We start from the raw sequence: 144,179 nt of genomic DNA, 5'->3' as shown, positions 1-144,179 counted from the left end.
TATTATCATAATAATTTAACATATTATATTTCATTTTATTTTTACCCTCAATGAAAAATTATATAGTCGCAAATTATTGAATTTTAACTAAATAACTAGTTTCATAATAAAGAAAAAGAAATCTCCTGTGATAGTCTTTAACTTTATTCCACATTCTTTTTTCTTAAAACTACGCAATTTCAGCTTACAGATGTCACAGTTTTTCTTTACAAATTAAAAATTAAAAAAATGAAAAGTATCTTTTTTTACTATGTGTTAACCAACAAATGAAAAATATATATAACAATATTTTAAAATGACTGTTTTTTTTCGATAATCGCTTTTGTAACCATGGACCACGTTAAAAATGTTTCTTCTCCTTATTTTTACTTCCTTGTACGAAGTAAAGGAAGTATTGTGAAAAATTTCGGTATTAGTATTTTAACAGAAATATCCATTTTCACCCTCCCTGAAACCATGTTGACTAGTTTCGGCATGACATCTGTACGTAAGTATGTATCTCACATAATTAAAAAAACTTAGCCGTAGAAACTTGAAATTTTCGATTTAGGACTGTTGTAACATCTGCTTGTGCCATTCCCCTTTTGATTGCAATCGACTGGACCAAGAGTACCCAAAAAAAGCCCAAAATCCAAACAAATTTGTATTTTGTACTTTTTCTTAACTGCAGTAATAAACCCTCATTGAGAGCTTTTCTGCGATATATCAGAAGTGATACTTATTTTCTTTGATTTCAGAGTTATAGTCAAATAAAATACTAACTAATGAAATATTTGGATTTTACAAGGTACATCTTACTAGGTACAACGCACATCGGTTTGAGTCCTACTTCATCTCCTTTTTTTAACGGTTTTTTTTAAAATTTAAATATATTGTTTTATTAATAATTGTTTATGTCTGAAGTAAAAAAAATGTTATAATAAATAATAATTTAATAATAACAATAAAAAAATATGAAAAAATATCAGAAGTTATTAATGAAATAGAAATTTATGCACTTTTCATTGTTATCTCTTTTTTCAAAATTCCTTCAACACTTCATTGTGCCGTTTCTTCCTGTATTCTAATGACCGGATTTTTATTCCAAGTTTTTTTTATTTTGATTCGGAAGTCTTCTAAGTTTTGGATTTTTTCCTTCAAAGATTTATTTCTTAAACATTTTCTGACTTCTGAAACCAATTTAATTTTGTTTTTAAAAAAAATCATGTATTTTCTTTGTCGATCTATTTTGTTTATTTTTTAAATATGGCCGTGAAAGATAAATAATATTTTTTCATTCTTATCGAATCAGAAAGTTTTTGATATTTTTGGTATATTCGGAATTACTTTTTATTCTCCAGGTTTCGTTCTCTTTTTTCTAAAATTTTCTTAAAACATTTCTTTCTAATTTTATCTTTCTCCTTACTGTTTACGTTCAAACATTCGGTTTAGATACTAGTGTGTCATAATGTCTTATTTTTGCGTTTATGGAAAGGCTTTTTTTTATAGAACTCTTTAATTACTTCGTACACTTGTTTCTAAGGATTGCCATTTTTTCTAGCCCATTTTTCGAATTTGAATTTTTATAAAATTTGAGTTTAACGAATTTGATATATTTATACCGACTATTCTAAGTAAAGAACTATATTACTTTCGATCACATGGTTGGATGGGGGGGCGTTGTGAAAATGAATTTCTTTACGTTTTAAGGTATGAAGAGTACGAAAATCTCATTCACATAAATTGGGGTTTTCTTATAGTGAAAATTTTATGAAGAATGATTGAGTCGTTCTGATAAATCTGGGATGAAAACAAATCAAGGTATAAAACCCTTTTTTTTTTGTTTGGCGTACAATAAATAACGTTGTTGAATGATTAATAAACACACAAATTTTTAACCAAAACTTGTATTGAACTTAATTCTGAACAAAATAGGTAAGATAAGTTGAATAAAACAAGAGAAAAATTATAATTTTATTTAGAAACAATACATTACTACATTTGTCACAAAAGTACTTATTCATTGTAAAAAAAAATCAAATTCATGTGAAAAAATTTGTAAAAACAAATATTACTGTTAGAAAAATTAAAAATAATAAACTGAAAATTACACAATTGTAAAATTAAAGTAAATAAATAAAAATTACATATATAATATTTTTTTATCAATGACAGAAATAGAATAAATTATTTAAAAAATTATTTTTTCAATTTTAGCAATAAAATAACATCTGATCAACAATGCGCAATAACAATATTGCGCATTGTTTAAATCACTCTGTAAGGTACATTAAATACCTTACTTAATGTAAGGTACTGTGAACCGTGCTGTCGTTAGCGAAGGTTTTCTGTGAATTTCAGTTTGAACGTGATCGGTTTTTCCATTAAAGTAATGTCGTACTTATTTAAAACAGAGGAATACGCTGATATGTTATTCATATTGGGTGTTTGTAATGGTAATATTACAGCTGCTGCAGTACAATATGAAATACTTTTTTCCGAATCGCAGGATTCCAGATCCCAAAACAATTAGCGCGATTTTTCGCAATCTTCGGGAAACAGTTCACTACCTAGTATTCGTACCAGTCATGAACGATCTGTCCAACACGACGCTTTTATTGATGAAATTATTATCGGTGCAGTTCAGCGCAATCCAGGCGTCAATACACGATTTTCAGCTAAAGGGATCGGAGTTTTGCATTCGATGGTTTGGAGGACACTTAAACAAAACAAGTTTTATCCTTATCGTAAACATCCAGTTCAACACCTAAACCCAGGAGACGGTCCGCTTCTTTTGGAGTTTCGTAACTGGTGGAATACTAATCAATAACTGTACAAGTATCTTTTGTTTTCGAAAGAGTTAAATTTCACTCGAGATTGCGTAAACAACTTAAGCAATACACGGGCAGAAGTCAATCCTTATGAAACTATGGAAGGCAATTTTCAACACCGATTTAGTTTCAATGTGTGGTGCGGCCTTCTTCACAGTCAGCTGCTTGAATCGTTCATACTACCTGGCCGTTTAATTGTTGAAGTCTACTTGCACTTTCTTCAACAAGAATTGCCGCAGCTGCTTAAACATGTTCCTCTGGCACTGAGATCCAAAGTATACTTCCAGCACAAACATGTGGAAGTATATTTTCACAAACGCGCTTCCTTACTACTCTTGTGCCGTTTCTACTCACTTAAATTATCATTTCCCTGGAAATGAATCGGTCACGGAGGTCCACATTCCTGGTCACCAACATTGCCTAATCTAACACCTTTAGATTTTTGCGTCTGGGGATGGATGAAAAATACTATATACAAAACAAAAATACTCGTGAGGAATTAATTGTCTGCATTATGGATGCGGCTAAGAAACTTAAGGACAGCTGTGAAGAACTAAAAGAGTAACAAAAGCAGTTCAGAAGCGAGCCAAAAAATAAGTTGAAAATGATGAACTCATTTTTAAACATTCATTAGTGAGTGTACTGTTTCTAAATAAAATTCGAATTTTACTAACTAATCTTTGTTTTGTTCAACTTATCTTTCGCCATTTTGATCAGAATTAAATTTTCTAAAAGTTCTGTTTAAGATTTTTTAAAAACTATAGGAAATAAATAATTATGTCCCTTAATTAACGTCTTAAAAATGTTAGTACGACCTCATTTCACCGGGGTAGCTGAAATCTGAACGAAATCTTTCACTAGTCGTAACTCGTAAACGAAGCATTTTAAGACATATATGAAATTTTTCCATTATTTTCACGAGTAGAATAGAGATTATGAAACTACCAGGAAAACTTCGTGATACAAGAAAAGTGTAAAATTTTTTGGCTCGAAATTTTTAATTTAGATATGATTTAGTAGTATTTCTGAAGTTGTGCGTACAATAATTTGATGAAGATTGGTTGAGTCGGGGCAAGTTAGAAGCGTGGTTCACCATGATGATACAAATTTAAACATTTCGTTTTATAAATGTTTACCAATAGATAACTATTACCAACTACAACTATTACCAATAGATAGCAGCACAAGATTGCTAATTTACTAAAACAAAATTTTTAATATAGATATTGTATGAATCATTTCAAACATCGTACTTAAGTTAATTTTGTTATAAACAGAAAATATATTTTAATATTAAAAATTCTGATAAGGACACCACATGACTTCCTTGTACGCCTATTAAATTACATATACACATTTCTAAAACTAAGTAAAAAGTTATTTCACTAATAACTTCTGATATTTTTTTTATTGTTATTGAATTATTATTTATTGTATTTTTTTTTTTACTAACGGAGATTAATAATTATTAATAAATCAATATATTTAAAAGGGAAATGGAAAAAAAGGACGAAAATGTTGCAAACAATGAAAGAATAAAAAGATTAAGAGATGATAAATATAAAGAGAGAGAAAATTCAAAAATAATACGATTCTAAATTATAATTTTCAATTAATATTAAATAATCAGATGTTTCACCGAAAATAATTCGTATTAAATTACATATACACATTTTTAAAAGTACATAAAATTTTATTTCCTAATAACTTCTAATGATTTTTCATATATATATATTTTTTTTTTTTTCTTTTATTGTTATTATTGAATAATTATTTATTGTAATTTTTTTTTACATTCACGGGTTAAGAATTATTAATAAACCAATATATTTAAATTAAAAAAAAAGTTAAAAAAAGAAAAGCAGATGAAATCTGATTCGAACCGATGTAACCTTTCCTTGTAAGATCCATAATATTTCATTAATTAAAATGTTATTTGATTATAACTCTGGAACCAATGAAAGTAAGTACCACTTATGATAAATCATTGAAAGGCTCTAATGAGAACTTATTACTGCAGTGTAGAGTAAGTCCAAAATTCAAATTTGTTGGGATTTTGGGCTTTTTTGGACACTTTTGGTTCAGTCGATTGTAATCAAAAGGGGAGTTGTACAACTAGATGTTACAACAGTCCTAAATCCAAAATTTCTACATTCTACGGCTAATCGTTTTTGAGTTATGCGGAATATATACAATACATACATACGTACTTACAGACGTCACGCTGAAACTAGTCAAATTGGATTCAACCCGGTCCCGGGTTCGAATCCAGGTCAGGCATGGCATTTCCACACACGCTACAAATCATTCTTCTCGTCCTCTGAAGAATGCCTAACGGTGGATCCGGAGGTTAGAAAAAAAAAATTCAAGGATGGTCAAAATGGATAGTTCCGTTGAAATCTGAAAACCGTTCGCGATCACAACAAATCCTTTACTTCGTACAAGGAATTAAAAATAGAAATTACACCTCTTTTAGTTTTATAATTTTTTTTTTTTTAATTTTTTATTAAAATGGCTGTTTACCTTTTCAAATGAAATAAAATAACGTACACATTTTTTGCGCAGAACTAAGCAAGAATTTTTTACATTTGTCAAGAATTTAGACTTTTCTGTAGAGATATGTAATCCAACTTCTCGCTCCCTTCCATGGTGGAAGAGAGCCCAGCCGCCGCTTCTCCGCCAATTTCGTCGCCTGCCGGTTCTCGCTCGTGTGTTCACTGGACAACAGTGGTGAAAAATGCACCTCATATCAGTCAGAGTTCCCATTGTCTTCGCCAGTCGTAGCATATGTATTTGCCGACGGTCGTCGTCGTCTGGTCAACGTAGATAGAAATCTTTTTTCCTTCAGCTTGGCCTCCAAGCGAAAAGCTTCTAACGTCCTCCATGCCTCCGCATCCACAACCACGGACCGGTCACTCTCGTTCAACTCGGAAACCACCTCCTGAGGCGCTGGAGTTACCTCCTCCTACGTAGACCCCGCTTCCCAGTCGGAGCAGAAATCCCCTCATCTGCGGGCAGGGGCGTTCCCCTTGATACAATTGGATCCTTTGCTCATTAACCAAAAGACACTAAAGACAAACAGAACACAAATCGTAAACAATGGATGGTAGGACACTAGCCTATCAAAGTAAAAAATACCTTGGCAACCGTAAGCTATCGCAACAAAATCAATTAATTCCACAGGAAATGTAAAAAAAAGCCACAAATATTGATCCAAAAACACTTAATAGAGTGAAAAGCACCCAAATTAATCAGTTTATAGCTCAACTGAGCAAATAAAAAACACAAAAAAGTCAAAATATAAACAAAACCTTAGCAACGGATAAATACTCCATAACAACCGTAGGTATCAACCAAATAAATTCTAGTAAATATATAATTACAGTTAACGAACAAAAAAAAAACTCAATGAAACATAACTGAACAACGAAAAACTACTAATAACTAAACAAACGAAAATAATAATAAAAAACCACAGTAATATTAACGAAACGCGGAGCGTAGTAGAACTCAACCGCACTTGAAAAGACTTCCATAACCTCTCACTTTACTCTCATCTCTTAACATAATCTGGATCAATCTTAAAGAATTAATTTCCTATAAAAATACAAGTTACCTGATAATAAATACAATATTATTTTCGGTTTAATAGATCTTAATGGACGACACCAAACTGGAGTATCCGCAAATTTGTAATGAAAATTTTTTTTGGACCCAATAGATAATAAAATAACATGAAAGAGAAAAATCTTGTCCTATAGAAATAATTTTCCTATCTTATATTTATAACAGATAAAGCACGTAAAAATGATGTATTTTAAAATGAAAAAAATATTCGTTATTACCTTTTAATTATATATATATATATATATATATATTTTTTTTTTGTTAGAATACTGGTTTTTAATAATCTGCGATATGGGAGTAATTAATATTTATAATACCTGAAAATAAAAAATGTTTAATTATCGTTATAAAACAATTTATTATGTTTGTTACATATTATATACTACATCTAAAACTTTGAATTAAAGTTACACAAATTTATTACATACATTAACAAATTACTAAATTTTTTTAATTCCTTGTACGAAGTAATGGAGGTAATGTGATTGCGAAAAACGTCGGTTTCCAGATTTCAGCAGAAATATCCATTTTGACCATCCCTGAAACCATTTTGACTAGTTTCGGCTTGACTTCTGTACGTACGTATGTACGTATTTATCTCGCACAACCCAAAAACGATTAGCCGAAGTTGAATTTTTGATTTAGGACAGTAACATCTAGGTGTGCACCACCCCTTTTTATTGCAAACAACTGAAGTGTCCAAAAAAGCACAAAATTAAAAAAAAAATTGGATGCTGGACTTATTCTTAATTGATGTAATAAGCCCTCATTGAGAGCTTTTCAACGATATGTCATAACTGGTACTTATTTTTCATTGGTTTCAGAGTTATAGCCAAATAAAATTTTAATTAATGAAGTATTTGGATCTTAGGGGAAAGCACAGTGGTTTGAATCAGACTTCATATTCTGTTATTTTTAAATTTAAATATGTTGTTTTTTTATTAATAATTATTAACGCCTCATTGTAAAAAAAACAACAACATTACAATGAATAATAAACCAGTAACAATAATAATAAAAAAAAAAAACAGAAACAGAATATAGTATAATTATTATTAATCGGCGACGAGAATGTTGAGGTTGTCTGTACATTCCAATGAAAACCATCCAAATTCTTTCAACGTGTTTCAAGTGAAGTTTCGATTCCACGTTCCGCAGTACATAAGATTTTATACAAGAGACTTCAATTGTGTAATGCCGAGTACCTTTAAGTGTAAATGTTTAAAGCTTGACGCTGAATTACCTCGACTAATTGTTTTTGCTGCTAAAAACAACAGATCAACAGTCACATCAGCCTGTATCTCTCTCGTTTTTTACTCAGGGTTGTATAAAGTACAGGGTCAATTCAACAAGAATACCTAGTACATTGAGATAGAGAGTTAAAGATATTTTCAGATAGTTAATGTCTGAAAAAGTTTTGTCAGAAATGAAGTATTATTTGTTTAAATGTGCTTTGGATCACGAAGGGTCTTATGTAGAGGTTTGTTAAGTAAAATTTTATACATTGTTCAACGTCTTGCCATATACCACTTCTTTCTACTTGAATTTATACTAATTTATACCTGAGTTTCAAATATTGTTTTTCTTAATAAGGGAAAGAAATGTTTTTATATACAGATAATAACTCTATTACAGGTTCATAACTATACATATATAAACAGATGAATGACATAAATATATATGAAAACATAAACATATATGAAAACAGTAGAGAGAGTAAAGAAATTGAATGTAAATTTATTTTGAAGATTCACCCAATTTGAAGATTTAATTTTTCAACATTAAAATTAAGCACTGTTTGAACCCAATTCTTTTTTATTACTATCTATTAAAAAAAACATGAAAGAGGTATATAGTTCCCTCTCAAATTAAAAAAAATCATACTTCAGTGTTAAAGGAAAACAAGAAAAGGTTTTTTCCTTTTTTTTGTGCAAGAAATCTGAAAAATTTACAAAGAAAAAACTTATAAAATAATCTGAATTACTCAGTTTTTAAATTAAAAAGATAAAAAAATTCGGCAAGTTTCTTTAAAATTCGATGAATTTTTTTGATTCAAACAATTAAAAACAAACTGTCAAAAATCCTGTTATGATGATCAAATCTAAAATTTATAATATACAATCCTTAGTTTGTAGCAGAAATTATCTACTAAATTTAACAAATTAAATCGAAATACAGTGGAAACTATTGTCCTCAGTTAAAGCTAATGGAAAGTGATCACTATAAAGAAAATGTACAATATAAAGGCACATGACTTTTTTCAACGATTATTTATACTGGTTTTTACTCTTTGATAAGAAAACACATGAAATTATACTTCATTAATTCTACTAATTGCAAAAGATGTGAAAATAGTCGAATGTAATAAAAATCGTTTATTACATATTTTTTGTTTTTGTTTTTTAACATAGATTGTCGAAGTATACTCCACTTTTTTCAACGCATCTTATCTCTTTGAATTGTAAAATGCTTCGTACATCAACTTCAATATATTTATCTATTCAAATCGATAATTAAATTCTATTTTTTAATTTAAAACAAGTATTTTACAAATTAAAAGAAGTATTAAGTTGTTTTTTTACAATAATTATTTAAGAAAAGAGAACTTTTGAGGTGAACGGTCAGATTGAGGCTCAGATTTTACGAGTATAATGCATGCACGTCGAATGTACTGTACATTAAACTAATAATATACCATTAAAACTAGTGTAACATTATCTACCAGAAAATTAATCTCAATTAACTCGTCTAAAATATTTAAAAACAAAAAATTCTTTGAATTTCAAGATTAAAAAAAAATCTGATGTGGACAACTTACGACTTCATTGTACGGCTATTAAATTAAAAGTTACACTTCTTTTTTTTAAATGAAAAGTACATACAATTTTATTTCATTAAAAATTTCTGTTTTTTTTATTATTATTATTATTATTACTGATTTATTATTCATTGTAATGTTGTTTTTTTTTTTACAATGAGGCGTTAATAATTATTAAAAAAAAAAACAACATATTTAAATTTAAAAATAACAGAAGATGAAGTCTGATTCGAACCACTGTGCTTTCCCCTAAGATCCAAATACTTCATTAATTAAAATTTTATTTGGCTATAATTCTGAAACCAATGAAAAATAAGTACCAGTTATGACATATCGTTGAAAAGCTCTCAATGAGGGCTTATTACATCAATTAAGAATAAGTCCAGCATCTATTTTTTTTTTTAATTTTGTGCTTTTTTGGACACTTCAGTCGTTTGCAATAAAAAGGGGTGGTGCACACCTAGATGTTACTGTCCTAAATCAAAAATTGAACTTCGGCTAATCGTTTTTGGGTTGTGCGAGATAAATACGTACATACGTACGTACAGAAGTCAAGCCGAAACTAGTCAAAATGGTTTCAGGGATGGTCCAAATGGATATTTCTGCTGAAATCTGGAAACCGACGTTTTTCGCAATCACATTACCTCCATTACTTCGTACAAGGAATTAAAAAAATTTAGTAATTTGTTAATGTATGTAATAAATTTGTCTAACTTTAATTCAAAGTTTTAGATGTAGTATATAATATGTAACAAACATAATAAATTGTTTTATAACGATAATTAAACATTTTTTATTTTCAGGTATTATAAATATTAATTACTCCAATATCGCAGATTATTAAAAACCAGTATTCTAACAAAAAAAAAAATATATATATATATATATAATTAAAAGGTAATAACGAATATTTTTTTCATTTTAAAATACATCATTTTTACGTGCTTTATCTGTTATAAATATAAGATAGGAAAATTATTTCTATAGGACAAGATTTTTCTCTTTCATGTTATTTTATTATCTATTGAGTCCAAAAAAAAATTTCATTAAAAATTTGCGGATACTCCAGTTTGGTGTCGTCCATTAAGATCTATTAAACCGAAAATAATATTGTATTTATTATCAGGTAACTTGTATTTTTATAGGAAATTAATTCTTTAAGATTGATCCAGATTATGTTAAGAGATGAGAGTAAAGTGAGAGGTTATGGAAGTCTTTTCAAGTGCGGTTGAGTTCTACTACGCTTCGCGTTTCGTTAATATTACTGTGGTTTTTTATTATTATTTTCGTTTGTTTAGTTATTAGTAGTTTTTCGTTGTTCAGTTATGTTTCATTGATTTTTTTTTGTTCGTTAACTGTAATTATATATTTACTAGAATTTATTTGGTTGATACCTACGGTTGTTATGGAATATTTATTCGTTGCTAAGGTTTTGTTTATATTTTGACTTTTTTGTGTTTTTATTTGCTCAGTTGAGCTATAAACTGATTAATTTGGGTGCTTTTTGGATCAATATTTGTGGCTTTTTTTTACATTTCCTGTGGAATTAATTGATTTTGTTGCGATAGCTTACGGTTGCCAAGGCTTTTTTACTTTGGTAGGCTAGTGTCCTACCATCCATTGTTTACGATTTGTGTTCTATTTGTCTTTAGTGTCTTTTGGTTAATGAGCAAAGGATCCAATTGGATCAAGGGGAACGCCCCTGCCCGCAGATGAGGGGATTTCTGCTCCGACTGGGAAGCGGGGTCTACGTAGGAGGAGGTCACTCCAGCGCCTCAGGTGGTGGTTTCCGAGGTGAGCGAGAGTGACCGGTCCGTGGTTATGGATGCAGTGGCATGGAGGAAGTTAGAAGCTTTTCGCTTGGAGGCCAAGCGGAAGGAAAAAAGATTTCTATCTACGTTGACCAGACGACCGTCGGCAGCTACATGTGCTCCGACTGGTGAAGACAATGGGAACGCTGACTGATATGAGGTGCATTTTTCACCACTGTTGTCCAGTGAACACATGAGTGAGAGCCGGCAGGCGACGAAATTGGCTGAGAAGCGGCGGCTGCGGCCCTCTTCCACCGAGGAAGGGGGCGAGAAGAAGTTGCGGGCCGACAGTGATGAATCCCTAACATCTGCAGGAGTAGCGATGTATATGGAAGAAGAGGATGAGGATGAGGTTGCAGAAGCGGACCTAGAAGGGTTTAGCGTTAGGGAGGAGTTTATCTTTGAACTGGAAGGGTTACAGAGTTATATTGGTGACTTGTTGCAGCTTTTCTCTTCGAATGTGACAACGAAGACTGAAATTAAGGATTGTTCCAGGATAATAGTTGATTACGCGTCACGTATCAACGGCTTAGCGTTTCCTGGCAGGACTTTTCTAAACGGGAGAACAAGGCTACACAGACAATTGCGGTGGGAGGCCGGGGTGGTCACCGGCCCTGACAGACGTTGCCTGTGGACCCTGGTCATGATGGTCTGTGTACATCGAGCGTGGTGGTCTCCTGGTCTCCACCGAGCGCTTGAAAATGGGGTGTCCGAAGGGGACTTGACGCAATTGGTTCACCGGAGTTGGCGAAAGGATGTATTCCGCAGTACAGAGCTGCTGACTGACATCGATGGGTATGTTGAGGTTTCTTAGGTGTGGGTGTTAGACTTGGGGATGGATGTTGGTCACCCTCGCCACTCCCGCGTCCTGAGTTGAATACCTTGGGTCGAACACCTGGCACGTGATGTTAGACTTAAAGCAGGACAGGTGCTTTTCTAAAATCGAGCACATCCGATTTATCCGGTGAGTCTATTACTGTTAGGCGAACCGGTTACGTTCTAGTCATCGATTCGGCTAAGGGAGAGGATGGAGTGATCCGCAACCTTATGAAGATCATCCCTGAAGTCGTTGCGGTGGACCGTGAAGTTTTTGTTTCTGCGGGCCCGCTGGGCCAGTTGGTCGGTATTTATATCGCTTAGCGGAATGCACTGCCAGGACGTGTGCTGGGAAGCTCCTGGTTTACCTCAGTGACGGTACGTCGGCAGATCAACTGAGGACGGGTGTATCGGAGAAGAGGCCGGTGGGACCGCCCATGGCCACGGTCGTGGTTAAGGCGGAGAGAAGGTCCTATGCGGACCTCCTCCGGCAGGTCAAGAGCAGTGTGTCACCGGGAGAAACTGGGGTTCTGTCGGCTCGCCAAGGGGAGGACCTCCATATCCGGGTGCTGGCCGAAGAACTCAGAAAAAATCAGTCGAGAAATTTCCGAGACCCTTGAGGACGTCACCACGGCGCTGGCGTGGAAGGATGGTCGGCGAGTCCGCATCCTGCTAAATGATGTGGATGCAATCATTTCTCCAGAGGAATTTATAAACGACCTTCGTCAAGTGACGGAGGAGGCGGTGACGCTCAACGTATTGCCGTATTGCCCATGCAGCCTGCCTATGGAGCGACACAATTGGTGAAGGTAGCTGTGCCACCCATCCTCGCAAGTTGTTGGCAGATGGTCGGATGGGTATAGGATGGGTGGCCTCCAGAGTAGTGCGGTGATCCCTTGAGGACCGCTACTTCCGCTGCCGGCATCCGGGGCACAGGGCAAAAACGAGTAAGTAGCCCGGACCATTCCGGCCACTGTTTTAATTGTGGGGAGGCTGGCCACGTCAGGAAGGACTGTCGCCGGGAGGCCAGATGTTCTTTGTCTAATGTGCTTGGACACGCCCCTGGAGGCCGGGGTTGCAAAATTACCCATGCGGCATGAGTATCGGCTAAAAAAAAATCGCAAAGGGCAGCAAAAATCTAATGAAATCAATTTTCCTAAGCCAAATTTTCATTATACCAAATTTCATCATTTTAGGTTAAATTATGAGATATAAAATAAATTACAGGCTAACACATTAGGTTACAATTTTTTCAATCTAAAATTTAATATTTTTTTTACTCAGAGAGACCTCAAAACTTTAAGAAATGTAAAGATTTTCATGAGGTTAATTTTTTTAGAAATAATATTTTTTTCTCTGATGTATAATATAACAAACAGTAAATTAAAAATATATATATAGATAAATAAATCTGAATCTTGTTGTTGAATTATGGAATTAAAAGTTTAGACCGTATCAAATTTATCCCTAATCAGGGTTCGAATCCGGTACCCTTTGGATGAGAGACTTATATTTTTAAATAAATATAATTTCATGGAATAGAATATGCTCGATAATTTAAACAAATATCTTTAAAATACTGGACTAAAAAACACTTCAAAAATAAATTAACTTATTTTTTTCTTTACGACTTATTTATGCAATCTTCTCTATTTTATGGAATCAGACTCTGATAGTTGAAGTTACTAATGTGGATTTATACTGTATTTGAATGAAAAAAATCGTCACAAATTAAAACACAGCGAATCTTTAATAATAAGGATATTTTTTTCCATCTTATTTTAAAGAGATCTACAATTCTCACGACTTAAGATTGATTTTATAAACTGCATTATTAAAAGTAGACTTGCTTAAGGCGGTAAAGATATAGAAATTAATTTTTTTCAACGTGTGGATTGATTTGAAAGGATTAGCCTTAGTAACCTTTTAATATTATGTTTAGTTATTTGTATTTACTCGGTTTAGCTTACAAATTCCATACATTTCTAGTGGTTTCGAAGTTATTTTAGAGTCGTGTATCTCATCTTACATGACTTAAATTTCTTAATTTTTTGCAGGATATATTTATTTAATGAACAACAAATAGTTAAAGGGTAATTTTCTGTTCCAACATGGACGTCCTAATTTCTAGAGGGAATTTCGACCAGAAGAACAGTACAGTTGCCTGGAGATGGCCTTGGGCTTTCTTCCGACTGGGTTTGTTTTTGTTAGACTGCATTTCCTTCGATGACAGATAATCCTCTTACAACACTCATCTATTTTCTTTACTCTATTCCTTTTTTACTTGTTTTCATATTTTTGGTTGTACTAAGTTTATGCTAAATATAATGGATCTGTAGAATCACTACTTCCTTGGTGCAAGCTGGGTAGTTGCTTATGGATTGACCAGAGACTGTTTCCCGTAGTTTAGTGTTTGTGTAATAGAGATGAGCTAACTGTCAGTTAGAGCTGAATCTTTTCTAAAATTCAACAGACTAAAATTAAATTTTTGATCTTAATTTCTTTTTGAAAATAATCCTTAACTATTTAAATTTGGCTGAGGATAAAAAATTCGTTTTTATACAGAAAATAAATGTTTTATCTTTTTCTATGAATTTTCTCCTGAGTTCTACCAAGATTCTTAATTTCTGCAATTATCTTGTCAATTAATTTTGTCTGATTTTACCTGCAGGGGTGCACCTTTATAAGAGATTTAAAATTAGTGCAAAAAAAGAGGTTTTAGGAGAAATAAAAAGTGACCCCTGAGGCTCAGTACGGGTTTAATCTGACCCAAGGGCTCCTCGCCATAACCGTCTTACCAAAGGGTTCCGGCTCCTGGACCCCGCAGTGTTCATTACCCTCATGGTTGTGAGAATAATATTTATAAACAATAATTAAAGTATTCAGACTTTATAGAAACCTGAAAAAGAAACTAAATTGCAAAAGACAGAATATTAGTAACTATGATAACTAAAGTACATACTCCAATGACGAAAAACAATTCATAACTTATCTCTGTTTCCATATTGACAGAAATATAATAATGAAGTAAAAGGATTAATCTTTCTTTTTTTTCTAATTAATATCTTTAATTATCAACTTTATCACCAAGGGGGTTAGGGCCTCGGTCTATCGCTTAAAACCTTCCCTGGAATAACACAAATGTATGCTGCAATTTTGAAAGTAATCGGTCGGTTGATTCTCGAATAGCGAGGACAAACAGATAAACAAACTTTCGGCTATAAATTTAAAAAGATAAGTATTCATTGTTATCATATCTCTTAATGTAAGATATTTTTCACTTCCTTAAATAGCGTGTAATATATATATATATATATATATATTAAACTTTTTGTGTTTGATTTCTAACTCTCATTTTTCACTTAATTTTTATTTTTATTGATATGTTATTAACAGATTATGAAGAGATAAACATTATAACATAAATGATAAAAAAATCAGACTGCACAAAAATTGCCCTTGCTTTTGGATGTCCGTAGGAAAATTCGACGAAATAAGCAGCAAAAATTTAATTCACGAAAAAATTAAACACTTGATATGAAAAAGATAAGCTTCGTTTCTTATCAATTTACAACAACGAAATAAATGAGCATTTTTCTTAATATCCTCATGTAGCCAGCCGGTGAACCATATTCTTGCAGTCTGCTATAATACAAAATCAAACGTTTCGGTACTGGATAATTTACGAATGCACCCTTGATTACCTTCAACAGATAGTATTGCTCTTCATCATTCAAAATTTTTAGTAAGGCTATTTAAATAAATGTTTAATATCAAGCATACAAAATGATTTTCTAATTTTTTTAAAAATTATATTGCTTAAAACGCTTGTTATGAAATTCCAGAAGAAAGAGCAGGAAATGGATATTATTATTTAATCTTTCGTATAAACTTTATTTTTTAAAAATCCTTTGTTTCGACAGATTAATAAAAAATGATGTAGAGCACGTGAAGAAGATTAAAGAACCTTCCTACTGGTCCCCATTCCATGCACTTCCTTTTTCTTCTTCATTAGATAAAAAAATTGATGCTAATAATAATAATATAATCATAACAAAAGAAATATGTTCTATTATATTATTTAATGTACAAATTATAACAAGAAGGAACTAGAAATATTCAGTTGATTTCTGGTTTTTTATTGTGCGTGTTGTAAGTAAATATTATTAAAAAAATATCCAAATTGGTTATTGCCAGAAACTAATTTATTTGATTTCTCAATCGTTAAATTTTTGTTTTTATTATTATACATATCAATATTATCAATTAATAACAATAACTGTAACATATTTCTTTTTATTCATTATTAGCAATATTCACGTACATTTATATCCCACATTAATTCATATTATATTATTACCAACAATGAACTTTAAATTTAATAACTCCCATCAAGATAACTGTAGAAAATTCAAAGGTGATATTTTCTTCCCATTCTAACTTCTATTAATCTATACAGTTTGATTTCGTTTCTACAAATTTTTCTTCAAAAAAGCTATCATTTTATGATACCTTGAATCTAGCTCAAATTTAGAATCCATTTTAAAACGTGTAAAAAATTGTAAAATATCTCCACTAACTAATAATTTTTAATTATTTTCAACAAATTTCGGAATTTTTGAATATTATTTTACTACGGTTTTCTCCTATTTTTCAAGGAACAACTATTGCAAAAGAAATGGTTATTTTTTAATATAAAAACGTATTTTAAATTTTATCTAGTTAAGTAATTAAAAGTAACTGTGATTAGAATAGTGACGAAGCGCTATTTGTGATAAAATATTTAAATATCTACTAATTTACAGTTTTTAGTGATGAAACCATTTTAAATTATAATCTAACAATTATTAAATAAATTTCAGTAAAGCATGCCTTTACTGAAAATCTGCATTATTTAGAGAATTTAATTACGAATAATTTCTAGTTTGCGTATTATTTTTTCACAATTCTACTTGCGGATTTTCAATTTAAAGCAAGAAATATTTTTATTTAGATGTTTTATTATTTTATTTCACTTTTATTTTAATCAAAATTAAACTGACGTATTCTCCAAGATTGCATAATTAAGACATACAACTGTAGCAGGATTAGAAGTAATCTTATTTAGTACTGAAATATTACACAAACACCACCTCGAAAAATTGCTCAAGATCGAAAGAAGCTTATTATGGTAAAAAAGGAGGTATACAAACTGAAATCTAACAAAGATCTACTTTTTAGTAGATCTCTAATTTTCAAGAAGACCTTAAAACAGCGTTAAGGAAAAGAAGATTAAATTTCTTGGGACATATGATCAGGATGGACTCAAACAGATTAAATAAACAAATCTTGATAAGCTGTAGAATGTGAAAAGCAAATAAAATTACCTGAAACAAATGGAAGAGGACCTCCAAAGGATAAGCTTAAAAGAAGGCTGTTGCGATAGAGATAAGTTCCGAAAAGTAACTTACAATATAAAGTTCTTGTTGAAAAAAGCGCAGGAAGAAAATGGATAGATAAAGCCATAACGAAAGAATGAGAAAAGAAGCTAGAAAGAAGTATATTTGCATGTTCAAATTTGCTGAGTTGATTTGCTAATCAACTTAGGTAGGCTTTTGCCTTTTCGAAAAAAAAACGACAAATCGCTTGACTATATCGTTTTCATATATGACACCACAGCCCGAATAAATTCGTTTCAGTTCGTTTTATTACCAAAAAGTCTTCGACTGAACTGAATCTAACTTCCTAATTTCGTATTTATTATACTCTTTTAATTAATTTAGACCAAATTTCTATAGGTCAGTTTTAACTTCTAAATGATTACCTTTTTTGTTGGCCTTTTCCCATTAAAAAAAATTTTGATGGATTCATAATTATTATTGTTTTTTTCTTTCTTTTTTTTAAATATTATTTTTTAATATTTCTTTCTTTTCTTTTCATTTTTTTCAAAGTTAATAGAAATAAAAATAGATGGAATAAAATAAATATCTACAATTATTTTAACCATTTATCAATAAGCTTGTTGTAACTTATCGACAAAAATATAAGGTGACACTTATTTTTACTAAAAATAAAAATACTTTATTTATTTTTATGAAAAAGGATTTTTCTTTTCTGTGTCCTTAGACTAAATTTAATTTATAAAAGTCTTTTCTTATGCATATTAGTCTTTATTTAAAAATGAAATTTGTTTTTTTTTTTTTACTTATTTTAATTTCAAAGTCATTTTACCAATTTAAACGTTATTAAACATTCTATTTTTATTGAAAGCTTTAATTAATAATCGTCTTTTTTAGGGTTATTTTTGGATCTGTTCGTATTTAATTACGAGTTACTGGATATACTGTTTCTGAGGTATAAGAAAGATTAATAACGAGTTTTTCTGTGAAAAAATATCATCGTCTTCATTTATACCAGCTTTATATTTATAAAGCTTAAAACAATTTAATTTTGAATGTCAGTAAAATATCGATTCCATTAGATTATTTCATTTCTTTCTTCTGTTTAATACATTAGTTCAAATTTTCTTTCAACAATAACTTTTTTATCTGTTTCGTTACAAAGTTATTTTTTTTACTCACTTTTAATGATGTTTACTGATCTCTTGTTCATCTTTCTTTCAATATGATTGGACTTTGATCGTGGTTTTTATTATATTTTCAGTTATATTTTTTATTTTCCAACTTTTAAATTGTCATATTTTTACTTTCTTGAAGTATCATAGCTCTACATCTATGCTTCAAGAAGCAAAGTATGGTAATCAGTTAAATAATGGAGTTCATTTCTCGACGTTTCATTACTCAGGGACCCCAAAAAACAAAAAAGGTGAGGAGGTACGTGTGTGCATGCATGTTTGAAGCTTAATAAATTTTGACTGGATAAAGCGATTTTGATGAAATTTTACACAGAGACTAGTGTATATCGGACAATTTATTGGCAAAGGTTTGGGGTTAATATCTTCAAGGAATGGAATAGATAGTTTCTTTGGGAGTCAATTTTCTCAAATATAACCCCCACTTTATGTAAAACTCAGCACATGCTTATCTTGCCAGTTTAAACAAAACCTTTGCCCTCAAATTCTCTCGTTTCCCAAAAATTGATAAAAACTCTCTCTTTATTTCTTGCATATTTTTAACCTAATTTTTTTAAGTCTTCCTATGTATAGTAGTAGTAGGCCGTGAGCACTCGGCCTGTGTGTCTGACAGCGACCGCAGACGGTAAGTCCGTAATAGGCATTTGTCCACTGTGGAGTGGGTGATAAGACGAGTTGTTTGTTAATGATACATATTGACTCTTGAGTTTTCTTGTGTCGTGATACTGGAAGTATCGTGTTGAGCTGTATGTTTTATGATATTTTATTTTGTGTTTTTCTTTATTTGTTGTGTACTGCTGTTTATGTATACATTACTTAGGTTACTTGCAATTCTTATAGTCACAGCATCTAACACAGATAAACCATCAAATACTACATTAGTACATAACCCTTGCTCTTGCTCTTCGTAGACAGGTAAAATGTTTATCAAACTGGAATATATTAATATTATTTCATTGTTATCTCTCTCTTTCTCGTATTCTCTCTATCTCTCTTGAGTGTGTGTGCATGTGTGTGTGTGCATGTGTGTGTGTGTGTGTGTGTGTGTGTGTGTGTGTGTGTGTGTGTGTGTGTGTTGTATTTAAAATAAATTGTTCAAAACAGACAGCTAAGTAAATAATAGTGAAAGATAAGACTATCACATCTCATTTTAAATTATAGCTTTTATCAAATGTTCTTGGAATATAGAATGTCGTAGTTAAAGTAAATCTATTCAAATAAATTATTTGTTGAACGATGTCATAGCTGTACCTAATTTAGTTAAAAATTTAAAATTCTTCTTGTTTGTTGATTATTTATCCGATTATCTAATTCTAGTTTTGCGCTATTGTTATTGTTGATATAAATCAACATTAAAAGTATTTTTTAACACTGTCATGATGTAATTTTTACCAAAGAGATTATAGTCAATTCGACAAAAGAGTGGTGATTAAAATAAAATTAATTTCTTGCCCTAAAATTTAATTAGGAGTATTTATAAATAAGGCCCTTTTTTGAAGGCCGAAGGATTATGTTGAGTTATTCGAAAACAGTTCTGCTGTCTGGTTTGGTAAAGATGGACATGGTTATTCTTTTATGAATAAATGACTATTTGTTTTATAAAAAAATGGTTCATTTTAAATATAAACGCAGGGACAAATTAATATATCTAATTTTCTAAGTATAAGTCTACTGAATTCATACTTAAAGGCGCCAAACAATGATCTTACAATTCATTTTTATATTTAAAAAAAATTAGTTCTAACTTTTTAAGTGGTCCTCCCCAAGAGATGACATTTTAAGTATTAGACGAAAAATATGGCATATGTTATTTCTTAACTGAAGATAAGAATTTACTAGGAAAAAATAAAAATGACACCACGTGACCAGTTGTAGCAGAAATAAACATGTAATAATGAACATATCCTGTAGATTGTTTTAAAATAAATAAAATTAAAAATAAATTGTAATAATAAACTAATAAACAACTGCAAAAACGTGTAAAAATAAATTCAAAAGAATGTCTAAAAAATAAAAAGATTAAAATTTAATTCTAGATGACCTTTTCTATTTTCAAACAATTAACACAATAGATAATGAGAAAGTGTATAATTGAAAAAAAAAAACATTTGATAAAAAAAAATGTATACTTCGATAAAATGATTATCTAATAATTAAATAAATAATAATTATAAAACGCGGCAAAACGAGTTGTTATTCCAGCTGTTTTAAAAATAGATTTCCATTAAGAAAATAATATACAGAGTGATTCACGAAGAATGTAACAAATTTTACGACATGTTCTGCTGAAGGAAATAAATAAGAAAGTTCATATAAACGCAGGTTCGAAAACAATTCGTTAGCGAGTGTCGGTTGGTGAAAAATTTTAGCCACTTCAGTAAAATTAAGCCACACTATTAATTCCTATGACAAGGGGTAAATTTAGTGGTTTTATATCAAATTCGACGTGAAATTTTGAAAAAAAAATAATAAAGAAATAGTTCCCACTTTACCGATGAAGTCACATTTACTGGAAATGGAATTTTTAATTCAAAAAATCTGACGTGGACACCACATGACTTCTTGTACCCGTATTAAATTAATATACACATTTTTCTTTAAATAAAATGTGCATAAAAAAATTTATTTCATTAATAAATTCCGATATTTATATATATATATATATATATATATATATATATATATATATATATATTATTTTTTTTGCTTTATTGTTATTATTCTTTATAGTAAAAAACATTTTACAGTAAGAGGTTAACAATTATTAATAAATCAATATATTTAAATAAATTTAAAAAAAAGTTAAAGAAAAAGGAGAGATGAAGTCGGATTGAACCGATGTGCCTTCCCCTTGTAAGATCCAAATATTTCATTAATTAAAAATTTATTTGGCTATAACTCTGGAACAATGAAAATAATTACCTCTTATGATATATCATTGAAAAGGTTTCAACGAGGGCTTATTACTGCAGTTAACAAAACGCAAATCCAAAAAAATTTGGTTTTTATGGTTTTTGGGCTTTTTGGACACTTTTGGTCCAGTCGATTGCAAATCAAAATGGGAGGTGCACAATTAGATGTTACAACAGTCCTAAATCCAAAATTTCAACATCATACAGCAAATCGTTTTTGAGTTATGCGAGATACTTACGCACATACGAACGTAAAGACGTCACGCCGAAACTACACAAAATAAATTCAAGGATGATCAAAATGGATATTTCCGTGGAAATGTGAAAACCGAAATTTTTCGCGATCACTACTTCCCTTGTACTTCGTAAAAGGAAGTTTAAAAGAGTATACACATAATTTTTTGTAATAACAATGATAAAATAAATAATAATTTAATAAAATTATTTATTTATAGTTATATTATTTATAGTTTTAATAAAACGTGGCAAAAAGAGTAATTCCAACTGTTTTATAAATAGATTTTAAGAAAAGAATATACAAAGTGATTCGCGAAGAATGTAACAATCTTTAGGACATGCTCTATTGATGAAAACAAAATGAAAGTTCATATAAACACAGGTTCGGAAACGATTCGTTAACGAGTGTCGGTTGGTGAAAGATTTCGTCCTATTTTCTGCGCCTTCAGTAAAATTAAGCCAGACTATTAATTCTTGGGACAAGGGGTAAATTTTAGTGATTTTACCCATTTTACCGATGAAGCCACATTTACTCGAAGTTTTTAATTTTTAATTAAAAAAATAGTCGCATAAGGAGTCAAGAAATTCTACATGGCACTGTCGAAAATGAATAACCACACAGATTCCACGTAAACGTTTTGTGCGGTATTATAGGCAACAAAATCCTGGGATCATTTATAGGTTTTTTTTTTTAATAAGAATATTTCGGGTGTTTATACTTAAATTTTTTGCAGAATAATTTGTCAGATCTATTGGAAAATATCCCTCTGATAACACGATGTGTATCCCTCAATTCCAACACGATGTGGCAATTCCATGCTTTTCTTCAAAAGTTAGACATCACGTAAATAGTGACTTTACGTGAACAAGACTTTTAAACTTTTTTAAACAAGTGAATAGGCCGTGGCTGCTCTATAAATTGTCCTCCAAGGTCACCTGGAGGGTTACTGCCTGTAGGGCCGCTTGAAATCATTAGTATATGAACAAAGGTATAATAAAAGAGAAGAGATAATTAGTAAAATTACCAGTGCAGTGCAGGTAATACAAAACAACTCTGTTAAAATATGAAAGCCACAAAAAACATTGTTCGTCGAGCAGTGCTTTATCCACTGTAATAGAGGGCATTTTCAGCAATTTATTTAATTGATTTTGTTGTTTTTTTTTTTTGTTTTTTTTTTAAATATCTAATTCTTTTCTTTTGTAATATTGAAAATTTTGTTTAATTTAACATCTAATTAAAATTTCTTACATTTTGTTTTTAATATACTTGGGAATTCTTACGTTTGTATTTAGTTTCTGTGGATTTTCACACCATTTTACTCAATGAAAGTCTCTACAAGCTTCGTTTAAAACTTCTACATTTTTATCTCCCATTTAACAATGTACGCCAAATATAAAATAATCTGTTTCTCTACCCTAATCTTTTGTCTTTTTCTCCAGAATTTTCGAAAACTACTAAAAATACACTTCTGAGATTTATTAATCTTTCAGATCAGCATTCATATAACCACTAAATTTACCACTTAATTTGGGTTCTAAGACTTACAGGCTGGCCTAATTTTACCTAAGGCAAAAAAATCAGGGCGAAATCATTCGCCAGCCGATAATCGCTAACGAAGCTTTCCGAACCTACGTTTATATGATATTTTTTCTTTATTTTCACTAGTACAACATGTTCTAAAAATTTGTTACACTCTTCGTGAATTACTGTAAAATAAATTAACACCGAAAAGTAGTTTAGTTTTTTTTTTTATTACGTAATAAAAGTTTATTTTTTCTCTTTTAATTCCGTTTTATTATCTATTGATGGTGATTATTTCAAAATCTAAACATTGATTTATATACCTTTAGGTATTTTTTTCACGGCTTTTTAGTGATTTCTACTTTCTAATTCCCATAGAAATATAAATGGGTGGTAAAGAGTAATAATTTGATTTTTTTATTGTAAATTTATTAATACCAATTTGAGTGTTCGTATATATCTGTACATGTATGTATGTATATATATATATATATATATATATTGATTTATAATTGTAAAGGTAGTGTGTAACTATTTTTTTTTTAAACAGCTTAAAAATCCTTACTCTATTTATTTAGTCAAAATCAAAAGTTATCTATGTTTATTCAGTGTTGATTTGTCAAGGGCGTATAGAGATGCAGATGGATCTAGAAAGAAAATCTACGGATGGTAAATTAAAAAGAAAAATTATACTACATAAAACTCCCTAGCAAAAAGCCGAAGCGTAGTATTTAGGGCAGAAACGCGCTTCTACCAAATGGAATAGATATTTTTTACCACTTCAAAGTATGCTTGGAACTCTGTCTTGGTTGATGTATTCTTAAAAACTATAATATGTAAATACTTACATTTGTGTGTATATGCTGGAGCCCGTGGTTCTTTACATTGTATTTATTGAAAGCAAGAATTAATAAACTTCTGGAGACTTTTTTTTAACTATTTTATAATTACCATGTAAATCATTTCCAGAGTTTGTTTTTTTGCCATATTACCAAGCAATACGAAGATGATACACAATCAGTATCCTCCATATTTAGGTGTATGTAACTAACTATTGTCAGTGGTTCAGTAGAAGAATGATCGCCAACTGCGCGGGCGACCTGGATTCGATTCCAGGACGATGCATTATTTTGTATAATAATGGTATCAATTTTCACATTGATTTCTGAAATTAAAGTTTTTAATAAATATTGCAAAAAATATTTGTATATTATGTTTGTGCTGTTTACAACTTCCGTACACATATGTAATACTTATACACTAGCTGATTCAAACAGAATTAATAATGCATATTCTTCTAAAACAGCATGTATATGTCTGATCATATTTTTGGTAGAAATGTTCGAACACTTACCAACCCAAAATAAAATTGTTACCACTTATACTTGTTAAGAAAAATAAAAAACATCTTAGTCATATACTATTGGCAGTAGCTTGTAGTTTTTCTTATATTGCATTTCACAATTTTTGTCAGATTATTTATTGTTCGGTTCTTAGAAATATATAAAACTAACATTGAAAAAACTTTAAGACATTAAAGCAAATGGTAAAATACAAGATATCTCGGATTAAAAAAAAATAATCTTTTACTGATACCAACACTAACTGGAAGTTAACTCGGAGAAAGTAATGTAACAATCACTGAAGACGTTCTTCATTTATTCGTCTTTTATTATAGTTGTATTAAATAGATTCTACCTTTCACCATTTCATACGAGCATCGGTGGTTCAGTGGTAGAATGCTCGCCTGCCACGCGGGCGACCCGGGTTCGATTCCCGGCCGATGCATTTTTTTAAATTTGTATATTTTAACGACTAATAATTTTCTTTTACGTTTTGTAACTATCTTTCTTTAAAACAAAAAATTATTTTTTTGCATGTATTTTTTTTTATTTCATGAATACTTCAAATTTAGCAGACATTAATATGACCTACATATTAAAAAACCCTTTTAACGGAAGCCAGTTCCTTAGATAAATTACATTTTTTTAAATAATTTAACTTACAAAACAAATTTACTAATAAAAAATAATATATACTTTTAAATATCCAAATAGTTTAGTCTGAAAAGTACTATTTTTACTTCTTTGTACGAAGTAAAGAACGTTATTGTGATCGCGAAAAATTTCGGTTTTCAGGTTTGAATGAAAATATCTACTTTCACCATCCATGAATACATTTTGACTAGTTTCAGCGTGACGTTTGTATCTCGCATAACTCAAAAACGATTAGCCGTAGGATGTTGACATTTTGGATTTAGTACTGTTGTAATACCTAGCTGTGAACCTCCCCTTTTGATTGCAATCGACTGGACCAAAATAGCCCAAAATCCAAAAAAATTTGGATTTCTTACTTTTTCTTAACTGCAGTTATAAGTTCACATTGAGAGCTTTTCAGCGATATATCAAAGTGGAACTTGTTTTCATTGGTTCTAGAGTTATAGCCAAATAAAATTTTAATTGATGTAATATTTCGATCTTACAAGGCACATCGGTTCGAATCCGACTTCATCTCTTCATCTTTAACTTTTTTTTTTTTTTTAATTTAAATCTATTGATTTATTAATAATTATTAACCTTTGATTGTAAAAAAAATTTCACAATAAATAATAATTCAATAATAACAATAAAGAAAAAAAATCAGAAGTTATTAGTGAAATAAAATTTTATGTACTACATTTTAGTTCATAAATGTTAAAGAGATTAATAATTATTAATAAATTATTATATTTAAATTAAAAAAAGGTAAAAAAAAATATATGTGTATGAAGTTGGATTCGAGTCGATGTGTCCATGGTTACGGATCAGACACGTTCTCACATGGTGAAACCAAGTGACCAATTTGGAAACGAATTGGTGAAACTTTAAACGATCTTAGTTGATGGGCGACTAAATTTGTTATATTTATCATTCAACAGAAATTAATAATATTGCAAAATAAATAGTTATATTGGGATAGTAAATATAAAAATAAATTTGAGCTAATTGATAACGAAAGAGAAGTTTAGAGTGATATGTTTAAATTGTAAACTGGTTTAAATGTTGTAATTTAAAAAAATTGTAGTTAAAAATGTTGTAATGTTGTATACAGCAGTTACTTCTAGAATATTTATTACTTTATTTTAATACTGAAGATATGGATGAAACCCGTAAAAGTGCTCTAGTAAAAATATATATTTTTTTTTGGATATTTTTGTATTTTTTTTTTTATATATTATGTATATACGAAATTAGAATCCCTCCTAGCAGATTCACAATGTATATAATCTACTGTCTCATAATAGAAAGAAACAGAATTAATTTGTTGCTTTACACTGTTATCCCAGTATTTTCATGACTAAGATACATATTAAGTAAGGGAATTTTCCACTCAAAGTTGCTATCCATAAATATATGTGTATATCTACTATACAATCATTACTTAGGTGATAAGAATGAAAGTATATTTTATAGGAATGAATACCTAATTTTTTTTAATATGCTAAGTAAACAATACAGTTTATTCGAATCAACAAAAAAATTAATGTGAAACTACTTCATTCCTCATTTTCCTTAGAAGGCCTAACGTTTACTGTGTTTCTTTCTGAACTGACCTGTGATTCGTGCCATATAACCTACAAACGATACGGTAACGGCACCTACCGGACAAAACAAAAACAAAAATTAAAATTAATTTAAAAATTATCTAATAAATCCAGGATGTATGAAAATTGTTATAAATAGCTAAACTACTTTAGATATATATTTAAATTGAGTTACAGTAAAGTTTTTTTTGTAAAAATAATAATATTAAATTGGCATTTAAAAAAGAAAAATATTTTAATCACTGGTATCCGATTATAGTTACCTTTTATTTTACGATATGAAATAAAAGTCATTAGATTTAAAAAAAAACACTAGCCTAACTAAGAGTAATAATTAAAAATATTTGTATAGTTTATATAATACTATTTAGAAATGTACTTTATATTTATTCAATTATTATTATTCATTTTTATAAATAGTTAAACACTTGTCTATGTTTTATGTGTTATCCCGAATAATTGATAATTTAAACTAATAAAAATTTTAAATATAGTTTAATTTTTGTGTATATCCTAAAGAAATATTTCGGCAGAGAATTTCTTCATCAAAACACGTTTAGTTTTCTTGTATTTTTCATTTACACGCGTGCACACACACACACTTTTTTCATATTTTCTTCAGATGTATGGGCATAATTTAACCATCATCCAATGTGATGGAATGTACGATAATTAAACTTAAAAATAAAACCGACTTCAAAAAGCAGACTAAAAAATAAAAAATTTAATTCTTCAAATTTCAGATTTCAAGTAGGCACCAAATTACAAAAACAAAATTAACAATAATCCTTAGTTTGGTAGTAATTTCAAAAAGTGGAAATTTAAGAAAGAATTAAATACATTTTCCTTTTATGTGTGTGTGTGTGTGTGTGTGTGTGTGTGTGTGTGTGTGTGTGTGTGTGTGTGTGTGTGTGTGTGTGTGTGTGTGTGTGTGTGTGTGTGTGTGTGTGTGTGTGTGTGTGTGTGTGTGTGTGTGTGTGTGTGTGTGTGTGTGTGTAAGCGCGTAATCTCAGTTATCAGTTTCAAAATTTTCAGTTTTTAATCTTCCCTTTACTCTTTTTATCTTTTACCGTTTTTTATTTAAGGCCAAACCTTAAATAAATAACAAAAAGTGATGTCTTTACATAAGATCCATCAAGTTAATTTGATTCTTTATAAAATTCGACCAAAAACGTATTTCCTCTTCAGTTTGACTTTTTTTTTCCTGATGAGTCGGAGGAATCCCGTTTACGGGCAGAATGTTGGGCTCGCTAACATGATCCGCAAAGCGTTACTATAAGTGCGTATATATTAACGTAATCCTTTCACCTCTATTACTCTATGTTCTCCTATCTTATTATTTAATAAATAATTATCTTCCTTCCTGTATCACTTCATTATCTTTTTACCGACATTTCGAAGAAAAGTACCGTATTACTTTCTGATGCATGGTGTAAGTATGGTGAAAATTAATTTTCTTCACGTTTTGAGATATGAGGAGAACGAAAGTACCATTCAATTAAATTGAGGTTTCCTTATATATTTATAAAATCTGTGTATAAAAATGTTGTGGCTCCAAAATCTCCAAAACTACCGAATCAATTTTATTGAAATTAAATTTGATATTGTACTGTATAAAAAGTGATGCATGAGAAAATTTTATGAAGATTGGTTGCGTCGTTCTTCAGTTACGCTCAATTCAAGGTCAAAATTTTGAGCAGGGCAAGTTAGAAGCGCGGTTCGTTATGATGCTGCAAGTTCAAACATTGACGTTTCTTTATTTGCGGTTACTATTATTAGCAATATTAAACTATTAAAACCAAATTAAATTAAAGAATAGTCCGTCTTCTTGCGCATAAGTGGGCAAGATTTTTTTTCTCCTGTTACTTGTTTAAAAACTACATTTCTGTCTAACAATTTGATAATTTCGTATACTCATGTTGATATCTATCATAAGAATAATCTCATTAGCAAATCTTAACACTTTTGTTTTCTGTCCTTAGACATTTATTCAGTTTCAAAATGTTTCGTTACAAAAATGCCTACTTTGTTTATTTTATGTATCACTTTAAAAGCAATAGTAATATACTACATCCTTGTCCTCGGGCTTTATTAATCAGGTCTTGCCAACTTTCTTTCAATTACTACTTGACTAGCACTAAGAAATTTATCTCTGTCTCATTTTTTTTTAAACGTCACCGTACATTTCATAGTTATTTAATTATGGTCAAAATCAATATCTACTCCTTAATATATTTTGTAATCCATAATTTGATTAAAAATCTCTGCCAAACCATAACGTGTATATGAAAAACCTCATACAACCCTACGTTTAAGTTATGCATATTATGATTTTTAAAATCTTTAAGCATTAATTTATACTTAGTGGTAAATTCAAAAAGCCTAGTTTTTCTTTAACTTCTTTCTATCTAGACCATTAATTCTAACCCACCGGGTTAGTCTAGTGATGAACGCGTCTTCCTAAATCAGCTGATTTGGAAGTCGAAAGTTCCACCGTTCAAGTCCTAGTAAACGCAGTTGCTTTTATACGGATTTGAATACTAGATCGTGATACCGGTGTTCTTTGGTGGTTGGGTTTCAATTAACCCACCACACACACATCTCAGGAGTGGTCGAACTGAGACTGTACAAGACTACACTTCATTTACACTCATAAATATCATCCTCATTCATCCTCTGAAGTAATATCTGAACGGTAATTCCCGATGGTTAAAGAGGAAAAGAAAGAGACCATTAATTCTAACCACCTTCCCTTATAAGTCTAAACAAAAAAACCTCTCCTATCATAAAATTTCAGTTTTCCATTATTATCTACAGTTAATTTCCTTTTATCTGTTACATTTAAATCTTCAACTTTTGCGGAAAAGGTTGATGCATTAATCTTCACAATTGTTGCATGCTTGGGCTTTAAATTTATTGTAAGTTAATTTTGTGTTAATTATCCTGTTATTTTCAGACTAAAGATCTTGTTTATCCATTTCACCTTACTAAACCCCATATTTTCTAGCTTTATCCTATTCATCTTTTGTTTTAAACTATTTTAAGCCTATCACTTTTATTTAAACTTGTAATATTCCATGATTTGTCTCGACATATATCAAGATTTTTTATAATTCCTGACTATTTTTGGGAAATAATTTTACCTGTAAAATATTTTGCCAGATAGGAAGTCATCATATAAATTTAATAAACAATGCATCAAAATAAAATTTCAAATATTACAGACATTAAATGATTTTATGGAATATAAGATGATTTTTTTTTTTTTTTAGCTTGATGAATTCATCAAAGAAGCTCGAAGTTTGTACGTGGAAATGGAAATTTTTAGATTATTAAAAATGTCCTGCCTGACCGGGATTCAAACCCAGGCCTTCAGATGAAAAGCTCGAGATATTACCACTCCTGCACAGAGACAAGCCATTTAATTTTTATTTTTTCTTGATTGACGGTATGCGATTTTTAAATATTTTTTTATATATTTATTAGTTTTCGATGGTATTTAAAAAAAAAAATTAAGATCAACATCATTCAAATGATTTTCATGAAAAGAAAAAAAATTTGATTTTTCCTTTGTTTGTCGTTTACTGACTTTTTTTGTTTTGTAGCACTTACACAAAGGTAATTAAGTTTAGTTTTATAGTTCATTAACCATTATGCCCTTGAAAATAATTTAGAGTGATTAAAATATATGTATATCACTGATTAATGGTTTTGGGTGGATATGAGAGATTGTTTCACGTGTGGAGTTTGACAGTTCAATGCCAACTCGAACCCAACTGTATTTACATTAATATAACACACCACTCTGTTATATAACATTAACGATATGACACCACTCTTACTGATTTTCAAATACTAACACACCCTAGCATGCCGATCAAAAAGTGAATTAAGTTGCAAGTATACAACTAAACAAATGCAAGGAATGCAACAACCTAGGGTACCATTTCGATAAACGCTGCAACGAATATACAGACTTCTGGAGTACCGGAAAATTATATAATCAATCATTAATAAACAACCAATATAGAATTACAAAATAAACAGACTTTTCTGTCTATAAAATTTTAATTTTTACGTAAGTTTTGCCAGAAATATTAAAATAGTTCAGATAAATAAATAGAAAAAAACAATTTCAAGATAAATTATTAAATTGTTTAGAAAGCCGATATCTGTGGCGGAGCGGTAGCGTCTTGGCCTTTTCTCCGGGGGTTCAAATCCCGGTAAGGCACGGCATTTTTCATACACTAGAAAATTCCATTTAAAATTCCCAGGTACAAGCTTCAAAGCTTCTATGATAAAGTAAATTAGTTGATCCAGAAAAAACAGTCGTCCATCTGTCGGCAAGATTAATTATCAATTATTTTTTCAAAAATGTCCAATGATTTTTAAATATAATTTTATATCTATTAAAAAAACATCTGTTTCTTCTAAGATTTCTTCAACAATAAAGCAAGATTAAGTTTTTTTTTCTTTTTTGTTTAAAATATTTGTCTTAAGTACTAAGCCAGTAAAAATAAATATCTGCATTAAAGATTTGTCTTTTTTTTCTTACGATATTATTGTCACTTCTGTACCAGTTTTAATGATCTCATTGGCATCGTGATATTTGAATTATATTGGATAAATATTTTGACCTTTGTTAACTGAAGAAACTACAAATAGAAGTAACATATTGTAGAAGATAAGAAAAAAATTAATTCTTGATACTTTAATATTTTATTTGCTGCTAAATTGAAGAAAAAAGAAATGCTTTTGTAAATTTTGTAAAAATATATTATTTTTATTTTTACCGTTTATTTTATTATTTATTTTTATTTATTTATATTTTATTATTGATTGATCATAATAAAAATTAGTAATTTTTAAAAATGTTTTTAGGTCTACACATTTAAAAGAACGTTAAAAGAAGAATATTACTGGAAGATAGAGCGCATAGCGGACAATATAAACATATAACCTATTGTGCTGTAGTGTACCCTATATCTATTCATAAGTTTACAAACCTATTATATTTATAAAATGCACAAAGGTTTACAGAAAAAAAATGTTAAGGATTTTTAAGAAGGGTAAACTATAAAAGGTTGTTTGATTGTGGGTTTAACTTCCCAGAAATTTTGGATGATGAAACTTTTACTGTACTTTACTGCACTCGGTTTTCCCGGTTATTCTACTGTTCTTATGCCATAAAAAATTATATAGGAGTGGGAGTAAGGTAAAAAAATCAGTCACTCTCAAACTGCCTCTCTCTTTCTTTCTTTCTTTCTCTCTCTGTGAAACTGAACCTGTTTTTAAAACAATAATTCCTAAAAATATATCACGTACGCTTGTAGATAAAAATTCTCGCTCTTTTAATCTTAATGGACAGAACCTCAGAACCCTCGATTTCGAATATCAACTGTTAAACAAGTGATTTGCGATGACGAGTTAACCACTAGACCAGCCCGATGAGTAAAGAGGTTCAAATCCTAATAAAGGTTAATTTCATTTATACGGATTTGAATACTAGACAGTGGATACATATACTTTCGTGGTTGGGATTCAATTAACCACACTTCTCAGGAATGGTCGGCCTGACTCTGTACAAGATTTAAATCTCATTTACATGTTATACATATCAACCTCATCTCATCGGGTCGTGGTGAGTTGCTTATTCTTCACTAACTGAACAGATTGCAACGTACACATTAGAAGTAAGAAAAAAATGTTACCGGAAATTTTTAAGTTATTTAAGATTTGTAAATTATACTAGCCGGTCTGGACCCCTACTGTGTTCGTTATTCTCATGGTTGTGAAAATAATACGGTGATTTTTTTGGCTGCTGGAGTTTTTCTGACCAATATTCTTTCTCTTCGTTGTCATTTCGATAGGTCTGAAAGGTTCGGAGTCAAAATTTCCAATGTAAAACTTTCCAAAATTATTAATTTTCCAACATAGTTATTTTCCCAATATTATTATTTATTTTTTATTTTTTTTTGTTAAATGGGCATCGACTTCAATGGTCATTAGCCTTCGTCACAGTCTTTAAATAATAATTAAATCACCATCAGGTTCGTCACATGTAAGGGTGTAAAGGGTCCTTACATTTTATTTAAAAGCACCAAAATACACAAGACATTTAAACACAAACACTGGAAATACTTACAGGGGGTAAATGGCCCCGATATTAAAATTAATATAAATAAAACACATATATATTAATATAAATATATATGTCACAAACATATATAAATATAACACAAACATATAAATTAAAAAAGAACGGCTTCACAATACCAACATTCCCTTTTTTGTCTCCCTTATTTTATTTAAGCACCCCCCAGGGCAACCGGAACCGCCGTTAAGCAGCACATCAGTCGCCCTGCCGTGGTAGTATACTCCTCCCTATAAATAGTCCCGTAGGACGTAACCCATTGGAGTCCCCCCCCGCATCATAACAGCAATTCGACCACCTGTTTAGGACGGCGAAAGAACCCCTCGGCGGGGAGGCTGCCCTTCCCGGTCTTGACCTACCTGGTTCCAGGCTTGCCTTGCGCATACCCTTTGCCCCGCGCCATCAGTCCACCCACGAGGGTCCCCCATGAAATCATCGGATAAGCCCCGACTCTCCCATTCTTGCATGCAGGCGAGCTTGGGCGCCCTAGGGAAAAGGGCTACCTTCCGGTCCTGTACGTTATTATTATTATTCCACTTCTAATTTTTCTGCTATTCGAAAATAATTTTTTCAATAATTTTCGATTTCCGTAGTAACAACTTTATTTTCTTAGAAGCTGAGCGGGTAAAAAAGGGAGTGGGAGCCTTTCCATTTCTGAGCGTGACAATAACACATTTCTGTCATGGCACCAGTATGTCCATAATCGGCTTCCTTAATCTGTACATTATAGCTAAAACTACTTCAATCCTTATATGACAACGGTAGCACTACAATGAAATCAGTATGAACTCGTGAGGAATTTAACTGTAGCTCGCGTTGCAAATCTATTGCTGCACGGGTCTGGGCGCAGCTGATCTCGGTCAGCAACTAACCGAGAATCACGCAAATCAGCTGTTTCAGAGGACCGAGATACTCTCATTCTTTTAACAGACTTTAAATAATAAGAAAGATTACTTCACTTTCTTGAAGGCATATTTTTTTAACTTTTGATAATCCAACATCGACAGCTAAAATAAGCAATCAAAATTTATAAAATTTCATTAAATTTGTTAATTTAAACTAATAATAATACAATTTTTAAAATATTATATGTTTTGCAAATTAGGTTAGATAATTAACATATATATATATATATATATATATATATAAAGTATATATATATAAAAATTAATTTTTTTCCTATTACCATCGTAACAGAAATATAATGAAGTAAAAGAATTCTTTTTCTTTAATGAATATCTTTAATATCTTGACCTCCATTTGGAATATCGTGATAATTCTAATTGGAGATAATAACCAAGCCTCTAACGTGTAGATCTGCAAAGTTTTATTAAAATCTGTCCAGTATGACCCTAGTTATCATTTTGTTGTATGTGTAGATAACCCATCGATGAACTCTACTGTTCGAAAGGCTGAAGTCTCTTTCATAATAACTCCATCTTTCATATTAACTTAGGTCAGTTAACTCAGATAATAGATATACCGTAATAGATATACGTAATACGGTAATAGATATACCGTATAATAATTAAATAACACACACATAAATGACAGCAATATAAAAAGGATATCCATTTTTATACTATTTTATAGTATTATATTATAAGATGCAAATTTCATTATTACTTATTAAAAATATTTTTATGAACTTTCACTTTACAGTGGTAAAAACTTGACAATAGAAAATTAAAAAGCAAAGAATAGAGATTTTTAAAATCTAACTGATTGAATAAAGTTAAAAATAAAAGATAAGTTAATAAGAGCTCTGAATTTAGAGGTTTTAAGACTATCAGAGAAGAAAGACATTTGTGTCATAATCTTGTAACCTAAACTTAAAAAATATTTTTAAAAATTGGTATCACATATAGACTATCAGATCAGTTAATTTGCTCGCAGAACGAAATTTAATATGTAATGAAAGACAAAAATCATTACATAGTACCCCGGAAGGTATTGGCCAGACTTAAAGGACTGATTCAAGGCATCAAAATAAATAAAAAGATTTATGTGAACAAATATCCTGTCTCGTTTCGTTTTCTCCTGTCCTCCATTTTGTTTTTTTTTTCAATAAAAAATTATTTATCTTAAGAAAGGATTGAAATATTTTAATGATATTAACTGTATATTTGAAGTTGTTACCCAACAACTTCTAAAAAAAAAAAATAAGTAGAAATCATTTTACCTCTGATAATTTAACAATAATGACCATTTAAACTTACCAATCATTAATAGGTCCGTAAATATTAATTTTATCGAATAATGTTTTATTACATAAAATTGTAAGCCTTTTATTTTAAACAAAATAACACCTCATTTGTTCAAATCGATTTCTAAATAGCTGAGATATAATTGAAATTATTAATGTGGATCAAAAAAAGATTATGCCGACTGTTAATTTTGCGCCCGTTCTATTTTTATGAATAATAAAAATTATTTTTAACTTAGTTAATGAAAAAAGTTGAAATAAGCGCACAATTGTCAGACTGCATAATTTTTACATGACTACACAAAAAGGAGTGTAATTATTTAGGGTGTATGTATGTATGTTTGTTCCACCTTAACAGCTCAATGGCTAAACCGATTTAGATGTCTGCGTTGGAATTCTTACGTTACGGGAGTATCATAGGCTACATAAATAATTACTGTATATATATAGCCCCTAAAATCTTAAGGGTCATACATAATTAATTGACCCTTGGAAGCTTTTTAATTCCTCTACGAATTTTACTACAAATTTTGGAGATAAAACAATTTTTTTTTCTATTATTCATTTATATAATTTTTCTAATTTCCAGATTTTAACTGGAAAATAATATTTTAAATTATTTATTTTTTTTTAAATTATTTTTATTTTTTTCAGAATTTTCAATTTTCGGAGGCTCTTGAAATCCGAGGGTAACTGCCTAGTCCTGGCTATTGGTTAATCTATCACTTATATGGGGGATATAGAAAATATGTTGTTGGTGTTAAATTAGCATAGAATGGAATGAAAAATTAAAATGCATCAAACCAGAAAAATTAGTAATGCAAAAAAAATAAAATGCTCGATTATTTATTAAAAATTTTGTTAATTATTATTAATAAACAAAAACGAAATAAGTTAAATGATTTTAAATAAGACATTAATGATTTTAATTGATTTACGATAAAAATTTTGTACAAATGTCATAAAAATAGATTTTTAATGTAAAATATTGATCAGTTATAAGTATTCTTGCAATATTAGTAATTTTACTTTTCTGACAGCATAGCTCTAGAGCTACATTGCAAGAACGAAGGTACGGTAATCATAAAAAAAATCGGGTATTGAATTTTTTCATTTCTCGATGTTTCATGACTCCCAGGACTCCAAAAAATAAAAAAAGTGGAGGATAGTATTCGTACGTACACACGAATGTATGTACGTGTGTTGGCGTGTTTGAAGCTTAATAATTTTTGACTGTATTAATCGATTTTGATGAAAATTGGCATAAAGATTCGGGTATATGGAACAATTATACTGAAGATGGCCACCAGTAAAGCCCGTAAGGGTTATGTACGGAGGGAGTGGGTTGACGACCGAAACCGTCACATGGAAGGTGTCTTTCCTATGGGATTAGGATGATAAAATTTTGGGGTCAATCCACCTTTTAGATAGCTTTTAGGGTCAATTTATTCAAATATTGCAAACATAAGCCTACTTTATATTAAGCTCAGTACATGCGTTCATGCTTCTCTTATCATTTTTGAATAATTTTGACCCCTCAAATTCTCTCCTTTTTTCCTAAATTGAAAGAAAGCTTTTATTTATTTATAGTAAATTTTTAACCGAAATTTTTAATGTTTCCTAGGCACAGTAATAGTGCAAAAGATCCCAAAAAAATTCTTTGGGGCAATATTGGGAGTAAGAGAACCGATTAAAGTTTAAAAATATAGATTTTTTGAATTTTTTAAAAGTCTTTTTGATTTATTTAAAACACTTTTAATAATATTATTGTAAAATTTCATCATAATTCCCCCCCACCCACCCACAAAAAAGGAATCTTAGATTAACTTCTATTGGTTGCATATTTTTCAGTGGAATGTATTTAGTTTCTTGCATTTACATAATAAGCTTAAATCAATTTTTAAAAAAATTTCTGGGAGGTGATTTTGAAGGTGGAGGGCAGAAAAAGGTACAAAAATATTGATTTTTAAAAAATTTTTCATGTATTATTTCTCTACTATATAAGAATAAATAACCAGTGTCAGAAAATTTAATATTTAGCCTCCATAAATTCATCCATAATTCTAATTCTTAAAAGAAAAAGAAAAATTATGAACAAATAGTACGAGTAATTATCAAATTAAAAGACATTTGATCCAGTTGCTCGATATTATAGAACGTTGTTCCGTCATCTACTTAAAAAAATTAACTGCCAGTTAAACTTTTTCGAAGTTATAATTTCTTTTGTTAAATATAAATTATTTATTTTTATATTATAGAAACTGTCATTTTTTAGAAAATTTTCTTTTATCTCAAAAATTATAGGGCGTTTCTTACATTGAAAGAAAGAGAAACTTGTTAAACGAGAAACTTATGTTCTTTTATAAAAAAATAAGGGGAAATGGTTCAACACTGAATGAATTAGTAAGACTCCCGACAGTGGATGAGTCAGAATAGTCTACTTGTCAATTAGGTTTCGTTAATATAGTACGACATATATGTGTCCATTCGACGAAGCATACGTGAAAGGGATCTAGGCAGTGAGGGTGCTACAGACCTCACGTACGCAAGAAATGGTGCAACGGACTCGGGTAGATCGAATGATGCAACATCCATTTACTTCTCAGTCATCAGAGGGTTACCGCTAACAGCTTGAAACTTTCTCATAAGTAGAACAACTACGTCAAGACCCGATTTTTTTCTTTTATTTATTTTTTTTTAGAAATCACCAGTCTTCTTAGAAATCTCTCCTTAAAAATAGATTAAGTTACCGCTTTATAATTATTAAATTAAGAAAAAAAACGTGGTAGCAATATTTAATACTTTCTGAATTTTTTTTATACAGAATTATTATGAACAAAGAAGACAGCAAGTGTCTCATAGACACAACACGCGCACACAATCTCTCTCATTCTCAAACCTCCCCTCCCTCTCCTTTCTCTCTCGCTCTTATTCTTTCACCCTTCTTTCCTTGCTTGAATTCAGAGAAGAAAAAATATTTTAATTCTCATTTAATTATTTTTCAGATGGTTGTCATTGACTTACGTGGGAGCTATTGAATTATGTGTAATACAGTTTTGGAATACACACAAATAATTTAAAAACACATGTGACCTACACTACTTAATTAAAGTTACATCAAGATTGCTAAATTGCGGTCAATATAAATTTTTATTACTTCTATACACCATTATTATGGTACAATTAAGTTATGGTAAATTTTTGAAGAGTTTTATATTTTCTATTCAAATTATTATCAAACACACTAAGTATTTTATTCATACGCTTACATTTTGTAAATAAAATTAACAACTGTCAGCTATATTTGTTATATATAACTTTAAAAGATTTTCCACATTTATACATCCTATAACTTAAAATCTATAGAATCTAAAAAGCTGATTTATTTTACTTGAAATTATACGTAGATCTGTAGAATCTATTATTTAACAAAACAAAAAATTTCGGCTTGGAAAATATTTGCGTTATGTTAATTTTATTAACAAAGGATAAGGAGTTTAAGAAGATAAAAAAGTAGTTCAATTTAAACCTTACTGCAATCAAAATATTCTACATAATTTTTATTTGTAGAATTAAAAATAATATTTTTATAAAACAGGAATGTTTTCTTCGGAATGACTTCTCATCCCGTTCTTCTTAACAATTTCTTAACGTTGAAAAATTTGTTTAATTCACAAATATTGTCATTCCCTACGTAGCATTTAAATAAATGTTACGTATATTGTAGAAAAGATTAACTAACAAAATGACACTCTGTATATATTTTTGAGCTTAATAAAGTTTACATGCAAAATTTTTAAGGCTCATGTACCTAATTTTTCTCTTAATTCACGATTATGAAATTGTTTTAACTGTCACGCAATTTAATTTATCTCCAAATTTAAAAAATAAAAAATTAGAGATTTCTCATGTTTTTTGGTGATAAATTAAAAATGATAAAATCATAATATCTATAAAAAAAAAGACTTTTTGCAAAGTATTTTTATTCAAAATTTTTTTTTCTTACAAAATTATTGAGTTGATATTAAGTATTAAGTTGTCAGAATTGTTTAAATATCTTTTCTGACCTTAAAACAGATAGATACATGAATCTGCATATAGATTATTTTGTTTTTCTGAACTGAGAGAGAACACAACTTTTTATTTATTTATTTTTTAAATGTGTTTCTGTACATCCTGTGTCATTTTAAATAGCGTTGCAAAAAATAGTAACCTTTTTTGGTTCTATCGTTTTTAGGTTATAAAATATATTCAATACTGTAATTTTTATTGGGTTGTTAAGAGTTGTCTTACCAATAAAAAATTACTTTGTTTCACATAAATAAAAAAAAAAAAAAAAAAACGCTTTCCGAACTATATACATTCATGGAGTGCTAGTTGTAAAGTCAGAACAGATGTTTAAACATTACTACCAACCTGATTCTTGTATCCCACTGATTGTGTAAATAATTTTGTATTGAAATAATTCTCAGAATAAATAAGGACATATTGTAAATTTTTATTTACTTTTTTGTGGTATAAATTTATAACTATTAAAAAATGTACATTTTAACATATCACCCGAAAACAACTCTTTCATTTAAAAAATACACACACACACACACACACACACACACACACACACACACACATATATATATATATATATATATAATGAAATTAAATAATAATTGATACATTTTCATAAATTTATTTTTTTAATTTTGAAGTAAATGATATGACGGTTTTAGTTTTGTATTAAACACACTTTTCAGAGTCACAGTATAAAAATATTTATTTATTATTATAACTCGAACATGCTACGCACGGATATTTTAACGTTAGATTTTATGAATGAATAATAGATCAAAAACCTTTCAACCTATTACTAGCCCTTTTTGGAGGATGAATATTAAAACAACTGATTTGCCAACCAAACCTAATTAATTATTATAATTGTAAAAATTACTTTTTCACCCGAGTAAATGTTGGCTATATAGAAATATTTGATATTTTCCGAGTATGCTTCAACGTACATTAATGAACTGATTTGAATTTACAAGAAAATACGTCCTTTTCAACGGTAAGCCTCTAATTCGTAGTTCCATATTTTTTTTCACGACAGATTGTTGGCTCATAGATAAATTATTTCATTAGAATTTCATTTATTTGATTAGGTAGTTAAAATGCGGAAATTTTAACTAGAGGTAACTAGAGGTTGATACTTATTAATAAACCAATATATTTAAATTAAAAAAAAAAGGTTAAAAAAGGAGATGAAGTCGGATTTAAACCGATGTGCCTTCCCCTTATTAAGTTCCAAATATTTCATTAATTAAAATTTTCTTTGGCTATAACTCTGGAACCATTGAAAATAAGTACCACTTATGATATATCGTTGAAAATCTCTCAATGAGGGCTTATCTTATTACTGTAGTTAAGAAAAAATCCAAAATCCAAATGTTTTGGATTTTGAACTAGTCAAAATGGATTCAGGGATAGTCAAAACGGATATTTCCGTTGAAATTTGAAAAACGAAATTTTTCGCGATCACAATACTTCCTTTACTTTGTACAATACTTCCTTTACTTTGTACAAGGAAGTAAAAAATCTGAAAATACAGTTGTTTCTGATGCACGGTTTACGCACACATATACACAAAACCTAATTTAAAATATTTATCATTTTATTTAAATATCATATTTTTTCGTTTATTTAATTCAATGATCCTAACTAAAGAGGGCGTGCATTCCGTATTTAATTCGCGCGACTGTGGTGGTACTAGCGGCGACGGTCGATACAAACTAAAGGAATGTATTTTCACAGCTTATAGAACAAATTTCGGTTGTGCAATCGGCAGACTGATGTAGTCACGAGGCTTAACGTACCAGTTACCGAATCAGCCGGATTATCGAGTTCGAGACCCAGCCAGACCGAATTACTTTTTTACACTTTAAAAATTATTCATTTATTTAATTCTACCACTCACCTGTGACGTCATAACATATCAAGCGACTACAACAGCATTTTTTGGGGTGGAGTTGCGATTTTGCAAATTTTTTTGCAAACATAATTTTTTTATCGTTAAAAAATGTGCCTAAAAAAAATATGACCTTAATTAGGTGAAATCGCGAGATATTGAGGGTGACCTTGCTCTACAGCCTCACCCCCTTGACATATTTTGGGCATAATCCCAAATTGGATTGTTTACAATACTTCCCCTTCTAGAGCTATAGCTCTGCTATAGTGTTATATAGACGGGAAAGTAAAAAAAATAAGAAATTTCATTTTTTTGTCATAAATCAATTTTATAAAATTTGATATTAAATATATTTAAAATAATAAATTTTGTTTTTATTAAACTCGGTGTAATTATGTAAGTCTCTTCATACATTAGCTTTTTAAACCCGGTTTAAAAATATTTCTATTAAACATATTTTTAATTTTTTTCCAATTTATGTGTCTTTCATTATCTAAAACTAAGCGTATTGCATTAAGATAATAGTTTCTATTTTGGATTTTACATTATCTTTAGAGAATTTTAGAGATTAATATTTTGTCAAGAATGTACAATGTACGAGTACAATCTTTACTGAAAAGGATAGTAGTTACTTATTCTTTAAAAATAACAGAATCCATCACTATCAAATATGGCAACAGAACTGTTTTAATGTAACTCAACACAACACTTCGGGTCACGAGAAAGAATGTTTCCGTTTACGTTCTTAAAAATATTTTATTTTACGAAAATAATATCACTGTCGTTAAATTTTTAAATAATACTAATTAAAAACCTCTGAATTTTCTACACCGCCAAGAATTGCTATCTTAATTTTACAGTTATTTTTACTTCCTTGTACGAAGTAAAGAAGTATTGTGATAGCGAAAAATTTCGGTTTTCAGATTTTAACGGAAATATCCATTTTGACCATTCCTCATTCCATTTTGACTAATTTCGGCGTGACGTCTGTACATACCGATGTGCGTATATATCTCGCATAACTCAAAAAAGATCAGCCGTAGGATGTTGAAATTTTGGGATTAGGACAGTTGTAACATCTAGTTGTGCACCTCCCCTTTTGATTGCAATGGAATAAACTAAAAGTGTCCAAAAATGCCCAAAATACAAAAAAAATTGGATTTTGGACTTTTTCTTAACTGCAGTATCCTCAGCGAGAGATTTTCAACGATATATCGAAAGTGGTACTTATTTTCATTGATTTCAGAGTTATAGCCAAATAAAATTTTAATTAATGAAGTATTTGGATCTTACAAGGGGGTAGGCACATCGGTTCGAATCAGACTTCATCTCCTTTTTTTTAACTTTTCTTTGTTTATAATTTAAATATATTGATTTAATAATAATAATTATTAACCTCTGATTGTAAACAGATTTTACGATAAATAATTATACAATGATAACAATTTTTAAAAAATTATCAGATGTAATTAATGAATAAAATGTTATGTACTTTTCACTTTAAAATAATCTGTATATGTAATTTAATAGGAGTACAAGGTGGTGACCACATCAGATTTTTTATTTTGTGAATATTAACCTATAAATATGTGTATATATTTTAAATAATTAATATTGAATTCAGTCACATTTGCTTTTAATTTTATAATTGATTCTGTATTTTTTTTATACATATCTGATCAAAATTTTATATATATATATATATATATATATATATATATGTGTGTGTGTGTGTGTGTGTACAAACACAGAATGTTTCATGATGAAATGTATATTTAGGTCATATTAATATATATGTAAAACTATAGGTAGAATCAACGTATAAAGCAGCTTGCCTTAACTGACTGACTGACTGATTCATCAACGCCCAGCAAAAACTACTGAAGATAAATTGATGAAAATTTGTATACGAGTACTTCTTATGATGTAAGTTAACAATAAGAAAGGATATTTTGAAATTCCGAGTTTAAAAGGTTAAAATGGTGTAACAATGAAATTTACTATTTTTTGAATTTCTCGATAACAAGTAAATATATCGACCTGATTTTCGGTGTGAATAATTTTCATGTAAATATCTAGAAACCAATATCTAGATTTTTTTTGAAATTCGATCTTGAAAGGGGTGAAGAAAGGTAAAACAATCTTGAACAATGATTGTAAATTTTCCACATTTCTGACTATACTAAAGAAGATATTCACTAGGTTGGGGCTCGCAATTACTTTTCAGATAAATATCTAAAACCCATTTCTGGTTTTTTTTAATTTTGATTTTTTAAGGGATCCGATGGTGTACCGCGCGGCAGCTCAACTAACACGGCAACTGTTACTGTATGTGCGACGCGACTGGCTGCACCTGCCTCCGATTACTTGACCAAAAAACATAAAATAAAAGTAATTAATTTTTTTTTTTTTAAATACGAAGTACGGTAATCTCCTCTTAATGCTATTTGTCAGGTAACGCTAAGAACCGGGCAAAATACATATTTACCAGCATGAAATAAAGGTAACCAGTTATAAATAATATTTTTTTAAGATAGAGACCGATTGTTTTGAAATACATTTTTAGATCACTCCCAGTTTCTGATCCTGTACTGACCAAATTATTTCTTTGAAGAAACTGCAAATCATTGATATTTTTTTTTTATATATTGAACAGGCTTTATATTTTTATTTATCATTATTATTCTCAAAAGCATGAGTTTAATGAGCACAGCTAGATACAAAGGGCAGAGCCCTCTGGCTAGATGGTCGGCTAGTACATTTATTTATATTATAATAACGTATATTTATTATTTCATAATATAATTTACTGGCAAATATAAACAATAAAGACCATGTATGGCACGGAAGTCTTGGTTCTCGAATTACGCCCTAATTTCCGTTCCGTTAAAATGAAACTATATTCAGATTCTTAGAATACCGTTATTTATGAGGAAAAAATTGGAGTTTTACATATATTTTTGCATATTCTGAAATAAAGTTCCAGAAATGAGATCTGGACTACCAGTAAGTTTCAAGAAAATTATTCTAAAATCTTCAATCGAAAAAACAATTTCTTTTAGTTTGACATATTTTGTTGAATTACCAATAAACAAATAAAACCTTGTAACAAATTTTTTATAGAAATTTAATTCTAAGTAAAATCAACTAGAAAGAAATAAGACTTCAGGGATTTTATTTAAAATAGAACACATCTAAGCGTAGCAGAAAAATGTGACAACTTTAAAATAAACAAAAATCTTTTTAGGTTTTACAGAAAATTTTAGAAACAAAATTAACTAATCCAAACAAATAAAAATGAAAAACAAAACACCACATTACAGACTTAGAATTACTTGAATTGATCAAAATGTTTGCTTTTGTAAATGTTTACGCAACATTACCACTCGATTACCACTATTTGGATGAAGTTTTATTTCAGTGTTTTTTCGTTAGAATGAATATATGCTGGGAAACTATCCTACACAGGTAGTACTCCAGTAGCATTAGGTCGAACGTCGATCAATTGTATTAGCCTGAAAAAGAAGCCGGTCAAGTAACCTTGACGGACAATTGGTCCGTCATCCCCAATTCAATTGTACAAATAAGTTATACTCACCTAATTCCTAGCTTTTTTTAAAAAAAATAAATGTAAAGGTGCCATATCTCATTTGAGAAAGTCTTGTCTTGTTGGCAGAAATGGTAATTTTCTAAAGAGATAGTAAAGCTATGTGCAAGAAATTTTTGTTAAAACCCCTAATTCAGAAAAGAACGTATTAAAAATTCGTAGCATATTTATTCAAATCCTCTTAAAATTAAATGTTTTGCAGTCAACTTCGTATTAAGGTTTAATCAGTAGTTCGTAGTTTTGTTTTTAGTCTGCCAAGAACGTTAAAAGTAATCAAAATTTAAATAAATATGGAATCTGTATTTTTTTTTAATCATAGTTTGCATCTAAAGTTGGATTTAGTTTTTAAAATTTTGTTTCAATTTTTTGTGGTATATTTTCATTAAATTTGACTTTTGTAGTAAACTTTTTATACTTCTTCCTTTCTATTATTAAATTTGTTTATTATTTAAATTTTCTATTATCAATATATATATATATATATATATATATATATATATATGTGTGTGTGTGTGTGTGTGTGTGTATGTATATTGTAATATTATAAGAATATTGTTACTGTTTAATCTTGAAAGATATCCACTATAAACATTCTACGTGGGACTCGGAAAGATTTTTAATTACTTAGTAAATATAACTCAAAGTTAAACTTAATTATTGTTTCCTTATATAAAATGAACAATATTTTCATCAAAGTAACTTATTTATTATCATAAAATGACACTATATTAGTTCGAAATTGAATTTCTATTTCTAGCATCATTATATTATAGTAAATTTTATTATCGTTATTATTACTATTAAGTTTTATTCATTAATAAAATTCCACGGGCCCCTTGCTGCTCGGCAGCGTTCTTATTACAAAGTAATGTTATACACTTTAAAAAATGTGATGAAGACATCACATGACTTCTTTGTACGCCTATTAAATTACATATTCACATTTTTTACTGCACTTAATTTAAACTTATTTCATCTGAAAGTGAAATACGATCCTTCAATTTTGTAAAGTGGACAGTTACACAATTGCATTGTGGTGGACACCATATCGCATCACATTTTTTCGTGGTGTCCGTATCAGCATTTTATATTAATTTATATATTAATTTTTTTCGTATCGCTCAATTAGATATGTGGTGTAAGAGAGAACATGCTGGATCCGTAATCATGTACACAGCGGTTCGAATCCGACTTTCATACACAATTTTTTTTTTTTTTTTTAATGTAACTATATTGATTTATTAAAATTATTAACCTCTGATTGTAAAAAGATTTCAATTAAAATGATAAGTACATAAAATTTTAATTCACTAATAACTTCTGATTTGTTTTCCTTATTGTCATTATTGAATTATTATTGATTTTTATAAAATGTTTTACAATCAGAAATTAATAATTAACAAATAAAAAAAATAATTATTTAAATTAAAAATTAAAAAAAAAGTTAAAAAAATATATGTATATGAAGTCGAATTCGAACTGATGTCCCTTCCCCCTTGTAAGATCCAAATTTTCATTAATTAAAATTTTATTTAGCTATAACTAAAACCAATAAAAATAAATATAACTTATGATATATCGTTGAATAGCTCTCAAGGAGGGCTTATTACTGCGGTTAAGAAAAAGTCCAAAATCCAATTTTTTTTTTTATTTTGGACTTTTTTGACACTTTTGGTCCTGTCAATTGCAATCAAAAGGGGAGGTGCTCAACTAGATGTTACAACAGTCCTAAATCCAAACTACGGCTATTCATTTTTGAGTTATGCGAGATACATACGTATGTACGTACAGACATCACGCCAAAACTAGTCAAAATGGATTCAGAGATGGTCAAAATGGATATTTCCGTTGAAATCTGAAAACTGAAATTTTTCACGATCACAATACTTCCTTTACTTCGTACAAGGAAGTAGTAATCAGACTTAAATAAATCCAGAACTGGATTCAACATATCGTATATCCCTCAACCTCATACGGCATTGAAGAAGGAAAATAGTAAAATACCCCACTTTTACTTGTTACTGAGATGTTTAAATAAAGATTATTTTAATGTTAATAGATTTAATTATTCGCCAGAAATAATTAATCAGTTAAATTCCAATTAAAAAAACCCCAGTAGTAACTACGAGAAATTGTATGAATATTTAACCCGCATATGTGACCTATGATTTGTATCCTATTCATTAATCTAGAGATCATTAAAATATTACGCTCTTTTCCCTTCCAGTTTTCTCTGGCTTGTATCTCTTTCTTCCTTTGACCTTCAAAATCTTTTATCTTACTAAACATAATAATCTAACTGAAATAATGATTACTTACAAAGAAAATATTATAAATAAAACTAAAAACTGATAGATACCATCAATGATGTTTGTGTTATGATATACGTTAGATTAATTTGTAACTAAATATTTTTAATTCAATCAAAATAATGATTAACATACAAAGTTGTGATTTTGTAGCTGTATTAAAAAAACAACGGTAAATTCTCCATTTAGCCCATGTTAACACGAGTTTTTTTTTGTTTTTTTTTTGCTTTGTTTGATGAGACTTTCCGAACGTACTGCATAGTACATTCGGAAAGTCTCTGTGCATATGCTTTAGAATTACGTGGTGCATTCTATTCTTTTGGCGTTGCCCTGTAGGCAAGCCAAAAGAACAATTTTTGGCGTTGATTGCTCTGTAGGTTTGTTGGACGTTAACCCATCGGGTTGGTTTAGTGGTGAACGCGTCTTTCCAAATCAGCTGATTTGGAAGTCGAAAGTTCCAGCGTTGAAGTCCTAGTAATATTAGATCGTGGATACTGGTGTTCTTTGGTGGTTGGGTTTTAATTAACCACACATCTCAGGAATGGTCGAACTGAGAATGTACAAGACTATAGTTCATTTATACTCATACATATCATCCTCATTCATCCTCTGAAGTATTATTTGAACGGTAATTACTGGAGGCTAAACAGTAAAAGAAAGAAGGTTTGTTGGACATAGCTCAATAATAAACCAAGATGTCAGTTGTTGAGTTATGATTGAAAGTGCTTCGTTTCGTTTCGTATTTTTTTCATTTATCGGAATCAATACTTACGAGAAAAGTAATGTGGTTCTTTCGCTAGAAGAACGCATTTTTCTCATTGAATACGTCTTTCTGAAGATGACAAGCATACTGATTTAATGAAGTATAAGTTTTCTGAAAAGTTTCAAAATACTCCTGTACTCATCGCAATGCAGTTCGATATCTTATCGAAAAATTTCGGACAGCAGACTGTTGAAAACGCTGATCGAAGTGAAAGACCATGTAAACAAAACGAACAGAAGCTGCTTGATATTTCAGATGCTACGGCCGAAAGTCCATCAGAGTCATTGCTTAAGTTAGCAGAACAACAAGATATTGGCTTGCTACCACACACAAAGCTGCAAAAAAAAGAACTGAAACTTTTTCCGTACAAAGTAATGAGTGTTCGAGAACTGAAACCTACAGATCATCCCAAAAGACACGATTGACATATTGTCAATCGTTTAAACGTTTTATAGACCAAATTTCTGTAGGTATCCTTGACATTCTGTTTTTTACACTAGAAGCGTGGTTTCATCTGGGAGGTTATATTAATTTACAAAATACACCTCTGTGGTCGACAACTAACTTCCGTAAAATTGCACGAATAATCTTTACATGAAGCGAAAATTGAAATGAATCGTTTTTGAAAATACAGTTAATAGTGATCGTTATTGTGCTATTTCAACAAACTTAAACAGAAATTAACAGAAGTGGAAATCAATCATGGTTGGTTCCAAAAAGATGGCGCCATAGAGCACACAGCTAATAAACAAGTCAATGACTTTTTACGAAATGTCTTTGGTGAACGAATCATTTTGAGGGATTTGTGGCTTGCACGATCGTCCGACCTTACTCTCCCAATTAATTTCTATGGGGGGGGGGGGCAGTGTAACAAGCAGTCTATCGCAACAAACTAGCATGAGTGATGAACTAAAAACCGCAATAACGACATACGTACTAGACACTCCAGTTCATCAGCTGGTTAAAGTGTTTAAAAACAAATTGAAACTTATGTAGTGTTGTACTGATGTTAGAGAAGATCATTTTCAACACCTTTTATAGAATATTACAGTTATTGTAATATCCGTTTCTATAAAATAATGAAATAGAAATAGAAAATAATAATTGAAAGGTTTCGTCATTATATTTCCATAATTCCAGTCCACAACAATTTTCCTTACGCTCCGTATTAACATTTTACTTTCTCCACTTTTCTAAATGTCACTCTATATGATTTAAGAGTATTTTTAAACCGTTAATATTTACTTAAAATTATCATTTTGTTAACCTCAGTTGCACAATGGTATAATCCTTGCTTTTCATCCGGAAAATTCTAGATACGATTCCGAGTCGGTTAGATTCTCATAATAAAATAAAGTAGGATAAATGTGATGGGTGTCAATATGTCACCCATATCAAAAATACATCAATTTGATAAAAATATAAAGTAAAACTAAATTAACCTAAAATTACTATTTTATTTTAAATATATACTGTAGAAAACTAGCTGCTTTGTTGCCATAGTTACGATTACACAATTACACGTATAAAAACTCACCTTGAACTATATCATTAAACCTTATTTTGATTCATTTTTCCCACATGCTAAAAACTGTTTGTCTTTGTCTGAATAGAATATTATGAACACAAGCCTACGTTTTGAATTATTTTTCAAAGGAGTGAAATTTAAAAAATATATATATATATATATATAAATATATTTATATAATATAGTTAAAAAAAATTATATATATATTCCACTTATTGTGTATATCTTTTCAATTAATACAATTATGTTTTTATTAATACTAATTTACGTAAGTAAAGCGTGAAAACTTGGGAAAAAAATGAAAACAAGTTTGGAAATGTAATTTCTCGACTATCGACCTATTATCTAATGAAGATTCTTGTGACATAGCGCACATATAGAATATTTTTCAAAAAATTTCTACGTTTTTTACTTTAAGAACGCTTCGTAATAAATTGAAAATAAAACAAGCACATATCAAAACTGAATTTATATTAGATTATTTCCTTTAAAATTTTACCAGTAGCCTACGTTTTATGATTGTTTGTCTAACCTCCGGGACCACCCTTAGGCATTGCTTCAGAGAATGAGATGAATGGTTTGTAGCGTGTATGAAAATGCCATGCTTGACAGGGATTCGAACCAGGACTTCCGATGAAAGGCCGAGACGCTACCACTCGCGCCACGGAGGCCGGCAGTTTGTAGCTTACGTTTAAATAAATAAATATTTACGTAAGCTTTACATAAACATTTATTTACTTATTGCAGGCTATAAGAAAAATCTTGAAGGAAAATATTCAATATTTTATTTTATTTTCCGATGTAATTGGTTTTATATTGTTTATTTCGCTTCATATATATATATATATTAAAAATAAAGTTAATCTTGATAAAAAGAAACTATAATTCAACGTTGACAGTTCAGATGCAGCTGATTGTACTTCTACCGTTCTCGAATTTTAGTCTAATTGTTCAAATAAATAAAATATACATTTTGAGATTATAAATAGAAAGGTTTAGAAGAGAATAAATAGAAAGGTTTAACGATTTGAAATTACGAGTATTTAAACTTTTTTAATATTTACTCGTATAACATTTATAATATTTAATTTTTTCTTATAATTATACGTAAGGGGCAGCGTCCAAAATATTTATGGAAACCGGAAAATGGTCTTTAAAAAATGTTTATAAATTAATTAATTTGAAAAAAATCTTAAAATTGTTTTGTTTTTTAAATATTTTATTTCTATTGTTTTATAAAATAAATAATGAAACAAACTTAAAGAAATGTACTAGAAAAAAGTAAAGAATAATGCTTTACCGATTTTCTTTGAATTATATATTTCTTTAAGTTAGCTCCAAATTTAAACATATCTAATAACAACTTACTAACCTTTAATTTGGCGCCGGATTCAAGAATTCGGAATTTAATTCGGAAAAAAAAGGAAAAGCTTTGATTTTTGCCTTCTTTTCATTGTATTTTTGAAGTCAAAGTTGGTTTTATTTTTTCTATTTTTAATATAATTTTTCGTTTTTAAAATATGGATATGTTTACAAAAAAAACCGCTACCCGAATGGAAAAATCCGTTTCGAAATACGTTAAAGGTAAGAAATTTCAGTCCTGTAAAAAAAAGGACTCTAGAGAAACTGCAAAAAGATAAATATTCGTATCCACTGAGTAAAGCCTTTATGATATAAAGCTTTACACATAAAGCTTTCTGACATTAAGCTTTTCACATAATTTTTCTTGACGTTTTTCTGGAAAATACTTAAAATGTCAAAATTGCATCAGGTTATATTATAATACCTCGTTACTGCAATCCTACATTAAATAATCTGACAAAAAATATTTTTTAAATCTTCAAATCTTTTATGGAAACATTTCATGTAGACAATGTAATTTCCTTTTTGAAAAATCTTTCTTCTCAGAAAAAAATTTACAAAATGACCACTGGAGGAACTTCCTCTATAAAATAGCAGGAAAACTTTTTTTTAAAAATTGGAGGAATCCTATTTTTTCATAATTTTTTTTTGACGTCGATTTAGAAACAGTTGAACGCTGAAATACACAATATTTACTTAATTTTCTAAACAATATAAGACTCTTTATGTTTTCATTAGTTATTTTTTATTTTATTTTTTTTTAATATTTTTATTTATAGTCGGATCAACAATTAAAGTCAGTAGCGGCTTAGCAGTGCAATGTAGCTGTATCGATCGGTAAATGTGTAGTTTTGAACAAAGTCAGGCGATCATTCCTGATACATGTAGTTAACCACCAAAGAACACCGGTATTCACGATCTATCCGAATAAAAGCATTTAGTTACCTTTATTAGGATTTGAACCTGAAAACTTTTGAATAATTTGTATACCATATCTTCAGATAAAGACGTGGTAAACTAAACTTTGACTTTAAGAAGTGAAGTTTATATTACAAGTATAAACTTAAAATTTTAGAAACTTCAAATTACTTTTCAATGTATCCGATTCAATTTTTCCTATTCCTGTATCTACTTGGTTCAAAGACAATATTTTTGTTATCAACACACATTTTAATCGAGAAAAAGGTAAAACAGAAAAAATAGATTTTATGGGACAAAACACAGAGGAAATTGTAAAATTAAATACTGTTAAATTTCATTTTTATTATAATTTACACTGTGTATCCATTCTGCAACCTTGTATAATTTTTCGCAATTTTTTATCAAGGAAATTACCTGTTTTCATCAATATGTATATGAATGTACTATTTTATTAACGTACATTTTAATAATTGTAATAATAATTTGTCTTTTAACGAACAGAATATTTATAAAATAAAACCGATTTACAATTTACATTAAACAGGACTGTTAAAGATCTGTCCATTTACAAAATACAAAATGTAATTTTATCTTCATTAATTATTAAAAAATAAATAAATTTTTATTAAATAATATTAATTATTACACTATTTAATCAACTCTTTGATAAGCGAATATGCCGTATAATACATTTCTGTATTAATTTAATTACGTTATTAAATTTGAAATTAAAATCATTTGCGGTTAGATACGAATAATGCGGTAGCACATAAACACATATTAATTTCATCCAGCCATGTGTATTGATGATTAATATATAGATGTAGTTGGACCTTGATATTTCTTTACAGCTGGCATCATTTGGTGGAGGAATAAAATAAGGAAAACATAGAATTAAAAGAACAAAACTTTTAATTTATGGTCCCTTGAAAGTTATTCCATTATTATTTATTTACAAATGACATAATGATTACTTTTGAAAAAAAATTTGATGTGGACACCACATGACTTCCTTTTATTCCTATTAAATTACATATACGCATTTTTTTTTTTAAATGAAAAGTACATAAAACTTTATTTCATTAATAACTTCTGATATTTTTTCTTTTCATTTGCTATTGTTATTATTGAACTATTATGTATAGTAATTTTTTTTTACAATCAGTGGTTAATAGTTATTAATAAATCAATATATTTAAATTAAAAAAAAAAAGGAGATGAAGTCTGATTTGAACTGTGTGCCTTGTAAGATCGAAATATTTCATTAATTAAAATTTTATTTGGCTATAACTCTGGAACCAATGAAAGTAAGTGACACTTATGATACAGTGTTGAAAAGCTTTCAATGAGGGGCTTATTACTGCAGTTAAGAAAAAGTCTAAAATCTAATCTTTTTACATTTTGGGCTTTTCTGGACACTTTTGGTCCAGACGATTGCAATCAAAAGGGAAGGTGTACAACTAGATGTTACAACAGTTCTAAATCCAAAATTTCAACATCCTACGGCTAATCGTTTTTAAATTATGTAAGACACATACGTACGTACAGACATCATGCCGAACTAGTCAAAATGGATTCAGGGATAGCCAAAATGGATATTTCTGTTGAAATCTAAAACTGAAATTTTTTCACGATCACAATAATTCCTTTACTTCGTACAAGGAAGTAAAAAAAGAATATATGTACAATTTTTGTGAAATTAATTGATTTACATCTTCTATCTTCGTTTTCTTTTTTAGAACTATTTTCTGATAATGGGGTTTATTCCTTATGTAACTGATTTAAACCATAAGGAGAAATGTAACAGTAATTTTTTTTTACCCAGTTTTCAGGTCTTATTTATTATGCAGGGATAGGTACTAATTCTCGTTCAAATTTTTTAAAAAGTTTTCATGAATTACGCTTTAAATTTTTTTTACTTATCCCTTGATATATTTTTCCTAAAATGCTTCCCGAACGATTAAATCACAAAAAAGCAACGTCCTCTTGCAAAAATTTCAAAAGATCTTAAATAATATTGAAATAATAAATATTTTAGATTAAATTTTACTGCTTAATTTATTTACTTTTTGTACAAGTAAAATCTTCACAGAACCAATATTTGTGAAAAGGTAACTATTTTATGTCAAAAGTAAGATTTAGCAGATATTTTAAATCCAATTGAAAATAAGTTCAATTAAAATCGATTCACCTATTTCTGTATGTTCAAATAACGGTATTTCAAAAAGGACACAACCCTAAGATTAAGAATGTAGAATTCAGGCATAGGTAAATTTTATTTCCCCCTACATGTCAGTTGGCAATACTGTACTCAAGGTTAGCAGATTGTAACATTGAAATATCCTTCTTATACTCCAGTGCTATACTAGTATAAATTCATCTCTATTGTATTAAGTATGTCATTTTTCAAGGATGAACATGTGTTTATTATTGAGATTTATTGCGCGTATAAATCTTACGAACGATTTAAAGATGAATTTCAGATAGAATTTCTCAATTTTTCAGTTCCTACTAAGTCAACAATATTGCGTCTTATTAATAAATTTCGTGATACTGGAAGTGTACATGATCGGAAAAGTAGTTCTACCATCACTGTTAACAAAAAAAGTTCTGAAGGATATGAAAAACCGTTTGACTCGCTCACCCAGAAAATCGCTCAGAAAGTTATCTTCGCAGACTGGGCTTTTACTATCTACAGCTTTCAGAGCTATTAACAAATTACAATCGCATGCTTATCGCATCGGTGTCGTTCAAGAACTGAAAGAATTGACCACGGAAACAGTTTACAGTATTGCCGTCTTTTAATTTCTCTTGTTGATGACAACGCTATTGAAATTTTGGATCGCGTTTATTTCAGCGACGAGATACGGTTTCACTAGGTTGCTACATTAACAGCCAAACTGCCTAATATGGAGCGCTGAAAATGTTCACGTGTTTCATGAACGACCATTACACGCACGTAAAATTGGTGTTTGGTGTGCGATCTCTCGGGATCGTATATTAGGGTCTTTATTTTTTTACAAATGTGTAGAAAGTCTGGTTTATCGCAACTTAATCAAATAGTTTATTGCCATATTAGATTTACAACGAGAATATTGGTTCTAGCTGGATAACGCAACGTGTCATACTGCTAATGAAATGCTGGATATGTAACGGGAATTTTTTGGCTATCGTTTAATATGAAAAGGTTGTGGCCTACAAGATTCCCAGATCTTACACCAGTAGACTTTTTCCTTTGGTGTTATTTAGAAAGTGTAGTTTTGAAAACAATCCTCATACACTTAACGAATTGAAGGCTAACATTGAAAGTGAGATTTCAAACATTACTGAGCAAATATTACGAAAAGTGGTTGCAAATGTTATGAAACGTCTACGAACCTGCATCGGGATCACAGGAAATCATTTTGAACATCTACTGTAAAGTTATTAAAGATAATTTGAATATTGTTGTATAAGTATTTTATTATAAGTAATAGTTTTGTAATAAATTCACGGCGTCAAACAAAGGGGTAGTGTCCTTTTTGAAACACCCGTTACAAATAATTGAACAGCCCCGCAAAGGACCACCCAAATATCCTTTCATTCCTTTTGTTCTGATTTTCCCTCTTTCTCCTCCCGAAATTCTTTTATTCTTTCACTACGCTGCGTTTTTCGTTCTGTACAGCACAAGCCCTTTTTTTTCTTTTTCGGATTTACAAGAACCTCTATTCTGCGAATTTTTTCTCTATTTTTTTTCTATCTTGCCAATTTTTAATTTTTATATTTGCTTTATTAGGTCTTCTTTTACTTGTTTTACGTATGAGAGCGAAGTTTTATATTTCCAAAATTTAACAAAAAGTTCTTACTCAATTTATTTTAATCCATTCGAATCATATATCCCATAAAATTTAGTTTTCTTTTTCGGATTGTGGTTTCTAAATATTCAAAACTTTTATTTATTTAATTTTCCCTTAATTGTGTAAATTTCTTTATTTTTTCTTCATTGTTTATCCGTCTTGTTTTTCTAAGGCCATGGATCGTTCTTAAAATTTTACTTTCAGTTTTTAAAAGTGATTCTAGATTAGTTATATTGGAGGTTTCTGTCCCATAGAGGATTTCTGGTTTCAATATATATTATAGTGTCTCAATTTTGTATTTATGAATAGATTTTTCTTGTTATACATATTTTTATTCAAAAATTTCAAACTCTCAAAAACTATTTTCTGTTTTCAAATGCTTTTTTCCGAACCATTCAAGCTTATTATTCCGCCTAAATATTTAAATCTATTTTGTGTATTTAATTTTCCAAATTTGGTCTCTATACATTTCTTGTTTTGTTTAGAATTTGTCATCATTTTTGTTTTAGAAAAGGAAAACAGAAATAATGACAAACGTACATATTTTTCTTTATTTATTACTTCCTTGTACAAAGTAAAGGAAGTGTTATGATCGCAAAAAATTTTGGTTTAAGATTTCAATGGAAATATCCATTTTGACTATTTTAGGCGTGATGTAAGTATGTATGTATCTTGCCTAATTCAAAAACAATTAGCCGTAGGATGTTGAAATTTTGAATTTAGGACTGTTGCAACATCTAGTTGTGCACTTCCCCTTTTGATTGCAGTCGACTTGATCAAATATATCCAAAAAATTTGGATTTTGGACTTTTTCTTAACTGCAGTCCTCATTGAGAACTTTTCAACGATACATCATACGTGGTACTTATTTTCATTGGTTCGAGAGTTATAGCCAAATAAAATTTAAATTAATGAAATACTTTGATCTTACAAAGGGAAGGCACATCGGTTTGAATTCGACTTCATTTCATTTCTTTTTTTAACTTTTTTTTATTTAAATATATTGATTTATTAATAATTATTAGCCTATGATTGTAAAAAAATGTTTACAATAAATAATAATATAATAACAATAAAAAAAATGAAAAAATCAGAAGTTATTAGTGAAATAAAATTTTATGTACTTTTAAAAATGTGTAATATAATTTAATGGGCATACAAGGAAGTCATGCGGTGTCCACATCAGATTTTTTTTATTTTTTCGGTAATTCTAATAAAAGGGAGAGGTTTTTAATTCAACACGTATTTATTCCTTTACTTTGTATGTTTAAGCTTTAGTCTTAGATCAAATGAACCAATTTTTTTGGGGTTTTTTTTTGTAACTATTTTCCTCCTCTATCTTTCCAATTCTAGGTCAGCCTCTTCATTTCCTCTTACGAATGTGCAGTTTATTTAGTTTGTAAATACGAGGGCCGTTTGGAAAGTTCTCGGCCTGACAAAAAACCCACTGTTTTCAGAATTTTTTCCATTCTTCAACATATTCATCTTTCAATACGATACCATTGACTTTCCAAATTTGTAATATCCTCAGTATAATGTGACTGGTTTAACTCTACTGCAAAATAAGCAGTAGCCTCAGCTTAGACCTTATCATTTAAAATGAATATTCGTCCAGCGAGCCAATTTTTCAATTTTGGGAAAAGAAAGTAATCGCTGGAAGCTAAATCCGGCGCATGTGAAAGTACTTGGAAGTTTAGGTCACAGAGTTTTTGAGCAACTTGATAAGCGTGTGCAGGCGCATTATCGTGCTGAAAGAGCATTTTCTTTTTGGCCAGATGCTGGTGTTTAGTCTGAATGGAACGATTTGATTGGTGCAGTAATACTCCTCGATGATGATCCAACATTTACAGGTAGTCTATGAGACCGCACCACGAGAATCTCTAAAAAAACTGTAGCCGTGACTTTTCCTGCAAGATGGAATCGTTTTTTCTTAATTTCACCTGCTCTCACCCACTGCTTGGCCTCCTGTTTGATCTCTGGCGTGTATGGTGAATCCATGTTTTATGTACTGCAATATAAATAACATCGAAGAAATTAGAAGAATCTGGTTTAAATAAGTCTAAACACCCTCGTGAAATGTTCTGTTGAATGGGTTTTTTGTCGATTGTTAACAAACGCGGCACCTATCGAGCGGAATGTTTTATATACCTAAATCAAGCAAAATGTAAACTACACGTTCTGTCGAGAGGTTTACGACGTCAGCAAACTCGAGTATAATTTAGTCGACGATCACTTAATACAACATTGCAGATTTTTGTGACGATTTCATTGATTGTAACAATAGCTTTACGTGTTTCTTTACATTCCGTTACTTTTTTTTAAAGACACAAACTTCTCGTCTTTGTGTTCCGTATGAAAGACTTTCTTCATGGACTAATGTTTTTGTAAGCTTATTTAGATTTTTTGAAGTAATAAAATGTATAAAATATTTTAGAAAAATTGTTTTTAATAAAATTAAATCGACTTCATAAAACCCACATTAAAAAACTTTATTTTTGGTTTTTTTAATTCGGTGAAAATTTAAATGTTAGATAATCTGTGATATTTTTTTTTGTTTTCACTTTGGGATTGACTATGAAAAATGAAAATTAAAAAGAATTCTGAAAAAGGTCTTATTTTGGTGGCGTCTTAGCCCTTCATCCGGAGGTCCCAGGTGCGAATCCTGGTCAGACATGGCATTTTTCATACGCTATAAATTTCCATTCTCATAAAGCAAAATGAACAAAGCAAGTCGATACATATCATCTCAAAAAAAAAAACTTATTTCAAAAAGGCAAAATTAAAAATATAGTCTTATTAAAAATTTCAATTATTGGGAAAGTCAAATAATTAGTTATTTTATAATTAATTTTCCGTGAAACGTCAAGTTATGACGTTTCATAAAGTATTCTTTCTATTACATTCTTAAAAGTATTACTATGTTGACAATAAGAGCACATTTTTTTCCATATTAACAGATTTATAAGAGAAGAAAAATGATAATTCAGTTTATTTTCAGAGAAAAATTACTCTTTAGTTGGAAGCATAATAAACTTACTTTGTTTTACCAGTATAAAATGTTATTTTTCAAATATAAAAGTGATAGAAAAATCCTTTTACATTTTTCTAATTATATTTCAGAAGGTAGATTTTTAAAAAATCAAACATGAAAAAATTCTAAGAAAGTTTTTAGCCTACTACCTATACAATTTGCATATCGGGACACTAAAAAATAATTTTTATTTGTAATTTATTTAACACTGGAAATAAATCACAGGTAAAAAAGGATAAAATAAAAATAAAAATGACGTCAATCCCAATATTTCAAAGGTATATTTTGTGGTATATTTATATATACGAGGGTAAGTCAATTATTATCCGCAATATAGTTATAAATTTTATTGTAATACAAATAGGAAACTTACATGTACATCATTTTTCAACAGTCCCCTTGCATTTCAACGCACTTGGTCCATGGTTGCACAAGCTTCCTGATGCTCTCATAAAAGAAGGTTTTCTGTTGAGCTGCGAGCCAGGAATGCCCCGCTTCTTTCACTGTTTCGTCCGAGGTAAATCGATGGCCCCTTAATGCCATCGACTAAACATGTGGTAGTCAGAAGGGGCAAGATCTGGACTATACGGAGAATAAGCCAGTACTTCAAAGTTGAGTTTCTGGAGCGTTTCAGCAGTGTTGGCAGCAGTATGTGGACGGGCATTTTCGTGCAACACAACACCTTTCGATACATTCCTCGGCGTTTGCTTCGAATTGCAGGCTTCAGCTTGGCAGTAAGCATCTCACTTTAACGCGCACTGTTTATTGTCGTGTCCCTTTCCTCATAATGTTCCAGTACCGGGCCTTGTGAGTCAAAAAAAAACCGTAAGCATCAGTTTTCTTGCGGATGGTTGGGTTTTGAACTTTTGTTTGCAGGGCGAATTTGGATGTTTCCATTCCATACTCTGCCATTTACTCTTCGGCTCGTAATGATGGATCCATGTTTTGTCACCAGTGATGATTCTGTCTAAGAGGATCGTTACCATAGCGATCCAAATATTTTTGGCAGATGTCCAAGCGCGTTTGTTTATGCAACTTTGTGAGTTGTTTTGGGACCCATCTTGCACAGACTTTATGAAACCCAAGTCTATTGTGTATGATTTCGTAGGCAGAACCGTGACTAATTTGCAGACGATGTGTCACTTCATCAATAGTTACTCGTCTGTCTAAGAAAACCATGTCGCGTGCACGCTCAATGTTTTCCTCATTTGTGACAGTAAACGGTCGTACGGCTCCTTCGTCGTGCGTAACACTTGTGCGACCATTTTTGAATTTTTCAATCCATTTGTAGACACTCCGTTGCAGCAACACACTGTTCCCGTACTGTACCGAAAGTCTTTGGTGCAAACAGAAAGCGGAGCAGCCATGGTTAACGGCAGGACAGCGATAATGGAACTAATCTAGCAGCATCAAACCTGCACAGACATAACAACAATTAAACCACGTATGCGTCATCAACACGACAGTACTACCAACATAAACAAAAATATAACTAAATTGCGGATAATAATTGACTTACCCTCGTACATATACACACAAGTGCTTTTTCTATTTCTATATATGAAGTGTTGAACGTTTGTTAGGTTTAATGAGGGGTTTCATCGGGTACCTCTCTTCACTTGATTTTCATTTATCAACTTTACTTATGAGGTACCGATGGTAAATGCTAACAGATAGACAAAAATAAATATTTACATAAAAATTTCTTATATTTTGGCGTCAAAGATGTCTCGCAATTTTCTTTCCAGAAATAAGGTACATTAATTTCTCATTTGGTATACAGTTCGTGAAACATTATAAACCAAAGTTGCCCACAAGTTTCTATTTAAATAAGAAATGAAATATGAAGAGATAAAACTACAAAACATGCAAATATAATGACTTGTATTGTTACGAATTGAGAGGACAGACTACCTAGTAAAATTAATTCAAATATCAGACGACTATAACGTCATGCGGTATAATCTCATTATGCCAGATGTTCGATGATAAAAGGTATATCATTTTTTTTATCTTTATTCACTGACGTTATTGAATATATATTGTCGATTACGCTGATGTAAATTAAATACAAATTGATTAAAAAGTAAGATTACAAATTTTAATGAAAAGAAAATAAATTTTAATACGTTTCCGTCTCTTTATATCTTAAGAAGATAAGATTATAAAAATAAATGTAAAAAAAATTAATATTTTTATTAAAAATTAAGATATTATTACGCCAAAACTTTGAATTAAAAATAGCAATACCGTAAATTATTATTAATTTTAAGATCTTAATCTAGAGTCGGTTGTGAATGTCAGTAACATACAACATGCGTATTTTGACATTTCGTATTGCTTTTTTAGTAGACCCAGCACCAGTTTTTAGCAGGCTCAAAGAACAGAACGTTTTTATAACTTATACTTTTACGTACATTTTTTTTCGTTAGATCATCTATAGAAGACGTTAAAAATGGATGACATGGAAGACACACAAAATGGATAATTTGTTAAAACTGAAATAAATATTTTTATATTTATAATCAATTTTATTATTTATGAAATTTTACATTATATTTTAACTTAGATAAACCTTACTTATAAAGAAACCTTATCGGTATGTATCCATAAAGCTCTGTCATCGCATTTGTACTCAATAACACTGGATTTCTTATTTATAATTTATATTATATAAATGTATTAATTAAATACATAAATAAGCGTATATTATATTTATATAATGCAATATATTTACAAACAACAACATAACACTTGCATAACATAGCACTTGTGTGTGTGTGTGTGTGTGTGTGTGTGTATATATATATATATATATATATATATACCACAATATATACCTTTCATATATTGGTATTGACGACGTCATTTTTATTTTATTCCTTTCAACCTGTGATTTATTTCCAGTGTTAAATAAATTATAAATAAAAATTATTTTTTAGTGTCCAAATATGCAGATTGTATAGATAGTAGGCTAAAAACTTTCTTAGAATTTTTTCATGTTTGATTTTTTTAAAATCTACCTTCTGAATTATAATTAGAAAAATGTAAAAGGATTTTTCTATCACTTTTATATCTGAAAAATAAAATTTTATACCGGTAAAACAAAGTAAGTTTATTATGCTTCCAACTACAAAGTAATTTTTCTCTCAAAATAAACTGAATTATCATTTTTCTTATGTTATGTTTTTCTTATCATTTTTCGTATTTATTGTATTATTTTATATATTTTTACACAATACTTAAGTAATAGATCAAGGTCAAACCCTCATTTATGTTATTGTTCACTAACACTGAAACATGATTTGTGTGGAAATCGTCAAAAATATAAGCTTGTGTGGAATATCAACGTGCTCAAATGTCGCACAACCTTTGTTTCAGATATTTGTACAGCAATAACAAAAAATAAGGATACAAATCTTTTTGAGAAAATTCTACAGGATATTACCGTCTTCTTATAAGTGAAAGTGGTATATAAATATATTTGCCGATTTCTATGGCAGAGTGGTTAAACCAGCACAGGGTTTTTATCAATGTTTGATGTGATTTTTATTGGTGAGAATATTGTTGGACCATTTATATTTTAAGTTCGCCTTACCGAAAATGTATATTTCAATTTCTTAGAAAATAATTTTCCACTTATTTTAGAAGATATTCCTCTGTTAACGAACAAGGAAACGATTTTTCAACATGACAGGGCTCCTCATTTTTTGTCATGAAATTACTAATTATTTGATTTTAAGATTTACTAACTGGATTGGTCGACGGCGAACCAATTAACTGGCCTCTTAATCCACCTTACTAATACCACTAGACTACCATGTGTGGAATCATCTGGTGTTCTGCCAGACGGAAGATTCCTTATATCACAGCTGTTTCCATCCATTTCTCTTTCGTCCCCTTGTAGTTTCTAAATTTTACCTCATCTATTAATTTCGTCCTTCTTTTTCCTTGCTTCTGTTCTCCTTCTACTCCAATCCAGTTGTCAAGATTCCACTGCCTCTAATCACATATTTTAACCAGATTTCTTTTCTTTTGTGTACTTTCCGCAAATGTCCTCTTTCTTATTTAATCCTATTGATTACTTCCTCATTCTTCACTACCCGTCCATCTTACTTTCTTCATCCTTTCTACATCCACATCTCAAAAACCTCAATCCAGTCCCACTGCCTCTTCTCATCGTCCGTGATTCACTCCCACACAATATCACATTCCATTCATACCATTTTAACCTCTTCAGTAACTTCAAGTCTAGACTTTTACTACATAGTAAATTTCTCTTTTTACTGAAGATTTACCTCGCCATTGTTATCCTTACTTTTATTTCCATTGCGCTCTTCTGGTTCTCTGTCACCGTAATCCCTAAATATCTGTAATCTTTTACGTTTTATATTCTTCCTTCACTTGTCCTTACCGCGAAATCCTCTTTGTTGTTTACTTCCATCACATTAGTTTTTTCTATATTTATTCTCATTCCGTGCTCTTCCATTCCTTCCTTCATGATCGTTAACAATCTTTTAGGCTCGCGTGTACCATCAGTTAGAATTACCATATTATTTGAAAATCTTTTACATTTTATTTTTTCTCTTATAAAAACTCGTTCTTCTCTTTCTTCTAATATATTCTTCATCATACGCTCAATGTAAATGTTGAAATGTGGGGTAATATGAAATCATTAATGTATGAACAAAAAATAATTAGACAAGAAAACTTAGTAAAAAGAATTTTCAGCAAAATAAGAACAGCTCAAGAAATTTTAAATCTAATACAATGTTGTGTAAACAATGATGGAGGGTATTTTAAATAATTATTATAATATTAAGTTAGTTAAGTCTTTTCTATTCATTTTTAATAATTGATTTTTTTTTTTTTTAGATATTTTCCAATAATGAAATGATTGTTAAATTTCTTAAACATGGTTTCCCCTGATATATTTTTATAATTTATTATTTTTAACCACCTTACCAGCTAAAAAGATATATGTTCTCAAGATCTTTCGGTTCTTTCAACCCATAATTAGGAGATTAAAAATATTATAAGTCAAAAATTAAAATGAGTACACAGTCATGACTGTTTGAATGTCAACAGTATACTCAAATAATAATAAATGTCAAGAATATACTGTTGATATTCGAACAGTCATAAATCTTTTTTGCTGGTAAGGTGGTTAAAAAAAAACTTTTAATTATATTTTATTATGAAATGATTTTTGTTTTAGTTTAAAGTTATAATACGATATTTTTCTGTCATTTAAGTCCGACTGGTTTAAATGAAAATCAAATTTCTTAAAATCTTCGTCACGTTCAGTAAGTACGTTACTTACGAAGATTTCCTCAAAATTAAATTCTCTAAAAACTTTTTTGCTAAATTTTATTTGTTTATCGTAATTTAATTCAAATCTAAAAATTTGCGACACCAGTTTTTGGTTTTTTTAATTTCGCGAAAATTACTCCAGACAGTTGAGGTATTTTTGATTAAATTTTCAAGTCAAAAACCATATGAAATCATAAATTTCACCCGTTAATTTATGTTTTAAGAATTTCTTGAATTTATTTTACCCTTGAAGCAGAAATCAGGGTATAATCTTTTGCAAGTTATAAATTGAAAACAAATTTTTTTTTCAATCAATGTATGAATGAATTTTTTTCTTTATTTTCATTCGTAAAATATGCCCTGAAATTCTTCCCGGTTGTTCGTGAGACATTCTGCACACATTCTTTTTAGTAGACTAAGTTAAAGAATAGTTTTCGTATTAAAAAATGTCAAAAATAAATATTGTTAAAAGACGGAAGAAGATTTTTGTTACACCAAGAATCGTAAAGAAGGGATTTTTGGATAACGTTTTTCGTAAAAAAAGATTTCTGGACTCTAAAAAGTACGCTGGATATGTGTACTAAATTCTAAAAGAAAGATTAAATTTAAATGTGTAAATAAATAGATACGTTGATTTTTTGTTTTGTTTTTACTTTCTTGAACGAAGTAAAGAAAATAATGTGAAAAATTACGGTTTTCAGATTTCAACGGAAATATCCATTTTGACCATCCATTTCGATTAGTTTCGGCGTGACGTCTGTAGGTATGTATTTATGTATTATATATGAACGTACGTACGTATATATCTCGCATAACTCAAAAACGATTAGCCGTAGTATGTTGAAATTTTGGATTTAGGACTGTTGTAACATCTAGTTGTGCACCTCCTTTTTGATTGCAATTGACTGAACCAAAAGTGTTCAAAAAAGCCCAAAATTAAAAAAAAATGGATTTTTGACGCCTTTTTACCTGCAGTAATAAGCCCTCATTGAGAGCTTTTCAAAGATATATCATAAGTGATACTTATTTTTATTGGTTCCAAATAGTTATAGCCAAATAAAATTTTAATTAATGAAATATTTGGATCTTAGAAAGGGAAGGCATATGGGTTCCATTAGACTTCATCTCCTTTTTTTAATTTTTTTTTATATAAATATATTGATTTATTAATAATTATTAACCTCTGATTGTAAAGAAAGTTTCACGATAAATAATAATTCAATAATAACAATTAAAAAAATATATATTAAAAAATATCAGTAGCTATTAATGAAATAAAAATTTATGTACTTTTCATTTAAAAAAATGTGTATATGAAATTTAATAGGCGGACAAAGAAGTTATGTGGTGCCTACGTCAGATTTTTTTTTTTGAGGATAAAAAATCATGAAAGGTAGAAACGTAACACGTACCTTTTTTTTAGGACAAATAATAATTTAGACTAATCAAGCTATAAAACGGTTGTAAAAACTAACATATAATTTAAAACGTATATGTTTGTATAATCTAATTTTTATGTTATCATAGCAGAAAAATCTGCTTTAATAAATAAATATTTCATCAATAAAAACATCACATCATCAGTTCTTAATTAAATTATTCAATAAAAAAAAGGTCATTAAAATTGACTTTCAACTTATCTATCATGTAGCCGATTTTATTTCGTTTACAACATGTCCAAACAGTCACGAACCGTGCCTGTAATATATAACTCACGTGTTGTTAGCTGATCCTTTCTTTTTAATAAAAATATATATAATACAAAAAACTGTTCAAAGAAATTTTTTACTATCATATTTTTACGTCCATGACGTAACAGGAAAGAACCGTCCCTTGCCATATTTTTTTTTGATAATTTTTTTTTAATAAACAAAAAACTGTATGAACGTTATAGATGACTTTTTTATTTTAAAATACTAGTAGCACTCATTCATTCATAATTATTATTTTAAGCCTTTAGAATTAAAGATCTTTCAATAAAAATGGATAAAACGCATATCAATTAGCCTAATTTGTTTATTAACCGAATGACTTACCCCGCTTGCTATAACATTTAACCACGCATCTTTTAACTTATCTTTCACACTTCAATCTTTTTTCACTAAGATCGTTTACGAGACATTTTAACTGTTTGGGTAGTCTCTTAAAACCAGAAACATATTATATTTCTAGCTGAATTATAGAGTATATAGGGATATCATATGCTTATTTTCTATTACTGTTATTACTCTAATAACAAAAGGTTATATTTTATGTTAGAGTATGTGGAAAGAAACAATTGATAAAATTTTGGAGAAATTTTATTAATTCCTAAAAATGTTTTCAAAAGATCAAAGAATCCAGAAAATATATTTTAATTTTCATATTTTTTTTTGTAATGAATGTGTTATTTTTAAAAACACTAACATACTAACAAACTCGTGTAAAACAATAACCGAGCTAAAAACATTTTTTTTTAGTACAGTTTAAATTGAAAGATTAAGATTAATTCTCAAGTATAAGTTATTTTTCTAGAATATGAACGGCCAAACCGATTTAAAAATAAAATATATGATCTGTAAACTTATAATCTTTAAAATAATTTTATTAGATAATGGCAGGAAGTAATAATAGATTATGCTATAAAATTGAAAAACTGCATTTCTATTAACTGCTTACTATTTTTTGATGATTTAATTTATTTTTTTTTTTATTTTTCTGTTTAGTCTCTGTAACCACCGTAAGGTATTACTTCAGAGGATGAAGTAATACATATAGAATGTGTATGAATACATTCATACATATTCTATATGTATGAATGTATGTATAAATGAAGTGTAGTCTTGTATAGTCTCAGATCGATCATTCCTGAATTGTATAGATAATTGAAACCCAACCACCAAATAACAACGGTATTCACGATCTAGTATTCAAATCCATATAAAAGTAACTGCCTTTACTAGAACTTGAACGCTGGAACTCTCGACTTCCAAATCAGCTGATATGGGAAGACGCGTTCACCACTAGACCATTCCGGTGGCTTAATTTAAGCTTTACACTATTATCAGTCAAATACAAGTTCATTAGTTTTTTACCAAGATCGTGATTTTATAAAAGGAGCTTACATGCTGCTATAAGAATCAGATATTAATTTCCTGCCCATCATCCACGGATGTACAATACAGAATCGTCTCAGAAAATCTGACATCCGGATAGAATTAGAAACTACGTGATCTTAGAAAATGTTTTTGAATATACAGAGAAATAGAGCCAGCATAATGATCGGATAGAAAATAGAAAAAAAGGAAGTATTCGTAGAAGTTGCGTGAAAGTATCACTTGTAGCAACTTTTACGAATACTTCACTCTGTACCTATTTTGAGTTTATTTATGTAAAAGTTATTTTCAAATATTTACGAAAGGTCTTTTATGATACCTCACTCTTACGCTGTGCAGTAACGGTAAATATGAACAAATAATATCTATTTAAATTATAATACAGTAGAATATTTTAATGTTAAAATATTATTTAATAGTTTCAAATTAAACTTTTATGTAAGAAACCATTTTCAAAATCAATCTAGAATATTTTGTTTCAAAGGTATTACAAATTCTATCTCATGAACAAAAATTGAAAGTTGTTGAATTTTTGAACTGATAGAAATTGTTATATTTTAATTTTTTTTAATAAAATTTCGTTACCTAGATTTTTTTTGGTTGATGAATTAATTTATTTAATAATAATTTTAAAATAAGTTGAGTTATTTATATTGTTTTTAATTGGATTTAAAATATAGTCTATCTATATATTTACCGAACTTCGTAAGAACAAACCTTACCATTTTAATATTTCACTATTTTATGTTTGAAAATAGGTAACTCTCAATCATTTAAATGGATTTCAACGAAAGCTAGTAAATATACTGTTTTATGAGTTTTGAAAGAGAGTAAATTAGTTCTGGGAAAAAATTAAGAAGAGCTAGCTAGAATTTACCAGCTGACAAATGAACATGTAACGTATAAACCAAGTAATAAATAAAAAAAATCATCTATAAAAACATCACGTAGGAAAAAGTAAAATATTTTCTATACTTAAAATATAAGTTTTAATATTAAAGTTTTTCACTAAAAGAATAATGAGTTATGAATTAATGTCTCTTCTTTGAGGCCTTTGCTTAATTATTATAAAAAAATCATAGTTATAAATTAAACAATAAAACAAGTTTTTACGTTTTTTTTTTCTAAAAAAACCTATTTTTTCGTTTATTAACTAACTACTTTTATATCTTTCTATAGTTTAGAATGATGCTAATATTTATTTTATTAATAAAATGGAAGTGGAAATATGTCGCTTTCATCAATAATTTTCTTAATAAATAGTTAAGTCATTGCTTCTCAGTCCCCTGATATAATAATACAGCAATTTAACTACAAACCAACTTTAAAACATTTTCTATTAATTTAAAACAACTCTAAGGAAATCAATCCAAGTATTCTCTAGTTTTTAGTCTTAAAAGTGTAGAAAATAAGTATATTAATAAACATAAATTTTCGTTCTCTACGCTTTGAGGTAATAATGATAATCTTTTACAACAATTTCAGTTATTTATTTTTTTTTAACTAATATTTTTCTTCCCATTGATTCACCAGCAAGATTGGTGGTTCATTTTAAAATTAAATCTATTTAAATCTGTAAAAATATTATTCATGGTTTTTCTTCTCGATAATTGCATCAATTAGAAAATAAAATTATATATAAATTGTTCGGTGGTCCTCCAGGAACCAGTACGTATTATACATTACGGAATCCTGCATTAAAAGTTTAGAACTAAAATTTAGTTTTTATTTCTTAAAACTAAAAGTTTATTTTCAACTTTTACTTATTTTTTTCTCCATGAAATATTTTATTAAAATACGAGTAATATATTATATTTTTTTATTAAAACTGCACATCTTAACCTAAATAATTGTTCTTTTAGTGATCAACAATCCAAAACTTTCAGAATACCTCGCTATACTTCTCTGTTATTAGCCTATTAATCTCTGTTTAATTGATCTTTTCTACTCCTTACTATTTGCGAATTATTCGTCATCCAAAAATTCCTTAAACTTTTAATCAGAGGTAGAAGTCACTATGGACTAAATCTGTTTCTTGTAAGTAAATTAGTGATTACAAACAACTTTTTATCTGAGTTTTCTAGCAAACGATGTGTCACAGCTAAAGAATGTGGTCGTGCTTTTTCGTACAAAAACACAATGCCCTTTATCCCGTCATCGATTTTAAGTAACGAGTTGCAGCTTCGGAGTTTTTCACAGTAGACAGTAATCCTTATTTTTATGACATGAAGGCAATCTATTGGACACCAAATAGATCATAATAGATCGTGGCATCACTTTGCATATATATATAACTTTTTCACTTTTTGTTGTGATTGATAAATGATGTTACTAAATTGACTCAAGTTTCGCTTTAGGGTGCTATACAATACCCATAATTCATCACTGATAATAATGGAATAGAGATATTCATCACTTTACTCTACACAGCTAGTTTAAAATTCCAAAAACAAATTTTCATTTGTACGTGGTCTTCTTTCTAATAAGCGCGTTATCTTCTTTCTTTTTTCCTGTTTAGCCTCCGGTAATTACCATTCAGATAATACTTCAGAGGGTGAATGAAGATGATATGTATGAGTGTAAATGAAATGTAGTCTCGTACAGTCTCAGTTCGACCATTCTCGAGATGTGTGGTTAATATCTGGTTAAGCGCGTTATCTAACTACAAATCTTGTTATGGTTAACTCTTAGTGGTTACTTTTACCAAGATCTGATCTAGAAACTTCCAAATTTGATCTAGATCTAGAATTCAATATTCCAAATCCATGAGTGTTTTTTTTTTTTTTTATTTATTATCATCAAAGTGCTTATTCAACTCATTAACGATAATCGAAAGTACAAAAAATATATAACCAGCCAAAATTTATAGTTATTGGTAATGTTAATCGTTTTATTAATTTAGTAAAATTTACGACTTTAATTTAAATGGACAAGTGATATACTAGATCAAAAAATGTAAAAAAACTGATTGACCTTGAGCCTCGTAGGTGTGCCAACTTTTACAAGAGGAATTATTGAACGGTCTTTATTTTCATAATAGTTCTTGATTATCTCCAGAGAATTAATTACAAATGTTTTTTTCGAGTAATAAAATGCTGTGTTTGATATTTCATAAACATTCCTATGAATTCTGTTTAAAATTATTTAATTTATGTGATATCCCTCAATAAATACTTTTCGAGTAAATTAAAAAAAAAATTGTTATATATATTTTTTTAAATAGATTTTTACCAAAACTGGAGCATTATTGGAAACCCCCTTTAAAAATTAACAAGTTTTTTTTAAATTTTTGAAATTTGTCTTTGCATTAAATTGTTTACTCTAAAATGAATATGGTTTTTTTTAAAAAATAAATAAGTAAAAATTTAAAAAACAGTTTAAAATTTAAACAATTTTTCTTCTAAAGGTTATTCCTCTACAGTTTTTATTCTATTTCTTTTTTTTAATCTTTTCCTAGAATGCATCATAAATAAGGAAATCATAAGTAGAAAATCATTTCTACAATAACAAAAACCTAGATTCTCACACCATTCAAAATATAAAAATAATTTTCCAACACAATTTATAGCAGATTTTATAGATTTTGATTATTCTTCAATTATTTCATTTATTTATTCTTTATCCTCAGCAAGTAAACTTTTAAAAAAATATTTTTTTGGTAGGTGTTTTTCCTCTTCCCATTACACGTAAATATTTAAAAGATATATTTAATATTTTAATTAAATTTAAAGTAAGATAATTTTATAATTTGTTAAAATTAGTTTAACCATTCTTATGTAATAATTAAACAGATATTTACGGAGATAATGGACTGATATTTCTCTTTTTATATCTGATGAAATACGTAAAGCTATGTCTACTATTAAGAGTTTAAAGACAAATTGATATAAGTGTTTGATACTTCATACAATTATCTGCAATAAAAATAAAATAAAATAAATAAATTGGCAAATATCCGTGGCAGTTATCTGTGTGCGTGTTATATCACGCATAAACTATATATATATATATATATATATATATATATATTATTGAAGCCTGATAATTTTCTTGAAAAAATTGCATCAGAAATTTATAAATATAGAATTCACTTAATTCTCATTGAATTTTATTAAACGGAAATTATTTTTTAAATTTCAATTAAAAAGATAATAAATGTTTATTTTTTTAAGTGGTGAAAAAAAGGTCGTGCTCGTTTTATTTGTTTATAAATTTTATAAACTTAAAAATTCTCAGTAGAAGTTTAAAAATGCGAACATGTTCCGACTCACATTGGGTTATGCTTCTAAAGACACGCATGTGTTATAACCAATTCTGCAATTTGTGTAATGCGTATGTGTTATACGTGACGGAGTGAGGGAAACCGAGAGGAGAATGAGTAAGTGAGGATATGTATGGTGAGTGAGTTGTTGGGGTACTGGAGAGGGGCTGTGATAAAAAGGACGTCGCGTCCAGTAAACGGCTCCAGTCCTGTACTCAAATAGTGAGACGCGGGACATACTGTACTATATTATATTAGCATCCGTCCTTGCCGGCTAAGCTGTGACAGTTTGTGATTGTCTCACCAAGCGTGCGTTCTTTCGTATCAGTTCACTGATTGATTGACTGATTCCCTACTATTTAATAGAGGTAAGTACAAAAAAAGTGCTTAATTTTCATTACTGTAATTATAAACAAACAGTAATTTTGTTTTTTTTAATATAAATCGAAATTAACAAAATTATATATAAAATAGACCGCTTATAAAGTTATTTAACTAAATTCCTGATGAATTGGTATACTATACTATGCTTTTAATATAATTTTATAACAAAAAAATAATAATGTTCAATATCTAATTACATTCTCAAATTATTTATAATTTTAATATAGATAATAATTTCCAATAATAAAATACAGTATAATAATAATAATAATAAAAGTCCGCACCAACTGACACCAAAAAGTAGCTAATGTTTGAGTTAAAATAAAATAATATGTTTTAAATAGTGGTTTTTATTATCAGGGTGGGAAAAGTTTTTCTCTCTTTTTTTCTTTTTTTGTGTTTGGAAAAAGGGCTAATGACCAAAGTAGTCGATGCCCGTAACCCCCCCCCCCCAAAAAAAAACACAATAAACCATAATCGTGACCAATTTTAAACTTATAATTGTAAACCAAATTTACTTTGGTTTATCAGGGTTTAAAAGATGAGTTTTGCGTTTTAAAACAAAAAGTATTTTTATATATTTGATATCTGTTTTATATTTATAAAATTATCTGTAATTTTTTAATGAATAAATCGTAAAATTTCATGTAGTTTAACTTATATATTAAATTAAACTCTATTTTTATTTGTTGTAATCTATCAAAAAAAATTTTCGAATTCATCCCTTAATCGATATTTCTGATAATCTAAATATTTGCCATATGGGGCAAAGTTAAGTTCTGGACTACAATGCAAGCTGTTTCCGTTTTACTTTTCATTGTAATTATAGAATAAGCTGATTTTTTTTTCAATTCAAGTAATTTTTGTTGTATTATTTCATAAGGGTTTTTAGGTGTAGCGATTTATTTTTTTATTTATATCTTATTAAATGATTTGTTATATCTAATTAATAATAGTTAATGAAAAAATAGATCATTTTTCCTCAAAAATATTCCACGATTTAAAATGTTGATTATATAAGTAAAAAAAAATTTACTGTTAAAAAAAAGTTTTTTTTAAGAATTTGTTTCTTTATATTTATTACAGACATTTAAATTTTAAATGAATATATACTGGTAGGGTTTTGTAAAATCTTTTTTTATAATTGGATATTCTGTATTTATAATCTATACATCAAAATTGAATTAGTCGGATTTATTTTGAACTTTTAATTATGTTATTTCTAACAGATTAAATTAATGGAAATTAATTGACTCCTACCTTAAAGTACAATCTTGTGCATTTATTAGCCAAAACTTTGGAATAAAAGGGTATACCAATTATTAAAAATTATTATTTTTTTAAATTATTATGTTACTCAAAACATTTCATTCAATTTTTTAATTATTTTCATCAGATTAATTTATTGGGGGAATATTTTTAATTTTATTATTATTATTTGGGTGGTAGAAATATGAATGTATAATTAATGTTATTAATATTGATGTTGGAATGTACTTATATTTTATTCAGATTAACTCATTTACTAAACTATTAAACAGGGTTTGCTTAAAGCTATAGCGTACATATTTCCTTCTCATCCTTTATTTTTTTAACTGTAGAAATTATGTTTAGTTAAGTCTTCTTACATTTATCTAATAATTACAAAGGATCCTTATGCTTTATTGAATTTATATATATATATATATATATGTATAAAATATTAAGGATAAATATTTCTTATTGTTTAATATTAAATACACCCATGAAATTTGATACATGTATATTTTTTTTAATAATAACTAATTGCATTCTTTTTTATTTTTGATTTAAATGCTTAAAATAATTTCTCATAACAAAATTAATTTTTAATGATTGTTTTTTGCTTTTTATTTTAGTGAAACAATGTAAAAAAAAATGTATATATTTAATACATATTTTCATTACAGGATAATTATTTCATAGTAATTCGTACGTATTTTTTCTACTGAAAAGTTTTCTAACTTTTCATACTTATTATAGGTTTCTAAGATTTTTTTTTGTAAATATTATTTCACTAATTAATTATTGTCAACTAGCATGCATGTCTAATTAATTAGAAAGAATACTATTATTGATTTTAATGACATTATTGGTTTTTTTTTTTTTTTGTTCAACAAAATTCTAAACATTACATTTTTATTGATTTAACCGATTGACCGCGAACAGTTTATACATTTACGTATTGTATTGTAATTACGCACCTAAAGCCTGATGATTTAAATTATATCATTATATTTTATAAAAAGCCTTGATTTCACTGAAGAAATGTATTACGGCATTATCCATCATAACCGAATAATGATTATTTTATCAGAAATATTATAAAAACATACGTGAACTATCTACTAGAAATATTATCTAAACAAAAATCATATTTTTTTATTTTTACTGAATGGTAAGAATAATACGAATAATGATAATAATATAAAATCTAATTAATTTTTTTTTAATTATAAATAAATCAGTTTATATTCCTATCATGTCAGCATTAAATTCCTACAGAAAATGCGTGACGTCATGACTTTTATACGATAAACTACTGAGATACATATATACTTGTTAAGTGTTGAGTGTCTGCCTTGTTTTTTTAATCATCTCCCGGTTTCCTTAGGCAGCAGAGCTTTAGAGCTGACGCTCCAACTAAATGTAATTTTTATTGTTAACATTTTTTTAATTAAAATAATAAAAAATACGTCAATGTGTAATTAATTATATTTATTTTTGGATAAACTTATTTCCGTTTAAAATTTAATGCTAAAAAATTTTTATTAACTAAATTAAAAATAAAGTTTTAGTATACATATTTATTACTAAGGGAGTCTTTCATAAATTACTTTGAACCCCTAAGGGATGAAATTAAAAAAAAGGTACTGAAACTTGAAGAAATACCAGTAAGATCCATTACTTTCTGTCATAATGATTCACTTAGATAATAAGCTAAACTAAGAAGGTATTTTTCCTCGTTCTCCTTAAAAAAAGGTTAAAAAGAATTATTAACTCTTTTTAACCCTTCTAATAACTGAAACTGTTACACTTTACTCCAGTTAAGAAGCAACGCTGAAATTTTCATGATTGTTTATTCCAGCAGTACTCAGATAATAGTATATACTCAAATTTATAAATTTCCCTTAAAAATTCTTCCTAAAGGATTAAAGTTTTTTTCCTTTATCTCCGTATTTTTCTGAACCTTTTATAATACCAGTGAAAGTAATTTCAAAATTCTACGAAAGTTTACTTTCAGCTTTCTTAAAACCTTATCTTAAAATTTGAAATTAAATTAAAAATTTCATTGTTATCTTAATAGTTTTCGATCCAATTGCGATAAAATCTATGATTGACTCCAATTAAAAATATTTTTTTTTAAATATGGCTTTTCTTTCAACCACCCATAAAATGATAAAATGGGATAAACATAGATTCCCTAACTCTCGTGGATATTTTTAATTCGTTTGAGTAGAAAATAAAAGCTTACCACAGATACTAACCACAAAAATGATATAAAAATGTTTTACGTGATTTCCTTTAAATTATTTTTAAGAGGATGAAACTAGATTAGGAAATTTAGTACTACCAACTAAATTCCAAATTTACTGGAAATACTGAAAGTGAAACTTTATTATCAGATTTCGTCATTCGCTCTTATCTTCAAATTTTCATTTTATACTGACAAATATTATTTTTAAGTACAAGATGTTTTCTTGAAACTATAAAAAAACCAAAAAAAGGGAACTCATTAATTCAGTATTTGCCCTTGTAAAGAAAAGGTACTTCACTTGATACAGTACAAATATTTAACTGAAGTGTTAAATATTTTATAACACTGCTTAAGATAAGAGGATTACTTTTTATTATCAATTAAATGATAACTTTTTTTATAATAATCAAATTGTTATGAAGCTGTTCTCTATATAACTAAACATTTGAAATATTTTTATCTAGACGAACGGAAAAATAGTTTTCTTTAATTTACTTTTGGTTGGGTGTATCAAAATAAAAGCGAAACCATCTTACACGTCTCGTAATAGATACAGACTCCTTAAACAAAATTAAATTTTGTTTGTTGTTTTCTCGTAAATAAAATAAAAATAAAAACACTTTCATTTAATGATAACGAGTGTCTGTTTATATATATATATATATACGATTATTTCGTTTATATTGTCACAAAAGTAGGACAAGTTATTAAGGCCAAATTGGTATTACAATTTTTTTTTCTAAAAAATATCGTCCTTTGCTTATTGCATAAGTTTTTTTAGAAATTAAGACTTCAGTATCTGTTCTTTGAATTTTTTTTTTATTTATATCCACATAAATAATCTCTAGCTTTTCGAAATATCATCCTAATTATTAATTTTGCATAGAAAGATGTTTGCGAATGTCTTTATCTGAATCCCAGTCGCGCCTTAATCATTTATTAAATTTGCGTTTTTTAATAATCTTCTATGATTTTTGTTTTACTTCTATTGATTTATATTTTTTTGGTTTTCATCTCCGTGTCGAAGAGGTAGTATCTCGGCCTTTTATCTGGAGGTTCCGGATTTGAATCCCTGGTCAAATAATACATTTTAATACGCTACAAAGATTTCATTTCCACATTCCCACGGACAAGCTTCAAGCTTATGTGTGGAATTAATTCATCAGGCAAAAAAAGAAAGAAATTTTTTCCGCTATCAGTTTTCTATTTTATTATTTGATTAATATTTCTCAAGATTTTAAAATATTGATTTTTAGAATCATTTATTAAAAACATATGTATTTATTTATTTTTTTTTTTTGTAATTAAAACTATTTTCTTGTTAACCCTAATATCCATGAATTTCCAGAGCAAGAGAAGATTTAACTATCTTCTTCCTACCTTATTTTGAAACATCCAAGTTATAACTTCTGGCCATGGAAACACTTTAAAAAGAGTTAACTTCAGTTAGTACACATATGTATCATTGCAGGAATAATTTAACACATACACACACACAATATATGTATATATTGTTGGTAAGCGGTTTTATAAATTATAATTATAATTCTACGTATTATACATATATCAAAGGGGCCCGTTAAACAATATTTTTTATATTTTCTTATTCAGAATGTCGAAAAGAATTTTTGTTAATTTTAAGACATAACTACTGTTTAACGATATGTATATGTAGCTGAAAAACCATGGCTGATAATCAGAAAACCATTGGTCGTGAAAGGGCCTAAATTGAATAAAGAAAACATTTATTTGAATAAACGAAAAGTTATATGCGCGCGCGCGCACACACACACACACGCGCGTTACGTAATTCGTCTTGTCATTATGATGGTCTCAATTATTATATTTATTGGGAGGGAATCCTCCCAATTTATATGTGGTTTCTATGGTTTATATGGATTCCCTCCCAATAAACAACAATTAAGACCACCAAAATCACAAGACGAATTATGTATGACAATTTTAATAATTTTGACGATCAATTGTTATATTTATACAAGTATTATTTTATTTATATAACTTAATATGTGAAGTAAATATTATTACATACATAACTAACTACCATACGTTCTGGAAGATGGAAATAATTTTCTGAAATCGCTAGAACGTGTATTACTACTGATAATTGCTGGTAAGCGATTTTATAAATTATAATTCTATAAAATTTAAGTAATTTAAAATACTCATTATTACGACAATGATGATGAGATTTGAGATAAAAAACAATTTTTAAAATATATGCTATATTTACTGTTACGGAGAGAAAAAAGTATAATAATTATCGCTAAGTAATATAAGTATTATATTTATCATTTAACATTATAGATTACATAAATTATTATATTTAATGCTGCTCGGTATATAAGGCACGGCAGCAGTTTATCTTTTTTTAATTTAAATTCATTATAAAGCGAGTTTTTAGCTTCAAACTTATCATAAAATGTACAATACGACCAATATAAATAGATTACGTGGTTACAACTAAATTAAAATTTATTACATATTTTTGTGATTAATTCGTTACAAAACAACTTTATGTATATAACAAAAATGTTGAGCATCTAAAATTTAATTAGTTAAATTCTCCTTTCTCATAAAAAAAAGTAATTCAGAATAAAAGATAATTCACATAAAATCAAATCAGTAATAAGTATAGAAGTTGCAAAACTATTTTATTTAAGTAATTATTAATTAATTGGTTGATAATTAAATTAATTTTATAATAGCGACAAGTTGTTTCATTATAACAAAAAATTCACGCATGTAATTACGGTTTACACACGAAAAAGTTAATTTGTTTTTTAATGTTAATAATAATTTTGTTTTCATGTCTCAATCGTATTAAAAAATATATGGGTAAGATACGTGATAGGAATGTGAACGGACTTGTTTGGTTCCGATTAACATCTTAGTTTATTAAAAAAAGTGAGTCATGAAGTGATTCCGGTTCTTCTTCATCGACCTTCTTTAACAAGCCAAATTCACTGTTGCACATCAGCATGCTAAGCTCATTGAAATATACGTAATATTCAGCTCTGTCTTGATTGACCTTCACTCTATTCACTACAGGATAATGAGCAATATTACTATCAGAGAAATTAATTCTGAGTAGTGGCACTTGTTCATCAGATGACTTTACATGCGTCAGAATCATAAGAAAGACCTTAGCAAATAGGGTAAAGCAAACAAATTTTGTTGGAAACAATCCATTTTCTACAAACTGTCTCCACCAATAGGGAAAAAATAGACATAAGCTTAATAAGAATTATCACTGAAACCTGATCTGGATTTTTTATAATAATTTATTTTTTACGGTCATACAATTAAAGCATAAATACTTTTTTTCTTTTTAACCTCCGAAACCACCCTTAGGTATTGCTTCAGAGGATGAGCCGAATGACAAGTAGCCTGTGAAAAATGTCATTCCTGACCGGGATTCGAACCCGGGACCTCCTAATAAAAGGTCAAGACGCTACCACTGGCGCCACGGAGGCCGGCTGGACATAAATACTTAGAAATAGTAATAGTACGTATAATCTTTTTTTTAAATCAGCTTAAGCCGCAAAGAATTTTTTTTCAAAAATGACATTTAGCATCTGCAATTTTCACATAATTATTGAATGTTTTTATTTTTCTATATAAAGCGAATTGTGAATAAATTATTTAATCTTTCTATAGAAATAACTTTATTAAATATTGATTGTATTCCAGAATTTTGTAGTCAGTTGGTTTCTTTTTAAATTTTTACCCACTTCTGAAAAGAGAAACATTTTCTCAGTTCAACCCCTATGTTTTATATAATTTTCTACGTTTAAGCCCTAGTTTCAATAATTAGTTTTTTTTCAATTTCAGCCGACTTCCAAAAAGAGGAAAAGTTTTCAGTTTAACTCCTATTTTTAATTTAATTTGTTTATTTTTAAGCCCTAGTTTTTATATAAACTTCACTGGTTTCAAAAATTTGTTTTTGCAGGGGAATTTACTGTAAAGGATCCATTATAGATTTATTTCAAATAGTGGAAGTTTTTTAACAAAAAATTACATTCTCTAAATAAACGATTTTAAAATATTTTTTGTTTTCATCACAACTTAGTATTGAAATATTATAAGCATAGCGATTGATATATAACCCAATCTGATATTTAAAGTATTTCAGTCAAATTTCAAGAATTAGTTGGAAAATTTGTGATAAAAAATTTATCACATATTCTCTTATCCCACACAATCTTAATGCAGGTTCGGTAATATTTACTTAACTTCGTTTTTCTAATTTTTATCAACTCGCACTTTTCATGTCCTTGAGTTTCTTGTAAAAGGTTTAGTACACACGTGCAAAGTATTTTGTTGATCTACCTGTACTTTAAATGATTTTAAAAGTAAAAACAAAAAAATTAGAAAAGTTAGTGATTAGTATTTATTTTTATTTTTTTTACTTTGCACGGACTTCAGAAAATAAAAATTTAAAGAAATGTTAATTGAAGAGTATTATATTTTCTTTTACATTTTAGTGCTTGTTTTGAACTCATTTTACTTTTTTAAATTTATTAAATATTTGATTTTTTATTTTTACTCTATTATTTTTGTCAATAGCGTCTACGTGTTTATTCCAACTAAACGATATTTCTTAAACTTTTATGACTGCGTGCATTATGTGATATTATGGGAACACATTGTACTACTTGTCAAATTTTAGAAAGCTCCGTTGACTACGAGTGTGGGTGAATAGATGGACACGTAACTGGCTTCTTCCTACCAACGAATTCCTATTGCGTTATAATACCCCCTCCTGTGCACTAATAACAGTGTTAAAACTACTTCAAGCATCTCGATTAGAACAACAAATTTGCATCTATGTGTTTACTTTTCTAAACATTCCACGAATAATATATATATTCTTTTGAAATTATCTTTACACTATTTTGATATTGATTTCCGATTTGTAAAATAACGGTGTTTAATTTTCCAGCTCTTTCCATACCAACTGTTTGTAGCATTCGATTTGTTTATTCTTATATCGTCTGGGTGAACAAATATAAAAAATAAATGCACTCTTAAACATATTAACTTAATCCTGATGAAATATAATTACGAAATATTAAATTATTTCGTTTTTTAAATTGAAAATAAAACAAAATTAAATAAAACTAGATAAATACATTTTAATTTAATTAAAAAATAACAAAAATCATAAGATAGTTTTTTGTTTTCTTTTTCTGTTTTTTAACTGACGTTATGTGAAATATTTAAATTATAATAAAATAATCACTTAGAATTGGTTGGTTGAAAAAAAAAATCATTTTATAAAGGCTAGAAAGCAATCTTTAAATCTTATCAAAGAACAGAAAAAATCAGTTTTATTGAGATTGAGTCAGCCAGTTATATTATAATAATTTATTATTTTTTATAGCAGTAAATAAATAAATTGAATGTTCTTTTATAAATTATTATTCTTTACTAGAGAAGACTTTGAAATGAAATTGTAACTCTTAACTTTTTTTTACTTACATTTTTTCTATTTTTATAACAGCACAAAGAAATTATTTTTAGATTCTAAAAAAAAAATCAGTATATTTTTTCTTTATATTTTCATAAAAATAAATTTAATTTAGAAAAAAAATATATAAATATAAAGTGAGAAAACAATTGCAGTATTTACCTTCAATACAAATAAAAATAATAATGTTGCTAGTTAACATGTTGCTAGTTAATAATAATGTTGCTAGTTAATTAGGCTAGTTAACTTTGGCTGGAAAATTGTGTCCTTGTTTCACTCTTAATAAAGCTTTTGTGTGTTGGTATGTGTGTGTGCGCGCGCGCGCGCGCGTGTGTGTGTGTATTTACTCTTCATAAAGGCATATTTCGGCGAATCATCGTGCGTGATTAACCTAATTTATTTTTGTATTTATTTAAAAAATTTAAGCAGTTGTTGCGTTTTTATTTCATATATTTCGCAACCTAACAAATTAAGATTTAAGGAATTACTGAAACGCATCTTGAATTTTATTTATAGCAAGCCATTCCGTCAAGCCAGTACCTGTACCCTCGGGGCCCAGATCATCCAGTTAACCAAGGCGAACCCCGGAGCCAATTCAGGATTCCTCGGGGCCTCCCGGGACCATAGGACCCAGGGCCGCAGAGCTCCGCTTCGGTCGCCATTCCGGTCTATCCAGAAAGATTCCGCCCCTGAAACCCCGCACTGTTCATTATCTTCATGGTTTTGAGAATAATACTGATAAATAACAATTAAAGTATTCAGGCTTTATAGAAACCTGAAAAAGAAACTAAATTACAAGATACAGAATAACAGTAACTATGTTAACTAAAGTACACACAACTTTGACGACGAAAAATTCATAACTTATTTCTTTGCCATGGTGTCAGAAATACAATAATAATCGGTCGGTTGGTTCTCGCGCCGCGCTATGTTTTTACTTGCATTTCCCGTCGCGGTCAGGGAATATTTAGCCGGTCAGGTCTCTGCCTCCAGGACCATTTATTGAACACAGATGGTGTTCAATAAATGCTTGTAAGAATAATAATGATAAATAAAAATTATAACCTGTTCAGTTTCTAAAAACTATTAGCGTATTGTAATTTCTTCAAAGCAAGTTTGATCAGTACACGACCCATTAATTGGTTTTTAGATTTCCCGTCGCTGTTTCGCTCGCGAAATAAGTAATTAGAATTACAAATATAAATTACCATTATAATATTGCCAAATCTCAAAAAGATTTATTCAACAGCGGTAGCATAAAACGGCAAAAATTTAAAAAGTAGTTTATGTTTTACACTCCTTAAAATAATAAAATTCAAAAAACCGGTAAATGATTTTTAAATATTTATCTGAGAATATTTTGTAAGTTCTAATCGAGTGAATATCTTGTTTAGTAAAGTCGGAAATGGGGAAAATTAGCAATCATTGTTCAAAATTTTTTTACGTTTATTCACCATTTTCCAGGTCGAATTTCGAAAAATCTAGGAATTGATATTAAAATTATACTGATATTGAAATTGGTTATTAAATTCAATTGATATTGAAATTAGATATTTATGAAAATTACAAACCCAAAATCAAGTTGATATCTTTATTTTTTTTAAATCAAGATATTACTTTGTATATATTCTCATGAAAATATCAAATTGATATTTTGGTGTGTATTTAAAAAAAAATAGTAAATTTCATTGATTCTCCATTTTAACCCTTTAAACACGGAATTTCAAATACTTTCTTAATATGCACTTACACCGTAGGAACACGTTAACAAATTTTCAGCGATTTATCTTCGGTAGTTTTTACTTGTCATTTATGAATCAGTCAGTCAGCAGAACAAGTTGCTTTATAAATACAGAAGATATATATATATTATAATAAAAAGAATCCATTAAAATGTTGTAATTGTGAAATTAATTATGAAAAAATAGATGTACAGTCGTTTTTATTTTATTTTTAAATAAACTTTTACAGATTTATAAAGGTATGTTCTAACTTAGATGTTTTCCGCACTTACTTCACATACTTTTATTAAAATAAAAAAACTGATGTGGGTGCCACATGACTTCCTCGATCGCCTATTAAATTGCATATACACATTTTTTTTAAATGAAAAGTACATACAATTTTATTTCATTAATAACTTCTGATATTTTTTCATTTATTTTTTATTGTTATTGAATTATTATTGATCGTAAAAATTATTTTATGGTCAGAGGTTAATAATTATTAATAAATCAGCATATTTAATTTTAAAAAAAGGAGAAGAAGTCTGATTCGAACCGATGTGCCTTCCCCTTGATCCAAATATTTCATTAGTTAAAGATTTATTTGGCTATAACTCTGGAACTAATGAAAATAAGCACTTCTTATGATACATCGTTGAAAACCCCTCAATGAGGACTGCAGTTAAAAAAAGTTTAAAATCCAATTTTGGGCTTTTTTGAACACTTTTGATTCAGTCGATTGTAATAAAAAGAGGATGTGCCCATGTAGATGTTACATTAGCCCTAAATTCAAAATGTCAACATCCTACGACTAATCGTTTTTGAGTTATGCGAGATACATACGTACGAACACACGTCACACCGAAACTAGTCTAAATGGTTTCAGGGATGGTCAAAATGGATATTTCCGTTGAAATCTGAAAACCGAAAGTTTTCGCGATCACAATACTTCCTTTACTTCGTACAAGGAAGTAAAAACGCGCGAAAATTTGTACAGTTGTATTAAAAAATAATCATGACCATTTGGATATTCTCGTGTATGTACATTGGAAATTAAAAGGTAACAAAAAAATTCTAAAATTTTTCATGCCCTTGACCGGTCAACCCCTCTCTGTGTGGAAGGATGTACATTATAGTTGTGTAACATTACCTAGGGCAACAGCATATAATAATTAATTCATACTTGAACAAAAATATTGAAACTAAAATAGTTTCAAAGATTTATTTTTGTGTTTGTTAGTTTTTGTAGCGCCGATATCAAGATTCATCGAAATTAATATTTGCGTATTAAGATGCGTCGTTCAATTATAATCTTATTTCTACCATGACGTACAAATATGATTATGAGAATTTGTATTTAATATGTTTTGAATTAGAGAATTGTTTTTCTTTTATAATTAATTATGAGTGGACATTTTGTACCATCATGTGGTGGATATTTTTGTACCGTTTAAATCTGTTTATAGCATTATTGAAGTTATGTAAATTAGAAAAATGTTTTAATATATGTTTTATGAATAATTTTTGTAAAACAAAAACCGTGTCTACTTTATGTTTAATAATAAAAGTTAAAAATATTAGATTTGATCGATACTCATCAATAGAATACACAAAACTAGCCATCGTTCCTAACAAAAAAAAGGTAGGTGTAGTTTATGATGAATAGTTCTGTAGAGAAAATAGGCAACAGTCGTAAAAAAATACATTTTTTAAACTTCTGTTTTTGGGGTAATTGTGAAATATTTTACTTTAATATTTCGTCGAAAGTTAAACCCAAATACTAATTTAATTATACGTAGATTTAGTTTCAATCTATCCTACCTGTGTAAATTTTTCACCGTAAAATTAATCAAATATATAATTATATCAAGTCATTTTATATTTCATAGTGATGATCAATTAGCTTTAATTCTCTAAACGCACATAAGGGCAGGTGTTCTATCCAGCTCTTTCGTTTTAGATTTTTCATCCCCTTTCATTTATGCGGTTTATCTATTTTTTTCTCTCCCTGATATGCGGATATGTCATGCAGACCCACATATACATAAAAAATTCTAATTCATTTCTTGTCAAATTCATAGTTTATTATATATATATAATCTAGAGTAAATTAAAATATTACCTTACCCAAATATAAAATTGACCTAATTGCTAATATTTCATTCGATTTAAAATAAATATATATTTTATCTAATTTTCAAGTAAATAAATATTTGTAATTTATAAAAAAATGTCTTATTATTTTATTAATAAATCAAGTTTATACGTATTCATGTACTGTAGATTTAAAAAAAAATAAAACTGCGTTTAACAGAATTCGATTTTTACCTCAAGAATGCTTTGTTATCATATTGAATCATCTTTCACAAAATGCCTAATCTTTCTGTACATGTTCTTTTTTTAAGCCGTTTGCTCACAATAATTTATATTTTTACAGAATATACATTTAGTGGAAACTAACTATTTCATCTAATTGAAAAAATTAAGGCTATGATATTTCATAGTAAAGACTTCTGTTTTAGAAGCAGCTTAAAATTTCATGTATTTTTTTACAATTAAAGAGTTTACAATATAAAGTATTGCCGTGATGTTTTCATATTAGAATCATTTCATTAGGTAAAAATATAAATATACTGTGTAATACAATATAAATTAATAATTTTATATAGAATTTGAAAAATAAATTATTTATAATTATGTAACTTTGATTAATAGGAAGGCCTCAAAAATACTTTTTGCTTGTTGTAATAATTCGGTCCTTGAAATCGAGTACTCTCGTTTCTTTTTCGTCGCGCAGAGAATGAACTGGATTTGCTATTATTATTTTTAGCGTCCCGCTGATGAGATTAGATTAATCGCCTTTATTTAAAAAGGCATATATATATATCCGCCCACGTGTATACATATACACACATTTGTGTGAGTGTATGTGTGTGTCCGCGCGCACATTTTTTTGTTTGTAGATAAAAACAGAGTTAATGTACAGCGTTCTTGAAGAAGACTTTCTCCGTGCTTTATGACCACGATTTGTACCATCATTCTTGTCTTTTAGATAGCAATACTAACACAACTTTTAATAAAATAGTATTAGAGTTTAGGTATGAGCATCGGTGGTTCAGTGGTAGAATGCTCGCCTGCCACGCGGGCGACCCGGGTTCGATTCCCGGCCGATGCATAGATTTTTTTTTCGTTCTTTATATAATTAATTTTATGGCAAAAAGTCATAAAAAGTATTTAAAAAATATATAATAGAGGTTTTGAAACATTAATTTTATATATATTGTTTTCATACATACCTTTTTACAATTTAGGAATTATCAAGCAAGGTGGTTAAATTCATCATCGCAAAATCAACTGATTTTCGAAGTCGAGAGTTCTAAGGTTCGAGTCCTTGTAAAGTCAGTTAGTTTTTTACGGGGATTTGAATGCTAGACTGTGGATACCAGTGTTCTTTGGCGGTTGGGTTTCAATTAATAACACTTCAAGAGTAGTCAACCACTTCAAGAGTGGTCAACCCGAGTTTGTTCCAGACTACATATTTACTGGTACATTTACATACGCTGCAGCTACGTCAAGCCTGGCAAGCCGGTAGCAATAACTGAATTTGCCTAAATATACAGACCCAGATCCAGCAATAGCTGGAAAATTGGTTTAAGAAAATCATCCAAAATCTTGTTAAAGCTTAATTAAATGAATTTTTTGAGTTCAACAAGTTCAGCCGTTTTTTAAGTGTTAAATAACTTCAAAAAATATTTAATGATAAAAAAACGAGAAAATAACAGCTGATTTTTTTACATTTATTTATTTTTTAATCCAGTTTATATAATGAAATTACTGAATGAGATTTTTTTAACCATATAATTAAGTAGGAAATGTCTAACATTTTTATCTTATGTGAGATATTTACCTCACATGGTATATTGTTGGTCCTATGACGTCATGTAACTTACAATATTTATTATTATAATAATAAATATAACACAATAATTATTTAAGTGACAAGAAGATAATAATAACGATGACGCAGTCTTTTGTTAAATAGAACCTGTTTTTCTTACTTGGTACTTTATACTTAAATTAATACTACCAATTTACTGTACTATTATTATGAATGAACTAAATGGACGACTACATTCCGAAGAATTTAAATTAAAAATTAGTGATCGATATATCGACAGTAGAATCAAGTAATTAATAATTCGATTGTAAAAGATAATATTAGGCTAGTTTTTATTGGACACTAATACATCATAACAAGTGGTCAATGATAACATATCTTATTCATTGTTACGTAATTATTTGTTTGATAGCGATGGTTACAAACAATTCAAAAATAACTAAACACATATTTTTTTTTTTTTTATAGAAATTTTAATTTTAATCGTTATTTCTAAATGACATTTACAACTTTGAAAATTATACTAATATTTGGTACGGACCAGTAGCATAACACATATTGCCAATTCTCTTTTAAGTACCATTCTTTGGCTAATCTATTTCTTCTTAAGCCAAAGACTAAAGATTACTATACAATAAATGATTAAATTACAAAATTACTTGGTATCAGTTTCACTTTCACGATATTTTTGGGTTTTAAAATTAACAGAAAATTAATTATTTTGTTGAATAGATTTATTTATCTTAACCGATTAAAATTGAAATTTAGATTTTTTCGTTATTTCAAGATTAAATTTACATTAAAAAAAATATAAATATCAGGAAAAAATTAAACTACAAAAAATACACAAAATGTTTTGAAGAAATATCTTATAAAATAATTTATCAATGATTTCAAATCCCTTCCAAAGGAAATATTTGTCTTTTTTTATTATAATTTACTCACTACGAATTTATTCTAGCAAAAGTGTTTTAAGTGTCAATTATAAAGTGAATAAAAGCGATTTTTTTTAAATTCAAATAATTACTAGACCTTTAATTAAAATTGTATTATTAATCCATGAGAATACTGAATTAAATCGAAAATAATCTCGTTCCTTACATTTCCGAAACCTTTTTCACGGGAATCCGTATCATCAGTTGATTTTTTATTTTGTAATTTTTCATAATTAAATTATCTGAGGATAAGGACCTCCTACCGAAAGCGCAATTGTTTAAAGAAAATAAGAACCTCCTCTCCTGTATATTAATTTACTTTCTGGGAATATTTGAAAGTAATTTTTTTAACTTTGCAGAAATATTTCATTGAAACTTTAAGAATTAAATAGAATTTGAAACACCTCTCACGATCTTTACGAAAAAATCTTTCTTTCTCGGTTAATAGATAAGAACATTAAACTAGCATTTCCCATGTTCTAGATTTGCATGCCATTTTTTCTAAACGGATGCATTTTCAATTAGAAAAACATAATTAAAATTTTATTTTTTTTAAATTTAGAACATAGAATTTCTTCCAGAGTTTTGAAGTGTTTCAAACGGTAGCAGATATTTGCAGAATAATTGTTGCATAGTCCAGCTACTACTATTAACATATTGCTCCAGAATAATATTTGTCTGATACAGAGAGAAGCTTAGATTGGTTAGGTAGACTACCATATTAGAAAGAATTATACAGAGTGAAGATGACAACTGTTAAGAAAAAAAATAGCCTAAAATAAATATTTAAGTGATATTACACAATGTTTTACTAAAAATAATAACGCCCCTTCGTAAAATAGTATGATAACGTGATTTGATCGTCAAGGTCAAGCTTCTTGAAAAAATAAATTATTTATAAAATTTATTCCAGTCCAATTAACAACGTTTGTTTTTTCCTTGCTGCGTAAGTTGTTGACAACTGATTAAATTACTTTATTGAATTACCCTTTAGTAACCTTCTCTTCGTAATGTACCAGTAACCAAGAATATTCAATCAAGATAACACTGGTTTTTTTTTTAAACTCGTCGACAGCTTTGATTTCTTTATTGCGCAATTATTATTTAATTATTAAGTTATTTAACATACACGTCTTATAATTATTTGTTTTTTACTGTTTGTTATAAATTTATCTTTTTTGTTATTATTGAATTATTTTTATCGTAATTTTTTTTTTTACAATCGGAGGTAATCAAAGAAAAAAGGTTAAAAAAAGAGGAGATGAAGTCTGATTCGAACCGATGTGCCCTTATAAGATCTAAATATTTCATTAATTAAAGTTTCATTTTGCTGTAACACTGGAACCAATGAAAATAAGTATCACATATAATATATCGTTGAAAATCTCTCAATGAGAGCTTATTACTACAGTTAAGAAAACGTCTAAAATCCAAATGTTTTGAAATTTTTGGGCTTTTTGAATTCTTTTGGTTCAGTCGATTGCAATCAAAAGTAAGTGCACAACTAGATGTTACAACAGTCCTAAATCCAAAATTTCAACATCCTATTGTTAATCGTTTTTGATTTATGCGAGTTACCTACGTATGTACAGATGTCACGCCACAACTAGTCAAAATGGATTCAGGGATGATAATAATGTAGATTCCCGTTGAAATCTGAAAACCGAAATTTTTCGCAATCACAATACTTCCTTTACTTCGTAAAAAGAAATAAAATTCATAAATAATAAATTTAACATAAATAACAAAATTGCACGTCTTACAGTATATTGAATTCAATTTTAATACTTTGCTCGTTGATCCTTTTTTGCTTCTACCAGTGACCAAAAAAAAATTTTAGGTTATATTCTTCACTTACATCTTTCTATAGTGTAGTTGTCTTTTTCTTACTACTTCCTTGAACATGTACGATGTAAAGAAAGTACTGTAATCGCGAAAAATGTCAGTTTTCAGATTTTAACGGAAATATCCATTTTGACCATCCCTGAATCTACTTTCACTAGTTTCGGCGTGACGTATATACAAACGTATGTATCTCGCATAACTCAAAAACGATTGCTGTAGGATCTTGAAATTTTAGATTTTGGACTGTTGTAACATCTAATTGTGCACTGTCCCTTTTGATTGGAATCGACTAGATCAAAAGTGTCCAAAATGCCAAAAAAAATTGTTTTTTTTTGGATTTTCGTTTTGTTAACTGCAGTAATAAGCCCTCATTGAGAGATTTTTCAACGATATATTATAAGTGGTACTTATTTTCATTAGTTCCAGAGTTATAGCCAAATAAAATTTTAATTAATGAAATATTTGGATTTTACAAGGGTAAGGCACATCGGTTCTAATCCGACTTCATCTCCTTTTTTTAACTTTTTTCTTTAATTTAGATATATTAGTTTATTAATAATTATTAGCCTCTGATTGTAAAAGAATTTTTACGATCAATTCAATAATGACAATAAAAAAAAATGAAAAAATATCAGAAGATATTAATGAAATAAAATGTTATATATTTCTCTTTTTTTTTAATGTGTATATGTAATTTAATAGGCGTACAATAAGTCACATGGTGTCCACATCAGATTTTTTTTTTTACTTTTATCGTAACTAACTGGATTCTTTTACAAATTATAAATCACTCTTGACTGTATTTTAATCTGATTTTTCTTAAAAATTTTAAACTTTCTTCTATCATATATACAATTAATCCATTTTACGAGGAGATAATTTTTAACCAAGAAGTAAATCTTTTAGGGGAAATATACGTACTTATTTGACATATCAGCAGAAAAAAAGTAATTATTACGTGTAATTTATTTTAAATTAATAAATATAAAAAATATTTATTTTAAAATAACTTATTAAGCATTTTTCTACAAAATAATTCTACTATTAACCTTGTGTAATAGGTATAAACAAAATTAGTTTAATTTAACGTTACTCAGTTTTTTTTTTTTTTTTTTTTATGAAAGACTATTCTATTTTAATAAAAATTATAAACTAATTAATTATTTCCAAGGTCACTTGTACATAAAATATATATTATATCTAGAAATATAATCAGTGTAATAAAAAACTATAATAATAGTAATAATAACAATATAATTTAACTGTAGTATGTGTAATTAGATACCCCACTACATCGCGTGATGTATTTCATTGAATGAACTGGTACATAAAAATGAATGAAACGTCGTCGGTTGCATGATAAGTGAAATGCTACGATAGGATGAAAGTGAGATAGTAATAATAACGACAAGAGTGACAAGGACAGTTAGTGACAATGACTTTATATATTGAGTGGGGAGGAGGGTAGAAGAGTGGGAGGTGTAACACATGAATGTAATGAAATTTTCTTGAAGAGACTGCACTATTCTATCATTCATATTCATTAATGGTTTAACTGACGTCAGGTATTACATATGTTTATATATCATTCAATTCTCGTTCACTCTCACGCACACGGACATACATATACATACACACATAATCACAATTCGCGGGAGAAAGGTAAGACGGTTTATTGTCCTTTTCTCTGAATGAAAATTAATTTGTTTTATTATTTTTATTATTACTGCACGAGATTCTCTTTTAACCGGTGTCGGTTTAACCGATCAATTTGCTAGTGTGGGAAAGTTAACGCAAGATTTCTTAGTAATTATTTTTATATCAGTTATTGATAAATTAATAAAAACCTAATCGTAAAGAGTAGTACTATTAAAAAACAGGATATCTTTGTATGTTATTGTTTATAAACACAATCTATCAACTATATTGAAATGCTATATATGTAGATATATATGAGTATTTACATGTTAAGTGGCATTAGTGACAGACAAGTTGTAAGCAGTCTCTGAGAAAGAAAAATATGTTACTCACGCAAATTAAACAGCAGATTTAAAGAAAAATAAGTATCTCGCTAGATATCTTCTAGGAAAAATTAAGAATGAAATGTTTTTCCATTACGTTGTTTAGCCTACCAAAATTTAAGTTCTGGCCAGAACTTGAGACTTTTATCCTTTTTCACACAGAGCTGTATAATGAACGTCTTTACATTCAGTGAAAGCAAAGTTTGTCTAGTCTATCTTATAAATCCCATATTTTATGTCTTAAACCGTAATAAAGGCGCGGAGAGACAGCTTAAAGTAATAATTAATGTTCTCCTATCTTTCGATAAACAGTTCATTATCCTTTTACTAATTAGGAGAAAATATTTTTTAACTTCTTTATTTGTAAGTTTCATTTTTATTTTTTTATTTTATGCTCACTTTCCTACATTATCCTTTTAAAAATAATAGAATCTTATTTTATTTCTTACTCAAGGAATGTTGGAGAATAACCAATAAAAATATTAATAAATTAGGTGACTTTTTTTATTTAATATATATAAACTGTTTAAAAATTTTGTCTTATGCCTTCTTGATGTATTTTTCCGCCCAATAAAGTTATTTTTTAAACATTTCATTATAAAAACTGGATTTAAAAAAAAGTAAATCCATAGAGTTACAACAGTTTTTTTTTTTTTTTTTTTTTTTTTGTAACTCAATAGAAAGAAGGTTCTTAATTTGACTTTTGATTTTTTTTGCATATTTAAAGATTACTCTTCAACAAATGGACCGATTTCAATATTCTATTTTTATTTTATTTAGAAAGTTACTCTGGTGGATTTTACTAATAATTTTTAAATAACTTAAGTGAACGATCATTTAAACGAAAAATTAATTTTCTATCAGACAATGTGAGAATATTTTATCAGCTTGTTCAAATGTTTTCAAGCAGGAATACAAAACAAATTAGTTGGAAATTTAGGATAACGTAATAAATTGTAGCGCACCAGAAATTTTTTCTTATTGTTTTCAAAGTGCAGATTTCTTACCTTTGTGTTTTTTATGGATGGCTTTTTTTTCAAATGACGCGTTTTTTTTCTAGATCTATCCAAATTTTAAATAAAAATATTAATATTGAGCTACTTAAAAAACAATTTAAACCAAAAATTTTAACATTATGTTTTATCACTTTTCCTTTAAATTTTTATTTTTTGAAGTCTGCACCGAAGCAAAGACTATAAGTTGATGGTGGTATGACTAATTTGACCGTCTTCTAAAAGCCCGAAATTTTTTACATAAAATTATTTACCTAAATGTTTTTATTATAATTTTTTAACTGATTTTATTTTAAAAATAAACATTTTATGTCTGACATTTCTGTGGAATTTTAATATAGGTTTTTACCGTTGTTTGGCGAAAAATTATTTTAGCACTGATCAAACCATGGCTAAAGCTGAATTTGCGATAACAAAAAACGCGCTTTTTTTACCAGCTCTCAAACCTTTCTTTAAACGAATATTTTTTGTAGGCCTATTTTAGGTCCTAACTGTTTTTTAATAGAAATATTTATCAACATTAGTCGTTCCGAAAAAATATTCTACAGCTATTTCTGTTTTTGAGTTTCTTACAAAAACCTAATTTAGGGAAATAATAAGAAAATTGTAAACTAATGACATGAATAAAAAAATAATGTTTCAATTGAATCTTATATAAGGCAATTCAAATGGTTGTTTTGTTGCATTGTCTTCCATTATTTTCATTTTCAGATAGATGTTACATAATGTTGGGTGCATAATTTACATGAATGTGTTATGTATGCCTGTACACGTGAAGGATGCCGTATAGTACGCAAAAGAAATTCTAAATCATCATAATTTTTTCTTTTTAATTAAACAAAATTTCTGTTTTTGTAAATTGAAATTTATATTTACTTTATTTTAAGAGTATTAGACATACCTATTACAGATAGAAAGGGTTCTTATCGAATAATGAAAATTAAAGATATTTTTAAACAAATGTTTAACATTATTTCATTAAGCAAAAACATTTATTATCAAATTAAAGACTTATTTTCTAAATAATACTTTTAATAAAGTTTTTTTTTTATTTATTTTTGTTCTTTAAAAATATATTCAAAGCACCATAAATTTTTTTAACAATTCTCACTTCTCTTTTTGTTTATTTTAATAGGGTAAAATTATTTAACTGAATAAAGAATTAAGAAAATGAGATTTTAACCTAAGCTAATAATCTTTTCTCTACAAGAAAATACAAGTGACAATTTATAAAAATTAATGAGCATTTCTATATTGTGTAAGAAAAAGATTTATAAGTAAATAGATAAACCGTCTATTCTGATCGTTACATAATACATTGTACAGATCACGTTAGGAATGTTTACAGTTAATTACAAGATAAAAAATTGATGTGATTAAAGTCCATATTAATTTTTTAAATACAAATACATAAAATAATGTTAAAATAAATATGAGTACATTAAATATGAAAACATTCTTGCGCAGTTTTGCGCAAGAAGACCGGCTTTTCGTTTCCGACGCCTTCACTATTTCGCAGTCAGACACGCAGTGATTTTCAGATTACAACCCACTTCATATGTTCGATTAAATACATTTTATTTTGTATAACTTTTTGCGCATAAAATGTACAAAACCTAAATTAAATGAGATAAAAAAAGGTATAGTTTGTTATTATTTAATAATTATTAAAATATATTTTCTGTTTATAAGAAAATTAAATTATTATAACCGTAATTTGATGAAATAATTAAAAATAACGAGTATACCCTACACACAAACATCAAGTTTAAACTCACTGCATAAGTGCTTATGAAATATAAACCAAAAGAGTCAATATTATCTCATAATCTTGAGGCTATGTTGTCTATTGTCGATCTCAAATCGAGTTACTGAAGAACTATTCAATGAATCTTTATTAAATTTTCATGTGCACAACTTCAAATATTCTACTACAGTATATCCAAATTTCAATGAAATTGATTTATTAGTTTTAAAATTTTTCAAGCCAAAAATTTTATACGTAGGCCTATCTGCATATATATATATATATGTCGGAGAATAAAGTACAGTGGAGTATCTTCCGACAAAACGATGAGAATATTCTTTAGAATATCTGTATTTTTAGTAGTTTTAAGAAATGTACTGTTACTTGTAATATTTTGTAGAATAAGGTTTAAATTGTTTTATTGCGGTAGGCTTAGGCCTAGGTAGGCACATGGTTGTCAACGTAGTCGGGATCCCAGGACGATAGGGGTATCATAAAATTAATAAGGAAAGGGAAATATGCAGTAGGCATATTATTTGAGAATATTGAGAAAAGTCAGTCTTGCTTTGGAACCCAGATCGAACAGACGTCCTGGTGATCGCGAATTCGTTATTTCCCTGAGCCTCGGTCTATCGCAAGTTGTTTTAATATTATTTGAATTCTAAATTAAATTAATCTTATATTATAATTCGTGTACTACTGAGTTATTGATAAGTGATAATTATCATTTGTAATTATTTCATTGTACGAGTTATCTACTCATTTTTATTAATTGAACTTTATTATAATCTTATATATTCTCCACTTGTAATAATAAAAATGAGTGAAACACAAAACGTTGAATCCCTGACAAATCTCCTCGCCTCTCCGACATATATATATATATATATATATATATATATATATATATATATAAAACCTATGGACAACCTTTATCCAAACTATGGAGAAAATTAGTTATTTCATGCTATTAAAATATTTTCACAATTCAATCTGTTTTGTTTTTTAATAAAGTTAAATTTCAATATTTAAATTTTTCTTAAGTAATTTACATGAATATTTTCAAAATTAAATTTTCTACATTTCTAACTGAAATAAAAAATACAATTTAATTAACAATTTAACAAATTTTTCTTACGTTAAACCCAAAAACGTCATATCATTCACTTTATACCATATTTTTCCGTTGTAATAAAACTAGTATAATGACCTTTACGAATCGAAAATCCGTGATGTAATATTGCACTTATTACTTTGTAAGTGTAACCCTCGATTTTTATCGTTAAATTTGATTTTACCAATCGAATTTATTTCTTATTTATTCATTTTTTTAATAAAACTAGTATAATCTTGTAAACTAATACTTTTAATTTTTTTTTAAAGAATTGATGGGAATTAAAAAGATTGTTTCATCTTCAGTACTTTCGTTTACATAACAACATTTACTATTAAAGCAAGCTGTATTATATTTTCTTTTATATTTTATTATTTCAAGTGCATTATCAAGTTTTTGTACGTTACCTAGTACTATCAAATACTGCTACCTAGCGGTGCGATTCGTAAAGGTACGTTAAAAAAATGAATAAAATGACATATTCGAGTCTCGCGGGTCGTCAAATAGAAAAAAACGTTGTCTAACAAAATCAAGGTATTTTTTGAAAGTATTCTTTATTAAAAATCCAACTGATGTTTTCACGTTTATTTCCCCCCCCCCCCCCCCATTTTTATTTCACTGTTAGTTTAGGTCATGTTTAGAACTGTAAACGTAGTTTGTTGACTTCGTTGCCTCTTACCGACAAAGTTCTAACGAACTCCGTGATTAAATCATAGTAAATTCTTTACAGAAACAGTTAAAATTTGTAATTTAAAGAAAGCCAAGGAAAATATTATATTCTACAAACTAATAAAAATTGAAAAAAATTTAGTTTTTATCCTGTAATAACACTTTGTACATATATCAATTTAAAAAAAAAGTTAACTTAAAAAATATTATTTATAAGTCTGTTTGTAAGCTGTTTAGAAGGGAATTTTATTTTCATTCTTTCGATGATTATTTAATTAATTTTTTAGTTCCTATTTTTCTAATGTTTTATTTATTAGATAAAATGCATTTGTTTGAAATTTATTTTTTATTGAAAATGGCATTGATATAATTACCATAATAGATATTCAAAATTCATTTTAGAGAATGACGTCATCAAAAAATCACAGTTCTTTTTCGTTTATAATAAAATTTTTATTTAATTTTTTATAAATTTACAACATAATTGGAGTTAACCGCAGTCATTGTTTTTTTTTTTTGTTAATATTTAACATCCGCTAGTTAAAACTTTTATATTAAGGTTACATTTAAACGACTAAGTGTGACTTTTTTGTAGATAAAGTTATAGGATTTTCTTTATAATAATTGCGTAGGCTGTACTATGCTTACTCTAGGAAACAAAGTATAAAAAGTTTTTCAAGAGCTATCTGAAGGTGACAGATAGACAGTCAGGTTGTAAGCAATCTTGAATTAGTATACTTTTCTATCAACACAAAATTATTTACTTTTCCATAGCAAAGTGGTATTATTTGCCTTTCATCCGAAGAACTGTGGGTTCGAATCCCAATTATTTTTTACAGTCTACTAAATTTATTTATCATCCAAAAAAAAGGAGTTAGGTTAACTGTTGTAATTGAGTAGACTTATTGTTGTAGATGAGAAATTAATAAATAAAAGTAATTTAAAAATTATTTCATTATTTAGTCTCAAAGGTAATATAAACACCTAATAATTTTCAAAATATATTTTTAACAAATATTTTTTTAAGAAATTAGAGATAAAAAAAAATAACCTAATGGTCCTTCTATATCTCAACATTTTATTAAAGGGGTATATTTTATTTTAATTTGAGGGAAAATGGAAAATCCTAAAATTTATAAAATTGCATTACCTAATTAATTATTATTTTGCACTTAGTTTATAGTATATTGTGCTGTATTGTAGTTCTTTTTGACCGGAAGTTTAATCTACTTTCTTTGTTTCTAAAAGAAAAGAGAAGTTGTGGGTATATTCTTACCAAAAAGTAACGTGTAAATGTTTTATGAATTAGCTAACTGATAAAACGGCGTAAAAATATTATATATATTAAAAAATATTTATATATTTTACATTTTTCATAATATTATGTTTTAACGCTATAAAAAATTATTTTCCTGTATATATTTAAACCTGCGTACCTGGCTTCAACCGGTTACTTTTATTTTTTTCCTATAGCCTCTGGGAATCACCGTCAGGTATTACTGCACAGGATGAATGAGGATGATATGTATGAGTGTAAGTGAAGTGTAGTTTTGTACAGTCTCAGGTCGACCATATCTGTGATGTGTGGTTAATTGAAACCTAACCACCAAAGAAGACCGGTATCCGCGATTTAGTAGTATTCAAATCCGTATAAAAGTAACTGCCTTTACTAGGACTTGAACGCTGGAACTCTCGACTTCGAAATCAGCTGATTTGCGAAGACGCGTTCACTACTAGACCAACCCGGTGGGTTCAACCGGTTACTAGGTGACATGTAGCCTACAGGATTACTTTCCCCTACCAAAAGATCCTTGTTAATTTATTGTTCCGATTGATCATCCTCGATTTCATTGATGGTAAGATCAATTCTTTTTTAAATTTATTTTACTTTCCCGAAATTCTTGAGTATAAAAGACAAATAGTATAAATAGCTGTCCATAGAGTTTTTTTTCCTGACATTATGAAGTCACCGAATCTAAAGTTATAAAGGTCGTTGTCAAAATATTGTGTTGTTGCATATGTGTATGTATATGGTGTGAGTATTTTGGTGTTTATTTAGTTTTCTATCTATTGAACGTTTTAATAAAAAATTATGAAATTCTGTTCGGTGGAAAAAACTTTGTTACTGGAAATAATATTTACTTTTTTTTGAATATATATATATTTGTATTTATTTTCTTCAACATTTTTTTAATTTTTTTCGTCGATTAACTTTCATGATTATCTCTAACAAATGTTACTACTATATACTACGTATTTACTCGCGTAATTCACTCAATTTTTTAACCAACATTTTTTGTCATGATTTATGAGAGGAAATTATTTTACATAAGTTTATAATGAAACTAAATGTGGATAAACAGTGAGAAAATTATATTTAACTAAATATTTTATTTTTGAATATTTTTAAAAATATAGGCGCGTGAATTAAGCGAATAAATGCAATATTTTTAATATTTATAAGTATTTATCGTATACAATATTACTGCAAAACCCCGCATTATATATATATATATATATATATATATATATAAAATGCGGGGTAGAGCATGTATCTATGTATATCTTATACCAATACATTTTATACCTGTATCTATGTACAAAGTGCTCAGTAAAGATGAGACCAAACTCTAGGAAGTGATTCCACTTAACATTCTGAAGAAAAAATCTCCAGGGAACATAGGTTCGAAAACGCATATTTTTCTGTCTGACAGCCATTTTGTGTTTTTTAAGAAGAAAACTATGTTTCAAGAACGGTTGAAGATAATGTAATAAATTTGTTTACTTTATTTTAAACTAACATTTTTTAATAGTTAAAAAAAATAACGATACTCTTCGATGACAAATTTCAAAATGGCGGTCGTTTCAAGTTTTCAATCTTAAATAACATAGGAATTATTAGATTTATCAAATTTTGTTGTATTATAAAAATTATGAAGCATTTTTTTGTGAAAAAAACGACCCCTTAGTCATAAAAATCCGACAATAAACAAAAGAGTTATTGCAAAATGTAGTTCTAAACCTATATGACGGCATCTTGTGTTTTTTATTGTCGTGATTCACTTGGTAACTAGATTAATTTATTAATTTAATCAAAATGTGCAAATATTAACAATTTTAATCAGAAACCATGATAAAAAACAAGATGGTCGCCATATTGGTTTAGGCCTACTTTTTGCAATAACTCTGTTGTTTGTCGACTCCGATTTTTACGACTAAGGTGTCGTTTTGTTAAAAAAAAATGCTTCATAATTTTTTATAATCGACACAATTTGATAAATCTGATAATTCCTAAAATATTTAAGATTGAAAAATTGAAACGACTGCCATTTTGAAATTTGTCAACGAAGAGTATGGTTATTTCTTTCCCGATTAAAAAGTTTAGTTTAAAATAAATACAAAATTTTATTGCGTTATCTCCAACCGTTCTTAAAAAATAATTTTTTTCTTAAAAAACAAAATGGCGGACAGACAGAAAAATATCTGTTTTCGGACCTGTGTTCACTGGTCATTTTTTCTTCAGTATGTAGAATCACTTCCTAGAGTGTGGCCTCACCTTTAAGGGACACTCAGATATACATAGATTTTGCCCTAATTTGTACGGCTTCGGTAAAATTATGCCAAACTATAATTGTTAGGACACAAATGAAGGGTACATTTAGTGGTCTTATATGAAATCAGGTCTGAAAAATGGGAAAAAATGGCCCCGTATGTGTATTTTTAGTAGTTTTCAAGAAATTTGAGGAACAAGACAAAAGATTGGGATCGATAAACACACTATTTCATGTTAGTCATAAAATAACTTCGTTAAATGAGCAAGAAACATACAACAGTTTAAAAAAAAACTCGTAGAGAATTTTATTCTAAGTAAAATAGTATAAATACAAACGTAAGAATTTCAAGTTTATAAAGAAATAAAATGTAGCAGATTTTAAATAGATATTAAACAAAATAAGATGTTCAATATTACAAAACAAAAGAATGAAATATTTTAGAAAAATAAACAATCAACATTAAAAAAAGAATTAAAATTAAATAAAACATCTTAAAAGAGTAAATTTTGTTTAAATTTGTTTGAAATAATTTCATAAGTTGGCAATACTAACAGCTGATTTCAACTTTCAATTCTTTTATTTTGTATTCATGTACTGCTGAACGGCAAGAACAAATCCTGTGAGGAAGAAGAAAACGCAAAACTCAGCACGTTGAATGAAAGCCTGTGGTGGCATCAATTATTGTTATATATAAATATATATATATATATATATATATATACAGAATGAGCAACATAAAAAACCGAACCCATAATGAAACCGCTACCCAACACTATTTGTGAAAGACTCTTACATAACTAGCGCTACTAATGGATATATATGTTACTACGATTGTTGCTGCCGTTTGTCATGTGGTTAATTGTCATTGCCAGTATATGTTTTGTTGTAGTGCAGTTATGTTTGTGTAAAATGCCTTATTTAATTCAGGAGAGGATAGCTATAGTTGAGGCGCCTATATGCGTTCTGGATCGTTTGAAGAATCACGTCAAGTATTCGTAGAAAAATCTCCGAATACCTGTATCCCAGCAAAGTAGCACAAGTAGTAGCATACACGATTTAGTTAAAAAATGGCGTACAATAGGTTCGGTTTCAAATGCAAAACGAAATAGGTAACCTTCCGTTAGGATTCCACAGGCCATTGCCAATATTGAATGGAGAATTACTGCCAGTCAAAAAAATCTCTACACAAGTTATCCCAAAAATTTGGTGTTAAATACACATCTTGTCGTAAAATTCTTCAAGGATTAAAACTAAAATCATACCGCGTTAAAACTGAAGGAGACAGACAACGAGCTGTCAACCCACCGGGTTGGTCTAGTGGTTAACGCGTCTTCCCAAATCAGCTGATGTGGAAGTCGAGAGTTACAGCGTTGAAGTCCTAGTAAAGCCAGTTATTTTTACACGGATTTGAATACTAGATCGTGGATACCGGTGTTCTTTGGTGGTTGGGTTTCAATTACCACACGTCTCAGGAATGGTCGAACTGAGAATGTACAAGACTACACTTCATTTACACTCATACATATCATCCTCTGAAGAATTATCTAAACGGTAGTTACCGGAGGCTAAACAGGAAAAAAGAAAGACAACGAGCTGTCAATTTACTTGCGATTTTTTTATTTGGAGCTGCTCAAAGGAAAGAGTTTACGCATCTAATCCTCATAATGTTGATGAACTGAAGCTGAACATTGAAGGAGAAATCAACAGTTTTGCGTCAGACAACTGTCAATATGATCAATCGAGCACAGCACAAAAGTGCATCGATGCCCAGGGTGGTTATTTTGAACATCTTTGTAAACAACATAAAGTAAACAAATGCAACATTTAAATTATGTTTTATGTTTTTCTTATTTAATTTATCCGTATCTTTCATAAAATTTGACCGATTCTGCAGAGCGGTTACGTTACGGGTTCGGTTTATGTTGCTCATTCTGTACATAAAACACCATTTTCTTTTATCAAAATAAAAAAAAATTATCATCCTTGTGATTGAAAGATTCATTAAAATCGGTTCAGCCGTTCTAGATTTAAATATACATAAAAAATCAAACACTATTTGAAAATACTATCATATCGTCTTGGAATAGTCGAAAAAAAAGTCACTCCTGACGTTAAATAAAAATAAATTTACATTAGTAAAATCTTTCGGATTTTTTTGTTTTCATTTTTTCCTTATGAGTTTTTTCTTTATTAACCGATTCACTAATAAAGTATTTCTGTTATTATTTGTGTAAAATTTTATTTTCTAAGTAATAATGGTATTTATTTTTGTTATGATTATTAATATGATGTTACTTCTAATATTACTTTGGTATTTTTTTTTTAACTATTATTATTGGATTTTATGATTACTTTATATAAAATAATACCAGTCAGTTATACATTAGCACGATAGTTTTAAATTACATCTATGAACATAAATATTAAAGCATGCGTAACGTATTAAATAAACTTAATTATTATATGGATATTGTTATCAAAAAAGAAATTTTTTTTTCACAACTTAATAAATTAATTAAGCCTTTTTGTATTTATAATAGTGTAAAGGGATATCATGTAAACTTATAATAATTAAACTTTACTGTGTTATCCGGAGAAAAAGAGAGAGAGAGAGATATCAACTCATATTATTAACTTATCTCCCATTATAATATAATTTCTTTTTTGTACCACCTTTAAAGAAGAGAAAATGCTGACATTGTATTTGGATGATATAGTATTCTTTGTAGAAATTATTAATATTTTTTACGATTTTAATTATTTTAGAATTCTGATATTATATTAATCGTTTTCGGAGTTATATAATTTTTTTTGTTTTTATTTTTAATTAAGTAAGATGGATTTCTTCAAAAGTAATGAATTATTTTATGAGTTTTTGCGGTTAGGCCAACTGCAGACAACACAAATTATAATTTCTTCTGATTTTCTTTTTCTCCCATTACGAGTATTCTTTCATTCTATCCGTGGGTTTGATCACTCTCTACCCCGACATTCACTTTGGTGTAATTCTTTTCCATGTTCACCAATTCGAATTCAAATTTTGTGTATTTTTGGTCAGAATAGCTTTCTATTTTTCATTACCTGTTCTTGGATCCCCTGAGTTCTATAATTTTTCTTCATTTGTCGTAGATACCCATGTTTGCTCTTTTGTTCCCAGAGTTTAATTAATATTTATTTATTTAGTTCATTCATTCTCTACACATAGCCCAGGAGTCTCAGTTTCCTTCTTCTTATCGCTTTTTCGGTATCCTGTACTTCACACAGTTCTTGGTTGTATTTCAGTCTGTATCCTTCTGTTGTTTTCTTATTATTCTTCCCAGTGTTCTTCTCTTTATTTTTTTTAACGATTCCAGGTTGATAAGCACTTTTACTTTCAAACAGTACCACTGTTTTTTTTTTCATTATTTATGCCTTCGTTTAAAAACAAAATCTAAGGATTAAATTCATTCATAATTGAAAAAGATCTACTTTATACTTTTGAGAGTCTCCTTTCGAGATGTTTAGAACAACAACATTAGTTCCGAACTCGTTCAAACGATCATTTTATATTCTAATAATAGTAGCAATACAATATTGGTCCTTTTTATATATTTTCAAGAATCTTTTTTTTCGTAACGGTCCTAATTTTCCACTGTTTTAAACAGAAAGTGGTATTTTAATTTATTGCTTTACAATACTTGTACAATGGTTTCACTACTTGTTTCTTTATTTTGTTTCTCAAGGCTATGATGTACAAAAACCTCTAACAGTGACTTTCTCTCACTATAATAGTCTTGACTAAGCAGCTACCTCTTTTGGAGAACAAGAGTGTTTTCCACTTACAAGAACGAATAATACTTTCTGTCATGCTTCGCATATTGAACTGCACCATTATATGTGATTATTTAAAGAACTTTTCTCTAATATGCCCCCTTGAATGATATCTTGTTGTTCTTGATTATTAAATACAGACAATCGTTAAAATTATTTTTATTTTTATTTTTATTTTTTTTTATGTACATATGTCAAGTAGTACAGCCTTAATGATTGTAGTTGACTTGAAGTGAGTCAAAAGTAATTACCAAAAATGATAAAGAGTGGTTTTCTCTTACTTTCTTCGTTTACCTAAATATACTGTTGCATATTAACATTTCTAATCTACTGAAAGACAGATGAAATTCAATTCTTCAAATTTTACTTTCATTTTGTTCATCCACTGGACTAGCATATAGTTAACATGATTACTTTCAGAGAAAGCAACAGTGGCTTGTATATGTTAGGCATTTTACAAGTATCATAGTAAAGACTGAAAGACTGGGACTGATTATAAAGGAACAAAAATAATGCACCCGTTCTGTATATATGAAAATTATATTTTTATTTGTATTTCCTATTTCAGTAAGTTTTTTTTTGAAGAAAATAAAATTACTGAAATGTTTATGAAATAGATATAGAAGTTAGGTATATAATACTCCCTTAAATAAACCTTGAGGAATGAACAACCATGATTGCATTTTAAACTCGGTGCCAAAAAAGTTAGTGCAAAAAAAAGAGCAAAACCTTTTCGTTATTTACATATTGTATTAAATAAAGAAAAGAACGTGGTTTAAGACTTTATGACCTTGACCGATTCAGGGACAAACACTTGCTGCTTTGTTGTAAAAGAAGTTCACTATAAGCAAACAGAAGAGAACGAGTAGAAAATACGTCGTAATATTATGTTTGAAGGTCATTCTTTAAGACCTAATCCTTTTTTTTTATCTTAAGGCACGCATCGCTTTATTGTACTTGATATAAGTTATAAATTTAAAGACTATATATATCTTTGATATCAGCTGTATCATCTATTCTTTCTCTCTTTCCTCGTTCCCTCCCCCGATTTTTTTATAACACTCTCTGTCTCTCACTACGTATAGTTCAAGTTCAAGGTGAATTCATGTCAAGGTTATAAATATTTAATGGGTCATTCTTCTATGAATAGTTTAATTTTGAAACCCCTTTTATCTGGATTAAACTGACCAAAAATCTATCTACAGAATATAGATAATCCTACAACAAAAGAAATATTCAATAATCTGATATAGACTTTAAGGTTAATTTCTTATAATTTAATTAGATTCCGATTTATTGATTGTAAAATTAAATAAATTTTTAAATATTAATATACTATTTCTTCATGTTTTTATTTTTATTTTTTTTTTTTTTAGTTTTATATACGAGAAGTAAACAGGTATTCAAATAAAAATCTTGTTACCGAAAAATACCATCTTCGTACGGATTTTTATTGTACTACAAGTACATTAACAATTATAAGCAGTACAAATTTTAAAACCAGTAAACTCATTTTTATTCAAAAACTATAGAATCTAGATTTTTTTATTACATTATTTCAACTCATTAGAAAAAATAATCTATATTAAATTTCTAGAGATAAATCAGTAATCTTTAAGTAATTAAATATATTTTACAGAAAATAATGACCTGAAATTTTTGTCTGAAAATCTAATTAATTTTCGCTTCACAAGCAAGAATCAGCTTGGAAGCAAGATATTATGTAAAAGATGTATTATTTATGAAGTTATTTAATTTAACATTTGTTTTAATATTATGGAGGTTTAAAATAAACGAATTATATTTACAGTAAATGTAAAAATGTATATAATGTTACCTATTTATTAATTAACTATTAATAAGTAATAAATATGTAACATAATTAAACATTTTTTGTTGGTTAACATAAATTTGGAATTTTAATTACTAAAAAAATCTATAAAATACTGTATAAAAAGCCTACTGGAGATATTACATTAAAAAACATCGCCTTCCTTTGCATTTCAATATCGGGATGGAATGGAAAACATATTTAGTAAAATTCTGGGAAATACAGAACCAAGAATATACTGCAACTTGTTTTACGCGTTTCCGGTCCTGTCGGAAAAACACTATTAAATCTGTTTGTGTTTTTATTTAATTTTCTTTTAGTCTACATGTAATTCAGACATATTTTATTTCTTTAATAAGACATTAATGTCTTTAAAATTTTTGATCTTTAAGATTACATCCCCAGTGTTCTATGGATAAACCGTATAAATTCTTCTATACATTCATTTGGCAGCGGTTTTGTTTAACTCTTATTTAAATTCACTGCATAAGTAAAAAATCCTTTTCATAACAAACCTTACCTCGATTTAGTAGAATTAGAAATCTGAAAGAAATACTTAGATTTTTTTTCTTACAGGGATCTCCGTCTATGTACACAGAAATCTATGGAATTTCTGCATCAATAGGGAAGAATTGTATCCCGAATGTCTCCGTGAATTTCGGTTTACAAAAAAAATTTCACATTTTTTTCAAGAACTAGTTTAGTATTTGGGTCAGATACTGGGTACATTATATCATATCCTTAGTGAATTTTCTTTTTTTTTCTTTTTATAACTCAGTTTTAGTGATTTGTTTCCAATCATGCCAAATAAATAACTCTTTCACAATTTTTTTCATCCTGAACGCAAAGCTTCATTGTTTCTCATCTTTCAATTTGATTTTTTTAAATTTACAGGAGACTGAGCCACCTGAGGGTTTTATTCTTAATTTTGTATCTATCTGTTATCTGTCTATTTTGATATATCTATCTGTTATACTCGTAACTAACAAATTTTCAAAACTTTTTTTTGAATTGCGGTTGGCAAAATAAAATTTCGATTTTACTTCCTTGTACGAAGTAAAGGGAGTATTATGATAGCGAAAAATGTCGGTTTTCAGATTTCAACGGAAATATCCATTTTCACCATCCATGAATCCATTTTAACTAGTTTTGGCATGACGTTTGTTCGTACGTATGTATGTATGTACGTACGGTTGTATCTCGCATAACTCAAAAACGATTAACAGTAGGATGTTGAAATTTTGGATCTAGGACTGTTGTAGGATCTAGTTGTGCATCTCCCTTTTTGATTGCAATCGACTAAATCAAGTGTTCAAAAAAGCCCAAAATCCAAAACAATTTGGTTTTTGGAATTTTTCTTAACTGTAGTAATAAGCCCTCATTGAGAGATTTTCGACGATATATCATAAGTGGTATTTATTTTAATTGGTTCCAGAGTTATGGCCAAATAAAATTTTAATTAATTAAATATTTGGATCTTTAAAGGAGAAGGCGGTTCAAATCAGACTTCATCTCCTTTTTTTTAACTTTTTTTTAATTTAAATATATTGATTTATTAATAATTATTAACCTCTGTAAAAAAATTTACGATAAATAATAATTCAATAACAATAAAAAAAAATGAAAAGATATCAGAAGTTATTAATGAAATAAAATTTTATGTACTTTTCAAATTAAAAAAAAAATGTGTATATGTAATTTAATAGGCGTACAAGGAAGTCATGTGAGTTCACATCAGATTTTGTTATTTTATCTTGTCATACCCAATCAAAGAAATTTTCATAATTTCTATAATATAATCTATATTTCTATAACATCTAAAGAAAAATTATGATGGATGCGTCCCCAATAATTCTTATTTCTCATTAACCATAATAACTTTTTTTTAGTTTTAATTTTATGTATTGTTTTCATCCAATGGCATAAATGATGCTTAGCTAGAGACTTTCTCTATATTCTTGTACTTTACTCAAAAATTATATTTTTGAGCGAAAAAAGTTTTTAGATTTTAGTTATTCTAAGGTTGATGGTGTAGTCTAATTTGATCAACAGTTTTGAAAACGGTTAGACAAAACAAGAACAAAAACTTCCTGTTATTTTTCGTTCTGCTTCCTCCTGCTTCTCAAGTATATACCTGAGATTTATAACACTCCGTATCCCCTTAGGGAAGATTACTTCGAATTTTTATCTTTTTTTTTTAATTTCGGATTGTGAGGAGTCAAAAAATTCCTTATAATTTTTGCGTTTTGAGATCTCCTTATAGATTAAAACACAGTGAGCCAGTCGGTCAGACATGTGCCTTTACATTATAACCATTAAACGACTTAGCATTTTCTTTAAATACTCAGTACTCGTTTTACTGCACCATTGTTGATAATGCTCTTTGTAATACTTTTAAATAATTCTATCTTTAAAAATATCAGCTATTCTTTCACTTTTAACTTGGTCACATATATTCGGTTACGTAATCCGAAGCTCTTAGCATTAATATGCGTCTTAAAAGAGAAATTATATTCAGAAAGTAAGATAATAAAATAGCAAGTTATATTTTTTTCTTAAGAGAAATGAAGAAGTTTCTTGTTCTGGAATTTTAAGAAATCGTAATGTGCCGTTTAAATAAATAAAAAAATATTTATTTTAAATTGAATAACGTTAAAGTAGATATCTATATAAATAACCACATATCATGTTATATTTTACAGTAAACCAATTTCGATAATTTTTTTCTTGCAAAAAGAAAATATCTAATTCAAACATTAAAATATTAAATAAAAGTTATGTAATAATCTAACGATAATGAAAAACAATTCGTTACATTTTTTAACACTTTTATAACTTTTTTTTGTTATTGCAATAAGCATTTTACATTTTTGCGTGAAAATTTAGGGTTTGTTAAATGTAAAATAAAAATATTTTCGTACATTCTATAGAACCTTAGCTCACGATCCAGTAGTACATCCGGTAGTACAATTATGTAATTTCTTTTCATTCGTTTTCGTTTGTTTTTTTGTTTTTTTTTATCAAGATGCGGGTTTTTTTATCAGTAATATTTATTAAACAAATGGCTTTTTTCATAAGGTCAATGTTTTTTTTGTTTTTTTTATGAGCCTACCCAGATTTTATATTAAAATATTATTTAATTAAAAAAAAAAGATAATTTTCATTTTATTCGTTTTTACTATTTGAAATCTGAGCATAATTAATGATTATATATCGTTTTTAGTCATTTATTTTTAATTTACCACCGAATTTGTATTGATGAAATTTAAGATTAATTTAAAGAAAATGATTTTTGTATTACTTTTCGCGCTCTTTTTAAAAATTAAACTGTATCTTTTTATCATTTATAATGTAAAAATTTCTTCTTGAATCATTCAAAGTAGTTAGTTTTTAAATAAGGGAAATATTCGTTGTAAAAAAATATGTATATATTCTCTTCTGTTATCTTTAACAATGTTTGTACAAACATATTTTAAGTTAATAAGATTTACCATACGATTTTTACCTACTATTCAAAGAAAAGTACGCTATTATTTTCGGTCGCAGATTTTCTTTACGTTTTGAAATATGAGGAGTATGAAAATATCATTCACTTAAATTGTGCTTTCCTTATATATTTATTTATTTATAGGCCTATATATAAAAATTTGTGGCTCGAAAATGTACAAAATTACTGGATCAATTACATTGAAATTTAAATATCATGTAGTAGTTTTTCTGAAGTTGTGCATTTAAAAATTGTGTGAAAATTGGCTGAGTAATTCTTGAGTTACGTTCAATTTAAGGTCGGGAAACGTTGAACAGGTTAAGTTAGAAGTGTGACTCGTTATGATGTTGCAAGTTAGAACGTTGATGTTCTTTATCTGAGGTACCTACGGTTTAAAGTCAGTTATTTTTACACGGATTTGAATACTAGATCGTAGATACCGGAGTTCTTTGGTGGTTGGGTTTCAATAAACCACACATTTCAGGAATGGTCGAACTGAGACTGTACAAGACTACACTTCATTTGCACTCATACATATCATCCTCATTCATCCTCTAAAGTATTATTTGAACGGTAATTACCGGAGGCTAAACAGGAAAAAGAAAAGAAAGGTACCTACTGTTAGCAACATTTTTCAGCGTATTCAAGTAGCGTTATCACTTTGAGGATCATGATGTCTTGGTATATGTTTGAACGAGGCAAAAGAAAACAAAATAAAATAACGAAAATTCGATCTTCTTGCGCAGAACTGCGCAAGTATTTTTGTTATCTTAGTATTATTAGCATAGATATTTAGTTTTAAAAGGATCTATTTTGCGTTCGATGAGTTCAAAATATTAAAATTAAGATAATTATTGTTAATACTTTTTGTTTTTAATAAATAATCCCCCCCAAGAGAACCAGATTTCTTCAATATGTTCCCCTAGACATAATTTACAATATGTTTTTTTTAATATAATTCCTGCAGCTTGCAGCTTTGTATTAAAATATAAAATTATTAAAAATAGATTTATTATTATCCAATTTCTTGATTTAGATCGAACGCTTAGCTCTTTTGATAGCTACAATCATCAGAATTGTTTTCTAATGCTATTACTCATTGTTTATATACCTCTTAATACACTTCAAATTTGATAAAAATGAATAAAACGCTTTGTAGATAATGGATAGCGAAAACATTAACTACTCTATGCTAATAAAAAAGAGGAAATTTAATACCTAACAAATTAATTTTTAATAATTTCATCTGCATGAACATTTAAGAAAAAAAAGATTTAAGTTTGCATCTTTCATGTTAATTTCTTCGCTTGAATGCCTTTGTGCTCCCATCGATCTTTCCGTTACATTTTTGCTAAGAAAAATCAAATCCTGCAACGACAGAAGACATGATGATACGCTGTGTGAACGTAATAGTAAAATTAAGAAATTATCTGCTCTTGTCTTTTACTCTCATCCCTTCCGTCTTATTATATTCCCTTTTTTAAAATCAATTGTTTCCGTTACCGCATATTCCCTTTTCCTTAATAAAAGAAGAGAGAAAATAAATGAAAGAGCCGTCTTGAATGTTAATGGTGATTTTTGGTCTACGTGACTAGAGCAACGTCGTCAGCCTATGAAACAGAAATGGGTTGAGTACTGTTTATATTACACCGTAAAAAAAAAACTTACAGAACAAGTGTGTGAACATGCTGTGTAACACGTGCATTCATACACGTCGTTCACATGTTCATATATACTTGTGTAAAGACACACCTCATTTAAATAAGCATTAATTTAGTAAATTTATCAAACGAAATGTTTAAATTTTACAAACTATTATAAATATGTTTAACTACTATTATAAATTATTATTTTTATTTATCAAGCATAATTTCATATTTTAAAACGTTTGTACACTTTTACAGCGATTTTTTTAAGTCGATTTTATTCTTTAATTTAGTTTAAATCTATTAAAAAGTATGCAATTGAATGAAAAAAAGTGTGTGCGCGCGCGCACGTATATTTGCGTGTATTTGAGTACACTCTTAAAGTTTCATCATTTATTTGTAAAATAGGTGCTGAAAAAAGTGTACGTCTAAAAAAATTTCCATTCTTTTCACTTTCATTTTTGAAGTCGGCAAAAAATCAAAAACAGCTATCAACAAGTTAATAACATTTAAAGAAAAAATTGAACTTAAAGAAGAAATTAAAAAGCATTTACACGACTGCTCAAATAGGAATGTAATGTACGTGTATTTAGGGTGAATGTATGTATGTATGTATTTATGTTTATTCCACCGTAAGCAGCAGCTCAACTGCTGAACCGATTTAAATATATGACTCCTTGTTGGAATTCTTACGTTACCGGGATTGTCGTAGGCTATATATATATATATATATATATATATATGTGTGTGTGTGTGTGTGTGTGTGTGTGTGTGTGTGTGTGTGTGTGTGTGTGTGTGTGTGTGTGTGTGTGTGTGTGTGTGTAAATAAATTTAAAGATTTTTTTTTAAATTATACCACATACAAATACAGTAAGTACTACAAACAAAATTGTCACCCGCACGCAGTTTGATTATATATTAAAGAGCAATGTTTGTCAGCAATGTTTTTTTTTTTTTTTTTTTGGTAGTCGTGTTTTTTTTCAGTTTTGTTGAAATATTCTTTTTTTTATACTTTAAACTACGAGGCTCGCCTGATAAATTTTGTACATATATGCGTAACATGGGAACGAAAAGATATTCTTGAATGAAATAAAAAATGAATAAAAGTAAGATACGAGTACCTTAGCTACAAAATGCAGTATTTATTTTTTCAATATAATCCCCTTTTACACTGATACACTTTTCCCAATGTGTGACAAGTTTTTCCATTCCGTCACTGAAAAATTCTGGCGGTCTTTCTCGAATCCAAGTGGTCAGAACTTCCTTCACCTCATCGTCAGTGGTGTAATGATTACCTTTGAGATAATCTTGAAATGAGGGAAGAAGTGGAAATCGCACGGAGCCAAATCCGGCGAGTATGGCGGTTGCGGAATAGGCTCAAACTTCTGTTTGCGGAGAGAGAGTTTGCGCGGTACCCATCGTGCACAGATTTTACGGTAACCCAAATTCTAGATAATATGGTCTACTCGTTCTTTAAATATGCCTAACTGAATAGCGATGTGTTGCTGGCTGATTCGCCGGTCACTTTGAAGCAAATCGTCTACCTCCTTTCGATGTTTCTCGTCAGTTACAGAAACTGGTCCTCCGCTGTGAGGTGCGTCCTCAATTGTCGCTTTACCAGCTTCATATTCGCAAAATTTCAACGCCCACCGATCCACATACTCCTGTCAACAGTTTCAATACCGTAAATCGCTTTTAAACGATGAAATATATTCGTAGGAGTCACATTTTCTGCTGTTAAAAATTCGATTACTGCGCGCTATTTAACCGTGTTGACATATTGGCCTTATTCGACTCCATTTTAATTGCTACTGAATCAAACCGGTAAATGGATTACCGCAGATTTGTAGAGGGGGATTTTAGCTATCATGTGCTCCCGCCTCCAACTCGATAGTACCTTTTGTCTCCATGTAGCACGCTAGTGTGCAAAATCTATCAGCCGACCCTCGTGTATAGATTGACCCACAAAAATTGCAGGTCTATAAAGTAAGAAATTGAATGGAAAAAAAATGGCATAAAGAGATTAATACTAGGTTTTATAAAATGAAGAGGTTTTATAGTATGCAAAATATAGCATTGTTACTTTTTGACCTCAATTTTTTTTAAATATTTTCTTAAATTTTGGCGTAAAAATTACATTGAATATTAGAATTACATTACGCTACAAGTAATAATGATAAAAAAATGAAAAGTTTTTCGAAATGTCTATATAGATAGTATAATTTTTTATTTTAGAAATCTTCTAATATTGCCTATCTGTTGTTAGTATCTGGAAGAAATTCAGCAATAGGACCACTAGATCTTTAGAATTTAACAATTTAGAACTTTCTTTACCAAAATAACACAAAACGTTATCAAAATCAGTCCTTTTTACGAAAATTTTAAGTTATTAAAATAATTAAATACCAGTAGCTTTCAAAACCGTCTTTTTTGGAAGTCTGTTAATAATTAAGTTTGTATAGAAAAAAAAACAACAGTTTTATTTCAAACTAAATTTTATAATTATAATAAATTAATATAAAAAGACTAATATCCATTTAGGTTCATTTACTTTTAATTTTTTTTAAAAATATACCTATATATTATTCTTTCAAAAAAATCCGACAAATTAGTCTAACCAACTCTATCGTGATATTTTTAAAGATTTGGCAACAAAAAATTAGAATATTTTAGTTTATAATCGGAAATTGTATTTTTGTTTTTGAGTCGTTAGTTATTATTTGTATTAAATTTGAAAGTAAAAATTATAATCTGTGGGCGGGAAAAGTTTTATTAAATATTTTTAATAGCTGTTTAATTGCATTTTGTTGTATTTTTTTTATACACCAACATACACTCACAATTTTTTATGCAAATTAGGAATGTTTTAATCATATTACATTAATTTGATATCATTTTATTTATTTTATAGGGAAATTTTGTTTTAACAAAGTTATACCGAGCATACATTTTCTAGTTCAATGACTTTTAAAATCTGTTAACAAAACCTGTAAATTAAAAATAATATTACGTTTATTATACCTTTAAAATTTGATAACTTATTTTTATGCATTTAATACTTTTTAATTATCCCCTATTTTCGATAGATTTCCTTACATTAGATAATTATATTTTAATCTTAGTTTGTTTTATTAATTTATAGATTGAACAAAACATTTTCATCAGGATATTTCTATGGACTCTTGTCCCGGGAATGTTTTGCTCGAGGCTGTACACCATGTAATCCGTATTTGACTTAATTGGTTAAAATACCTACTACGCTTGTACTTATTAATTTCATCTCAAAAATTAAAATTAAGTAATTCAAACATTCTGATATGAATTTAATAAGATTTTTAACTCGTGGTAAATTTAAGATAAAGTCGTTATTTTTTTTACGAGTTATGTCGTTTTTCTGAATTACTGTTAATAAAAATAGTATTCCTCTAGTTTATGCTGTGAAATTTATGTATTCCATGTTAGATAATAAATTTTCATTATACATTCAAATTGATTTTTTCTGCAACATAGTCAAATCATATTATTTACTTCGAAATATCTTAATAAAATGCTAATTTATCATCATTGTTTAAAAAATATTTACGCATATATATTTTTCTCACTCGAAATATAACTGTTACAAAACTTATTTCTTCAGTATAAATAAATATATTTATAAAAAAATATATTTATATTTATAAAATATATAATATATTATATATATAATATTTATAATATATTTATAAAATATATTTATTTTTTTCCTTTCTTTTTAATTTTCATTTTATATTTACAATGTGAATAAATTTTATTTTTATTTATTTTCAGATACAAGTCTTGCAGTAAGAATTTAATAAAATATAAATCATGTCAGTGGTCATTTTTGCTGTGCTATCAACGCTACCAATTTTGGTATTTGCACGTGTACCGAACTTTCGACATGTATTCTTTGATAGCCAGGTAAGTTAAAGATATGGTCTTTTTTCTTTGCTTAATATACTTATGGTAAAAGATTTTAGATAAGTAATACTGATATTAAAAAAGTGCGTTATTTTAAAACAAAATTAAAAATTTTCCTATAAGAATATATATATATATTTTTTTTAATTATTTTTTTTATTTTTTATAGTAGTAAGTTATGGAAGATCACAAGTTTTTTTAGTTTTATTTCATACTTTAAATAGATGTAATATTGCTAATTGTTTGGGTAGTATTATTCATTAATGTGAATAACATTTATGTTGCTCGTATAGTAAAATTATTGATTGTCTTATTAGGTGATAAATTCTTTAATTGATTTACATCCGTAACAAAATCAAACCGTACTGTTTCTCTTTGAAGATCCTTATACATACTGTTATAAAATGCTAAACTTGTCATCATTATTTAATATTTATAACATATATTTCGGTTTAAATTTAATTTTACATCTTGGAACCAACTTCAAAAAGTTTAAATTAGTTTTCAGAAAAGTTATAACGGATTATAAGATTACTGTTTATTACTTGCAACTCTGAATCATGTTGATCGATAAAATTAATAGGCCTAAATTAAATATTCTTACTTTTTCACGCCTTATATTTATGAATATCCAACCTTAAGGGGTAACAATGTTAACTAACGGATAACAGACATAATTTCCCAGAAAAAAGTACAATTTTAACCTTATATATATAACTTTTCTCCTTTTACGTGATTTTGTAATGCTTTTCTTACCATTTTTTAGTAAATTCTCTGACCATTTTGTTTAGTTAAATTAAAAGATTTTATTATAGAAAATAGTAAAACTAATTTTTAAAAACGTTGAGTTTTCTGTATCCACGTTTACCATGTATATTATATCAAGTAAGAAAATAGTTTCAATTAACACCTTATAAAATTTTAATTTGTTCCAATTTTGTTTGTTTAATAAATTTATATACTTACTTTATTATGAATTATTTCATACAATATTATAATATTTATATATTAATTTATAAATTTCAATTACTGTTCCTTTTTTATTATTATTAATTCATTTTCTAACACTGCTTTGAGAAAGGTGTACTCAGAAATTTTCCTCTGATAGTTTCAAGTAATTCCTTTTTTATCCAGTAGCACATCTACTCATTTCTTAAGTGATCTATGTACTTTATGGTTATGTACAAGAATTAATCTCAATTTTTTTTTTTTAATACATATTTTTTTAATCTTTGATATCTGTGAAAATTATAACTTAAGAGAATTTATGTGTTTTCAGTTTCATAAATTTACGGTACGTGTATATACATTTTGAAGATCAATTATGTTCATTGATCAATTGAATTCATTAATTTATCCAAAAAATATGTCAATTTTTTTCTTAATTTTTCTTAATTTTTTTTTATTATTTTTATTTCTATTGCATTACTAGGCATTTTTTCTACGCACGCACACACACACACACACACACACACACACACACACACACACACACACACACACACACACACACACACACACACACACACACACATATATATATATATATATATATAAACAAAATTGGAAATTTTGTTTCATTTAATACATAATTATATCTGCCACAAATTAATGATTTTTTTTTAATAAACTTTGAAATTCGTATGTTTGTTGTTTGTATTTAGTTTCTGTGAACTTTATTCATACCATTTTACTTATAATCAAGTTTTCTATGCGTTTTGTATACTTGTGGTGTTTATTACTCATTTTACAAAGTTATTTTACACTAAACATAAAATATTGTGTTTTTTGACTCCAGTCTTCTATCTTTTATTCTAGATTTCTGGAAAACTATTAAAAATACAGTTTTGGAACTAAATTTTTCCAATTTTTTTAGGTCATATTTCATATAAAACCACTAAATTACTAAATTTAATTTCAGGAGTTACTTTCTTGAAAATAGTATAACTCTATGTATTACTTGGTCTTTCTATCTAAAAAGATTGTTAAATTATTAATAAGTTATCATTAACTATCAGGAGATAAAATATATTATTTGACGGTTTAAATATTCTGCCAAAAAATGTGACAATACTGCATATTTTTTTAATGTATTTATACCCAACATACCGCATGTTTATTCTTCCAGCCTAGATAGTAACCTAATTTGTAAAATTAGAGAAGTAAAATGAGTTAATCAAGGAAAGCTAGATTTAACCAGAAAGTTGGATTTTTTTTTTAAAGGAAAGATAATATAAGCCTTACTTCCATTTTCAAGCATCATTTAACAGTAAATCAGGGGTGACCCAAAAAGAATTGATGATACACACAATAAAGAAATACAAGATGTGATGGTTTTTTTTTTCAAAGCACAATTTAATTTCTTATTTATTCTTTAATTTGATGTTTCTTCTTTCATTTATTTTTAACGTTTTTTTTTTTTTTTTTTTATTGTAATTACTTTTACGGTAATTTAAAAGTGTGTGTATCTCTCTCTCTCTCTCTCTCTCTCTCTCTCTCTCTCTCTCTCTCTCTCTCTCTCTCTGTGTGTGTGTGTTTGCGCACGCGTTTATTTATAAAAATAAATAATACTTATGTAATTTTTATTACTGACAGATGTTTCTTTTTGTTTTATTTCAGAATGCCATTCCAGCCTCAGACAAATCAGATGGTGAGTTTTAAAATATGCATTATCATTCTTTGTGAATTTACATATATCACTTAATTTACTGGTTTAATCTTTTTTCTTATATAAAAATTCTGTGAGTTATTTTTAAATTCATTTTATTAATCATATTTGGTACAATATAATTTATTAACTTTTTAACTTTATTAAATACTTTTTTATAATTAAATCTCTTAATATTTTCATTCTTCTCCAATAGGAAAAAAATTTGATGTGGACATGACATGACTTCCTTGTACGCCACCTATTAAATTACATACACACATTTTTTTTTTTAATGAAAAGTATATAAAGTTTTATTTCATTATTAACTTCTGATATTTTTTCACATTTTTTTTATTTTTATTATTATTATTGAATTATTATTTATTGTAATCTTTTTTTAACTATCACAGGTTAATAATTATTAATAAATCAATATATTTATATTAGAAAAAAAAGTTAAAAATAAAAAGGAGATGAAGTCTGATTTCAGTCGCTATGCCTTCCCCTTGTAACAACCCAAATATTTCATTAATTAAAATTTTATTTGGGTATAACTCTGGAACCAATAAGTCCCACTTATTATATATCTTTGAAAAGCTCTCAATGAAGGCGGCTTATTAATGCAGTTAAGAAAAAGTCCAAAATCCACATTTTTTGGGATTTAAGTTTTTTGGGGACATTTTTGGTCCAGTTGATTGCAATCAAAAGCAGAGATGCCCAACTAGATATTACAACAGTCCTAAATCCAAAATTTCAACATCCCACGACTAATCGTTTTTGAGTAATGTGAGATACATACGTACGTACATACAGACGTCACGTCGAAACTAGTCAAAATGGATTCAGGGATGGTGAAAATGGATGTTTCCGTTGAAATCTGAAAACCAAAATTTTTCACGATCACGATACTTCCTTTATTTGCAATGTTATATTCAACTCAGTGAAAAGTAGGAAAAATCACTTCACTGTTTACTTTTCCTGGTATGCTTGACATTGAATGTTTTGTGTTCTTGAGAATTTCTATGTATATTCAAGAGTGACTTAGATCTCATGTCAGGTTGCCTTTACTTTACCATCTATGTCAATTAACTGAGAATTAAATAAGTATTAACAAAATAGATATAAACTAATATGTTCATAATCTTTTTAATCTTAAATTTCCCAAAAATTAAAATATTAACTGTTTTCTTGTAATAGTTATTGATTTAATTTAGATTATTTTTACAAAATAGACCTGTACTTTCGTTTTTATTAAAAATTATCTTTTTCTATCATATAATTGTGAAAATGAAAAGAATTTTTTTCTAGAGAAAATGCAAAAAGTAACATCTCTGTCCCTACAAAACGTTTCATAAAACTTTTTTTCATTATGCATCCATTTTAATTATATTCCCTTTCATTATTGTATCCTTGACCTCTTTTTCGGTTTTACTGACATGATGAGTTGTTAAACGAGTTGTATAAGTACTCCTTGAATTGGAATTGAAAAAGTAAAAATTTCTCTAGTTTTTAACAAAATATTTCAAAAAATACTGTTATGAGTATTTTGTTTTATATAAAAATAACTGATATTAATGATCACAAAGAAAATAATTTTGTTTAATTTTATTTTATGGCCTGTTTCACTAAATGTATTGACATTAATATTCTTACACACCATGTGACCAATATTATAAAAAACATTTTACAGAATTTTTATTTGTTTTATTTTACTTAAAAATAGGGTACACCATTGTACAACATATTATGTTTTTAAAATTATTAATTAATGTTCTTAACAGAAAATTTTTGTCATGCCACATGATGGAACAGGGTGTAATTGATTTTCCCCCATATTTATACATTGCAAATTGTATTTTTATTTTAGATGATAAAGTTAATTTTATGATTATTAAATTAATGCTATAATATTGTACTTTTTATTTTTATTTACAATAAAAATAATTTTTTTTTTCTTAGAAGTACAAAAAGATTTTCCATTCCGTGAGTGGGTAAAAGTTTCACAAAATGCACCAAGAGTGGTTCATGTAGCTACAGGTGACAGAGTAGAATTTGAATGCGAGACATTTGGTAGTCCTAGTCCTACAGTACAATGGAGTCGGGGACCACGGCCACAACCTCCAGTAAGTATTCTAAGAAATATACAATTTTAAATACCTATAAAATTTAATTTTTTTTTATTTTAAGATTATATTCATCGCAATAGCACTGTTCAATTACAGTTTGAACAATCCGTTCATACAAACATAGGTCAGTCAATTCTGAGGGAAAATACCATTATTTAAACACCTAATAACCAAAATGTATTAGTAGTATGAATATTAAATTGACAGAATACCTTTGACAGAACTTGATCCAGGGTCTACAGAATAAAAAATATTTTAATGCCAATTAATCATTAATAATGCCCAACTTCTAATACAGAATGAAGTATCATACTTAAAACATTCAGAATGTCCAGGGTTTTAATCCTAATCATGCTAGACCTTCTCTGCATGGTACAAAATGACTAGCTACATTCCAGTGCAAAAGACTAGAGATTCTGAGATGAATTAAATATCTCAGAAAAAAAAGCTACTTGGTTAACCTTACGAATTTGTAAAAAGCATACCTAGTGTTTATACTTATTAGATAACATCTGCACTAAACAAAAATCAAATCAATAGAGTTTAAATTATATATATTGTCCTTAGCTTAAAGACTGGTTTGATGTCCTTATGCTGCCACCAGTTGTTATACAAAGCTATAGCACATTAGAAATATTTACTGATTCTATTGTTAATTGTCTTATTTCTTTTCTCCTCAAAATTGCATACTGGTTAAATAAAAATATACTCTATAAAACTGATATAACCTAATCCTCTAACTAATAAGCATTAATGAGTTTTACTCATTTCTGGAGGGTATATATATATATATATATATATATATATAAGTTATAATATTAGAAATTAGTTTGGCATTTTTCATAATAAATTCTGAACCAACTGGTTTATACAACAAATTTACTTTTATTAAGAGATTATCTTATCTGTCATTTTTATAAATCATTTAAATTAAAAGTAAAGAAAATATTGGTAAAGAGTTCAAATTTCATCAGTTGTCAGTGAAAAATCTAAGACTTTCCTGAACATTCTTATTGTAATTATTACTGTTTTCTCAATTATTAATTCATTTCTAAAAAGTGTATTATCTCTAACTTAACTAATGCTACACATAAGTTGATATGATTAATTTATTTCCTATTTTGGCAGATTTTGACATATTTTTTTCTTTTTCAATTTTTAAAAAGTTAAGTTTCTGCGTTTTTCAGGTCTTACACTTGATTTAGAAAATTGATATTTATATATTTTATTCATTTTAATAAACTTTACATTAAAGCGTTTGAACTAGTTTGATAGCTTACACCATTAATGCGTAATGATTATTACAGATTTTTATTTTTGTGACTCGAACCCAACAGCTGATCGCAGTCATTTGCATTATTTCTGTAATCCTCTAATGAAGTTTAATCTGAATCTGAAATTAAAATCAAAGTTACATACTTGCATAACTGTTCATTGAAAAGGAATTGAACTCCTGCTTATTAATACTTTAATCCAAATTCTTCATTTTCTTTTCTTTTGAAATTACTTCTTTCTTTGGTTAAAGAAAAATTTCAATAAAATAGATTTGGAAGTTATCAGTGGATAAACAAACACTAATTAGAATGCAAAAAAGATGGTATAAGTTAGTATAAATCAGTCATATAGCATTCCAAGAAACAGCACTAAAAAGTTCAGAAATTTTATATGCACTTATAATTTTTCTGTTTTTATGGACACACACACACACATACACACACACACACACACACACACACACACACACACACACACACACCACATACACATGCGTGCTTTTGTGTGTGTATATATATATATATATATGTGTGTGTGTGTGTGTGTGTGTGTGTGTGTGTGTGTGTGTGTGTGTGTGTGTGCATGTGCATTATATATATGTATATATAGATTCGTTTAAAAGCAGCTTTAGTTAATAAAATGGTTTTTTAATCATCATTATGTCTTTATTTTTCAGAAAAGAAAATGATTTACTTTAGAGCTTAACTCATGGTAAAAATAATGATAAAATATATGTAGCAAATTTTACGATGGGATAATAAACAAAAGTTTAAAAGTACTTTTTTCCTGCTATTACTGTTAGGAAACTTTATTTTACTTTATACTTTAATTTCATGATTTTTTCTTTGTTAAATTTATGCAGTATTTTTTCTTTTTTATTAGATTTTCTTTTAATATAAAAAAGTTAAAATAAAAACCAACAAATAAAGACATAACCCATAATATTCATGTAATATTGTGTTTTTTTAATATAATATTACACAAAGGCTTTTTTATTTATGGTTTATTAAGATGCATGTGGATATTTACTTCCATGATAAGTTATACTTTCAGAATAAGTTTATCACAACATTATACTTTAAAAATATTTTTTCAATAAAATCTTCATTACAAAAACACTAACTAGGAGAACTGTACTTATAGATTTATAGGTTGTGATTCCTTTCCTCTTTAAAGCTCTATATTATTTGATTATGTGTCATAGAATATGCCTAAATCTAATAAATGATGGTTTATTTAAAATTAACACAGTTTGGTTTTTATGGTAACAATCTATTTTCTGTTGTTTCTTTTCTTCATATATCTTTTATCTATTTTTCTGTGATCTTCTGGGTTTAGGCAGCAATTTGGCATGACTCAATACGCTTTCTGATATCAAATTATCAGAGGTCAGTAATTCTGTTCTTATACTGAACTTAAAAACATAATTCATCTGCAAAGATTATAGCTCAGGATGAAAGTCTAAAATTATTTTGTTCCTCTGGTTTCTAGAAGTGCATTAAGTTTTTTCTTAATATTTTATTTTTTTTTATTTTAGGTGTATGAGGAGAACAATAATGTTGCTGGAATGGGACTTGGTAAAACTATTTCAAGGCTTGTTATAGATTGTGTGTTACCATATCATCAAGATATATATACATGTCTCGCCAGCACCGGTACAGAAACAGCTGCTTCTCACACAACAACACTTCTTGTTCATGTTCATGGTATGTATATTGATTAAATTACAATATAACAATAAATTAATATAACTTAATTATATTACATACATTTTTGTAATATTATAATATTAGTAGTATTTTAGTAATATTATAATTTTAAAAAGTAAATTATAAATGCACGTAACAAATATTCCTTTAGAATGGAGAAAAGTTGCAAAGTAATAATCAAAATAAAGCATAGTTTTAATTTTATTTCTCTTTTAAATAATTATCGTGTAGGAACTCCAAGAGGGATCAGACTAAAAAGTTTAATCAAGTTCAATAGTTAAATACATCTGCAAGCTATATAATTCCAAAGATGAGTAAAAATATTTGAAGATGAATTCTGAACCTGTTTTCTATTGACTTACATATATCTTACGGAACAGCAAAGATACTACTTTAGTGGTAGCTAGTTAAAATGGTTATCATTGCACAACCTAATCTGGCACTTCTCTATATGAATCACCCATCTGCAAGCTGCCCCTAATCATGCTGATGACAAAAATTGTTGAGATGAGTCCTTAAAGAGAATATTTTAATAGTGAATACATTTTAGAGAGAGATCTATCTTATCTTACTGTTATTGTCTATTGCTCTCCACCACTCTTCCCAGTAAATAGTATAGAAGTACAGCCTTTAAAGGCGGTATCTATGTGAACAAATAGTCCTCTTTATTCAGACCAGTTCAACAACTTTTATTTGTATCCTTAGATTGCATAATAGGCCCTTGTAGCTGCAGTGCTGCCAGCTGATATATTGGACATGGAAGTAGTTCTGGAGCTATATAAAAAAACAAACACAAATGAATGATATAATTAAAGAACTACATCAATCACCACCTCATTTGTTTGTTATGATGTAACTTCTCCATTTCTCCAGTTTTGTTTCTAACATGCCTCAGTTTCTTCCAGATAACCTTAACACATATTTTTAACTTCATAATTTAGGATGTAAATTGACTTCACATAGTGTATTGTTAATGAAAGACTATTCACAACAATTTCAGGAAATTTCTGAATTTTGTTTAAGAATCTATACTTAAAACACTTTCCTTCTAATATTATTTTAGTTTTGTACCCTTCCTTAACATACAGGAAAAAATAACGATGAAACTATGATAATCATTTTTTTACATGTAGTCACTTATCAAAGCATTATTGTTTTATTTGAGAAGGTCCCACAGCAGTGATTATTTTTATTCTTAATTTTTTGACACAGAATTTGACTAGAAACTCTGTTAGACAAAACTAATTACATAACCATTGAACAGCAACATTATCCATCTATGGTGAGAAAGCTAGTTTCCTTAGAAAAATTATTACGCTAAATACTGAAAAAAATAAATTATTGATAGCACAAGTTCTAATTCCAGAACATATGAAGTACGAATGAGGAAGTAAATGAGAATTGTAGTTGAACTTTTTTTTTTTACTCAAAATTCTATTTCCACCACTAAGAGCATTAAGAATATTACTTGTCTTCTTTTTTCTTTTTTTTTTATAAAAACAAAATAAATTTTATTATTATAAATATATTAATTATATTATTGAAATTAATCTTTTTAAGATCCATATTAGTCCTCTGTATTAAAAAATAATATTTTAAATTCTGTTAATATAAACCACCTAGTACAAAATAATGAGGTAAGACATATCTTACCTTAATTTTATCTTATTTTAATGATTGAAATAATCACGTCATGATTGAAGTAATATGCATGTTAATTTTTAATATACAGTTCAGTTAAATATTTCAATCATGACTGAGGATGCAGGATCCCACAAAAGTACTTTCATGATAAAATTAAGGTAAGATTTTGTCTTATCCCAGTATTTTGTAGTAGGTGATTTATATAATATAATTTAAAATATACTACCCTACTAAAGGGTATTGTATGTGTGTCTATCTGTGTGTGTGTCCATCCCCCTTAACTTAGCATTGGAATGTTCTGATCATTAATGGAAAGTCCCGATTCTTTCATACATGTCTCGTGGTGGTCAGGTGTATACTTGTTAAATAATAAATAAAATGAGTTTTTGATTGAAAATAAATCTATTAACAAAGCGGGTTACTTAGTCAATTCCTTTTTTTCTATAGAGATCCCATTTTAATACAAAATATATTGTTTTTATCCTACAACAAATTCTACAGGATGAATTCATTAATATACGAAACACCATTAAGAATACTATATAAAAATAAGTTGTAATACATTTTGTTCACCATATCTCTTTTGTTGATATCTAATACATAAATGGTTTGCAAAAAACATCAGCTCAACATAAATATGTTTAGGCATAGAGTTGTATGTAGAAAATAATGTCTTGTATTGAAATATAAAAAGAAACTTCATGTAGTAGGAAAATGATTAAATGAAAATTTAAGAAAATGATCAAATGAAAATTTAAGCTTGACAGAATGTGTTTTGATTTAATTTTTTGCATCGAGTTGAAGATAAAATTGTCCATAGAGTTCCACATAAAGTCATAGTTGCTTCTAAATAATCTTTTTTTTGAAAAAAAGAATGATCACTAATCTATATATATAAAAAAGGAGTTGATTTTTTTGAAATGCAAGATTAAGGACCCCTTAGGTATACAAATCTAATTCGGCAAAAAGTTTCTATTTATTGCAAGGATGGTTTTTATGTTTTTGTTTTATACTCTCGATTATCCGGTTATCTGTACATTATCTTACTCCGAAATTCAGTTATATCTACAAGACGGTATGACCAATTTTAAAAATTCAAACTGCTTATTTTTTACCATGTTGAGTGCCAATGTTTGCATAAAAAAATATGTATGCTGGATCATCTGGTTATTCGGTTATCCATTACTTTTCCTAAATTTACTTATAACTCTGGAACAGTACGACCGATTTAAAAAATTCAAACAGCGTATTTGCTAGCACTACAAGGGCTAACGTTTGCATACAAAAAATATACTCTCGATGATCCAGTTATCAGGTCATTCTCTTATTCCAAAATTCAGTTATATATCTCCAGAACGGTATGTCCAATTTCAAAACTTCAAACAATGTATTTGATAGCAGTACAAGAGCTAATGTTAAAACTATGATAGAAATAAGAAATCAAATTTAATAATTAAAGTACAAGAAAAACAAATAGTAAAAATCTTTTAATTACAGTCATTTTTCATAAGGCACAGTTAATGTGAGGCATGCAAAATGATACATGTCTTGAAAAAATTTTCAAGACTATAAAAACAACGCACATTTGGCTGTACCTAATGGGTTGTGTGGAAAGCAGTTAGAATTATTTAGTAAAATTTTAGTGAATTTTATAACTAAAGTTAAAGTTATGTATTTTTACACGACTACAATAAATAAATCAGTTTTCAAAACCTGAATCTCCTTTTACCCAAAGAACACCCAGGCTGTGAAGCCCGGTGAAGCTGGTCTGAGCAGCTAGTAAATATACTAATATGTTCATTAAATTTATTAAGATACATATATATTAATTTTTTTTATACATGTAATACTTTTTTTAGGTAATAATCTGACAAATGTATTAACAAAATGCCAAGAAAATAAGCCACGAATTATTAATTGGAGTCCAATTATTATGGAAACAATTGGAAATGATGTCACATTACCTTGCAGTGCAAAAGGAATTTCATCACCTCAATTATACTGGATTGATAAAGATGAGAAACTTATTAATAATGAACCAGATTCAAGATATAAGGTAAAAACTTTCTCATTTTATCATTTGAAGAAAGTAATAAGAAAACATATATTAAAAAAGAATTTTTGTTTTTATGCTGTTATGTTACTCTAGATGAATGTTATGCAATTTGCAGTTGTTTATCTCTTAGAATAATCTAGGTAACCACACAGTGCAAAGTGTGCCAGTCCTTCTAGTGTTAGTATATCTTTGACTTTTTTATTTGATTATGGTCCTGGCATTTTTAACCTTTAATACTATTTCAAGGATATAACAAATGTATTATAAAATTTATTACTGTAAGGGATGCATTTTATCATCTTTACAGAAATCATGAAGCTATTGAAATATATATTTTATTACTGTAGTGTGTTTTAAATATTCTAACAAATAAAATGAAAGGAACATTTCTATCTTATACATGTAACACTCTTAGAGGCACTGTAAAATTTCTCAGCATTTTGGAATATATACCTATATAGTAAAGTGCATTAGATATGATAAAAAAATACTTAAATACGAAAATATTCAGAAAGTAAATCATTTAATTCGTTCATTTAAATTACAATATTAATATTACATTAGTAATTAATTACCAATAAATAATTAAGTACTTGTTTAGTTCAGAATCAGTAGGCCAGTAAAACGTAATGAAAGTATCATGTTGAAAAGGATCATTTCAATACACTTTTTAGTATGGGATTTTATTTTTAATTAATCACTGTCACTGTCAATGTCTGTAGAAGAGTTACCAGTAGTCTCCACATCGCTCTGCCAAAGGTGATCGTCTTCACTACCATCAAGTTCATTAGATATTCCGCATTTTTTAAAACTTTTCCTTACTAATTCCGTGAAATACCTTCCCAAGCATCTTTTATCCAAACAGAAATCTGGTTAAAATCTGGGCTTTTGATTCTTCCTGTAGGTGTGAGAAAGAAATTTTCATGAGCCATATATTTACTGTACAGTTGTTTTAATGCAGATTTTAGCGGTTTATTAATGCAGACATCTAGTGGTTGCAATAAAGATGTCAATCTGCCTGTAATTATTATTGGTCGGTAATACACTTTTTTAAAATGTCTTTCACTTTATCAGTCATATGCCCCCAATAACTATCCATTACTAGCATACCGGTATTTTTTTTATTAAGTAAATCTCCTGATCACTTTTGCCATACACACCTGATCCAATCTAAAATTAAGGTTTCGTCCATCCAACCTGATTCCTGTGCTCTGATAATAACTCCATTTACCTTACGGTAGGAAGAGTTTTTCTTTTAAAAACAGTGTACGGAGATAATTTCGATCCATTAGAAGTAATGCAAAGCATAACACTACACCTTTGTTTTTCATTACCACCAGTGCGAATTGTAACACTTTTTTCACCTTTTTTGTTAATGGCTTTGTAAAATGGCATTTCAAAATATACAGGGGTTTGATCAGCGTTTCCTATTTGAGAAAGCAAATAGCCTTTATCTTTTCTAAGATTTATTATGTATTTTTGAAAATGTAATATTTTTTGTTCATAAGCGTCTGGAAGTCGTTGAGAAATGGTCGACTTTCGTGTTATTGACAAATCATTTCGTGCAAAAAATTGTGTTATCCATCCATTGCTTTAAAATCAACTTTATTCAATGATTTAGCGATTTCACGAGCATATGATTGACACATTTCTGTCGTGACAGCATAACCGCATTTCCTTTTTTCCATAACAGTCATACAATTTTTTTTCTGTCTGTGTATTTTGGTTTTAACCCATGAAAAGCCCTTTTATTACCAGTGCCTTTCACCAGAAGTTGTTTCTTCTTACGCCAGTCTCGAATGCAACTTTCATCTACGTCAAATTTTCTTCCTGCCGCCTGATTTCCAATTTTTTCAGCCTCTTCTATAACGTGCAGTTTTTCATTTACTGTAAAAGATTGTAGACGCTGTTCTTTTGTACTCATTTTAATGCCGTAATTAAAATAAATCAACATATTAAACTTTACAAGATAAACTAAACAGATAAAATGCACATAGCCGTCCACATATACAAACAGTACAATGACTATGGCAAATAGACAAAATGACGATGGGTAACTGATACTGTAACTGTAGTGTCATTAGAACCGGATGCAGCCAATACAGAATGAATCAGTTTTATAAAAATACTGTAACTTCGTTCCTATCAATAATTTGAATAGGATGTTAATAATTAAGGATGTATTCTGTATAAGCAGCATCCGGTATTGATAAATGAAAGCCTAATGTAACTATATGTGATTGAATTTAGGTACTTCTAAGAAAACGTTTACTTTACATAAATTATCCTGGCTAAAGGCTATGTTTCAAGTAAGCCCCCGCACCCTTATTTTTTCTCTCCAATTCCATGAAAAAAGTGTGGGGGGCACTCAAATAAATACGGTAATTTAAAATAAATTAAAATTAAATCATCATAAAGGCAGAAAAAAAATAATTTTGTACTGAAAAATACAAAAATAAGAAATTCAGAATAGATTTAGAATAAATAAATAAACAAAATTATAATAATCATTAAAAAAATTATTTTTTTTATTTTTATGTAAAAAAAGTTTTGCCTTTTTATGTATTGCATTACATGATTTATAAATTAGAATTTTAATTATTTTAACAGGTATTGGAATCAGGTGATTTAGTTATAACAAAGTTACGTTGGAGTGATATGGGAGGATATTCATGTGTTGCTCAAAGTTCAGCTGGACGTGATTCCGAGACAACATTCCTGTATCCAATGGATGATGGTAAGTAAATTTATGTAGTTTTTATATTGTAATAATAATAATTTGTAGATTATATAATTTATTGATTTTGTAAAATACTTCCTTTTTTAACTGTTATATAATAATTACATGATAAATTGAACTTATAGAGGCAGAAATCAAAATAGTGAAAAAATTTCTTAATTGTTCCAAAAAAGCTTTGTTTCACTAAATACAGATTATTTGTAATTTCAATGATGTAATTTCGGAGAATTTATTTATACTCTATGTCCACAGTTTTAAAATATGTATATCTTCAGGTTTTATAATCTATCAGTATTTTTCATTTATTTATTTGAAATTTTTATTTACATCATACTACATAATATTATTAATTGTATTAACAAACGAAATCTCCAGAATAATCTCTGCAGTAAGTTATGGAATACAATGAATGCTTAGAATGATCTTAGAGGAGGGTCATATGCCAACCACACATAGTGATTATATTGTATTGACTTCTATGTAGTCATTGTTAGCAGTATTTGGCTGTACTTAACCTGTAGGTTTAATTTTTTTTTAAATATATACGTTTTTAATCCTTGATCTTGTATAATTATAATTTTTACAGTTACTGTAAATAATGTTTCATTTTTTGAAAAAATAAATAACAACTTAACCTTAATTCAAAATTATAGATTAGCTTAGTTATTTGCATGGGACTGAATATTTATTACAGCTTAAATTTATTGATTCTCAGACATTTACATTATATTGTTTGTTATATTTACTTTAAAGTACCCTTACATAATCTGATGGAGGTAGGTATTACCTCCAGTTAGATAACTGAGCAAGTACAGAATTTAATAACCTTGAACCATTATCCCTCTTTTGGAAACAATATTAGTCACCAGTAATTGTAATTAGAAGCCTATTAATGAAATCGAAGAAAATGAGATATTTTTTCTTCCCTTTTTTATTTTTAGTGACATTAATTAATAGCAACCTTTTCCTCATTCATTTTAATAATCTTAATTTCAAAGTAACACTTTGTTTTTCATCATTTCCAAGTCTATTTAAGATTGATACTTATTAATTGTGTTTTAAATGTTTGAAAAACAAGTTCATGAATCATGATCTGTCAAGTTTCTAAAATGCTTAAAAAACTATTTTCTAAGTCAAAAGAATTCTATTATTCTTTTATTTTTTAGAAATAACATAAAATATTATATCAGTAATTGTAACCCATACTTCCTCTTATTTCCACCTGTAATTTTTATACATTTATACTTTTTTTATTCTCAATGTGTATGTTGCAATCTGTTCAACTAGTAAACAATAAGCATCCCCCATATGACCCAATGAGATAAGGATGTTATGTATGACATGTAAATGAGGTGCAGTCTTGTATAACATTTATATGAACACAAAAATGTTTTTCACAAAAAAAAAACAAATAAAGTGTAATAAAAGTTATTAATAACAATAACAATAGCTCTATATGTTTAGTAGATTTTACAGAGCAAGAAAAAGGAATTATGAATTTGGTTTTATAGGCAACTCTAGACTGATAAGATGATATATTTGTCATCATTAAAATGCAAAATATTGTTCAAACAATTGATTGTATTTGAGTAGAGAATTTTTAAAACATGTAACAACCATTTTTAAAAAAGAAGGACATTTTGATTGGGCAACCAAGACAAATATGTAAAAAATATCAGTGTGTCCTCTATCACAAGTATACATATATATGTTATACTGTTTTCTATGATAAATATATATAATTATGAAGAATATTTGATCAGTGGTTCTGTGTTTACAATATATTTACAAATTATTTTAATCATAGAATTTTGTATTTATATTATTTATAAATAACTAAATAAAATTATGTTACAGAGTGAACTACTTAATATGGATTTTATCTCAACTACAAAAAAATTACGGCGCCTGGAACTTAAATTAGAAAAAAGCTTATTTTGTGTCCTCTAGTCAGATGATATAGTTGTTAGGTTAAAAATAAATTGATTAATTATAATTACTTAATTAAATAAAATTGCTTAATTAATTATTTATAAGTAAATAAATGAATGAAACTTGAACAAAATATGAGCCACAAAGTGCCAACAAATTTAATTAAATACATAAATATGTATTATATTATTTATTATTAATTTAATATAATTATTATTATTATTATTATTAATATTATTATTATTATTATTTTTATTATTATTTATAACTTATCATTAAAATGATAAATAGATATTATGTACATTTATTTCATATTATTTATTTGTATTCGTACATTATATTAATTTTTCTTCATGAAATATTAACAAATATTCAAAAATGAAAAATTAATTAAATATTACAAGTACAAAAATATTTTGTAGATTAGAAAATAAAGGTTAATAATGGACTCTTTAAAATAATATTATGATTTTTTTATTATAATTCTTTTTTAGTACAACTATTTTTTTTTTTACTTCAGAAGACTTTTTAGATGTAATTATAATAATTAATTAATTATTATAATGTATTATTTTTTGTACTGAAATGTATTATTAAATTTAGGTATTGTATGTGTAAAAAAAAATTCATTATATTATGTATTTTTGTTGTTGTTATACATTGTTTATTTTATATTTATTTTTTTTTTTTATAATTTATATTGATGTAATTATAACTTCCTATGTTTCATGATTGCATGACAATAAAAGAAAAATGATTGGTGCAACATTAAATAAGTGTTATTTTCTATTTAAAATAATTTTCTGAAATTTCTTTAAACATTTCTTTGTTTGTGTTTTTTTTTTTTATTACTACACTGCTGCTAATAATTTAATTTATAATGAATATGTTATTTTTATAGCAGAATTCATGGACTATTGTACATAGGAAGCTATTTTGGGTTGCTGTTTTTTCCATCTTTATGAAAAAACAAAAACTCATGCAGAAACAACATGAATACAATAGCAATCTATAAAATAAATAGTTATTGATTTCTCCTTCAAAAAAGCTATATTTATTACAATGTTAATCTACATCCTCCATGAGTACACCACTAGATTCTTAGGGGTGATATACTAATGTGGTGGCATGTTTCTTTAGACTGGCTATACTGAAATTCCTAATTTCTACAACTGATTAAGAAAGTTATATCTAAATTTAAATCACGCTCCTTAATAAAGTGAGGAAACTGTTAAATGCATATGAACATAGCCCAGCATTCATGAAGATTCCAAGTAAGGTTTTTTTAGGGAATGTTACACAGTGCCCACTTACCATATCCACACTTAATAACACAAAGAGAGTATTGAAATTGTACACAGATCATGGTAGTAGTAGTGGTAGTGGTATCACAACACTAGTAGTAGTAGTAGAGGTGGTGGTAGTGGTGGTGGTAGTAGTAGTAGTAGTAGTAGTAGTAGTAGTAGTAGTAGTAGTAGTGTGACTACAGTGTAGCACACTATTGTCAAATCCAGGAGCTCATAAACAAAACAATTCTTTTCAAAGCTCTCCTATTAAGTTTGATGCCAGCCTGCCTCAGCCACTAATGCTGACAATCTAATAAACCGCTGATTTAATAAACAGAATTTTACAAGACTACAGAACTTTATGTCACCCTCCATTTACAATTGATACCCAAGATGGGGAAAGACTATGAATCGAAATTTAACACTAACAATACATGAAACTCTTGAGAAAGAGTTTTACACTTAAATAGACAAATTTTCTAATAATGCATATCACAAATTCATTCCTACAAGATATTGTCAATAAGAAGAGAGCAAGCAATTATAAGAAGGAATTTTTCGTGGGCCCAGTTTTGAAGATCTTCAAGGCTTTACCCATATACTTGAAGGACCAGCTGACAAACAACAACATTCCTTACAGATAGTGGCCATCCTTTGCTCCTTACCAACTCAAAGGCAAAACAATCCATTCAGTTGTCTATTTCAAAGGCCTGTAACTGACTTGGAAGGAATTCTACAACCACTTTAACCAATATTTCAGGAACCCTTGATGCTCTATAGAATTGATAATAAAACATTTTGGCCATAAGCAGAAAAGTAGCTGTAAAAATATGTTTATTGCAAAGAATAAAATTGTTCCATTTTTGATGACATTGAAACAGAAATATTGATCAAGCAGAAAACAATATTTGACATAGCAAAAAAAATATTTAGGTGTCCACCTCAGACTTTCAAATGATGCACCAAGAAATAAAGGTTATAATATAATGTAATAAAGGTTTATACTTACCAAGGTAAGTATAAAGGTTATAAAAGGGTATTAATTCAGATGAAAAAGAGGTGTGTAATGCAGGAACAGGTTGAAAGTAAGCCTTAACAATGTATCATTGTACTGTTTATCAATACTTACAGCTCTGCTATGATCATCATCATCAAGAAGAATTTTACTGAATTTTTTACATAAACTATCGCTTCCTGAAGAGTGTAGTGGTAGATGCCAAGTCACCACTGGCACTGAACTATGAGGTATTGGCGGCTTAACCCTGCCCTACGATAGAATGTGATGATAGTGAATTCAATGAAAAGAACATTACACATCAATGCTCCTCGTCATATTTTATTTACTGTTTTATTGAAGCAAGAAAAAGTCTTTAATGGCTTTTCCTCACCATGTATTTACAATTTTAAAGATGTAAGTTTTCATTGTCTATTAATAAAAGTTGTCTAATTGTGGATAGCACTTGTAAACATACTTCAAAAGTGGCTGTACTGGATCTTTTTTACATATTGTTCCCTGACAGCATTCATAAACATAAGGACCACCACACTAAAACAAAAAATTAAATTCATCAAAAATATTTTAAATCTATAGCAAAACAAAAACATATTACAGTGTTCACTTCACATTCATAGCTTGCATCTGAATTCATGTGATGTATAAGAGGATAGCTAGCACTTTTTTTAATTGCATGGTTGTATTGTTACATAATCAGTTGTATTTAATAGCTATGAATTATTCATACTCACTTTTTTGGTACCTTTTATTTTCTTACTGTCTTCTGAGTATTTTTTTTACTGCTTTTTCAATCTAAGTAAAAGTCACTTCAACACACAGACAGCTGATCACAGACATGTGTATGTCATGAAATTCTATACTGAGGTTGACTATGGTTTCAGTAAGCTGTCAGGTCTCTCTTTTTCTGTTTAGCCTCCGGATCCACCATAAGGTATTACTTCAGAAGATGAATGAGGATGATATGTATGAATGTAAATGAAGTGTAGTCTTGTACAGGCTCAGGACGACCATTCCTGAGATGCGTGGTTAATTAAAACCCAACCACCAAAGAACACCTGTATCTAAGATCTAGAATTCAAATCTGTGAATAGTCAAAACCTAGAATAGTGAATAGTGAATAGTGAATAGTGAATAGTCACAATCTAGAAGTCAAAACCTTGAATAAGCTGATTTGCGATGTCAAATTAACCACTAGACCAGCCCAGTGGGCTGAGCAGTCAGATCTAGTGAGGTTTAATATCACCTACAGGATTGACCTATAATAAATCTATTAAATAGAATCTGTACATGTTAGCATACCTCATATTACAATGAGAAGTGGTAGTGTAGTTTTCATTTTATTTTTAAACCAATCTACATCCCCAAATACATCTAACACTTGTTTCTAAAACTTTATAAATTGCAACCATTTTACGAGTATCTTATATTGTACTGTAAGTAAAAATAACAGAAATTGCTATTTATGACTTTAGCTAAATGAGTAATTAAGGAATTACTTAATTACAACAATTTTTTTCAGAACTGATATTTTATATGTAGTATGTTCAACTTATAAAAATTATTCCAGCAATGGTAGCAGCATTACATTGCTTTTAAAATAAGGAAAACAATTCAACCCAAAATAAACCTCTTAAGCTTTGGATATTCTTCTTTGTGGGTTGCCTAACTCCCCAACCATTTCACTATGTCAAGAAAACTGCATTCACGGTATGTGTTATATCTTTTTGTTATTCAGTTATTTTTTTTTTCACCTGGTATATTTTATTTATGAAAAATAAAATTTTAATTACATAAGAAAGAAACTGAGCTCAAAACATTAAATCTACCTCTAGTGGATTTTAGGATTTTGGGATTTTAGAATTTTGGAATTTTGGAAATTTTTTACCCTTTTATAAACAGAAGAGGATCCAAATAGAAACCTAAAAATTTAACTTGTTATATATCTATCACTATGTAGCTTCATCAAACCAATTTTCATTATCTGAGTTTTGTCTTCTACTTGTAACAAACTATAATTTAGTTCACAAAATACCTCCTGTATTTTTTACAGAGGCAGTTGAAAGGATAAATAATTAATCATTAATAAATTTTACAAAAAGGAAACCCAATATAAAATTTTGTAAACACCACATTTTACAGATGATTAGTTCTAATTATACATCATAAGCACATACAACTTGCAACCTGTTTCACAAAAGGTATCCAATTAGCTTAAAATATGACTATCCAGTACCAAATGAAGCTAAAATTTAAAAGCTGCTGTCAGGTAAGACATCAAAAGCTTTTAATGATTCACTAAATATGACAGATATGTACAAATAAAATAATAGTTCTCTTTGGATAAGTGCTGCCAGGGAGAAAAACCTCAATATGAAAGCTACTACTTTATTTCTAAATACATCATCAATAATTACCATAAAATCTTCAGATAATTGATAGAATTTAAAAATAATTTTAAAATCTCTATTTTGACTGATAAGATGAGAAATTCTGTAAAATTTAACTGATATTGTAATAATAATAATAATTATTATTATTATTAAAGGGAATAGAATGCTCAGGTCATTAAAAATATACTGATACCAATATGCAGATACCAGCTAAAGAGTATTTTGAGATATTTCCATTATTTAATTTTGGGATCTATAGGAATGGTTTACTGAATACCCTATTACTAGTCTCTTGCTTTAATTCACATTCACCATTTTATTTATTTTTGAACACACTATACTCAAAGACGTCACAAAAATTAGGGAATCAACACATTTTAAGAGGATAATGTACATCTTCATGTAGTTGATATATAGTGTCGTGCAGAGAATGCAACTTATTATCCACTTAAAACTGTATAAGTTGTTACTTATACAACTAAGAGATTAGATTGTTATCTAATTTCTTACTTTACATAACTTAATAAACAATGATTATTTCAACTTTCATTTTTAAATAACAAACTAAACTTATGTCCAATAAAAGAAATATAGTTAATATTATTGTAATTATAGGGCAATATTATAATTTATTAGATTGTACCAGTTTGTATTTTTTTACCTGACTGCGCAGAATTGGGTGAAATATTTTAACTTCTGATAGAAGGTTAGGTATGGTAAAGTTACAAGATAGGATAATGTATTTTAATCCTTTATATTACCTTATGTATGTAGCTCAACTCTAAGATGATTATGCCAATTATTATAAAAAGAGATCAAATAATTCATCATAATTTTAACCAATAGAACAGAATACAAATTTTTTAATTCAGAATAATATTAATTGTTTATCTTTAACTTTAGTACTGACTTCAATATTTTGAAATTTAGATAATTTAGTAAATTTTTTTCCTCTTTTGTGTACATTTTAAAAGAACTATTCATTTTTAAAAAAAATCAATTAATAGTAATTTTTCTTGTCACATGGTACAAATAAAATAATAGTTCTCTTTGGATAAGTGCTGCCAGGGAGAAAAACCTTAATGATAACATTTTTTTTAATAAAATTATTGTATATTGGCCCCACATGACGAATTTACATTACTACTTTCAAACATCACTTGCCTAAGAATACCTATGTTAAGCATTCTAAAAGGATTACTTAAAAACAAAGTAAATACATAGTAATTACTTAAAAACGGTAAATTAATATTCATGATCAGTAACAAATTTCAGTAAATAGGTTCTTACCTGTAATTAATTGTTTACTGAAAATGCTGTCTCTTTTCATTAAACACCACAGAAATATTGAAAAACCTTAATTTATTATATAGAAGAAAAGCCATTTACCTTTTGCAATATCAATAATCATTAACAGCAATTTTTAATTACAGTATGTAAAAAGAAACTAGTGCCATTCCTTAAGATAATGTGATTCTGATCTAAAACCATTTATCTGTAGGCTGTTTTACACAAGCATATGATTTATTGGACCCTGAACAAGATGGTCAGTTAATCCCCTTATAATTTACTGGTTACATAACACCTGAAACTTCTCAGAAATTAGTATTTTGGAAAATAAAGGGTCATGCTTAACAAAATGGATCACCCAAAGATCACCAAAGTCAAACACTGAGTATAGTTCTATAAATAGGAATGGTAACTGCAAGCAATTCGTACTTAGTGCAGAGTAACCATATGAAAGGCTAAGCTGACATTCAGCCAGCCTCCATGGCACAAATGGTAGTGTCTTGGCCCTTCAACTGAAGGTCCTGAGTTCAAATCCCAGTCATTTTCACATGCTACAAAAATTGTCATTCATCTCATCCTCTAAAGTAATTCCTAACGGTGGGGTCCCAGAGGTTAAAAAAAAAGCTGACATCCAGCATGCAGTGAAGAAATGAGAATGAAACAAGTTATAGTTGAAAAACTGGCTCTTGTGGAATGCACATATATTGCCAGTAGTGCTGATAATGCATGAGCCAAATATAGAAAATAAAATTAGTTGGTGATGAATGATACCCATCTCTGAAATGTTGCACCCATCTGCCTCAAATCCACTATGAAATCTTCAAAATATTACTGCAGATATACAGTGAAGATGTTCTTTTACAACTGTTCACATTTTGGTGGTTATACAGTTTCAGGAGAATTAGTTTTAATCACACAACTGGGCATTCCAAGCATTCCAGTCACAGACCTGAAATCACTCTCATCTCTGACGAAAGAGACCAAAATTATTTGGTTGACTGGAAAGCTAATGATGATTTTCTTCTTTGACCAATGTAAGTAGTGGGTGTATCCTTTAAGTAAAAGGTATTGAGATGTTAGAGGTATTTCAGAAATTATGAGAGGAGCTGAAAACATTGCCTAATAACATTTAAAATTTGACTTTATGACAAAGTCATATTTCACAGTTTCTAACAAAAAATAAAAAAAGTATGAATTCCAAAAGAAACATTTTCACTAGAAAATTCATAGTAGTTTTACCAAGGTATGATAACATTTTTTGACTAATTACATAGAATTTATATTATGTTATCCATAATTTTGATTTACAGAAGTTGAAAGCATGAGATATTAACTAAACTACCTAAAATTAAAATTGTGAAGCAACTAAATCTATCATAAGTGATTGATGGGAGTCACTGAGATCACAATGAGGTCACTAAAACACATGAATTAATGTTGTGTACTGTGAAGTGGTATCCTTGTGTTTTAATGTGTACATCAGTTAATTATCTGATGATGTTAACTGATGTTAGATTCAAAATCTAACACACTATGATATATCCAGCATAAAACAGCCTTCAATGTTATAAAAAAATGGCTGTATAGCCTGTTGTTAAACAACATAATACTAATGAAAAACATTATGCATAATTAGGGGAAGGGGGTAATGGAAAATAATGGTTAACATCAGTGCAACTGATTTTCTTCCCCCCTAAAAGCATATAATCAAATAATTTTTTTTAACTATTTGAGAAAAAAAATTAAATATATTGTTAGTCATTAAAAGTACAAAAAAATCTTACCAAACTGTCAACATCTAAACACCTATGCAACGTAGTATTAATAATATAATAAGCATTTATATCTGTTATTATTAACACCAATAGACAAGATAATAGAATCAGTTTCGACAATATAGTAGATATCATACTGTACCTCTAATTTAAACAATTTTTGCAAAAACCTAGGTCAATATTCAAAACAATATTTTTATTGGTTTAAGTAAATACATTAATAATACAAAAATAAGTTTAACTTCATCATTTTATACTCTCTAATTTCATAAAAATTGATTACAATTACCCATGAACTTCATATAATTTTATTATTAGCATAAAACTAGCATATTTTATTTTTATTGTCTTACTTTTTTATCTTGATTTTTTTTTTATAAAACTGCAATAAATGTGTGTATTTATCTAAATAAAATAACCTACCATAGTAGTCTTTTGTGTGTGTGTGTGTGTGTGAGCATGTTAAATATGTTTTCATTTGAACAGCAAACAAATTGATAATATTATGCTGCTTGAGCAAACAATTTTTTTTTATTATCAACATGGTACATTAAGATTGCTTTTTTCATGTAAATTTTAACATTTATTATTAATTATTTATGGATGATATCTTTTTATTACAGTAAATAATAATTATTACACTATTATTAGTCATTATTTATTTTTTATTACAGAAAAACTTCATCCACTATTAACAAACTGAACCAGTACTTGTCAGATGCCACTAATCATTATTAATCATATATGCCTTATCATTAAAAAATCATATAATCTATTTATTGTCAATATTTATTCAAGTTACCTTCAATACATCTTTTTTAAAAATTTTGGAATTGACAACACTATTGCCTTACTCCTCTTCCTAAGTTAAACAATTCAATTTATGGATCGCCTATTTCCATATTTGTTTTCTGATTCAAATTCATTTCTTTAATATGAATATTCTATTCATTCTAAGAATATAATATCAATATTATATTCTTATAAGATTCATATTACATGAAAAAATCTATTAAAGAAGAATTGTTATCAAAACATTATTCTTATACATTTAACTGTGCAAGCTTACCATATCTAAACTTCTTTTTTAACTAAAGCAAATTCTGATAGCAAGTGAAATAATGCAATTAATGAAAAATTATGGTGTATTTTTCAACAAAATATTTTTTTATTTTTTTGAATGTAACATTTGATAAGCTGTTAAATATAATTTTTCTAAGATTAATTATCTTAATCTTTAATTGTAATTTTAAATTTAAAAAACTAATGTACTCCCAGCCCTAATGTTTTAGGTTATGTGTTATAATTCCACAAAGGTGGCAGGAAGTATGTTATGCTCCAGAATTTCCTATGTACTGAGTTAAGATAGGTATGAGTTGATCTTTTTTAATTTCTGCATATTTGTTTGACAACTAGATAACTAAAGAAATATGTGAAAGATCAACCATTATTCAACGTAACCTGCAATTACAGTCAATGCAGATTAATAGAAAACAATACTTCTTTTTTTTTCATTATATTATTGTGTGTATATATATATATCATTAAATCCTAATAAGTCTTGTTGCAGAGTTCAAACTGATCAGAGGGAATAAAATAAAACTTAACTGTTATTTTAATTTTATATTGCAGATATAATTTTTTTCAGTCATAGAGTTTTATGTATGTCTAGATGTGTAACATTGATAATTTAATGTTTATTTATGACCATAAAAAATGCCAGTGAGTAAATATTTTCAGATATAAGTACAACAAAAAAAAAAATCAGGAGTTGACATATCAGGATTGTAATTTTAAAATCCATCAAGTGGATTTTAAAATTACAAATTTTTTTGGTTAAAAAGACTGGCGTTTATGGAGGAGTCACAGTGATTTAAAATCATGGATTTCATGCAATGTGTTTTTGAATGATGTGAGTACATACAATTACAGTGAAACCACTGTACTAAAATTTTTGCTGATTAGTAAAAAGAAAAAAATCTACTTGGTATGATGCAGTATCTTTAGATGAAGAGCACAATTCATTTTATGAATATTTGCCTTCTGCATAAATCAGAAAACCATTAATTTTTTTTGTTTATTTTTATAAAATTCAGCTAAATTCCAATAAAAAATGTTTAATGTATTAAAGAAAATGTGTATTAATTTTTGTGTGATAGCACTTTATATTAAATCAATGGAAAAGTTTTAGGTTACATTATTTATTGTGCCATTCTCTTCTTATTACTGCATAAACAGTAATCTTTGATTGTTTTTAAGCAAGTTGTTAAATTATTTTTAAATAGGTAGCTGGAAAAATATGCTATGTAACATTTGATTTATAAATATATTTATATGAGTAGGTAGGTGGTTATGAATAGTATCATCACTTGGTAGGTGCAATCTCTTATGTGTTAAAAATAAAATTTTACAGAACCAAACACGCCATTAATTAATTTTAATAACTTTGATTTAGTTCAATATTAATGTTTTGAAGCGTAGTTTTATAGTATTGTAAACATTTTCATACATGTTTAAATATTTTTTTTTTTTTTATTATTATGAACATAAAAAAAATAAACCCACAATTAACATTTTTGTCAGAAAGACGATTTGCTCATATCCTGAATGTCATGTAGGAGATATTTAACAAATTATAATTTATATCTGAATACAAATAACTATTTTAAATTTAATTAAAGCAGAAACATACAACAAATATTAAAAAAATTATTGAAAAAATAAAAAATTAACAAAAAAATTATTTAAAGTAAGAAAACCAAAACTTTATTTTTTCTAAAGATACTGTAACTATCCTACATTAATAAAACACTATTAAAATTAATAATTGTTTTACTTTGTACAACTTTTCTTTTCTGTACGACTCCCACCTAAGATTGTTGTAAAATTAATGGTGATCCTTTTCTTAGTTAGTGAAGCCCTTGTACTTCGGGTTCATTGAAAGGCTGTGGACTCAAGTGTAACATTTTAATATTTTAAGGTTAGGTCTTCTTTGTAGAAAAATACTCCACTCTATTTTGAGATTAGCCTTGAAATATACCTCACCAACTGGAGTGTACTGCAGTTTGTACATTTTATGAATAGTTAAGTCCCTTGATTTTCTTCATTGTCTAATCGATGTAAAATTAGATGTTTGTCCATAATATTTCTTGAAAGACATGTAATCAACTGCATTAGTGTACAGGTGTTTAAAGTGGCATAGTGTAGCAAGAGGGCAGTAGGGGCGGGCCGCCCCGGATGGCACTTTGGGGGGGGGGGGCAAAATTTAACAGTAAATAATAATATCTTATAATCTGAACTAAAAATTTGAACCATTTCTTTTCATATTTTTGTCACACCTACAATTTGGACTAATTACAATGAGCATGGAACTTTTCATTATTTAATTTGTGATGGAACAAGGGAATCCCCTTTCTTTAAGTGAGTGTAGTCATCTCGCACGCTTTAGCAACTGGCAACACAGTCTGTACTAACCAGTTGCCTTGCGGTAATTCTCCATGTTTTATTGTGCTCGGATTGTTCACGATGAATATTCAGCAAAAATTAATTCTTTCATATAAAGAATAGAGTTTAATATTGTCTAATAACAGCTGCAACATCAGTCATCCAATTTACATTGACTCAATTAACCTCAATTCATGATTTTCTTTAAGTGCATGTTGTGATTTGTGATTGTTAGATTATTGAACTTTGTCAAAAAATGTTGTGTAATAATAACTTAATCTTGTCTATACATATCGTAAATGTTGTGTATATATCAAAAAGTGAAAGAATTTTTGTAACAAATGTGTTTATTATATTATAAAACATACATACATGACTTCTTTATTTGTACCCAGTACAATACACAATAACAAATTTATTCTAGCCAAAAAGTGCTTTAGAATTTCTGTAAATTTTTGAGCCTTTTGGATTTAAATACCTAAATAAGGGGGTGGCGAATTTGGCCTATGCCCTGGGTGGCTGAACCCATGCTACGCCACTGGGTGTTTGCTTCTTGTCAAACCCATTTGTACAATGAAATCAGATGATGCACTGGTTGGCAAATTGAAAAAATGTTCTAAAGTACTAGACACTAACTGCTTCCATCATTGTGTGTCCTTTCTATAAAATGAATTGTTCAGTTGCTAGAAATTACTTATAGAAAGATCATTTAAGGCAATTGCCAAGGTTTTATTCCTCTTCTGATTGGTGCACTCATCTGATATCAAAACAATATTTTTTTAATTTTCATAGTCTATTCTACCATACATGTACAAGTTCATACAATTCAACCTTCATGCCATCCATAGAAATTTATATATATTTTTTACATATTATAAAGTTCATGACTTAAAATTTTTGTCTGTAATACATTGATGATGTCATATGTTAGAACTATTACCTCAGAAATGTTCTTGGCAATTTCTTTGATCTTATTTTTCTCTACTCAAATAGCATCCTTTAATCATTCTTCCAATAGTTGTATATTCTTCTTCATTAATAGATCCACCCAGTTTTAAATTCATAAATATCACATAGATCTTTTCAGGATGAGAATAGCTACATATTTCTCTCTTTAAAAACCTTTAAACATCTTTTCATAGGGTGTCATTATCTGTGTCTCTTCACAGAAAAACTGCAGTAATAAAAAATACAGCCAACTTGTTACTTTTACAAATTGAGTGCATTGTAAAAATGTTTTTCCTATCATTTAAGTTATTGTTATAATGCTTTTCATCATGTCAAGTGCATTAACCAAGAAGCCATAGACAGTGTAGCCTAACCTGTACATGAAAACTGATTGAGTGGGTTTGTATTAAAATAAGATTTTCCATTCTTGGAAATTTGGTAATCTGGATGTAAAGGTACTACTTATATTTCATGAAGTTACATTGGTTTCTATGTTTCAAACAATTGCAGTTTAGTTTACTACTTTCATATAGATATTAACAAAAAACTTATTTTGAACTATAAATAATAATACTTTAGTTACTCAGATAGTTAAAAAAATGAATTTTTATGATTTGTGATGTTTGAAGATGAAACCTTCAAAATTAATTATATAACACCTTTTGTTACAGTTGGTCAGTAAAATTTTCACCAAACCATTGATCCCACTAATTGCCTAATTAACTAATATAGAGTGATTGTTAAGTTGCACAACCCAAATTTTTCTATTTTGTAAGAATGTCAGTTAAATTTGTAAAAGATATTTTAATTAGGGTAATTTTTTGTGTAACAGAATATTGTACCATAGCACTGCTAGATCATGCCTTCAGGCAACAGTGGGCGTGACACCGGGCAGTTTGTTTAGTTTGAGCGGCAATGTCTCTCCGAGCAGTAAGTCTCTTTGAAAACTTTCTATCCAGACTGGGCTATCTTACAGAAGTGTTCATAAGGCTACTAAAGTTCTAAAATTACATCCGTTGACCCACCGGGTTGGTCTAGAGGTGAACGCGTCTTCCCAAATCAGCTGATTTGGAAGTCGAGAGTTCCAGCGTTCAAGTCCTAGTAAAGTCAGTTATTTTTACACGGATTTGAATACTATGGATACTGGTGTTCTTTGGTGGTTGGGTTTCAATTAACCATTCCTCTCAGGAATGGTTGAACTGAGATTGTGCAAGACTGCACTTCATTTACTACACTCACACATATCATCCTCATTCATCCTCTGAAGCGTTATCTGAATGGTAATTACCGGAGGCTAAACAGGAAAAAGAAAGAAAAATTACATCCGTATCAGATTAACGTAAGTCATCAGTTCCAAGAACCAGGTAAGGAGAAACGAATGCAATATTGTTGCTGGTTTAGAAATTTCATTCGAAATGACATATCTGTTCTAAACAAGGTTTTTTCAGTGATGAAGCTTGATTTCATCTTAGAGGATATGTTAACAGTCAAAATTTCAGAATATGGTCTTCAGGTAACCCACATATGTTCCATGAACAGCCATTATATTCCCTATCTTTTTTTGGAAACCATCACACAGATGAACGGTATCATGACACAGATGAACGGTATCAAGAAATAATCATTAGTTTATAGCTTTGCTACATGTTGATAAACGTGATTGCTGGCTGCAACAAGACAGAGCAACTGCACACACGGTGAACAGTAGTATGTACACTTTCTTCGATGACTGGATAATTTCTCGTGGTCTATGGCCTGCTCGTTCACCGGTTTATATTAGTTATATAATGTTTTATGAATGGTTTATACTTCAAATTAAACATAGTATCTTAATCTCTAAAAGAAGTAGATGCTGCTCAAACATTTTCCTAACTTCGATTATGTTATTTATTAATCGTAATTCAGAAACACGAAATGTTTCGAATCAGTTTCAATAAACGGTTTACTAACGATTTCCACTCAGTAATAGTAAAAACCTGGACAAGTACGACTGCGTCCAGCAAAGCGCGGTAAAATGTCTAACCCTTCTTGCATTCTGAGATTCAGTGTATTATTGTGATGGTTTTTGTTAGTTTATAGGTCGTAAAAAATTAATTTGAATTATTTATTCTATGAATTGTTACTTTTCTATGAAAAAGAAGTGATGTGTATGGTATATGATTGCGTGAACTGTATAATTATTAGTAATAGACATACATTAAAATGGATATACGACAGTCATTATTTTTAGAATTTCCATGTCG

At 28.3% G+C, this 144,179-nt stretch overlaps 2 protein-coding genes and 2 non-coding genes across 4 annotated transcripts in view; all 4 read left to right on the top strand.

Annotated features, from left to right (window-relative positions):
- The first annotated feature begins 24,841 nt into the window (after window positions 1-24,841).
- TRNAG-GCC (transfer RNA glycine (anticodon GCC)) lies at window positions 24,842-24,912 on the top strand. Its single transcript has one exon. It is a non-coding gene; the product is annotated as a tRNA-Gly (tRNA).
- A 46,328-nt stretch (window positions 24,913-71,240) lies between these two features.
- ImpL2 (Ecdysone-inducible gene L2) lies at window positions 71,241-129,967 on the top strand. Its single transcript, XM_075373493.1, has 8 exons — window positions 71,241-71,420; window positions 113,525-113,656; window positions 116,276-116,306; window positions 118,266-118,429; window positions 121,245-121,413; window positions 124,920-125,116; window positions 127,727-127,853; window positions 129,714-129,967. Exons 2-8 carry the CDS (start codon window positions 113,564-113,566, stop codon window positions 129,716-129,718), a joined length of 786 nt encoding a protein of 261 aa, XP_075229608.1. The 5' UTR covers window positions 71,241-71,420; window positions 113,525-113,563; the 3' UTR covers window positions 129,719-129,967.
- Window positions 85,252-85,322, top strand: TRNAG-GCC (transfer RNA glycine (anticodon GCC)). The gene has a single exon. It is a non-coding gene; the product is annotated as a tRNA-Gly (tRNA).
- Window positions 129,968-143,910: 13,943 nt separating the features above from the next.
- The window catches only part of Orc5 (origin recognition complex subunit 5), a 37,314-nt gene continuing 37,045 nt past the window's right edge, over window positions 143,911-144,179 (top strand). Inside the window, exon 1 of the mRNA XM_075373825.1 lies at window positions 143,911-144,179. This exon is cut by the window's right edge and continues 40 nt beyond it. Within this exon, the coding sequence (XP_075229940.1) occupies window positions 144,139-144,179 (41 nt within the window). The 5' untranslated portion in view covers window positions 143,911-144,138.

Source organism: Lycorma delicatula, chromosome 8 (assembly GCF_047948215.1).
Source record: "Lycorma delicatula isolate Av1 chromosome 8, ASM4794821v1, whole genome shotgun sequence".
Classification (NCBI taxonomy): domain Eukaryota; kingdom Metazoa; phylum Arthropoda; class Insecta; order Hemiptera; family Fulgoridae; genus Lycorma; species Lycorma delicatula.
This window is presented reverse-complemented; position numbering and strand designations above follow the sequence as displayed.

What these genes read in the sequence shown, in the direction of transcription:
- ImpL2 (XM_075373493.1), top strand. Translation starts at nt 113,564, where the DNA reads ATGTCAGTGGTCATTTTTGCTGTGCTATCAACGCTACCAATTTTGGTA. An exon ending in ATGTATTCTTTGATAGCCAG is followed by an intron (nt 113,657 to 116,275) that starts GTAAGTTAAAGA and finishes GTTTTATTTCAG; the next exon opens with AATGCCATTCCAGCCTCAGA. An exon ending in AACCAGATTCAAGATATAAG is followed by an intron (nt 125,117 to 127,726) that starts GTAAAAACTTTC and finishes TTATTTTAACAG; the next exon opens with GTATTGGAATCAGGTGATTT.